The sequence below is a fragment of the Protomyctophum bolini genome (genome assembly GCF_963924005.1).
Source record: "Protomyctophum bolini genome assembly, chromosome: 3".
NCBI classification, from domain to species: Eukaryota; Metazoa; Chordata; class Actinopteri; order Myctophiformes; family Myctophidae; genus Protomyctophum; species Protomyctophum bolini.
In genome coordinates this window covers 48,044,639-48,188,817 of record NC_137864.1, presented here as the reverse complement: position 1 = coordinate 48,188,817, position 144,179 = coordinate 48,044,639, and the positions used below count along the sequence as shown (strand labels likewise).

The 144,179-nt window shown below is 41.3% G+C and overlaps 2 protein-coding genes across 5 annotated transcripts in view; both read left to right on the top strand.

Moving 5' to 3' along the window:
* Positions 1–25,835, top strand: part of LOC308313331 (adenylate cyclase 9) — a 48,705-nt gene extending 22,870 nt beyond the window's left edge. The window contains exons 2-11 of the mRNA XM_080760413.1: positions 6,142–6,323; positions 7,640–7,747; positions 8,059–8,324; positions 11,654–11,756; positions 14,488–14,705; positions 15,832–15,991; positions 17,816–17,964; positions 18,307–18,336; positions 19,911–20,205; positions 20,638–25,835. Coding sequence (XP_080616539.1) covers positions 6,142–6,323; positions 7,640–7,747; positions 8,059–8,324; positions 11,654–11,756; positions 14,488–14,705; positions 15,832–15,991; positions 17,816–17,964; positions 18,307–18,336; positions 19,911–20,205; positions 20,638–21,702 — 2,576 coding nt within the window. The 3' untranslated portion in view covers positions 21,703–25,835. The remainder of the gene's footprint in view (positions 1–6,141; positions 6,324–7,639; positions 7,748–8,058; positions 8,325–11,653; positions 11,757–14,487; positions 14,706–15,831; positions 15,992–17,815; positions 17,965–18,306; positions 18,337–19,910; positions 20,206–20,637) is intronic.
* A 1,074-nt stretch (positions 25,836–26,909) lies between these two features.
* On the top strand, positions 26,910–100,706 carry crebbpa (CREB binding lysine acetyltransferase a). 4 transcript variants are annotated; one of them, XM_080759182.1, is made up of 30 exons: positions 26,910–27,891; positions 44,312–44,970; positions 61,103–61,370; positions 67,111–67,224; positions 69,518–69,757; positions 72,372–72,474; positions 73,352–73,486; positions 73,869–73,986; positions 74,824–74,992; positions 76,196–76,258; positions 76,382–76,503; positions 78,726–78,929; positions 79,455–79,808; positions 80,719–80,889; positions 81,269–81,443; positions 81,545–81,663; positions 82,233–82,472; positions 82,919–83,007; positions 84,302–84,382; positions 84,615–84,671; positions 85,595–85,672; positions 85,845–85,912; positions 86,997–87,147; positions 89,823–89,969; positions 91,363–91,476; positions 93,359–93,524; positions 94,243–94,410; positions 96,366–96,530; positions 96,672–96,953; positions 97,537–100,706. In XM_080759182.1, the coding sequence occupies exons 1-30, from the start codon at positions 27,804–27,806 to the stop codon at positions 99,841–99,843; spliced, it is 7,215 nt and encodes a 2,404-aa protein (XP_080615308.1). In that variant the 5' UTR covers positions 26,910–27,803; the 3' UTR covers positions 99,844–100,706. The 4 variants fall into 4 exon arrangements, with proteins under 4 accessions (XP_080615308.1, XP_080615309.1, XP_080615307.1 ...); XM_080759183.1 differs by having other exon boundaries at positions 61,100–61,370; positions 79,458–79,808; XM_080759181.1 differs by having other exon boundaries at positions 61,100–61,370.
* Positions 100,707–144,179: the final 43,473 nt, after the last annotated feature.

Here is a 144,179-nt window from a genome sequence, read left to right as displayed (position 1 = left end):
GCACCACTGACATAGAAACATTCCAATAGATCCAGAGTAGTATTATTTTGTCAAAAGCTCTTAGTTTGTACTTTTCATTGGTTCAATATATTTGAACCCATTTAGGCCTGACTTAGAAATAAAAAAAATGTTCGCTCTGAAAGAATATATAACGGTATTCAAAGATTTGCGCCACATATTCACGATAAAAATAAATAAATAGCAGACCTACAAGCTATTGTATAGCTTGTAGATCTGCTATTTTTCAATAGCTACAGTATAACATTACACCAAAAGTTATTCCCGCCCAAAAGGGGTTAAAACTCATACAGATTGAACTTAACACTTTCACTTACAAGATACAAGGTTTCTGCCCGACAGCGACGATATGGATTGTGTGTGCTTGTGCACAGCAATGTGTGTGTGTGTGTGTGTGTGTGTGTGTGTGTGTGTGTGTGTGTGTGTGTGTGTGTGTGTGTGTGTGTGTGTGTGTGTGTGTGTGTGTGTGTGTGTGTGTGTGTGTGTGTGTGTGTGTGTGTGTGTGTGTGTGTGTGTGTGTGTGTGTGTGTGCTGTCACGCCGATGCTCATTATGTTGTGTGTGAGTGGCCGTGTCCTCGGATAAACCCCCGGCCTGCTCCTGACTGTGTGAATAGAATGGACAATCAATACTGTCCATTAAGCCACACTATAGAGTGTCTGTCTGTGTCAATGTTACTGTCCGGGGAAGATCGATATGAACACACACACGTGCACGGGCACACGCACACACGTGCGCGTGCGCAACACACACACACACACACACACACACACACACACCAAACCAAAGCTTTACAGTAGATTATGATTCTGCAAATTGTTGGGTGAAGAATCACATCGTTGACATTTGGAATACACTCACATGCATGCATGAGTATCAGTGTATGCGTGAGTGCATGTCATGGGCTTCATGCACTGTGCAATTGTTATAGACCTTTTTCTACGCTCCGGACCGTCTACAGTCTATAGGTCGAGAGACAGTGGTTGTTGAGAGAGAGAGAGAGAGAGAGAGAGAGAGAGCGTGACAGTTTGAGAGGGAGAGACAGGTTGAGAGCCAATGGTTGTTGAGAAAGAGAGAGAGAGTGTGACAGTTTGAGAGAGAGAGAGACAGGTCGAGAGCCAATGGTTGTTGAGAGAGAGAGAGAGAGAGAGAGACAGGTTGAGAGCCAATGGTTGTTGAGAAAGAGAGAGCGTGCCAGTTGGAGAGAGAGAGACAGGTCTAGAGCCAATGGTTGTTGAGAGAGAGAGAGAGAGAAAGAGCGTGACAGTTGGAGAGAGAGAGAGACAGGTCGAGACTCGAGAGTCAATGGTTGTTGAGAGAGAGATAGAGAGAGAGAGAGAGCGTGACAGTTGGAGAGAGAGAGACAGGTCGAGAGTCAATGGTTGTTGAGAGAGAGAGAGAGAGAGCATGACAGTTGGAGAGAGAGAGACAGGTCGAGAGTCAATGGTTGTTGAGAAAGAGAGAGAGAGTGTGACAGTTTGAGAGAGAGAGAGACAGGTCGAGAGCCAATGGTTGTTGAGAGAGAGAGAGAGAGAGAGAGAGAGAGCATGACAGTTGGAGAGAGAGAGACAGGTCGAGAGTCAATGGTTGTTGAGAGAGAGAGAGAGAGAGAGAAAGAGCGTGACAGTTGGAGAGAGAGAGACAGGTCGAGAGTCAATGGTTGTTGAGAGAGAGAGAGAGAGAGAGAAAGAGCGTGACAGTTGGAGAGAGAGAGACAGGTCGAGAGTCAATGGTTGTTGAGAGAGAGAGAGAGAGAGAGAAAGAGCGTGACAGTTGGAGAGAGAGAGACAGGTCGAGAGTCAATGGTTGTTGAGAGAGAGAGAGCGTGACAGTTGGAGAGAGAGAGACAGGTCGAGAGTCAATGGTTGTTGAGAGAGAGAGAGAGAGAGAGAGCATGACAGTTGGAGAGAGAGAGACAGGTCGAGAGTCAATGGTTGTTGAGAGAGAGAGAGAGAGAGAGAGAGCGTGACAGTTGGAGAGTGAGAGACAGGTCGAGAGTCAATGGTTGTTGAGAGAGAGAGAGAGAGAGAGAGAGAGAGAGAGAGCGTGACAGTTGGAGAGAGAGAGACAGGTCGAGAGTCAATGGTTGTTGAGAGAGAGAGAGAGAGAGAGAGAGAGAGAGCGTGACAGTTGGAGAGAGAGAGACAGGTCGAGAGTCAATGGTTGTTGAGAGAGAGAGAGAGAGAGAGCGTGACAGTTGGAGAGAGAGAGACAGGTCGAGAGTCAATGGTTGTTGAGAGAGAGAGAGAGAGAGAGAGAGAGAGAGCGTGACAGTTGGAGAGAGAGAGAGAGGTCGAGAGTCAATGGTTGTTGAGAGAGAGAGAGAGAGAGAGAGAGAGAGAGAGAGAGAGAGACAGGTCGAGAGTCAATGGTTGAGAAAGAGAGAGCGTGACATTTGGAGAGAGAGACAGGTCTAGATTGAGGCAAGCAGCCACTTGGCCTCTGAGCGCAGGTCATTAGCGGGTCAACTGGTTGTTCTTGTTCACATCCACTCAAACTCTGCTGGTGTGCATGACTCGTTTTGAAGAGATAATGGAAGGTGCAAAGCATCAGTGGTCCTTTATTTGTGTGTGTGCGTGTGTGTTCTTTCATGCGTATACTGTATGTGCATGCATGCGTATAATGTGTATGTGTGTGTGTGTGTGTGTGTGTGTGACTGTGCTTTTGACTGTGACTGTGACTGTGTGAGTGTGTTTGTATGAGAGAGATTGAGAGTGTGAGGGGGAGACGGTACAAGAGAGAGAGAGAGAGAGAGTTACAAACGAATCACTGGTCCCTTATTTATTTGTGTTTGTGTGTGTCTGTGTGTACTCACCGTTGTGTGCGTGAGACCTAATAGTAGCCTTTGTCATCTGTCTGGCACTGGAAACGATTGCTAAGTTGGAACACACACACACACACACACACACACACACACACACACACACACACACACACACACACTACTCTGTCCCTCAAGGCTCTATTCTGGGCTTGGGAACCTGAGGACAGCAACCCATTTTTTTGTGTCATGGTTTGAACTTGAAGACTTGCATTGAAACACACAGAACCTTTCAAACAGCAGACAGAAAAGTAATTCATTGTTTGTAGCAAGGAAGCAGAATTGTTATGAGATTTGAAGACGTGCTAGTAAATAATGGCTGGAATAGCTATTGTTTATAGAAATCACTCTTATAGAGTGTCATATTTTAGGTGCATGAGCAGCACATGAAAGAGAGATAATTTAGAATCAAATGGAGAGAGAGAGAGAGGATGGGAGCAAGAGGAAGGAGAGAGGGGAGGCTAGTGCTTAATTTATTCTCTGTCGTACGACAGTCGGCAATGGCCGATCTGCGAAGCATGCTGTGAGCTTTGTATATCGTCTGTTTTCTCTGCGTGACACGGCCATATGACAAAGCATAAATCAGGCTTTAAAGCAAACAACTGAAAAGATATAGAAAAACGTAAGGGACAATGATTGGAGTGTGTAGCAAGCAATGAATGAAATAAATGATTGTCGGTTCTGGCCACTGTCCATTCATTCACCCATTCATGAAAGATTCCAGCACATCAAGACTTGAGCTGTGACAGTATACAAAACACCGCTAGATTAGCTCTGCTAGCTGCTGGTGTGTGTTTGAACAATGAGGCCTGCTATCCAGGTTATAGTGTGTTTAGACAGGCTGATAGTGACTGGCCCCGGGCCATCATTCTAATCCTATATTTGTGTATTTCCTTGTTGGCCCTGCACTTGTGTGAACAGGGCCAGAGGCTTTGGGATGTTGTGCAAACACACTATGCGCAACACCCAGGATTACTTTACCATTATCTTCTTTCTTTGTCTGCCGGAATGGCTTGGTTGAGCGGAGCACAGATACAGAAAGAGCGCACTCAATGTATAGCTAGCCGATGTGACCCCTGTTGCACTCTGGCATGTCGAGTGCCTCAAAACCGTTATTGCTTTGTACAGTATTTTTCCTTGGCCTCTACATCGACCTATATGACTGAAATGGTGCAGTCAGAAGCTCTTGTCGGATCAATAGGGTCGACAATAATTCCACAGTTGGGTTGAAGTGTCAGGATGCATCTGTTTGTAATCATCATTTGCCTTCTATCGTTTTAATCTTTAGCGTTTTAGGAGGCGGCAAAGCACCTTGTAACTTCTACATATTTGAATAAGCAAGTCAGAAGAGGGAGGGCTATTGTAAGTTTTATAATTCTCCGCAAACATAGTCATGTGTGTACTGTATACATATTTATTTTATAGCACCACCTCAAGTGTTTTATTACTTTTATATGATAGTTTTATTATAAATCAACTATTAATCAATCAATGGAAAACAGCAGATTATGATTTTATAGTCCCTATCTATGAAATAGGATTCCATTGTGTGTGTGTGTTATGTCTTTAAAAAAAAAAATTAAGTCATACTGTATAAGCTTTTCAAAACTAAATAATTCTTTATATAATGTTTTTTTGTTCTCTAAACTATGTCTAGTCATGACTGTCTGTCACGAGTCACGACACTCATGCCAAAATTACACAGGCAATGTATATATATATATATATATATATATATATATATATATATATATATATATAATAATAATAATAAAACTTTATTTGTATAGCACCTTTCATGACATGAAATGCAGCTCAAAGTGCTTTACAGAGAAATGGAGGATAAAAGAAAAGCAAGGCAACAACATTAAAAACAAGCAGTAATGCAATACAGTGAGGACATGAATAACAAAAATAAAAAATAAAAGATCAATTAAAAGCAATGTTGTAGAAGTGGGTCTTGAGCTGAGCTTTAAAAATTTCTACAGAGGCTGCCTGACGAAGGTACATTGGGAGCTTGTTCCATGCCGACGGCCCGTAGAAGCAAAAAGCTGCTTCCCCGTATTTTTTAGTTGCCATTTTTTTTGGCAATATATATAATTATATATATATATATAATTTGAAAGTTAATACATACAGATTGTTGAATCTCTATTGACAAATGTATGCAGATGTTTAGTTTAAAAAACATATATGGTGCTAGAAAGTAGGAACCCACAGCATTTGTGTTGTAGCAATACTTTTTCCATGGGCATTTAGGGTCAATGAACAGTTTTTCATTCAGTCACATCTACACATTTTCTTTTATGTTATTACGGTACATACAATGATTAATAGATTCTAAACACCTGATGTGACCTGATTTTTATTTTGAACTGAAGTCTGGGAATCACAGACAAACAACAGACAATGGACCTGGCCATGGCGTTGCCAAAAAGACTACTAAAAGATACGTTACCCATTATGACTATGCAGTTATTGTAGGTCAAGTGATTTCATAATCTTTTTGGGGTGTCAGTAATGAAGCAACCATCTCTGAATGACTCTGTAGTGAGTAGAGTGTAAACAAAGTGTTTTGAAACCTTTTACCGATAATTATATTCCCAACCCCAAGCAGCAGATGAATCCCAGATTGACTTAGTTTGGAGCTCCCTGGATTTACCAGTCCTTACTGATCCACAAAATGCCAATTTGATAAAAACCAATTACAAGCAGAGAAGTGGACATTTCCAGGCTAAAAGCAGGGAGGTCTCCGGGTCCGGGATCAGGCGGTTTTTAACAGAGTGGTATAAAATGTTGAGAGCGGAGTTGTCCCCACTATTACTCAATGCTTTCAATGGGATTCTGCGGGGAGGTGATGCCCCGCCTTCTTGGAAGCAGGCCATTATCTCGGTTATTCCAAAAGAGATAAGAAAAGATAAACTGGAATGTGACAATTATTATCGACCAATAAGTGTTTTATATTTAGATTGTGAACTTTTCACCTCTATTATGGCTCGGAGGCTGGAGGACATTTTGTCCACCATTATAAGTTTGGACCCAGCAGGCTTCATATGTGGGAGACAAACCTCAATACTAGAAGGTCACTACACATCTTAGGTCAAATTACTACGGATGAATCCAAATCAATCCTAGTAGCACTGGATTCTCGAAAAGCCTTCGTCTCCGTTCTGTGGACTTTCCTTTACAAAGTAATGGCGAAATGTGGTTTTCATGAACATTTTATTAAAGTTATCGAGGCCCTATATGAATGTGTGAATATACATGTCCTGGCATTTATTTCTTTACTTTGTTGTCTTTCAGGACTGAAGACGTACCTAATCTCTGGAAGGCAGGTGGAGCATGATGGCCAATGTGCATGCTCCCAGTCGGGTGGTGGGGCCAGCCCTCCCTCCTGTCCCGGGCCCCACACCCCAGACCTCATTCCTGGGGGAGCACAGGCCGCTGAGCCCCTGCTTCCCAAAAGAACTCCAGATGGGGCCGTGGTAAGTTGCACAGAGAGAGAGAGAGAGAGAGAGACCTAACAAAAGTTAGGTGCATGGAGCAATTGGAGCATTCATGTACAGTAATTTACCTAGATTTTATTTGACACCAAATCTCTTGAAAATAGCTGATCTACAAGCTCACACCGCATCGTGTTTTTTCGCCTATTTGACATGCCCAGAATTGGGATGTTAGGGTTTATTTGGTTAACCACTGTCAACGTGGAGTCTCTTATTTTAGGCATGGCATTATAGTATATCGTTGCTGTCTGGAAGAAACCACCTAACTCCATTTTGGAGTTCCCCCCCCCCCCCCCCCCCTTTTTTGCATACCGGTATTGTTTCGAAAATATTTAACCAATGGAAAGTAGTAAAAAGTGCTTTGGACAAAACCTCTTAACCCATTCTGAACGGGAACCCATTTTGGTGTTAGCATCATGTTATGCTTTAGCTATTGAAAAATAGCAGACCTACAAGCTCGTAGCACGCCACCGAGTGGCGCGCTACGAGCTTGTAGGTCTGCTATTTAAAAAAAATCGAAGAACGACTGACATTTTTAGAATCTGATCTCAGGTCAGAATGGGTTAATCAGACCAGTGTGTGTCCAGTGGAAACCTCGTATGAATCTGATCTCAGGTCAGAATGGGTTAACTCCATTGGACTCTCAGGGCTCGATCTTTGTCGCCGCCGTTACCCGCAAGGCCCCCGGCAGCACAAGTGAGACTTCAAGGCAGCAACGCATCACTCTTCCACGCCATGGGCTATAGAGTGTCGCAGTCCCGCCCCCTCCAGAGACCCGGAAAATAATTCCCCGTTCATTTTCCTCTTTTTTCAAAAAGTATTTATTTAAAGACGTTTACGCCACGGACAAAGCCAAATGGAGTTGTGACAAATCATGACAATAAACAAATGTTTTGGGGCTGATCAAATGATTAGAAAGAAGAAGAAAAAAGGCAGGATACAACACTTTTTTCTTCTTACAAATTATTTCCCCTGAAAACATTTTGGAGATGGGACGGTTTCTTCCCAACAGCAGAGATATATATATAAAAGGACTAAAACAGCAGATATACATGCTCACAACGTGTCACAATGCGGCTCATTGTGAGGTGGTAGACATTTTGCTAAAACATTGTCGTACAACAAAGAATAAAAAGGGGAATAACGGGTTACATTTTCTAGAACATCCTAGAATGCAACGGCCGGGCAGCCAGTATTTCAGACAGCTTCCAAACTGACTTAATGTGTTCTTTGTCTCATGACTTTCATTTGTTAACAACCAGGGCTCTCTCTCTTTCTTTCCTTCATACTCCCTCCAGTCCTCCTGTGTGTCCTGTAGTGTGGTTTTGTCGCCAGCGGGAGAGCAGAGCGATGAAGTTGCTGCACTTAATGGCTGCCAGGAGGAGCACAAGACGGGCAGTGCCAAGGTAAAACACACACCGACCTACAGCATGCATACACAGTGTCAGCATGACTGCATTGATCACTGACTATGTAAACACTCTCTCAAGTATCTGCCATTGACCCTCTCTTTCCCTCCACCCAACAAACCCTTCCTCCCTTCTCCGTCTCTCTGTTTATTTTTCCTCTTCTCCTTTTTATCTTCTTCTTCCTCTTCCTCTTCCTCTTCCTCTTCCTCTTCCTCTTCCTCCTTCTCCTTCTCCTTCTCCTTCTCCTTCTCCTCCTCCTCCTCCTCCTCCTCCTCCTCCTCATCCTCCTCCTGCTCCTGGCTCTCTAGTTTGTTCCAGGCCACAGCCCCAGGGCACTCAATGGTCTGCTCAGTCCCCCACTGGAGGACCCGGTGCGTGCCAGCCAGAGTTCCCTGTGTGACATGCTCCAGGACAAAGAGAAGAAGACCAGCACGGGCACCGGGACTGGCATCAGCCTGGGCATGGCCGGGGCCGCGGGCGCTGGCATGGACCACTCTGCCCTCATCCCGCTGCGCGCCAAGGACTTCAGAGAGAAGAGCGACGGCCATTTTGTGGACGTTATCAAGGAAGACAGGTGAGGTGACATTTATAAAAAATATTGTTATTGCTGTTTTTCGGAAATGACATCACGGCCTGTCTGTTATACTGATTGACGATGACTAGGTGGATGTTTTGACGGCCTACAATGAACCCCTATTCTTTCCGTGTGCCAATTCACATTGACATACCAGCATTATTCACATAACTGCTTCATTGTCGCTATTGTTTCAATACTGTGCCTGTATCAACAGAAAATGTTATAGACACCAGTCCTCTCCCTACACAGGCTCCTGTATTTGCCATGTCATCACAGCAGAAGCGTGTGTGTAGGCTATAATTTATTATGTTGTGTTAATAGTGAACATGACCATATATTCTTCGGCAGTTAATCCTCTGGAGAATTCTGAACAAGTTAAATGGCTTTCCTTTACGTCTACAACTTCACTGCACTGCATTCAAACCAAAGAAAATAAAACACTACATTTCTTATTTACAAGTAAGCTGATAATAAATGAGTTAGGTAAGGTAATGTAAATTAGATTTCATAGCCACATTGAAACAGATTACGAAGTGTTCACGTGGTTCATGAGTCAGTTGTTCCGATACCGATAACTGGTATCAGTTACTCGGGCCTATACCACCCTCAAGTACTCGTACTCTGTACTCGGAACCGGGCCCCGATACTCTGACCTGAGTACCAAAACATCCAATTGACACTACTAGGCTGAACGAATGCAACGGCAGTCATTCTGCCCCAACAGCCAACACTGCAGCAAATCGAAAATACTTGTACTAATAATGGCATGCACTATTTAAAAAAACCTTTTAAAATAGTTCAAATAGCATAACATGTAGATGTAGATTGGCTAGTTTAACTATTTTAAAATAGTAAAAAATGGCAAATAAGTTTCGGGATAAGGGATATGGCGCAAGATGGAGCCCCGGATCTCTTTGCCAAAAAAGAGATCATCGTGATCTTGTGCGTCTGTTTAGTCCATAAAGTGTCGTAAAACTTGGCATGCATGAATCTGCCAACATCCCATTATGGGAAAGGTTAAACAAGATTTTCTAATAATAATAAAATTCAATAAAAACATAATATTTAACCCATTCTGACCGGGAACCCATTTTGGTATTAGCATCATGTTATGCTTTAGCTATTGAAAAATAGCAGATCTACAAGCTCATAACGCGCCACCGAGTGGCGCGCTACGAGCTTGTAGGTCTGCTATTTTTTTTAAATCTAAGGAACGACTGACATTTTTAGAATCTGATCTCAGGTCAGAATGGGTTCATCAGACCAGTGTGTGTCCAGTGGAAACCTCGTATGAATCTGATCTCAGGTCAGAATGGGTTAAATAGGATTTCATTTATTGACCCATTCTGGACGGGAACCCCTTTTGGTGTTTTAACTAAGCATTATGTTATACTTTAGCTATTTTTAAAAAACCCCGTGAAAATGCGGCAGAAATCTTTGAATATATATTCTTTCAGAAGACTAGTCAGGCCCCTAAATGGGTTAATTTACTATATGTAAAACATGTAGACTGGCATAAATGGGCATTGCCCCGGGCTTCAGCCGAGCAAAATGGCGGCACTGAGCCAAGTAAGTCCGATAACACCCCCAACAAGGCCCCCATTGTTAACATTTGTGAAAACGTTGGGGAATAAAAGTGGCCGTGTGATTATGGAAGGCCGACTGACAGTCAGTATGAAAAGAATCAGTTCTTCCTTTGCCCCATGACACACATTTACAAACGCTTTGTGTTGTACTTGTTATGCACATCTGTTTGGAAGTTATGTTTCTCATGTCCCCTTCTAGACTAGAGTAAAGACCGTGGAGGTTATGCACTCTGTTTATCATGTCCCCTTCTAGACTAGAGTAAAGACCATGGAGGTTATGCACTCTGTTTATCATGTCCCCTTCTAGACTAGAGTAAAGACCGTGGAGGTTATGCACTCTGTTTATCATGTCCCCTTCTAGACTAGAGTAAAGACCATGGAGGTTATGCACTCTGTTTATCATGTCCCCTTCTAGACTAGAGTAAAGACCATGGGGGTTATGCACTCTGTTTATCATGTCCCCTTCTAGACTAGAGTAAAGACCATGGAGGTTATGCACTCTGTTTATCATGTCCCCTTCTAGACTAGAGTAAAGACCATGGAGGTTATGCACTCTGTTTATCATGTCCCCTTCTAGACTAGAGTAAAGACCATGGAGGTTATGCACTCTGTTTATCATGTCCCCTTCTAGACTAGAGTAAAGACCATGGAGGTTATGCACTCTGTTTCTCATGTCCCCTTCTAGACTAGAGTAAAGACCATGGAGGTTATGCACTCTGTTTATCATGTCCCCTTCTAGACTAGAGTAAAGACCATGGAGGTTATGCACTCTGTTTCTCATGTCCCCTTCTAGACTAGAGTAAAGACCATGGAGGTTATGCACTCTGTTTCTCATGTCCCCTTCTAGACTAGAGTAAAGACCATGGGGTCACCAAAGTCAGTAGCGTTATTCAACATGAAACTAGACACCAAATTTCACGGCAATCCAGTCAGTAGTTGTCTAGATATATTTTTGGGGGCCAAAGTGTCGGACATGGCCATCTGCTGCTGTCTAATGCTTAATTGATGTTCCGTCGCACGCCGGTGTCAGTATCACGATCTACAAGCTCACAACGTATTGCATACACAATGTTGTGAGCTTGTAGATCGGCTGTTTTCACCCTGAGGCAATACCGTACGATGCCGTATAAATCGGGGCTTAACAAATGGAATGAAATGGGAATTGAGAGAACAACAGTGGAGAGGGAGGGGGAGCCGGAAGGATTATTGCCATTATCGCAGAACTGTTGTGCGGGCGTGAACATTTTGGATACCGATGGCGTATCCTCGGGTGAAGGTCAATGGAGGCGATAGGAGATAGGAGATTTTGTTTGTACGCTCACATACCTACTAGAAATATGACCAAGATTGTGGTGTTCCAGCATACACAAGCAATCTATCAGTAATAGAATTTAACAAAAAAGGGGGTAATTTGGTGTGTCCCTTTAAATTAAATTTCTGTCCAGAGGCATTGACAAATTTCACATACTGTAGGTGATTTAGCAAACGCCTACTTGCAACATCAATACGGTACACCAAGTCTTTATACTGTATAATACTACCGGTACTACTAATAATAATTATTATTATTATTATACATCCATTATTTTGTTTTTTTTAACTTATTTTTTTTTCTTTTTTGGGGGGGGGGGGGGATATTTAATCGTGACCCATAAAAACAGGTCTCAACCTTGTGTTTGGTAACACTGCTACTATATTTACTATTATGAATATGATACTATTTGTGCCTTCCATTCCTAGCCTGATGAAAGACTACTTCTTCAAGCCTCCCATCAATAAGATCAGCCTCAACTTCCTAGAAAGGCCCCTGGAGACTGCCTACCGCACCAGCTACCAGGAGGAGGTACACATGCACATTCACACACACACACACACACACACACACACACACACACACACACACACACACACACACAACCATATGCATGCACACGTGCATGCAGATACGCACACACATAAACAGGGTCGTAAAGGTTGCAATACCACATTGTAGATATACTCTGTTACAAGTAAAAGGCCTACATAATAATAATAATAATAATAATAATAATAATAATACAAATGTTGACCATGGCGAAGATTCACCACCCAAAACAGCTGATCCACTCCTCCAAATAGTAAAACGTCAGTTCTACTCCATCACTAAAAAAGCTGCCAAATTTAAGAAAGAGCTTGATGCCCCAGAAATCCCACCAACTGAAAAGGAAGTGACTACCACCTATGCCACACGAGTGAAGCAGAAGGTAAAACACTTTGGCCGGCAACAACTGCAGAAGACCTGGGAGGAAAAGGCATGGGAAGTACCCAAAAAAAGAATGACAGGCTGAGGAGCACTGGACTGAAAGCAGAGACTGAGAGAGCCTGATAATCGCTGCACAAGACCAGAGCCTCACAACCAGATCTTATCACCACCATCGGATCATCAAATATGAGACAGACCCACAATGCAGAATCTGTATAAAACATGAAGAAACCATCGACTGGCTAACACTGAGTACATGCTGTAGAGAGGCACAGTAAGGCAGCAGCATGGAGCGTCGCAGTCCCGCCCCCTTTCATGACGACGCCAGGCCCAGGAAATGAATCCCAATGCATTTTTCCCATAGACATTTCAAAACGTATTTATTTTTAAGCGTCGTACGAAGCCAACTCTTGTCGTGACAAATCATGACAACACACACAATCATTTGGACCAAACTAATAATTACAAAGAAGAAAAGTGTTGTAACGTGCCGTTTTTTTCTACTTTCTAATTCTTTGTTTGGCCCGAAAAATTGTGTTTGTTGTCACGACAAGAGTTGTCTTTGTCCGCGGCGTAAACGTCTTTAAATAAATACTTTCTGAAAATTCTATGAGGAAAATGAACAGGGATTTATTTTCCGGTTAAGACGTCAAGACGTCTACGAAATGGTTCGAACATCAACCGAAACCAGTCTCTGAGAATAATGATGTCACCACCACCATCCTCCGGGACATGCCCATCCACACTGACGGAGAGATAAAAGAAAAGAGATATATGCTCATAGACATGGCAATACCACCTGAAAGAAACACCTGAGTGCAAGTCACAGAGAAGCTGTCAAAATACCTGGAGGTTGAAATCAGCAGGATGTGGAATATGAAGACTGAATTAACCCATTTTGACCTGAGATCAGATTCTAAAAATGTCTTCTACATCCTGACAGTTTTCTGATAAAGCAAAAATAGCAGACCTACAAGCTCGTAGCGCGCCACTCCCTATGAGCTTGTAGATCTGCTATTTTTCAATAGCGAAAGCATGACATAATGCTAACACCAAAAGGGGTTCCCGCCCCAAAATGGGTTAAAACCAGTTAGTCATCGGAGCTCTTGAACTCATGAAGAAGGGAATAAAAAAGTCAATGGAGTGACATCTGCCCCATAGCACCTTAGGTCCATAGTTTGGACACGGCTCTAGAGAATTAAAAACAAAAAACAAACATATATTATAATACATTTTAATTGTATTAAACTTTTCATTCACAGGGAGTCTCAGAGTGCTACATAGTTATAAAACCTATAGTCTAATGAATAAAAAACATCAAGCACAAACGGATATTTCTGACAATTAACACAAAAAGCCATAATAAGGTTTTTAGGACTTTCAGAGTTTTATGAGTAAAAGTACAAATGTATTGGCAATGAACATATACATATTAGTAATAAAAGTTAAGTGCTTGAGTAAATGCAGTTACTTTCTACCACATGCACGCACAAATCTTTTATGTGGAGAATCCCTAATCCCTATTACAGACCATGGAGGATTGATTGGATGATGGGGGGATTTCCCCTCATTAATTAAAGCACATGCATTAATGAATTAAAAGCATACGCAGAGTGGTTTGTGTGTGAGTGTGTAGAAACAAATGTGTACACACACATGATATGCAATACACATTCATATATGTGTACACATAACACTTCCACACACAGACATTGGTAAGCCGGTTTAATTTGGGCTGCATTGACCTTACTATGTTACTGCCCCCTGCTGTTATAATAGTGCCATTACATGGGCAAACTGAACACATCATTCAAACTCACTTAATTAAAAAAAACATAACCTTCACCTTATCTAGTACTCTTAACAGAAACTTTATGCTTTATACAAAAAACTATTTCAATATTTTCAATTATTTCTCCCCAGAAATGGTCCCTATATTTTTGGCACTTGTTTGAGCTGACAATAGCACACAGGAAGCAGTATACTGATAACACCCTGCTCCCCCGCCCTCTCTACCACGGCATACTGCCTCCTCCTCCTTCCACGGCTCTTTCCCTCTTTTTTTCAGTTTTTCGTCCTTTTCTTTTTTATTCTTTTTTATTCCGCCATATCTTCTTTCTTTTTCTGTTTTCGTTATCTTCGTCTGTACTCCTGTAAGTAATGCCGTAGACCATTTTCAAAGACAAATCGTCAATAGCAAATGTCAATAGACATCTAATAGACATTGATCAGTGTGTGTGTGTGTTTGAAAAGAAGCAGGAAGAAGCTATAATGCTTATAATATCCTACGCCTTCATACGTTTTATATGAAGTCCTATTGTCTTCTGCCCAGGTGAAGAGGCAGGTGCCTCTGCAGACGTTTGCCAGCACCACCTTCAGCTCCTTCCTGGACGTTCTTCTCAGCTGTTTCGTCTTCTTGGCGCTGACCCTGGCCTGCTTCCTGCCCGCCCTGGTCAGCCCGTCCACCACGGGCCCCCCGGCACCTACCGCCCTGGTTCTGGCCCCCCTGGCTGGCCTGCTGGAACTGGCCTCTCTAGTGCTGTCCATACGGTGAGGAGTGGACACTAGCACACAGAACTAACAGGGGGGACGGACGACGACATTGTAATACATTGTATTTGCACAATATATCAGCATCACACAGTATAACTACGTCGAAATTTTAAAAATGTCTTCTAAATCCTGACAGTTTTCTGAAATACCAATGTTTCTGTATCAGTGGTGCTCAATATTTCATGTCAAGGACCCCAAAATTATATGTAATTGGCCTCCCCCATCTGAAAATATGTTCTTCCAGTGACCCCTCAGAAGTAAAGAGTTAAAAACGTTCGTTCTGAAAAAAAATATATAGCGGTATCCAAAAATGTTCAATAGCTAAATTATAACATAATGTTTAAAACACCAAAAGGGGTTTCCCGCCCAAAATGGGTTAATGTTGCATAATTATCTGGTTGGGTCAGGCATAAAGGAAAGGACACATAAAAAAAACCAACTGTTAATTCAACCATGAGACTGCACAAATGGAACCAAATGGAACTACATTTGTACACTTTCATGTGTCTGTGGTTGAGAGAAGGAAATAGAGCGTAATGTGTGTGAACTCTGCAGCTCATAAGTGCATGTGTGCGTGTGAAGAGAATATGTATCGGGACAATGAATGTTGACTGTGGAGAGTCAGGAGGACCTGCAGCTGCTTATTTTGGTTCTGTGTCATGATGTTTGTGTCGCCACAAATTGACGTCATATTTGGCGGACATTTGACCTAATTTCTCCTGTCATTGTCAATGGCAGAAATTGAGACGTGTGGCGGTGGCCCCTCAAAAATCACACGTGTGAAGTGAGGGGCGCTCTTATCATCATACATCACATTCCGTGCCCAGCCAATCAAATCATCACATTCCGTGCTGCACGCACGCACGCACGCACGCACGCACGCACGCACGCACACACACACACACACACTCAAAAATAGCATATACAAGCTCACAGCGTGCTGCAAGCTTGTACAACATGTTCGAAAAAGTGTGAGAACTACTGATTTTAGAAGGCATTTGTCATTCGGCCTCAGGTCTTAGTGGGTGAAGGCTGAAGGGTGGGGCATGGTAATCCATTTTTATCTTGCTGAAAACCTTTCTTCTAACAAGGCACGGGCTGACACCCCTCTCCTCTCTTCCAGGATGGTGTTCTATCTGGATGAGGTGATGAGCTGTACCTTTTCACTGCTCAGGGTGGTCTCTGGTTGGATCCCTCGGCACGTGATCGGGGCTGTGCTGGTTTCCCTCCCTGCTGTCTCTGTGTTCTCACACTTTACCTGCGGCCTCCACCTGCCCCTCCAGGTAAAAGGGTGTGTGTGTGTGTGTGTGTGTGTGTGTGTGTGTGTGTGTGTGTGTGTGTGTGTGTGTGTGTGCGTGTGTGCGTGTGTGCGTGTGTGCGTGTGTGCGTGCGTGCGTGCGTGCGTGCGTGCGCGGATGCTGGTGGTGGAGTTAAAAGAAGGACAATGCTGACTGAATGGTCATTAAGGGAGGGTTGACGAACACACAAACCTCCCAGAATGGTTTCCTGGTTAGGAAGGGCAATATGTCTATTTAACCACTTTCACCCTGGTGTCCCTATTTTGGACATTGAGACCAGTAGACTCGCATTACGTAGCATTAGCAGTGATAGGAACTGGAGAAGAAAAACAACAATTTGGATCTTGGCTCCAAAAATGTTGACGTTTTCCCCTCTCTGAATCTGGTATTTCAGAAGATTGCATTCTCGCATTTGCGTGCTGTGATTTATTCATGCTGAGCCAAGGTTACATTTCACTAACTAACTAAGTTTGACTATTCCCTTCCAGCCTCTGGCTTATGAATGAAAAACAAAAGAACTGGATGTGAAACTGTATTGTGTTTTTAGACCCACAACAGCATACCTTCCCATAATGCTTTGGGGGGGCATTTATGTCCCTGTCCTTTGTTGTGAGCATTTGAGTGTTATCATCTGACGGTGTTTAATATATTTAATGTATGTTCATTTAGCTATTTACTTTATGTGTGTTAATTTTGGGGAAACAAAACATGTGAGTTATACGAGTACCAGTAGTAGCATGGGGTCATCCCTATGTTCCCCAGGTTCTATGTTCCCCAGGTTCTATGTTCCCCACTCACCCGGCCCCCCAAAAAAGGGGAACATAGGTACGCTCCCAGTAGTATCATACATCAGGAGTTGAGTTGGTTGGAGACACAATTGTTTAGTGTTGCAAATGAAGGAGATTTCTACAAACAGAAGTTGCTATGCCTGATTGAACCCACACACTAAAACAGATTTAGAGGAGTCTGTCTATTTATTTAATTAATAATCACTTACGTTTAAATTCAGCAGGTAGGTGGGGCATCAGGGTAGGGAATCAAATCCTCCAAGGTACCCCCGGCTTGGCCGGGTTGTCCAATGAATGTTTCACATGGTGGGACGCTGGCAGGGCAGAGTGATCTTTGTCACTCACTACACTACACTAGTGACTCCCTACAGTTTACAGCAGAGAGCAGAACTGGGAAGGATTGCGTGTTAATTCCTGCTTTAGTGCAACTCCTCACTGTCAGGTGAAAAGAAGGGGCTGGTGGCTTAAAGATTGTTGGAGGGAGGATTGTCGACTCTAAACCCTCCCCAGACGATGGAATAAAGATGAAGTACAAAGATCTGCAGGTGGAATACCCATCTCACACAAACATTTATTCCCATCTTTATTGGCTGCCAGTAACAGTCAGTACCCAATTAATTACAAAGCCTTTTTTAAATAATTTAATAATAACAAATAATAACATAGAAACCATGAATTGGCCATGCCATACCGCGCCACCGAGTGGCGCGCTACGAGCTTGTAGGTCTGCTATTTTTGAAAAATCGAAGAACGACTGACGTAGAAACATAGCTTTTTCAGAAAACTGTCAGGATGTAGAAGACATTTTTAGAATCTGATCTCAGGTCAAAATGGGTTAAAATATAATCACCTGTTCCATGACTAGGGACACAGTCTTACTATAGATTAATTTAAATTTAAAGGGTAGAGTTAACTAAGCAAAAACAAACAAACAACAACAACAAAAGTTAATTGCCTGCCATTTCTCTACTCTTATTGTTATGTACATACATTCTTGCTCAGTAAATCTTATTTTCTTCAGGTGACCATGTTCCTGTGCTGTGCCACTATCCTGGCAATCGTCCAGTACTGTAACTTTTGTCAGCTGAGTTTCTGGATGCGCTCTGTCCTCGCCACTGCTACAGGTGCCATCCTGCTACTGCTGCTCTACTGCCCCCTCCACAGGAACAGGTGTGACACTACGCCATTCTACACCAATCTTCAAACACACACACACACACACACACACACACACACACACACACACACACACACATGCACGGGCGCACGTGCGCAGAGATTATTTGAAATACATACATACGTATTTCATACGTATTTCAAATACATGTATTTCAAATACTGCCCATCTCTGCACACACACGCACACACACACACACACACACACACACACACACACACACACACACACACACACACACACACACACACACACACACACACACACACTTTGTATGTGAGTATTCTATATAACCAGGTCTGTCTGCTACCTCACACCACTCTCATCTCTTTCAGCTCCGGCAATGACAGCTCACCAGCGATTGGGTGAGTGTTTCTGTGGAAACGGAGAGCTTTGATAGATGAGTGACATTTCAGGGGTCAATGGGGGTCGAGGGTTTTCATCTCTCTCGCTCTCTCTGCGTTTTCTTCCCCTCCTTTTCTCTCCCACTCTGAGAATGTTGCAGCGGTAATCGCCTGCTAAATGTCACCAGAGAAATGACTCACAGCCAAGACCAGAATTTTTTCTTTTTTATTAGAGCCACACTGCGACATTACTGATGCAGAGAGAGATTGGCAAATCCATTCTTTCTTGACATTTTAGCCCTTGTCCCGTTCAGTTTCTGAAGATGTGTTTAAGGTTAAATTGCTGGGGGCATGACGGGAATTACCTCTGCTTTCTATATTTTTAGCCCTGCTTCTGGTCACGCTTGAGTTAAATATTACACGCATTTCCTTTTGGGAAACGTAGACTGTCTGATACTGTATGCTTGATAGTTATGTTTGATAATATCACACCCCCCTTTTTTTGAGGCCCCTCCTATGCCCAGCTTTGTGTGTCTGTGTGTGTACCCCATAGCAATGATTTGATTGGCCGAGCGCTTAAAAAGTGAAGATAAAAATGTAAGGACAGAAAAGTGAGGACGCCAAAAGTGATGATGGGCCCCAATTAATTTTCCTCAAGGGCCATATTTTGACTAGGCCTTGCCCTGAAAAGGATGCCCAGTTTGACATGCATAGGGCTACTGACCCCCATTTAATGCCATTTATATCTGGGGGAAAAAACACATTCATACACCTTCCGGTTCCAAAGTGTTTCTCCCCCTATCTCTTTTAGTCAGAAAATACATTTTCAGGTTGGGAATACCCATCATTTCATCACCTTCAATTTTACACTTTTGCAGCTACAAATTTGTCTGCTAATTTTTTTTGGTTTATTCACTTACCGGTAGTTCTAATTTAACTGGTTCATCCTGAATTGTGTATGAATTCTCTCTCCTGATTGGATTACATTGGTATCCTGACCTGAACATGTATTTTCTGTTTACTAAATAGCCGGAGAAACCGGTAGAACCCTGCTACTACTAAACAACCACTCTATGTAGACTAGTGTCAGAATGTATAGTTATTTAACTCATAATTAAAAGAAAACGTACAGCACCTTTAATCACTTAAAGCAACGACACTTTACTTTGGTAGATGATGTAACTCCAAACATTGGTGGGATATCTTAAAATAGCTGCTCCATTGATTCAACATAGGCTCCCTGTTTACTTTTGTAAACATCGCAAGTAAAAGGAGAAATAGGTTTCAAAGTCACTCTTTTAGCACATGCAAAGTGGATTCTGACAATGTATAACATTACAAAACCTGGTAGTCATTTTTTATATATAAATGTCAACTTCCTGTTGATGATAACCACATGGTCAGAATCAGCGTTGTTTGCATTTGTTTACGAAACGTACTAAAAGTGTCACTTTGACACTTTTAGCCATGTTAGATGAGCTCAGAGCTTGTAGATCTGCAACTTTTTGCAGATCCCCAAATGGCCCAATGCTTCTTATTTTTTTACACTCTATCAACAAACTATCTCATTGACTCTTCCCTGTTAACGTCCTCAGCGCTATAAACTTCACTGCCCTGAGTGATGGTTCAGCATTGACCACTCCAGAACCCAGCCACGACGACCCTCTGCTGCGACCTCTTGACCTCTTGCTCCCGGAGGCCATCCTGGCCTTCTTCCTGCTCCTTCTCTTGGTCTGGTTCCTCAACCGCGAGTTTGAGGTCAGCTACCGCCTCCATTACCACGGCAACGTGGAGGCTGACAAGCACCGCTACAAGATCCAGACCATGCGAGACCAGGCCGAGTGGCTGCTGGGCAACATCATCCCCATCCACGTGGCGGAGCAACTCAAGGTTTTATTCTGACCTGAGATCAGATTCATACGAGGTTTCCACTGGACACACACTGGTCTGATTATAACCCATTCTGACCTGAGATCAGATTCTAAAAAAATGTCAGTCGTTCTTCGATTTTTCAAAAAATTGCAGACCTACAAGCTCGTAGCGCGCCACTCGGTGGCGCGCTATGAGCTTGTAGATCTGCTATTTTTCAATAGCTAAAGCATAACATGATGCTATAACACCAAAATGGGTTCCCGGTCAGAATGGGTTAATCTCACAAGGGTTATGTGATAATAATACAAATTATTCACGTGCACACATTGTTTTGAGGATTTAGCATGCTAGGTTTTTGTTTTAGTAGCGATTATTTAGCGTACAAATATGTTTAAGGTCTTCCTTAGTGACACAATCAATCACCTACTGTATATCTTAATGTTTTCTCAGTTGACCCAGAGCTACTCCAAGGACCACGACAATGTGGGCGTAATCTTCGCCAGCATCGTTAACTTCAGTGAGTTCTATGAAGAGAGCTACGAGGGCGGCAAAGAGTGCTACCGTGTGCTCAACGAGCTAATCGGCGACTTCGACGAGCTACTGCGCAAACCCGAGTTCACCAGCGTGGAGAAGATCAAGACCATCGGCGCCACTTACATGGCGGCGTCGGGCCTGAACATTCAGCAGCTGGCCAACTGCGACGACCACGACCCTCACGAACACCTGATGGCGCTGTTCAACTTTGCCCTGGAGATGATGGGCGTCCTGGACGACTTCAACAAGAACATGCTGGGCTTCGGCTTCAAGCTGCGCATCGGATTCAACCACGGGCCGCTGACCGCCGGGGTGATCGGCACCACCAAGCTGCTCTACGACATCTGGGGAGACACGGTCAACATCGCCAGCCGGATGGACTCCACGGGCGTAGAGTGCAGGGTGCAGGTGAGTGAGGAGAGCCACACGGCACTCAGTGCCATGGGCTTAGAATTTGACTACAGAGGTACCGTAAATGTGAAGGGAAAGGGGCAAATGAGGACCTTCCTGTACCCTAAATTTGGGGAAAGCCTATCGGGGAACCAAGACCAGTTGTTGGAGGGCAGCGGTGTCGGACCCTCACCCTCCGTGCAGGCCGTACCAGCCAATAAGACTTCAGAACCGGCCGCAGAGGCAACGGCTCAGATTCCCTCCTCCCCTCCTCCCACTCCTTCATCGTCCACCTCCTCTCCCTCCACACACGTACACCTACCCCAAAGCAGTGCTGGAGGACTTTCAGGAGCGCAGCCGGAGCGCGACTCATCTGAGCACACGGCGGAGAAGGAGGAGGGATATAGGGACGCTCGGCAACGCCCTCGCCACTCTCCTGCCCCCCCAGAACTACGCCGTGAGCCCCCTGCCACGCAGTCGCCCGGCCCCTTCCCGGTGCAGCCCGCACCCCTCGCACATCAGGAGGAAGAGTTTGATGAGGAGGTCAATGAGCTTTCGAAGCTCAATGAAGAGTTCTACTCACGCCTCTGATTCGTCCTCCGGGTCACGCCCCCTGCTGCTCCTCACCGCTGTCTCTCAATGCACGTCTCACCAGGACTGTCTGGTTGTGTGTGTGTGTGTGGGGGTGAGATATCACCTTCATTCTCACCAGGACTGTCTGGTTGTGTGTGTGTGTGTGTGGGTGAGATATCACCTTCATTTATAGTGTGAGTGAGGAGGCTGCTCTTTTTTTCCCAGAAGCTGTAGGAATGGAAGTGGGTGTAGGTTCCTCTTAATGGACACAAGCCATGTCTATTAGCGGCCACTAACTATGAGGGCTATAAATGTTGTTTTTTGTGTTTGTCATTAGAATGTGGCTTGGAAATTGGGGTGGTTTGGACCTGTGTTGAGCACAGCGAAACAAAGATGAGAAATGGCCAAAGGGGATGAGAAGGAAGAGATTTGTTGTTGATATATATATATTTTTTTCTTATATGTTTTTGTCATTAAGTGCCTTCAGGACTAGAACAATGAATGAACAAATATGTCTATTGAACAAAACAAAATGTTTTGAACACCCCACCAACAACACCTAGACTGCAGAACACTGACCATATTCATATGGTGGTCATTTTCTCTTACGTCATATAGTTGGGGGGAAATCCCTAGCCCGACAGCCGACAGGATGGGATTTCCTAGGCGAATACCTCACCCAGAATATGATGTAAGAGCAAAAATTGGGCCATCGTGTGAATATGGTCAATGGTGTAGTTCCTTACTCCCTGCTTTTTTTCAATGCAATTATTTGTTAAATTCTTATTGTTATGCCATATTTCTTTTTTGTAAACTCGATCAAACATTTTAACTGAGTTCAGAGGAAAAAACTGAATTTCTAAGTGCCAGTGGAGCGTAATGGATAGAACAGGGAACTAAAAGTAGAATGAGGGCCGATTCATACTCGTCAGCAATTTGCAGTAGCACCGAAGAGATGACTTTAGGACGGTACCCGCCCCCCCGAACCTCAAATGACGTCACATTGTAGGCTCTACAGAGCCGAACAGACTTTTATTCGGCTCTAAAATAGGAGTATGAATCGGCCCTGAGCGACTGACTACAAGCAGTATTAATTTGTGTATTCTGCTTTGACATGAGGGCTTGATACAGTATTCATTTGTGCCAGTCTCAGAATAAAGGGACATATTAAATAGGGCCGGATAGAATTTAGTCTGCGTAGTAGCTAAAGTAAGCACAGGTCATGCACAAACAATGTTTCCTCGACCACTTGTATTGGTCATTAGACAGCTTTTTAATAAGACTGTTGTCGGTCGCAAAACAAATACATTTAAATGACAGAATAGTAAGGGAATATATTTTCAAGGAAATGTGATTTTAAACAAATCATTTGGTTATCAGAAAAGCAGGAAGACACTTTAAAGATACTTAAATGGAACTGTGAGTGACAATCATTATGTACCATAGTAATGATCACAGACTTAAAGAGATGACACAGTCGGTCCATGTTGATGTTGGTTAAATTGTCAAAGCACAGATTAGATGGCGACCTTGACATTTGTTGGTTTTCATTTTACTGTGTGCAAAACCTGAGAATAGACAACATTCTGAAGTTCCATCCAATTGCGTCATTGTCCGTGACAAAGGTTTCTCTGACCATCTCAAGATTCAATCAGTAGTTGATCATTGTCTGCCTTTTGCTATTGTCATATGCCAGTCAAAGGGTTGGTATTTTGACTTTAAGAGGGCCTCTACTGTATCAATTTACTTAAATTGTGCCACTTTAATTGAGTGATCTAAAGGTGCAATGCAATCTATATTTTTCAGCTGATTCTTTTCTAGTGCCTCAAATTATGACAAACTGTATTTTTGATGTGTTTTTCTTTCAATATGTTTTTTATCACACTTGCGTCATGATGATGGATTATGATTGTATGTTTGAGGGAATGATGCCTTGTGCAGTTCTTGCTGTGACTATTTTGACAAAATCCATCTATGTTCTTTCCTTCACTCTTTGCAGTTCTCTATTTCTCATCAACTCATTGGTTGGGAATAGTGTATAATAGTGTGCGCATGAAAGAACTTGCACCTCCAAATGTTTCCTCTCTGATTACTCCGGATTTGTCTTCTAATTTGTGAAACATCATGTTGGGATTCACTACTCTCTCCCATTTCTACTTTGCACGTACGTACGTGTGTTCGTGCTTTCTCCCATTTCTACTGGAGGCATGTGTTCTTGTGTGTGCGTGCGTGGCTGCGTGTGTGTGCGTGTGTGTGTGGGTGTGTGTGTGTGTGTGTGTGTGTGCGTGTGTGTGTGCGTGTGTGTGTGTGTGTACATGTTTGACAGAAGTTAGACTGCATATAGGTAGACAGTAATGTGCTGGATAAAGCAGGGCCTTGCTGAAACAATGAGGATGCATATCAACTATAACTATAACTATATTGTAGCATCTGACCCAAACAAAGACACAAGAGAGGGCAGCGGTCGCCGCACGCTGCCTCCCTCTGTCTGTCTCTCTCTGCTGCGGTGGCTCTTACCTGGCTGGCGGTCCCCCAGTGAAACTCCACAATATATATATATATATAAACACCATGATCAGTTTGGCTTTAATACTTCACATGATCTTCTATCATTGAATGTTCAATGATCTACATTAAGGATGAGAGCTGGTCCCAATTGTTTGCCTTGCAGATTTAGAAAATAACCACTTAGAGAAGTAGAGAGGAAAACAAAAACAATAGTATAACATTGGAGAATACCCCCCTCCCCAACCGATGCAATGCTTTGTGAGACTGTAGATTAACTAATTTCGGAAGGATTTAAGTACACTTATGCTGGCTCTGATCTATAATACGATGGGAAACGGGAATGTTTGTGATTTTGAATGTGAATGAATGGTGATTTCTCTTCTTACTAGGCAACGTTCTGTCTTGCAGTACCATACTATTGTGCTTTCATTTGGTTTACAAATTGTATTCACTTAAAAGAGCTGAACTTTTAGTTCTAAGACTTATTTAAAAAACAGCATACATACAACATTAATATTGGAAGTGAAGCAATATTCCTGCCACTTTCAGAGGCAAAGCTGTAACTTTTCAGCTGGGAGGTCATTGAGTCTGTATTTACATTATTATTTATGGTTTAAATGTAATCAAATCTCTCCTTTCAGCATGATTTACATTTTTGTGAATAGAGAGAAAATTACAGGGTGAACATTTTCACAAGAAACATTTTTATAGCCAATTATTATTAAATGGTGACAAGAGTGTTATTAGGGCACAGAAACCATACTTTTTCAGTTTGTGGCAGTTTCTTCTAACATGTATCATTCAATTGATTGAAAATAAGAAGCTTGATTGACTGTTTGACCACTACATATATTCAAGCTCTTAGAACTTTCACCTCAGCCCTTGTATGTTGAACTATATGCTTGGTTTGCTTGCCTCCACCACCAGATAAGTCTTCAAAAAGCTACCGGTATATGCTTTGCTTATCTGCATGATTTCTACGTTTCAAACGATTATACAGCAACTGAATGGCCTTCACTCTACAAGTGTATCATTGAACAAGAATGTGTGCCAAATAGACAATTTTTACCATGGGAAATTTTCAATCAGACATGCCAATTAAGAGAACACCTTGAGAAAACAGGTTTCGTATTGACCCTCTTTAGAAATCATTGTCACGTCAGTGATCCCAATCACTGAGGTAAATGATAACAAATGATTGCACACATCTTTTTACGATACTATTTGCTAGTAAATTCAACCCTCGTGTTTTGACCACAGTGGGACAAAGTATTAAATAAGGCAGAGTTGGTTGATTTAAAATGTTTGTGTATTTGTTTTAATTTCATGAATTGGATGATATGTTTTGTTTGTATGTTTTTGTGCACATTTACACGTTACATTATGTACATTTATCAACACATGATCATAATCTGTACACAATTGCACAAAGCACTCAATGTTTGTACATAATGCATAGGTATTATATTTCACATTATGATTTTTTTTATACATGTGCATGTGCCAGATTTTGACATCATGAAAAACAATGAAGAAAAAAAATAATACATCTATTATCATTGTTTGTCTGTTTGAGTGAAAATGGGTGATGACTTTCGTTAGTCTTGTTTCAATGTTGTTAAAATAATCTTTAAAGCTGAAAACATGGGATGGATCGGCTTATTGAGACACACTGCCACTCATCCCTGGTCTAAAGTAACCAGTTTGCTTGTTCAAACTGGTTACTGTATGAAAGTTTACAATCAATCACTGACAGTTAGCAATGTCGAAAAAGGTATTATGTGGATATTGTGGAAATTACAATTACCTTGGAACAATAAGAGCCAGTATAATCTTTCTTACTGCCAGATTAGAGAAATAAATACCAGTATGCACACAGGCACACACACACACACACACACACACACACACACACACACACACACACACACACACACACACACACACACACTCACACACGCACACGCACACGCACACGCGCACACGCACACGCACACGCACACACACACACACACGCACACACACAATATTTGAAAGTGAGCCTCTTTCTGACAACGTCATCGACTAAAAGGAAAAAAGAGATTGTGCACCGCAGAATAACATGCATAGGCATCTTTGTGAATAGTTTTTAACAAACCTACATTATTCCTTAAACTCACTGTGTCTCACTCAACGTGGTCGTCTGGGAATTGGGGAACCCCAGGGGTTGTTGAGGGGGTTCCAGGTGGTCCCTGTAATGGAATGTTAAAAGTTACATTTTATTCCATTTGTACACCATCAGAGTTATATTAACATTGAAGATGTTAGTGTAGATTGGAGGGAACCATAGATTAAAAAAGATGGGGAAAAATGCACATCAAATGTGGGTCTGTAAGGATTATCAAACTGGGGGTCCTTGAAATGGAAAATGATCATAATAATTCATATTAATAAATAATTCAATTTAACATTACAGTGCAGCTTGAGGTCCCAGTGATATAAATAGTATCAAATGACGAAATGAGGGCTCGTGTGGTCTAATCAATACATATCAAACTGCATGGGGGGGGGTCTTTGAAATTAAAAGGTCCCCCGGCCCATCGACCACTGGCGCCCCTGGTGGTCGGCCGGCGAGCGTGTTGGTTTTACGTAGGGCGTGATTGCGCGACCCCTCCCCCTCCACGCACGGTCTATCTGGGGAAAAAAAAAAAACTTTTTTGTATCGAAGGAATCAACAGCCGCCATCTTGTCGTGGCTCGGAATTATAGGATTTCGGTCGAACACTGTTGTTTTTTATTAAGAAATCGAGCAGCCTAGCCGAGGTTTGACAGTCTCCTTGCCCCGAAAACAAAGTCCCGTCGTCGTTTGGGAAATATATTTCATGAACCATCTGGAATTGGACGTGCGTTCGTCGGATAGAAAAGCCCCGTATATGTGATTTCCCCTTCACAGAGTGTGTGTGTGTGTGTGTGTGTGTGCGGCGCTGCTTCAGCCACCGTCCGCTCGCAGCGGTTATTGTTTACCCGTCAATAACCGAACCGGACCCCCGACACGGACCACTTTATCACCAAAATACAGCGTTGTTTATGCACTCGTGCATTTTTTTGTGGAGCATCGCACGATTTTTTTTTTGCACGAGACAATTTGACGTCACACAAAATGGGCTGTTTGTGGACAACTTAAATTAACGACTTCTTTCTGCCCCCTTGGAATGCAAGCATCATCCACGTGAAAATCTCCACGTAAAAATAATAATAATCTGCCGTTGTTTTTCTTTCTTCACATGGGGGATTTTTTATTCGGGGTTATTTAACGATAATAATGTGGGTGTTGGGTGTTGGATTATCATGGGGTGAATGGCGGTGGCGAAGCGGGGCGCTATTGCATCTCTTTTGAAAACACTTCACTCACTGCAAGCAAGCAGCAGCGGCTAACGCTAACTTAGCCGTGCTAGCGGCCAATTACGCTAGCTATTAGCCAAGTTAGCTGACATTAGCAGGCTAATAGCTTGCTAATGTGCTAACCAAATAAAAGGTGGAGGTTTTCCAGAACGCGTGTTCCCGTCTCGATCGCGTTTTATTTCCACTTAACGCTATTGAAAGCAGAACACTAACAAGTAACGGATCACCACCATGGCTGAGAACCTGCTAGATGTGGGACCTCCCAACCCTAAGAGACCGAAGCTCAATTCACCTGCGCTGTCAGCGTCTGATGGACCAGGTAAAGGCCTCGACTAGCATCTTACATGTATGTCAAACCACAAAGTTGTAGACAGTTGCTCTGTTTATGGGGACGAGCAGTGGTGACATCTTTGACACGACAAAATAAGTCACTCAAAACATTCGGCTGGCAGCTACTGCTGCTGCCTACACTGCAGGTTAACTGAAAACTTTGTCACAGTGAACTTGGTTGGTTTCCATTGCTGTCCTTGTGCAGTCTAGTTGATGCGTGTAATACATGCGTCTGCAGGTGTACACACAGTGCAGACAGACACAACTATAAAAGGTTAATCATTCTGCAGAGTGCTGGTGGCTTTCTTTATAAAGAACTGGGTGGATGCATAGTAATAACAAACTACGGTATAAAATGAGGAGGCCTTGCAGAACACCTAATGGTAAAGTCAAATGTATCACACCCTCTGTTAGAAGCGTCTACATCAGTATCCCAGACTCTTGCCAGTGTCAACAGCAATAAAGAAGAATATTTCCTTGTAACAAATCATACATTGTGCTGATTGTGTGGTGGAGTAATACACAACACACACTACAGTACATATGTGGGATTTTACTGGGATAAAAATATATATATCGATACTATTTTTGTCATGCACATGCTGTAATGTACCTTCTAGTATCTTTTCTTTGACATTGACATGAATGATTGTCATTGTATTTGCTATATAAAATACATAGACTCTTACAGGCATTGACACTATTAGGTTGTCCACCTGCCCCTGGCAGGTAAATTTAACTTTGGGCAGGTGGAGTTTGCTTTCAGGTTGCCCGACCGGGCAAGTGCTTGTTTGAGAGGAGACAGATAAACACAACAATCTGTCTTCTGGTCTATGGAATGTAAAATATGAGCACTACCTATAATGTGCTGTTTTCACTGTTGCTACACTTACAAATCTAAAATAACAAGTGTGAACCCAATACAGTATTCATAGCTGTAGGTATTTGGCCTAAAAAATGAAGTATGACATTTCTTATCGTAAGTAAAAAAACAAAACAAATGTTAAATTGAACAGTAATAATTAAAAATGTACCTATCATTTTATAATGGGCAATTTACTTTTCGGGCAAGTGGGCATGACCTTTGGGCAAGTAGAACAGGACCTGTACTTGTCCGACTGGCAAGTGCCTCTGAGACCCTAGTGTCAACCCCTGTCTTGCATAAAATATCTCTAAGACAGGGATTTTCAACTTGGGGGGGACCCCCCCATTGAGGAGTTCCAGAGGGTACCTCAGCCACATGAGGAGTATTTTACTAATGCACTTAAATTTAATGCAATGTTTTCAATATCTTAAAAACTTTGAAACGGGGATCCATGGCCTAATGACAGTCATTGTAGGATTTTAGGGGTTTCTGACATGGAAAGTTTGTAAACCTCTGCTGCACTAAACGTTTGTAAATGGATGGACCCAACTTGATCAATGATGTTGAATGGAAATTACTATCACACCACTTTCAACTTTGGAGTTTGGGCATGTCGTAGGAAAGGCAAACATTTTCAACAATGCTTTGCATGTTGTGACCATGTAGTTCAGCTGTTTAAACTATTTGTGATATTAAGAAGTATTTAGGGCTTACTATAACGACATCCAGTGCACACAGTGATGCAAATAGCCTGCATCCTTAGACTCACTAAATTGTGAAAGGACACAATCAAGTCACCACCCGGGGGTCCTTGGAATTATGCAATACTGTACTCGGTACTGTACTCTAATGTCGTTGAAGTAGGTAGGACTCCTAAAATGTCCCTGGGACCCATCTAAAAGACCACCCCTGGGTTCCGGGACCCATTACATGATCACTGATATTGGCAGTTATAATAAGTCATAAGTGAAATGTTTTCAACACATTTCATTTCTAACCACTTAAGTTTAAACCTGCCGTCCATAATTTCAGCATGGCATAAATCAACATTTTGAAAGGTGTTTTTTAATAGATCTGCAAACTCACAGTGCATTGCTTTGCGACACGTTGTGAGCTTGTAGACAGGCTATTTTGGGGGTACAGGGCTTAACTGGTTAAATAAAGTTAAATCGTTTCAATCGTATCAAAATATGGGTAATCTGTGGTGATCTACTAGGACTCTGCAAAATCAGAATCGGTAGCCGACCAGAAAATCTGGCAATTGGCATCAGTTGGGCTCTAATAGTGTCCCAAGTGCTTCCCAGTTGGCAATTGTGATCGAACAGGTCCTGTGGGACAACATTGTGGAGCATAATCAACAGTAAATTATTGCAGACAAAGAGCATGCTAGCTCACTGTGGCAACGGTCATGCTTGGGGCTTCTCGTGCAACACCCCTTTGCCCTGACATTTGGCCTTTCCCTTCTGCGAGGGGCCCTGTATTAGGTTGCATGCCTCATTTTGGGGTGTATGATGGCAAATGTTTATGGCGTCTGTACGCACATGGGCACTGGGAAGTAATTGATTTATGTCTTAGTTTAATTACATTACATGCGTGTGTTGTATTTTTGATGTAGTTGTTGATGGGGGTACTTTTCATTGTTGTGACGGAGGGCAAAAACGGGCTTTCTCTCCCTCATTGAGGCCATCTGTTACACAGCAGGGTTCCTCTGCCCCCTTGTCTGGCAAATAATCCATTGCAAGTGTAACCAGAGGCTATAGATACACACTGTGACTAGACGGACCACAGACTTATTATTAAAATGAAAAATATAGTAATGTATCACAAGGTTAACGATAAAAGTAGAGACGGGTTAAACCACATATGCTCTCCCTATAACCAGCTGAACCCCTACTCGGAATTATGGCAGTTTTTATGTTGTCATTTCGTTTTTGGTTATTTGTAAAAGTGGTTCTTTCTAGGTTTTGTTTTTACATTTACCACGCAGGATAGTTTTCAGAGGATTACAAAAAAACCCCACTTCAGGGTCTATACTTATTACCTTTTTTGTCCCTGTACAGTCTAGTCTACACCAAATGTATTCCCCGGAAATACCAGATGTACACACTGTACATGTGTCAAACAATGTACTGGAGTGATTAACCCATTCTGACCTGAGATCAGATTCATACGAGGTTTCCACTGGACACACACTGGTCTGATTAACCCATTCTGACCTGAGATCAGATTCTAAAAATGTCAGTCGTTCTTCGATTTTTCAAAAATAGCAGACCTACAAGCTCGTAGCGCGCCACTCGGTGGCGCGCTATGAGCTTGTAGATCTGCTATTTTTCAATAGCTAAAGCATAACATGATGCCAACACCGAAATGGGTTCCCGGTCAGAATGGTTTAACTGATTAACTGGAACTGGATAGCTCCAATTATTCCACTAATGGTTGCCCGAATGCCCGTGGCAAGTAAATAAAACATTCGGGCAAGTGGAGTTTGCTTTCAGGTTGCAAGACGGGCAAGTGCGTTTGAATGAGGAAGCAACCGTCTTCATTAAACATTATTGGTTATTCATGAAGAACATGAAGAAGTGATGCTACCTTTTTACAACTAGCAGTTTGTGCTCATTCAGAAGTGACTGTCTCCACTCAAGTTATCGATTAGATTTAACATTAATGTGATTTTACTTTTCAGGCAAGCAGGCATGACCAAGTAGAACTTGCCAGTACTTGCCTTGATGGCCAAGGGCTTCTGAGACCTTAGTGTCAAGCCCTGAATTATGTTATGCTTTTCTCTTCCGATGTAAAATATGTGATTCAGGAAACGAATAACTCATACATGATTAGTATAAAAAATGTCTTGCCGCCGTCAAACCTTGTTTGCTAGTTCAACTGCGTGTGTCAGTCATGGGAATGCTGCATGCTTCTGCCCTCCGTGTGTTCACTCACTGCTGCCTAAATAAATGGCACATTTATGGCCCACCAGGCAGACGCAGGCTCATGACGCAGCCTCTAATGGAGCCATTTAGGTTTGTGCCTGCAGGCAAGGAGGAAAAACCCGGGGAAAAACAGTGGAAGGCGCAGGAGAGTAAATGAGTGGTGATGAAGGGGGTGTGTCACCCACCCTTCCCAAAGAAAGCTGCGCTTATGATTTGCAGTTCCCATATGCAGTTGCCTGCTCTTTCTGTTTGAAGACAGTGCATACGTTGATAAAGAATTAGAGGGAAAGGATTGTTGTAAAATCAAATGGAGTTTATGCGCATGCATAAAGTTTGTGGCAAAGACAGTGGCGAAGTGAGTTTAATGTCGTTTAATACAATCCGATGTCAAGGCCAGAAAGTAGGTTTTTGCCACTCAGTAGGCGTTCCCAGATGACTTTCGGGTATGATGATGACACGTGCATACTCTATACCTAATGTTTTGGTTGTCTAAGAATTTTAATATCTATCCTTTGTTGTATTTAAGCTTAGAATTGTACAGATCTTCATTAACAAGGATCAAGGGTGCCTGTGTTTCCCCTAGGACAGAACTGGGCATTACACGGCCCAGGGACCAAATACATCCCTTTGGCTGACTGACCGGCCAGTGAAAGGTTACTTGGAAAATGGAAAATAAAACATACTTTCAAATTTTTCCTTATGGGTGGACTAAAACTGCATTGCTTTTATTTTATTTACTGGGGTTAGAGGTAATAACGTATTATCTTACCAGCTTGTCAAAACAATGCCATTTACTGCTTTTTATATAGAAATAAAATGAATGTTATGCAGAACTGAGTTCAGCCTTTTGGCCCGGCCGCCGGCCCTCCACAATATTTTCTGTTTCTCAGATTTGGCCCCTAGGATAAAGTTGTAACCGTGGCACCGGGCAAATATATTCCTCAAAGTATTAAGTCTGGTGTCTGAGATTGACAGTGCAGCTGTGGCTATACATAACTACCACACAAACATTATTAATGTCCTTGTTCTTCTTTATGTCTGTCAAATATCATTCACTGTTTGAGTGGCGTGCCACTGTCTGGTGCACAGAACACAACCAACCCCTTTCTTTTTCTCCCAACTGAAGTCGGCATGCGTCGGATTCTGCAGCTAGCAATACCTACCATTCCCCAATCATTGCTCCTCATTGTAGCCAACTAGCCATGCATTAGCAGGTTATTCGGAGAGCTCTACCATACCAGCTACAACCAGTGTGGATATAAACACACACACAGGGCTAATTAACTAGTCTTATTGAACGGCTGAGAAACCTTTCAACATTTGCCAATGTTGAAATTGCCATTTGAATGTTTTATTTTGTCCTCAGTCCATAAATAGAATTCCTGAATCCTGACCACCTGATGTGAAAACAAATGCTTTTATCATCACATCACGCATGATCAACAATATAGTTTGAGTGCATGCACTGCGCACAGAAAGTTACTAGGGACTTTAACCCATTCTGACCTGAGATCAGATTCATACGAGGTTTCCACTGGACACGCACTGGTCTGATGAACCCATTCTGACCTGAGATCAGATTCTAAAAATGTCAGTCGTTCTTCGATTTCTCTAAAATAGCAGACCTACAAGCTCGTAGCGCGCCACTCGGTGGCGCGCTATGAGCTTGTAGATCTGCTATTTTTCAATAGCTAAAGCATAACATGATGCTAACACCAAAATGGGTTCCCGTTCAGAATGGGTTAAGCAACGACTGTTTTCAGGACGACTACGCTACGCGGAAGTACGGCGGCTATGACGCCCACGCCGTAGCTGTCAAAATCGTTAAGCAAACAGCCTCCGGCGACATTGGTTGCCATGGTGACGTGTCCATGCACAGACATGAGTAAGGCAACCACAAATGGTCAGCGAAGTCTCTGTACAGAACCCTGGACGTAAATGTGCTTTTTCTAGGAAGTTCATTTTCTATTTATTTTTTTATTCATTTGGAAAAGCTGGATGTTGGTTTGTACTGTAGTGGTGACTGGTGAGCTTATTTTTGTGTAAAAATGTAGGCTACAATTTTAATGAAGAGATTTTAAAAAGTTACGACGATATCTAATGGCGGCGTGGCTTGGCTTCCCTGTGCAACGTCAGTCTAGCCTGTTGAACACCGTTTAGAATATTATTGTCTCTACCGGGCCGAAGTCATGGGGAGAGTATGTTTTGGACTCTCAATCCGTCATCCGTGAACGGCTAATCTCACCGTTGGTGTAATGGCAGCCAAACTATGCATCACATTTTTCACATGGCGCCACTAAACATTTGACAGTACACCTACAGATTTGGTCCAAACATCATGCACATCGCTACACATAGTTTAAAAGTTTGTGTGGGAATTCACTTTGTCTTCAATGTGTGCGTTTACACAAACCCTCAAAGCTGGACATAAGAGGGGCTAGCCTAGCACCCCTCAAAAATCTGAAAGAACTGTTTTGTTTAATGGCTATAGAGACTGTACCGATGTGCATGATGTTTGGATAAAATCTGTATGTGCCACTTTGTGGCTTCCAAAGTTCCCAAACTTCCCAGGAATGCTCCGTTTTGAACAAAATGCTGCAAATCATGAACAAATGTGATTTGATTTCCATGAAATTTTGCATGCACATTCCCACTACGGCGAGGAATAAATGCCAGTTGAACATTTTCAAATCGGTCTCATGCGACTGAACTTCTCACCCTATCTCTAAGGGAGAAGCCACCTGTCAAAGAAAACTCATTTCGGGCCGCTTGTATTTGCGACCTTATTCTTTCGGTCATGACCCACACTGGTGGGAACGAAGATTTCTCAGTAGACGGAGAGCTTTGCTTTCTGGCTCAACTCTTTTCATCACAACAGTGTGGTACAGCGACCCCAATACCGCCCCTCTGATTCTCCTCCATCCTCCCCATCTTCACCTGGGGTAATGCCTCATTGAAAGATATCATACAAATTTGTGTGGAACACAAAAAATAGATTATATTAGGGGGGAAATGTTGGGGGACATAAAATACTGACAAATACTGTTCTTTACCGATCACCCCTTTAGTGGCCCAAAAAAGTATAATGGACCGGGTGGTTTTGTTATGATGATGTGAATATTACATGACAGAACAGAAATTCTAAACTAGGTTTAAGCAACCCACCACAGCTGCACCTTTTTAGAGGAAACCCAATCAAGTGTGGTTAGGGTTTATCTGTGGTGTGAAGTGTGTTTACATCAAGGCAGTTGATTTATCCGTCGTATGATGGTGTCCCATGGCTGACGCAGCTATTCTACAAGCCCACGCCGCGTTGCATCAGCAAAGCAGCGAGAACTTGTATAGATCGGCTCGGGCCGATACATACTCCTATTTTACCGCTGTAGTGCCGAAATGATTTCGGCTCGTCAGAAATGTTCAGTAGCACCAAAGAGCTGACTTTAGGACGGTACCCGCCCCCCCCCCCCCCCCCCCCCCCGAACCTCAAATGATGTCACATTGTAGGCTCTGTAGAGCCGAACCGACTTTTATTCGGCTCTAAAATAGAAAATGAATCGGCCCTTAGACTGACTGCTCAGCTGCCGTTTACGTGCAGCCTACATGCGCCCAGAGTGTCGTGAGAACTCGCAGTCTCGCACAGCAGATAACGTTTTATGAATTCAAACTTTTTTTATAGTCAAACATTCTTATTCAAAGGAATATTTTAATATGGAATATTCGTTGACACCCTTGGCTGTAAGCCACTTTCTGAAATGAATCAAATGACACATGGGCAGATTGGGCACGGTAGCACTTTTTAGGTAGCACCTCCTATAGACAGCTGCTGTATGTGTATGTGTGTCCATGGCTGTGTCCGAGCACGAAAATAGCGTTTGGTTTGGTTTTCACCACAAGTGTCACTGTTGTGCAGCCTAACACGCACACACATATTAACCCATTCTGACCGGGAACCCGTTTTGGTGTCAGCATCATGTTATGCTTTAGCTATTGAAAAATAGCAGATCTACAAGCTCATAGCGCGCCACCGAGTGGCGCGCTACGAGCTTGTAGGTCTGCTATTTTTGAATAATCGAAGAACGACTGACATTTTTTAGAATCTGATCTCAGGTCAGAATGGGTTCATCAGACCAGTGTGTGTCCAGTGGAAACCTCGTATGAATCTGATCTCAGGTCAGAATGGGTTAACTGTATATATGATGATTTCTGGTGTGACAGTACAGTACAGTTAGAGGGATCCACTGGGGACCCACACACAGTAACTATCATTTCTCGACCGTTTCGGACACGTAGCGGCTTGCCGGAACAGGGAAGGCGCCCTGGACCTTCCGGGGACCCCCACACAGAGTTGCACCACTCACTTCACCATTTTATTCTACCTATGATGGTAGATTCTACCAGCAAGCGCCTATTCATTTCAATGGGAATGGAACATTTTCTTTTGCAGAAATCCATTCCCATGTAAATGCATTGGCAGACTGTTAGGTAGAATAATAGTGCAGTGTGACCGTGCCCTAAAGCTGTATTTTGGACTTGGGGTTAAACAACAATGCAGGACCAAATGTTTTACTTCTGTGTATTTAGTTATTACAACTTTGTGGTGTCTAATGCAAATCGTCTAAATGAATGAACTCCCTGACACTTGATGCAGGGCACCTCTCTGCGCTTGAGGAGAGTTTTAACTGTGCAGAAGAAGGCAGATCTTATTTGCTTGAGGAGAGTTTTAACTGTGCGGCAGAAGGAGATCTTATTTGCTTGCTGTTTGAATTGGCTTTCCCTCTGGATTCCTTTCACTCACTGAGTGGCAGCTGCTGGGAAACAAGATATATTCTTCTCATTAAATATTGCTCTGAAGAAATGTGAAACATTTTCTTTTGGATTTTTCAAATAGCTAATTCTGATTTAATTTTATGATGCCTGACACAAACGACCCCTCGTTAACGTTCATTAACCGCTAAACTAAAATGTATTAGTTAGAACGGACAAATGGAAATGGAACAATGCCTGTGGTGCTCTCGTGTCTACCGCCGTGCGGGCCGTGTTGCCACGCGGGTGTGTCGCAGTGTGATCCGAGTTCGTATATCTTTGGCCACAGTATGTTATCCGCGCTGGGCAGGTTGTGTGTTGTTCCGTTTAGTTTTTGTTGTTTCTCCGTGAATGTTGTGTGTCCGCTGCTCCATGTTGTTTCTCTGTGAATGTCGTGTGTCCGCTGTGACGCTGTCAGTGTATATTCTCAGGCCAGCGCATCACGGAAAGGGAAACTATGGAGCGGAGTTGAAAACGCAGGGATAGGGTTGGTGATGTATCGTGGCCGTGGAGCAGGGGGGTAGGGTTGGTGATGTATCGTGGCTGTGGAGCAGGGGGTAGGGTTGGTGATGTATCGTGGCTGTGGAGCAGGGGGTAGGGTTGGTGATGTATCGTGGTCGTGGAGCAGGGCGTAGGGTTGGTGATGTATTGTGGTCGTGGAGCAGGGGGTAGGGTTGGTGATGTATCGTGGCCGTGGAGCAGGGGGTAGGGTTGGTGATGTATCGTGGCCGTGGAGCAGGGGGTAGGGCTGGTGATGTATCGTGGCTGTGGAGCAGGGGGTAGGGTTGGTGATGTATCGTGGCCGTGGAGCAGGGCGTAGGGTTGGTGATGTATCGTGGCCGTGGAGCAGGGGGTAGGGTTGGTGATGTATCGTGGCTGTGGAGCAGGGGGTAGGGTTGGTGATGTATCGTGGCCGTGGAGCACGGGGTAGGGTTGGTGATGTATCGTGGCTGTGGAGCAGGGGGTAGGGTTGGTGATGTATCGTGGCCGTGGAGCACGGGGCGTAGGCGGCGCACATGCGTCACGGTCTATGACTTGCCGAACTGAACTGCGCACACAACTTGTTACCGTCTCACAAGGCTTCAGACTAAGGGGGTCCCTACGTCTCAGGGGGTCCCTACGTCTCAGGGACTATAACATAATCTATTTGGGACATAAATTGATCTCAGCCGGGACTGTTTCAGGGACTAGAGGAGTTTTTGCACTGAAAATGTGCATATCGTATCGTGCGCACCAACGGGCTAGCATAAGACTAGCTGCATGAATGTTGCAGCGGCACCGGCAACACATACTGCAAACTATTACTGCAGAGAGAAACCCGCAAAACAGGCGCAGCAGTCTGTATACCCTCATGTAGCAATCAGAAAAATGCTGCGTTATTTGAACTGGAGACATTTTTTTATAAAACACTAAATAAATAAACTAAAACAACAGAGAAGAACAGGCAGACGGACCGTTCACACAGGCTCAGCGCTCCCTGCAGCACAAGGAGAAGGATGTACCCCACCTTTTTCCACATAACAAAATCAGACACATCTGAAGTGAGTTGTACTGTACTGTACTGTACTGTACTGTACTGTACTGTACTGTACTGTACTGTACTGTACAAGTACCAAAAGTTAAATGTAAGGAAACTGTTTCAAATTAATACTGTACATGAAACAGTGGCTCTCAACAGCCTGTGGACGGTCGATGGAACAATGTGCTGGATGCATCCTGCTATTGGTAAGATAATAAAGATCCATAAAAAGATATCACACACCTGACCTAACACCGGAGGTGTTACCCTAACACCCCACACTGACAACTTCGACCTGCAAGTGAGAAGATCACAGTGGGCAAGTTGAGGCTGTGCGTTGATCAGCCCTGTGTCTGAGCCTGAGGTTCTGACCATTACTTTGCACATTATTCAGAAATGCAACTGGCAACCCCTCCAAAAATGTTGGTTACCCCTCTGGGGCTGATCTAAAGATTCTATGAAGGCATTTACTTCAAGGATTAATGCATTTATCAAGGATTATTATGATGACTTGATACCTATTATGATTCCTTGTCACTTTCAAAAGCAATGCTGGAAGTCTTTAAATAACTGTTATATGTTCTGCCCTCACATTACTCTGAATGGTTAGAATGACATCAACATTATAAAGAAAAATAAGTGTGCCAGGTTATGTGTATAAGGCAGCAATCATAGTGTTTAGCTACTCCCCTGCTAAGATGCAGAGCAGCAAGTGGGCACGCTGCTGCACCTGTCCCTTCCAGGCCAGACACTCTGCCTTGGGGCAGGATGACAGACAGCCACAGTCTGGACCACTGCTGGGGCTACGATAGCCACCACTGTCTACCAGTGAGGCTATTTATAGCCATAACTCCTAGAAGAAAGTCACCAGGGATCGAACGGAAAATCCCACTAGAGAAGATGGGTTAGCAAGCAGTGGTAGGGAGGGAACGCCAAAGTACAAAAGGGGAGAAGTGTAGGTGAAACTAGTCATGAGCGGGTGCAAGAGGTAGAGCAAATGTCTGGCTACTACGTAGGTGAGATGAGCATTGCGCCTCTGAATGGGTCTCCCCAGAGAAGGGTGTCTCCCCTCCCTGCATGGCGTGACCCAAACCAAAACATTGCTTTGCATTTTGGTCTCCTGCCAAGTAGCCTGGGGCAAGGTCTTGAAGAGCATACTATATCCCCATTCAGAAATAATTGCAAGCCCCACGGTTTGAATGTCTGTGGTTTAAATGAACGCTAATGCACTGTGAAAGAGCAGTCCAGGACCAACCATCCCCGGGGCGGTCGAGGGTAAGAGGAGGCGATTGAGTGAAGAAAGATGGACAGGGGAAGATGAATGGCCTCTTGGCCCCCGGCCTGGCTTCTTCCACACGGAGCACCTGCTTGCCTGATGCCAGGGAGGGGCAGCAATGCAGAGCGGCGAGGCTGTGTTTGCTTAGGGAAGTGTGTGCGCCAAGTGGCCTCATTAAAGGCTGAATCTCGCTTGAATCTCAATGAAGACATCCAGCAGCAACAGAAGGCAAGCCAGGGGAAACTACCCTGCACTGTCTGCTCTGCTGCTCTGTCCTCTCCCAGTGCAGAGCACATGCACTCAGTTAGCTGGCAGCACTCTGCAGCACTCTGCTCAAAGGAGGACACTTGGAAAGTTACCTTGTTGGGATGTGCTTTGTGAAGGTTTCATTGATGCTATAGAATATCACTGTTAACCAAACAGTGGGTCGTGGACCAATTAAAAACGCAATGTCACCCTTTTTGTCCATGAAATAGTAAGTGCTCACTGCGTTCGCAATAATAAAAATTATAACAAAATTATATATACACATATATATATATAATAGATATCATTTCAAAAGATTTTAAAAAAGTAAAAATAATAATCACAACTCTCCATAAATTAAATTAATTCTAACATATTTCAAAAGTATTTCATGAATAAAAGAAATCGAAACTATTTCCATGAATACAAAAATATAGTTAAGTAGTGAAAACGGCAGATCTAGAATCTCAACGCGGGGCGATGCCTTGTGAGTGACTGAGTGTGGAGATCTGTTATTTTCACAAGTTTAGGGTCACAGGCAAATGTCTAATTCTCCTTTTTTGGGTCTTGAACTAAAGGTTTGGGAACCTATAGATGAGTATGTGCACATAACTGCCATGAGACGATCACAGTTTTTCCTCTTTCTGGCCCAATTCTTACCTTCCTCCCAAGACTAAGGGCTCTCTAGTCTCTACCTGAGCTCCTGTAATAACAGTTGAAACACCTTCATAGTTCGTACCTCTCCCACTGTTTAACCCAGACCTCAAAATAAATAAATAAATATTTTTTCTGAAATAAATATTTTCACGATTTTTCACGAACTATGGCCACGATTTTTCACGAACTATGATCTTGTAGATCTGCTATTTTTTTAATAGCTAAATTATAACATAATGTTTATAACACCAAAAGGGGTTCCCGCCCCAAAATGGGTTAAACATCTGTTCACCCTCTCCACATAATGTATGTTTCTCAGATCAGTGGATTACTTTTTCCTGTGTAAACAAGGTCTGTCACGACCTGGCTGTATCTGTGCAAAACGTGATTACCCACATTCCTACAACGTACTTGATATCACTTAACTATGTTTACCTGGCGTTGGCTGCCATAGTCTGTTGGGTAGGATGGGGAGCCAGGGGAAGCCACAGGGGGGGGGGGGGGGGGTAGCTGGCTTGTTTTCCTTTCTCACAGCAGTTTATTGTAATTCCCCATGTTTAACGTTAGGGGCCATGTATTGCACAATGGAGATTTATTTTGGAGCTTAAGTATTATTTGCGGGGGAAGACATTGGCTTATGCCGTTCTGCAGTAGTATAGTACCATCTCAAAAGTTATCAGGCTCTGCCTGGTGGTCCGGCCACTTAGTACCTGTCATGCCACACATGTCTGTCTCCCTTCTTTCAATAGTGCGGCCCTGTTGGGCATCCACTTCCCTAGGAGCAAGGCCGCTATTGGTAAGAAGGGAATGGAATTGCTTTTATCTGCCGCAGCAAGAGAGAAATTGTTTTGCTGTCCGTTTATCGTGATTGTTTACTGCCATGTAGTATAATGGAATACAAGAACACTCGCCCCGGGTCAAATCCGGCGACCTCAGAACGCTCGCCAAGACTCCATCCAGTATTTCTAAATGTATCCTCACATAACCTCAGTAAAACTATGCCTAGAGCCTTTGACCCAACCTTAACCTCAGTAAAACTATGCCTAGAGCCTTAGACCTAACCTTATTCCCAACCTTAACCTCAGTAAAACTATGCCTAACCTTATTCCCAACCTTAACCTCAGTAAAACTATGCCTAACCTTATTCCCAACCTTAACCTCAGTAAAACTATGCCTAACCTTATTCCCAACCTTAACCTCAGTAAAACAAACACATGAATACAAGTGGGGGCAAAGAAAGAAGAAGTGTTTTTTTGGGGCAAGCATTCTGATTATTGTATAATGATGTACCGTTTCCACTTTCCAGGGAGTAGGAGGGAAGTAGTTAGGCCTGTCCCCGATTCAAGATTTATCTAGTCGAATCAAGACTTTGAGCTTAACTTTTTACCGCCGAGATCGCCTTTTGGCGCTGGAGATTCCCCCCTCGGCCAGCACCGGAACAAAGCTTTTTCCTGCGGGAAACACTGTTTGCCAATTAGTCTAATTGGTGTGCTAATTTTGTCGACAAGAAGAAAACTGCCATCTCGGCTTTGCTTTATGGAGCCAGAGAATGTACCCTCCTAGTGTCCATATTCACAGAGCTTCCACTCTTGCCTTTAATCATTTCATGCTTAACCCATTTTGGACTGAGGTCGATACATTTTTTTCCTGAAAAACCCATGTTTCAATGTCAGTGGTGCTCAAACCTTTTCATGTCAATGACCCCCAGAATGATCTCTATTGTCCACGGACCCCCATCTCAAAATATGCTGTTCCAGGGACCCCCCAGAAGCCAATATTTTAGTTAAAAATGTTCAGTCTGAAATATATATTTCAAAAACCGCAGACCTACAAGCTCGTAGCGCGCCACTCGGTGGCGCGCTACGAGCTTGTAGATCTGCTATTTTTAAATAGCTAAAGCATAACGGAATGCTTAAAACAACCAAAAGGGGTTCCTCCCGCCCAAAATGGGTTACAAAAAACGCACTATGCTGACATGATGATGCTCACACTTCCCGGGGGTGTGACACAAACACTCTTTCCCAAGTGCAGCTTGATTCTCATTACTGTCCCCGTTCGTTCGTCATGCGTGTTGAGTTGTGTCGTTTATCACCGTGTCCTGTTTATCGCACTGCATCTCTGATCTGACGACACTCACTGCGCCAGAGTGTGGTGAAGTGCCAGGGAGCGCGTGTTGGTGCATTAATGTCATAATTGGCAGTGTTGGTGGTAATGGGATTCATCCAGTTATGCTGGGAAGTGGGGAAAGAGGATGAAATGATAAGGATATTTGCTGCACTGGGAAGAGTTGGCTGTAATGTTTTATTGATATTTCAAGAGTGTGGGGGTGGGGGGAGGGGGGGGGGGGGGGGTTTAGAGTCGTGCTGCTCAATCTGTGTCAAAACATTTCTTCTAAATCCTGACTTGTTTTCTGAAATACCTCATGTTTCTGTATCATCAGTGGTGCTCAATATTTCATGTCAATGACCCCAAAAATGATATGTAATTGGCCACGGACCCCCATCTGAAAATATGTTGTTCCAGGAACCCCTCAGAAGCAAAGATTTGAGTTAAAAAAACGTTCGCTCTGAAAGAATATACATTCAAAGATTTGAGCCACATTTTCAAGATTTTTCAAAAATAGCAGACCTACAAGCTCGTAGCGCGGCACTTGGTGCCCAAAATGCGTTAAGTACAGCATTTTCTGTGCATCTCTACGGGGGTTAACACTAGGGTCTCAGAGGCACTTGCCCATCGGACAGATCATGGTCTACTTGCCCAAAGGTCATGCCACTTTAAATCACCATTATAACATTATTGGTAAAATTATCATTAAACTTAACACTTATATTTTTACTTCATGGGGCTCTGACTGCGATACAAAATTAATCTATTCTCTATATGCCGAATACCGTACCTACTATGAATATGACTATGGGTTCACACTAGTGAAGTGTAGCAGCAGTGAAACCAGCACAGTATTGGCGCTCTGGCCACATTCAGGTGTTCAGACAGTGTCTCTTCTTGTTGCATGATGATGATGCACTTTCCTGATATCAGCAGTCTTAATATCAGTGCAATACTGTGTGATATCTCATATCGTGCTCCCTCATGTATTTATAATGTGTCCAAGGTTTTGTGTGGAAATATGTTGGAACAGGTATCCCTTGTTTCAACAGGTGACTCATGTTTGACTCAAATCAAACTTTATTTATAGAGCACTTTTAAAACGGCTGTACAGATCAGGAGCAAACGATCAATGGCTGGGTTTCCCCAAAGGAAATATGCATAGTGAGTGGGCGTGTGGTTCTTCTCAACAACACCCCCTTTCACTGTGAACATAGATATTCCGTGCATAGATGTGCCACGCAATGGTAGGCCTGAGGCCTATATTGGTAGGCTACCGGGTACCGGCCTGACCGCTCAGTAAAATAATGCTGAATTAACTCGCTTGTATTGGTAACTTTGACTGCACAATAGCCTCCCATTTAACCTCCTTGTATAGGCCTATATTCATTAACCCACAATCGAATGTTATTCCATTTAATTCACTGGGACAGTAGTGTAGTGTTTTCATCTTTTCATATACAGTAGGCCGCCCTACATTTACCTTGCACACATCACTTTGCCTCTGACATTTAATTTCATAATATTTTGACTGCTGGACAGTCACTCACTCTTGTTTGTTTAATTTTCTTTGATGCTGAAACATGTTTGTTTAATTTAAAAGTTTTTATATTTAAATGAGATGAAGAAAGTTATCACTCGCGTCACACATTTCTCATGTCGACAGGTTTGTGTAGGCTAAAAAGGCTTTAGGGAAACGGGTTTGCTTCTAAATGTATTCATGCACTAGGCCTCACGGCTTACGTGTAGCCTGACACTCAGTCACACAGGCTTCTGTGTGCGGCCTACTAGGCCTAGAGGAGTGTGTACGTGCAACACAACATTTCTTTGGGAAACCCAGCCAATGTCAAATAGGATAAAAGTACTGATGATTTGTTTCCCTCTGAATGTTGCTTAAAATCTGTTGTACAGTAGATATGATATTACAATCTCAGCCTTGGTTGGCATTAACTGTCAATTTCCCTTTCCCTCCTACCCCATGTCACTTTTCTTCACTCCATCTCCTCATAGATCTGGGTTCTCTGTCCTGGGATGACCTGGAGAATGACCTGCCAGATGAGCTGATCCCCAATGGCGGAGACCTGGGTCTATTGGGCGGCATGCCCTCCAATGGTAGCAGTGCGCCTGGTGTTGGTGGACCAGGCGGCAGCACCATTGTCCCAGATGCGGCCGCCAAGCACAAGCAGCTATCGGAGCTCCTGCGAGCAGGCAGCACCTCCGGCCTCACAGGCACCAGTCCTCAGTCTGGTGGCATGGGGGCTCAGCTGGTCACGCCACTGGGCAAGAGCCCCCTGGGCCAGGGCTCGCCCAACAACCACCCGTCCCCCCAGGCCCAGAAAGCGGGTACGCCCACTGGAGTAGCGGGGCAGAATAATGGCAACAGCACAGCAGCTATGGGCCTGAACACTGCAGGCTTCAACCAGGCAATGACGAACAACGGCCAGAACCATGCAGGACTCTTGGCCCAGGGAGGACAGCCGCAGCCTGGGCAACTGATGAATGGCGGCCTGGGACCTGTGGCTGGGAGAGGCAGAGGAGCTGGGGTGTCAGGCATGCAATACCAGGGACTGACACCAGGTACAGGAGGGGCAGGGAGCGCATTGGCAGAGACACTAACCCAGGGAGGCCAGCAGATGGGAGCTCATGCCACCGTCGTCAACGCAGCCAAGGTGAGTCCATAACACCACACTTAACATACACAACTCCTTTTGCTCTGAAGAACATAGTTTTTGTGCATGAGTTTAAAGGATTGTACTGATAGTGTGTCGGTACAATCCTTAGTAGCATAATTCCTTTCTCATACTGGTAATAATTATGTTTTCTAAAAAAAACAATTTGGGATGACACTTAAGTTGTGACACCCTCCAAGAAATGTGTGTGAAGTAATACTGTGTTACTGTATTAACCCATTCTGAACGGGAACCCGTTTTGGTGTCGGCATCATGTCGTGCTTTAGCTATTGAAAAATAGCAGACCTACAAGCTCATAGCGCGCCACCGAGTGGCACGCTACGAGCTTGTAGGTCTGCTATTTTTTGTAAAATCGAAGAACGACTGACATTTTTAGAATCTGATCTCAGGTCAGAATGGGTTCATCAGACCAGTGTGTTGTCCAGTGGAAACCTCGTATGAATCTGATCTCAGGTCAGAATGGGTTAAAGACCTCAATGTCACTCCAAATGACTTGTGAGAGAGACACTGAGTGTGATTTGATTTAGTCTAGGAAAGAGTGCAGTGCACTACATTCACCGCTAAATAATGGTTTGTCCAATATATCGGCCATTATTTTACTCTTTTGATAACATTGGTATCGGCGATGGTGTCCTGAGGATAATATTTACCTTTTTAATATAAACCTGAAGGTCGAAATTTAATTTCCCCCCTGAGCAAGCAGGCAGGCTCTATTAAGCAGTCATTAGCATGGTCTGTAGCATGAAGTTTTGACAAACGGTGCTCATCTTTGTCAACAAACTGTTGGGGAGATAATTTTTTACGAAGATGACCATTTCGGCAAGCTCGGCCTCAGCCTGTGCCGTCTCTCGTCTAAGATAATTGACGCTGATCAACGCTAAAGAGAAGCTTGCATAGAGCGAGACAGGAACATTGCTGCTGTTGGGTCATTTTCGTTTTCTAATATATAATACTCCCATATGGTTGTACGGTACTGCCGCTCGAGCAGCAGACTGCTGGCTAGCTGCCTGCACTCTGGCTGCCTGCTAGTAGCAAAACAACACCGATATGACCACGCTGGATGGAACCAAGTGCTGAAGCGGAGTACTGGAATGGAGTGCTTGGATCGGGATGCAGACGTTTATCCGACATAACAAAAGTCCGACATGCGCGAATCAACCGTTGCTCCCGACATGCGTTGCATCCTCGACATGCGTTGCATCCTCGACATGCGTTGGGCCCGCAACATGCGTTGGGCCTGCGACATGCGCTGCGTCCGCATGCGGTTAGAGTAACAGGGTTAGGTTAGTGTTTGGTTAGGGTGTCGGACTAATGACTGTTGGACTCTTGATATGTCGGAACACATGCCTGCACCCGTGTGATCGGTCATTTTCGCTGTATTCCGAGTGTGTTTGCTAATATTGGCCCGAGTCGGTACATATGATCTTTATAGTCATGTAATCGAGACGGATCTCTCATGTATAATGTATGTATGCCAGCCATTTATTGAAAACGCAACATGCATTTATCTTTATAACTTTGCTACGCATTATGAATATACTGTTACGTGTTATATCCTTAAAGGGACACTTCACCCTTTTTGCAAAAAAATATATGTTAATGACGTTTAGAAGCTTTAGAACACTTTCCTGGGGGTCTTTATGTGCGTAATATGTGGTTTTAGATATTTTAGATTGTAGCAGCGAGCACAGTGTCTCTGATGTCATGGACACTGGCCTCACTACCTTCCTGGACTACAATTCCCACAATTCTTTGGTGCACTGCTCCTCCTTGTGGATAGGGGGAGAGCTGTCTTACTGAGACAACATGTAGTCCAGGAAGGAAGTGAGCCCAGTGTCCATGACATCAGAGACACCGGGCTCACTGCTACAATCTAAAATATCTAAAAGCACATATTGCACACATAAAGACCCCCAGGAAAGTGTTCTAAAGCTTCTAAACGTCATTAACATATATTTTTTTGCAAAAAGTGTCCCTTTAACATTTCCCTGTTATAGAACCACCAGGAGACACATTATTGCAGCAACACAAAACACCTTTATATTTCTCCTACACATTTTGTCCAAACATCACAAATGCTCACATCCTGGTGGCCCGAGGGGAACTTTTTCTAGTTTGTATGTCTTTTAAATATAAGTGGATCGTAAGGTCCAATAGGACTACAAGAGTTATTGGACTAAAATATTCAATCGTTAAAAATTGCATTAATCAAGAAGAAATTGTTAAAATAATCGCTAATGATGCAATAATCGATAGTTGCAGCTCCAATGTAAAAGTACAAACACTGGGATCATACTTGTCTGAACGGAGGGTGTTTTTTTTGTGAAGCTGAACCAGATGGGGCAGGAAAAGACAACCTTTGTCACAGAGTGCATGGCTTTCCTATTGTGTTTTAAGTGCAGGTTGTAAATCTCATCCTGGGTGCGCGTGTGTGTGTGTCACACTAGCATCAGCCACTCCCGCCCCTTGTATTGTTCATGATTGTTGTGTGACTGTGGAGTGTGGACGTTGGCTGCTTTTCTTTCTCTGGCATACTCACTGGGTCTTTGCTCTGTCTATCACTTTGGCACTTGGGAAGCAGGGGCATTGTAAATCACAGAAGGAGTGCAAATGGGGAAAAGATACAAAGAGACTAATCCAGCTGCACACAAGCCAGGTCCCCCCCCCCCCCTCCTTCTGGCTGCAGAGTGGGAAGATTAGTTTTGGCACCCTTGTTGCCGCCTGGCGTTGTGTGGATTGATTGAATGAGCAAGGGATTGAATGGAAGACTGCTCTCTCTCTCTCTCTGTGTGTGTGTGTGTGTGTGTGTGTGTGTGTGTGTGTCCATGGACATCTCAGCTGGGTCTGTTGGCTTGCTTTCAACAGCCTGGGGGGAGGCTTCCTGGCATGGCTTAGTCTGGTGTCTGTCGTCAGCAGCCGAGGGGATGAAGGAGTGGACCTGAGTAAGTCAATGGATGGAACAAGGGCAGGCATGGCACTAATGGGGGGATTTGTTTCCCATTGGAGGAACCACACATGTTAATGCAAAACATTTATTATTCAACCATTTGTTTCTGCAGAGCACTTTGGCTGGTCTTTTTTTTGTGGCAGGAAAGAGATGAAGGCAGAAAGAAAGGAGGGAGAGGGGGAAAGAAAAAAGCTATGATTTTGATTAGTCATCATCGCTCATCGGTGCAGAGAATCTTTTGTCTAGCACAGCCGATAATGGTGCTTCCATTATTTAATCAGCCAACAAAACCTTATGGTTTTGTCCTGCGGTTCTGCTAGATGCATAAATAATATCTCCACTATTCAGGAGTGAGAAAACTGAACAGAGGAGGATCGAGGGCCAGAAAGTAAGTCATTCTAGATGTTTGTGGTTTTGAAACGTGTTCCTGCCAAAAAAGACGGTGTCATGCTGAGCTGCATTGTGCCAAGGCACCACTGTGACCAGTTCCATGCCAGATTGGTGTCGACTGGGAGACGACGTAATCCAAGCACGACTCGGATATGTACTGGCAGAGGGGGTCTTGTAGTAACAAATTGTTGTTTGTTGGCATGAGATCACCATCATGCCAACTGTAATTGGCTTGATGGTGTTGTTTGAATGTAGTTAAGCAGTCGGAGGCAGAACAGCACTTTGCAGATGTCCATGAGCAGCATTCACACCAACTGTCACCTGCAAAAGGGTGCATTCATTCATTGACTTTAAATATTTTACAGCTATAGCGATTACAAATTTAAAGTTGACGATTAATTCACAATCACAAATAATTGCGGTTAACGATTTAATTGTGTTTTTGGCATTGAACATTGGGACATATGATATGAATAAATAATACATTTCTGTTTGCCTGGTAATCAAAAAAATGCACAGGGCAGATATGACAAATAACTGAAATATACAAAGAATTTACAATTTAGGCATTTAATCCAGAGCGATTTACATTAAGCAAGAACAAAAAAAGCATGGGAATACATCACATAAAAACATTTATCATGAAACATGCTTAAGCTAAGAAAGTAACAGTGGAATATATCTATATAATGAAACTATACATATAAACTACTATGCTATACATATGTACTATGACGTGCTATGACTACATACAATGCAATTATAGTGCTGTCTTCATAACATGCTATAAGTCTGTGTCAAATGCTATCTAAGTCTACAGAAATGCTATCTAAGGGGGTGGGGTAAGTGCTATTTACTGACATATTTACTGACATATTCATTATTTGTATACCTTTTTAAAAAATGTGGGAATGGCTGATCTACAAGCTTACAACATGTCACAAAGTGATGCGTTGTAAAGCTTGTAGATGTGCTATTTGAGCTTTTTTAAATTTATGAAAAAACATGGAAACTATTTTATTTTTTGGCTTTCACCTTTTATATTATATATTTTTTTACGGAGGGATAGAGTTCTCAAACTCTGCCCAGGCCCGACCCGACGTTTTAGGGCCGGCCGGGCCTAAAATGTATACTAATCAGTAGGGCCGGGCCGGACCGGGCCTCGGGGCTCCATGAAAAGATAATATATAATATATATTGAATTATTTGTATTTATCTATTATGAAGATGGTGCTGACTGCAGGCGTTTCACTTTTACTCTGTGCAGAGTTCTCAAATTCTGCACAAACCCGACCAGGCCTGGCCCGACCTGATGTTTTAGGGCCGGGTCAGGCCTAAAGTCTATGCTAATTGGTCGGGCTGGGCCTCGGGCCTGATCAGTTAGAGCCCAGTTAGGGCCCGATGAGAACTCTATGGAGGGATAGACAGTAGGCTGACAGGATGATGGGGTGACATGTAGTAAAGGCCAGGACGGGATCGGGAGTCGGACCCTGCCAGACTGGGTTACCAGCCAAGGTGCCTAGACCGCTGAGCCACGGCCCAGGCCAACATGGAAACTATTATGACAAAAATAATTATGATAATCTCAAATAATTGTGATTTTCTCAAATAATTACGACAGGCCTAGATTTACTGAATCGAAACCCTAACCTTTCAGACATTCAACAGGCTTTTGACATTGGTATTGGCAATTTTAGATTCTCCTAACCATCTCCTTCCCTACATTGGTCCAATGTTCCGTCTGTGAAGATGGGTCTGGTTGGTAACGGTGGTCCATTCAGAGCTCAGGCTTATAGCCAAGGGCCCCCAAGACCAGGCCAGCAGCAGAATAACGGCCTGCCTCCCTTCCCCAGTGAGCTCAAAGGGGCTACCGTCACCAGTGTGCCAAACATGGTGAGTCCCTGTCTGCAAGCAATTTGACGCAAAACGTTGGGTATATATATCTGTCTCCACTAAACCGCCTTTCATAGTGTCATTGTACAGCAGGGAACACTGTAAACGGCTACCACCACTTTTATGACTTAACGGATGGCGGATGCTAATTTAATATTAATAATAAAACCAAAAATTAATTCATTTCATATGAAAAACATAAATTATCATGAGGTGAAAAGTCCTACGCACATCCAACAATAATAAAAAACTGAATTTAAATCTAGATAACACTTTCATATTCAAATAAAATTTGGGCCACTTGCTTCTAAAATAAAGAAGACCTTTTCTTAGGTATCAATTTATTTAAAACATTTACCACAGGATAAATATATTGCACTGCTGTAATCTAAGCATGACATGAAAATCTGTCGTACAGAAAAGTATGAAATCCAATTTCACAATCTGCGCACAAAACTGTTCACCAAACCGTCTTCTATGTTGTCCCAGCCCTAGTGTGTGGGAGGTGGCATGGCTTCTACAGTGAGACTGGTATACGTACGTAGTAGCTGCTGGTTGCAATTCTCAAAGAGGGAACAAGGTCATTCTTTTACACTGTTATTCTGTACTTTTACTTGAAAGCCTTCGGATGAGAAAACCGACTGGCAACAACAACCATCATGTCCCTCATATTCAGTATTTTCCTGTGCAATAATATCTGGTGGATATGGAATGATTCATTATGATTGTGGTGGGGAATCAGAGCTTTGTAATTTGTAGCTTGTAGAGCAGTGGCCCACCATGGCTTTTGTTAGAGGATGTTAGAGAGGATTTCTAGATGGGAACTGGGATGGATGGACCAGACAGACAGACACGTTTTTGAGTGGGATTCTAGCCTAGTTTTACCTTGGATATCTTAATTTTCGTCAAAATGTGGGCCTTTGGTCTCGGGTTCAAAATGGTCAAAGTGTGCTTTGCCCCTGGAGGTGCTGCTTGCAGCATTGTCAAGAACTGCAGTATAGCTCGAGAACTGCTCTTCTATGAGCGTCTGAGCACCTGAGTTCCTTTGTTTTGCCGCTGTACAGGTGCTTAAAGGGACACTTCACCCTTTTTGCAAAAGAATATATGTTAATGACGTTTAGGAGCTTTAGAACACTTTCCTGGGGGTATTTATGTGTGTAATATGTGGTTTTAGATATTTTAGATTGTAGCAGTGAGCCTGTTGACTCTGATGTCATGGACACTGGGCTCACTTCCTTCCTGGACTACATGTTGTCTGTAAGACAGCTCTCCCCCTATCCACAAGGAGGAGCAGTGCACCAAAGAATTATGGGAATTGTAGTCCAGGAAGGTAGTGAGACCAGTGTCCATGACATCAGAGACAACAGGCTCACTGCTACAATCTAAAATATCTAAAACCACATATTACACACATAAATACCCCCAGGAAAGTGATCTAAAGCTTCTAAACATCATTAACATATATTTTTTTGCAAAAAGGGTGAAGTGTCCCTTTAAGATGGGACTGTTTTGCCTTCCAGACTACTCTGTTTAATTTCTGTAGAAGTGACCAAGCCTGCTCGATTGTATCACTTGTAATCAATTGGTAATGAGTTTCCATGTGTGTGAGGGAGAGCACAGAGCAGGCAGAAAAATGTTTGCTGTGAAGAGAGAGGTTTGCTGTGCTGTTTCAACCCTACAGAAGAAGCATTGTCTGTAAGTTTAATGTTTATTTTATTTTAATGCAAAGGGAGCAAGACGCCTCCTTCCTGACTCCTGTCTCCTTTTGAGCTGTGCCTCCACTCTATTACGGAGCTATTGAACAGTACATTCGACATGACGACAACATTTTGTCACCATTCTGTTCCATTGATTAGATGGGAAAAAAAGTTCTACATTAATATTAATCGTTGGGCAAAAAAGGGATGAGGACTGACGGATACAGCGATCTCCATGTACGGGCATATCGGTCAGATCAGGTGCATGTAGAACTCTAGATGTGAGGCTGAATCTCATGGGACCTTTCATTAATTAATTAAATGCATGCATGTCATTTTAATGAAGGTCATTTTATTTTATGTAATTTGGCTTAATTATGACATGACATGACATCTTTCTCTCATGCCAGTCAGCCTGTTCGTGTGTGTCCTTGCCCTCACCCTTCCGCTTTGCTGTTTAAAAGTGACATTTGTAAAGCATGTTGAATTGCTTTGTTGATGAAATATGCTATGCGTTGCATGTGTGGTGTGATTATTAGCCCATAATTTATGCAGGTTTGATGCCTTCAATGTTGCTACATACTGTATGCAATACAAAAATAACGATTGCGGTGCATCAGCCCAGTATGGATTTATTTTAGAATGCCTTTAAAAAGTCCTTTTAACACCTCAAACAAAGAAATGTGAGAGACCATTACTGTATCAAAAGTAATCAACAAACTATACTTAAAAAAAAGAGGTCAAACATTGGCCAAATTGTCTAATATCTGTGTTAATATTTATCTGTGGAAGTGAGTCACACTAAATGTAGCCTTGTGTGTGTGTGTGTGTGTGTGTGTGTGTGTGTGTGTGTGTGTGTGTGTGTGTGTGTGTGCGCACGCGCAGCAATGGCGGCACGGTGGAAACGCCGGTGGACGCCAACTTTGCTTGTTCTCTAACATCTAACAACCGCACCCGTTCTAACTACGATCGTTAATGTAGTGGGCACAGCTTTTGGAACTTTTGCAACTCCTGTGGCGGTGGCTGTGTGTCAGGATATCACGTCAAGATGTAACCAGCGATGTAGTCTACTACCGGCGACCACGCTGCCTGTTGGTCCCTCCCGTGAACAACAGGTGCCGGGAGGAGAGGCAGTGGAGTGAGTGGACCCGGTGACTTCCCCGCGGTGTGTGTCGGTCCGCCATCGGGGCAGCGGTGTGTGGACTTCCAGGCCCATGAGAGCGGCTGTGGACTTGTGGAGGGTGCAGCGTCACCGGGAGAAACCCCCGGTGAGTCGGCAACTTCCCTACGGCAAGCGGACGCCGCATGTTGTCACCGGGCGGCGGTGTGAGAGTGAGACTGCTGGCTCCGTTCTCTCTGATGTCCACAGCGTGGGAGCGTTTGTGGGAGCGTTTGGAACTCTCGACAGTTTGGAGTGTCCATAGGATGAGGCAGAAGGACTTGCGAGGTGTTGTGCTGTCCCTGTTGTACTATCTATGCCACCATATGAGACTAAGCCTAGTCCTGAGCACCGTCGTGTGAACGAATATGGCTATCAGAGACGCTGCTGAGTGACATTCTTGCATGCTGTATCATGATTCCAAACACGTGTCATAGGCTTGTGATTGTAACATAACTGTACCCATACTGTTTGTGTCCTTATGCATTTTCCTTTTAAAGTGTGGACCAAATAAAATAATTCAAATGTGTGTGTGTGTGTGTGTGTGTGTGTGTGTGTGTGTGTGTGTGTGTGTGTGTGTGTGTGTGTGTGTGTGTGTGTGTGTGTGTGTGTGTGTCAGTCAATTTAACAAAGGTGCAGACGTTCCTAAATAAGCAGAGAGTGATCGACGTTTGTGCTACTGTATGCCATATTGAAGTGGACTCTGCTTTTCTCCCTGGAAATAAAAACGTCTGGGTTTCCGAGGCTACACTAAATGTAATGCCTACAATTCCAATTCAGCGTGAGGGGTTCCCCAGTTCGAATAGGATTATTTTGGGGGGAGGAAACCTGAGAAGCACTGATCTAGCATACACGACTACACATGCATACTGTAAACTGTAGGTGGAGAGACAAAACATTACCTGAACACATTCTGAACGGGAGCCCATTTTGGTGTTAGCATCATGTTATGCTTTAGCTATTGAAAAATCAAAAGAACGACTGACATTTTTAGAATCTGATCTCGGGTCAGAATGGGTTCATCAGACCAGTGTGTGTCCAGTGGAAACCTCGTATGAATCTGATCTCAGGTCAGAATGGGTTAACACGGTGGCATCTCAACAAAGCATGAAGTGAGTGGCAAAGGGAGTTTAATGTCGTGTAGGTACAGTAGGTGACTTTTCTGTTTGGATGTATGGGCTGTCAAGGCCAGAAAGTAGTTTTTGCCACACAGTACAGTACGTGTTCCCGCATAACTTCTGGGGATGATGAGGATGATGTTGTCACACTATTCCTATCAATTTAGTTTCTTTTTTTTACCCTTCCACCATACCATGTTTAAAGCACAACTTTTTTTTCCCTCTCAACCATGGTTCATGGTTCATGTTTTAGGTTATTAGAGAAAGTAAAAGATGAGTTGTTTTTAGCTATTTTTGACAGGGGGGAATTAAAAGATTTCAGTGCACTGTGCCTACACATGTCGCGACCGCAGGTCGCGACATGTGTAGGCACAATGCAAGGAATAAATGCATTCGCCATGTATCCGAAGGAAGTCTGATCCAATCACTTTTAGATTTCTCCAGTTTAATCCTGAGTTTAAGTTTTTTAGTGTTCAAGATCTAATTTTAGGCATGTTTAAGCCTCGAGGAAAATCCGTGTTGAGGTTCTTAATCCACTGTTTTTCATTAAAACGTCTTTGTCCTACTGTCCAGTTAGGATTGTGTTGAAGTCCAGCGCATTTTAGAGCTCCAATGCCGTGCGCCATAAAATGTTGCACCAATCTTGTGGTTGTCTTTTTGGCATTGTTAATATTGTATCTGTGTCGTCCCAGCCTAGTACCTATTGTTTTACCTGTCTCTCCGACATATTGTAGACCACATTTTTCACATGTGATTAAATAAATGCAGTTGCTGGTTCTGGCTGTTATTTGTTGTTTAATCTCCAAGACGCGTTTTGTGGTTCTATTTTTTACTAATTGTTTGGGTTTGAAGTATTCTGGTCCCTGGCGTGCTGGTGTGTTGATTTCTTTTAGCTTGCTGTGTACTAGATAATCTTTAAGGTTTTTATTTTTTCTGTAGGCCGATATAATTTTATAATCTTTTAGAAGATCGTCTGTTCGGTTCTCAAAATTCCTTTTTATTCTGTTGTTGGCTAGTGTGCTCTGTGTTGAATAACTGGTTATCAGGGCCAATTTGGGGCCTGTATCTCGCACTTTTATTTCTAAGAAGGTTTTTTGGGCTTTCCGGAGGAAGGTCCTAGTGTATCCTCTTAGTCTGAGGGCATTAAATAGAGTTTTACAAGCTATTTTGAAATCACTTCTTTGCGTGCAAATCCTATGGAATCTTAGTAGTTGTGATTTGACTATTCCTGTGTAGGAGTGTGTCGGGTGGAATGACGTTTTGTGTAATAGGGCGTGAGTGTCTGTTTCTTTAAAGAATACTTTTAAGTCTAGTTTCCCATTTGTGTTAAAGTTTGGGCCCTTGAAGATTGTTACATCAAGAAAGTCAATCCTTTCTGTGTGTGTCACATATTTTATCGTTATGGATCTATGATGGCTATTTAAAACATCAATAAATTCCTGGAATTCTTCTTGGCTATGTTCCCATATTCCAAATATATCATCTAGAAATCTATAGTAATGTGTTGGTTTAAGTCTGCATTTTTCTAGTGCGGTCTGTTCCCATATGCTCATGTAAATGTTTGCATAAGATGGTGCAAATCTCTTTCCCATGGCCGTGCCTTTGATTTGTAAATAGAATTTGTTGTTAAAGGAAAAATCATTCTGGGTTAGATTTAAGTCTAGTAATTGGAGTATTTCCTCCTCTGGTCGACTTGTGTCTGGGTATTTACTAAAGACTTCCCTGACTGCTTGGAGTCCTGATTCTGTTTCAATGTTTGTGTAGAGGCTGTCTATATCTATTGAAAATAGAAGGGCCTCCTTTCCTACTTTAATAGCTTTAATTTTGTCCACAAAATCGTAAGTGTCTTTTATAAAACTGGGGTGTTTTATCGACAGTGGGTTCAGGAAATATTCAATAAACTCTGCTGTCTGATACGTCTCGCTGCCACAGTCCGACACAATTGGTCTCCCGGGTGGAATTTCATATGGTATTGTCCATGAATCCGGGCTTTTGTGTATTTTTGGTAAAAGATAAAATATCCTAGCCCGTGGGCTATCCTGTCCTATTAAGTATTGGTGTTGTTTGGCGTTTATGTGCCTTTTGTCCTTAAGACTGTTTATGATGGCTATGGCCTTCGTAGCTGTCTGCATGTAAATGGGTTGGTCTAATTGCCTATAATGGTCCTGATTGTTGAGCTGTCTCTCACCTTCTAAAAGGTATTGGTGTCGATCCATAATTACTATGCAGGAGCCTTTGTCTGCTGGTTTGATAATGATTTGTTTGTTGTTGATTAGTTCCCTAAGTGCCCTGGTTTGTTCTATTGTGAGATTATCTTTTTCCTTAATGTGTCCTGGTATGCGTGTTACCGTATTCATGTCCTTCTGCATCAGTCGTTTAAGACTGCTTGGGATTAAATTCTCAGACGGTTCCCAGCTTGATTTTGGTCGAAAAGGCAGTATCTCCGTTCCTTGGTCCATTCCAAAGTGTGTAGCTAGTTTCAATCTGCGGTGATACTGAGAAAGGTCTTTCTTTAACCTGTTGGTTTGTTGTTTATAGATATCCAGTGTCGGGACAAAGGAAAGTCCCTTTTCCAGCAGTTCGGTCTGGTGTTGATCTGGCTGGAAGTAATGGGACAGATTAATTATGTTTGACTTGCCCCCCCTCCTTTCTGGGTTTATGGGGTCTATAAGTTTAAACTAGTAAGCCAATTTACAAGCATTGCTTTGCCTGTCTCTGTTGTCCAATGTACGTTATCAGGAACCACTTTAAACTCCCTGTCATCCAATTTAGGGAGGTAATTATAGGTAATAATATTGCGATTTAGCTCTCTCATGTTATCCTTATCCTTTAATGAGAAATTAGTTGAGTAGTTGACTAAAGGGACATGGATACTTGCAGTTGGGAAGGCGTTCTGTGCTGCTGCGATGGCCTCTCTCAATGCCCTCTGCGCTTGTTTTGGAGCGTGGCCTCTCTCGTTTATCCCAACCGACAGGATGCAATAGGCTACAGTGGTGTTGCTCGGTATCCTCTCTAGTAGGGCCTTCGTATGTTGGAAGCCCATTCCTGGGTAGCAATCCACTTGCAGATCTGGTCGTGTCAGAGATGGAAGTTGGCTCATGTTTGAGTCTCCTATGATGAGGATGCTTTTCTTTGGGAATAGTCTCCAACGTTGGTTCTTCTTCCCGGTGTTGATGTGTTTGTAGACTTCCCCTGGGGTCCTTGGCTCGTCTATTTCTGGTTCATCTGATTCCTTTTCTCGGTTCTCTCCTGGGTCTGTCCTGGTCCTCCTAGGGGCTGCTTCTGTGTCCTGGGTCCGGTCCTGTGTAGTCTTCTTCTTTGTTGGTTCCGTCCTGTTGTGGTCAGTCCTCTGGGGTTTTGGCGTGCCATTTGGATTGGCTCTCCTACTTCGTGTTTGCCTCTGCGGTGGGCTCTTCTGTGGTGGTAGGGTCAGGGAGGGGAACTCTACTTCCGATAGATCCGTTCTAGGGGGGACCTGTACTATGGTTGGTAGTATTGTCTTGGAAATAAGTATGGTGGGGAACATGGGGGGGGTCGAGGTCAGAGAGGGTGGGGAGAGAGGGGCATTGGATACACAAGGGGGGGTTTTTTTTGGAGAACGATGGGGAGTGGACACAGGTATATCAGGATCAGAGGAAGGAGGAGGAGGGGGGGGTGGGGGTAAAGTGGGAATAGGCAGAGAGACAGTAGTAGGAGGGGGAGGGGTAGAAATGACAGTTCTATTTGATCTGAGCTGTGTGATCATAAGTTGGGCTTTGTTTATCTCCAAATGTGTTGTTGTGGGGGGGGGGGCGGGGGCATTCGAACAAGTGGCTAAATATGTTTTTCTTCCTACAAAATTTTACAGCTATTTCTTTATTATTATTTACTAGACCCCAGGAAATTACATCTGCCCACAAAAGATCACAGGATCTATTGAATGTGAATGGGGAAGTGACCTACAGTACTGCTACTGCACACTATATACAGTATGGCATCCCCCTTCACATTCAGCCTAATGCCTGATGCCTACTCACTTCTAAGTTCTAATCAGTGGTGGAAAATTACTCTAATGTTTCAAAAGTATCAATACATGTAGAAACACTGTTACAAGTCTGGTATTCTCTCTCTCTCTCTCTCTCTCTCTACTAAATTTCAGTCTCAGTCCAATACTTTAGTTTTATATTGTATTTAACCATTAGTTGGCAATGGCAGCAGTTATGCTGTCAGGCCCGACAATTTAACTCCCCGAACGCCCGGGGTTATTTAATCCATTAAATCATGGCGCCCAGCGATTCATAGCAGCGGAGCACGTTTAGCGACGGACAGGATGTTATCCCGGATGTGGCTGAAGTAGCTAGATGTAGCCAAAACACTCTCGATGCGATCGACAACGGGAGGTATGATTAACACCGTCTAACACACAATCTTTTCTTGATTGATGATTTAGATCAAGAGTTAACGTTTTAAGATTTTCGATCTCTTCGGCTAAAATGGGGGGGGGGGGGGACAATTTCAATGACGTCCCACCGGAAAATAACATCCAGTGTTGTGCAACAGACGCTCCCAGCCTGTGGAGAGATGTGATTGGTTTTGATATCAATAATCTCCGTCTTTTTGATCAATCTTCCTCTTGAGCGCTGGGCGTTACTAATTGATAGGGCGGAGAACTCCGTCCTGTGTGCTCAGGGTGTTGAGGCCCGGCCCTAGCTGGGCCCTACCTGGGCCCTACCTGGGCCCTACCTGGGCCCTCCTCAAACCCTGTACATTCAATACACTGCCCCCGCTGCCACCCTTGGATACAGGGCTCGAAATTAACTTTTTTACTTGGTAGCACTGGTGCTCCCAAATTCAGAATGAAGGAGCACCAGAAAAAAATTAGGAGCACCCACCAAAATTTTACGAGCACCAATATGTAATCGATTTTTTACATTCATTATTATTACACTTGTAGCCTACAACAGTGGTTCCCAACATTTTTCATGTCAAGCACCCTCAAATTGACACTCATTAGCCCACGGACCCCCATTTGAAAATATATGCCAGGGACCCCCATATGAGAAGATTTTTACGGCTCTAGCAGTGATTTTCAGTTATTTACATTTCAAGGACCCCCAGTTTGACCTGAATTAGGCTACCGTTCCCCATTTCTATCTCTGGGACCCATAAAATCAAAGTTAATTTAACTGAGTGTACAAATGTACAGTGAAATTGGTTTACCCATAGTATGTAGTATACACTCTCAGAGTTTCAGACCAGGGTCCATTTGGTTCCTAACTATCATATTTAACCGAGGACCCCTAGGGATCCCCGGACCCCACTTTGGGAACCACTGGCCTACAAGCCAGTTGGTATGAGATGCTATTTTTGTGGCAATAAACCAGTTGAAAATATAATTAAATTCTAAATACTGTCTCTGCTATAATTTCTGAATGTGTAAATGGCTACAAAACCCTTTGTTTTATGTAGGCCTGCTTTTTGATTGAAGTAAAAAAATAATATATATATGTATATATACTGTATATATTTATGAGAAGTTATTTTCATAACGTCATCATAAATGTGTGTGTGTGTGTGACTCCACACATTCCATTCAATTGAGCCCTTTTGTTGTCTCTCACAGCTGAGGACCTCAGGTCCAGCTGATGTTGATCACCCAATCAGTCCACGGACTGACGGGAGGTTAGAGGAAGTAGAAGAAGCCAAGGAGATATTTCTTTAAACAATCATAACTCTGGACAGGAATGGACTAGGAACTTACTTTTTTTTTTGACATGCTCAGATCTTTATGCTCTACAAGTTTAAATCATCTCGCGGGACGGAACCGGCCCGCGACACTTTCGGTCGCGATCGTTTTGGTCGCACTACAGTAATTATATGCAGTAGCACTGGTGCGCCCAGTTATATTTTGAGATCGCACAGATTAAAATTCAGGCGCATTTGCGACCAAAATGGTCGCTATTTCGAGCCCTGGGATATATATGGAGCTGACCTGTTCTGACATTCCATATGTTGATCTGACCTCGTCACACCCTGTACACAATATACGCTCCATATATGGCCAGTGCACGTGACCTTCTCGCCCTCTGGCGTCTTTCTGGTCCAGTCAGTGTGACTGTGTGTGTGTGTGTGTAACCTACTAGATATGCATGTACCTGTAGTAGTAGTAGTAGTAGCTGGGCTTTAGATCGAATCACTGTTTTGTTTGGAACAGAATCCAGGCTTTCCTCAGGTACTATGGAAAGCCTGGTAAGCACTGAAGTTATGCGATAATGTTTCAAGTTGGAGCAATTACTACCCAAGAACACGGCTAGATGTTCAGCAATTCAGCAGTAGCTAGGCTGGCCTTACTACCAAAGAACGTATCCACTGACTATTCTGAGGTGATTCATGTTTGCCTCCAATCCAATATTTGTTTTGGCTCCAGCTAACGCTGTGACATTCACGATGTGCAGATAAAGGGTTTGTTAGACCAAGGTGTCCTGGCACGTTGGACTGGAATTGATGTGTCACTGCTATGGATCTATTGAGTTGTTATTATCACCAGTAGTGATGCACCGAATATTCGGCCGCAGAAAATATTCGGCAGAAAATGGCTAAAAATGCCTATCGGCCTATTCGGTTTCAGCCCAAATAGGCAGAAAATATATCACCGAATAGTGTATGCAATTAATGCATTCAATAGGGCTGAATAAATGTTTTATGGACCCATAATAGTGATTATTATTTAAGTTAAGTTTTGCCATAACCATTTATTTTGCCATAAATCAGGTAGCTTTAAGGTACGGCCATGACAGCAATGGTAGGAAAAAAGATGTATAATATTAATCATATTCGGATATTCCGTATTCGGTTTTCGGCCAACTGTTTCCTATATTCGGTATTCGGTTTCGGCTAAAGGCTGGTCTTTTTCTTCCCCTCGCAGCAGCTCCAACAGCAGCCCCAGCAGCAGGCCGCCATGCTGTCCCTGGCTGCCGGCGGCGGTGTGGTGGCGGTCCCGGCCACCGGCCCCACGGCCGACCCGGAGAAGCGCAAGCTGATCCAGCAGCAGCTGGTCCTGCTGCTCCACGCGCACAAGTGTCAGCGGCGGGAGCAGGCCAACGGGGAGGTGAGGGCCTGCGCCCTGCCCCACTGCCGCACCATGAAGAACGTCCTCAACCACATGACCCACTGCCAGGCCGGCAAGTCCTGCCAGGGTGAGTCACTGACTGACGCAGCATACATCATTTACAGTAGAGTTCAGCAACACTTGCAATTGCAGTGATGTAAATGGGTTTTCAATGTAATGAGTCCAGGGGGTGCAGGGATGGTCTTTTTAGATGAGTCCCACACTTCAATGACGTTAGGAGTCATGTTTTGCAAACAATGTTTTTACAAATTGCAGCATTTAACTCCCATTTCATTGCGAAAACAGTGAGCACTTACTATGAGACCTAGCAGATCATGTCTGTCTGTGTGTGTGTCTGTCTGTCCCGCTATCCAAATATGGAGTGTGTTGCATCAGCAATCACTCAGCTCCATATATGGGCACAAAAGGGACCAGGTCCACTCAGCTCCATATATGGGCACAAGGGGCACCATATAAGGAGTCCCCAAAGCAGCTATACGTCCAAAACCCAAATATGTACGAGCTGCGTTCGCTTCCCGCGTTTGCACGTCTTACTCGTTTTATATGGTTATAATGTGGTTATATTCATGTAGAAAACAGAAGAAGAAATTGTTATTATAACTAAAGCTAGCAAAATAAACTAGAATAAAAAAACATTACAGTAGTGGATCCCGTGGATGCAGAGGTTGTTGTTTTATTGCGTCCCTTAACTATAAACTGCGTTTTGGGATGCAAAATGCACCCTATTGTAATCTCTGCTATTGATTTAGACCGGGCCCGACACCGACAAGCTCATAGCGCGCCACCGAGTGGCGCGCTATGAGCTTGTCGGTCTGCTATTTTTGAAAAATCGAAGAACGACTGACATTTTTTAAATCTGATCTCAGGTCAGAATGGGTTAATCAGACCAGTGTGTGTCCAGTAGAAACCTCGTATGAATCTGATCTCAGGTCAGAATGGGTTATAGTATGAAGCCCAACACACACCGGGTGCGCAGCGACGCGGCACAAGTGTTGCCACGCGGCAACGCCTGGAAAATAGAACGGTGGCGTATCGGAGCGTCAGGTGAGGCGTGAACGCGCGTCGGACGCCGCCGGTGTGCGATAGTAGGTTCATTGAAAATAACGGAGGCGGCTGTTTTGACGCGCGGCGTTCGCAGACGGTGTGGGAGGCCCTTAACACATCGCACCGCACATGCTCACAAAGTGCTATTCAATCAAACAATCAGCGCCAGCGGGAGGCGATTATTGGTAGCTTAATTTGCCATGGCCCATGGGCAGGATCGAGTTATTTACTCATACTCAACTCTTCACTGTTTAACAGCTAATAAATCAAACTATTTATATTAAGCCAACCATCGCGGTTTACATGTTGTCATGGAGGACGATCACATCCACCGTGGGTGAGTCCAACCTAGGCTAATGCCGTCCTCCTCTCTTCAGTGGTTCTTCCAGCTGCGCCCCATAATGTAACCTCAGTCCCTACACTCATTCTGTAGGTCCTGACCTACAGAATTAGCGTAGGGACTGAGGTTCACACGGGCCTACGTTCACTGCTGCTGCTTGCAGCACGTGCGTTGCAAGCTTGCAACAACAAGCGGTGCTGCTGCTTGCCTTGCAGACAGTGCGCTCCACCGCCTTAATATATAGGCTACTCTAAAGTGCACCATGTGTCCTGGTTAACCAGGAAACACACGGAGAGACAGACTAGTCGGATCGTTTTTATTCATTATTCATATGTTTTGCCTGCCTGTCGCCCCTGCGTTCTTTTCATGGATGGAGCTTGGATCCATGGATGTTTGATAGCTACAGAAACACATCATCACATTCTGGTTTCAGGTCTCATAGACCCGACGAAGAATGTGTGGGATTCTGTCATTTATCTCCTTAACTACAGGATTTATTTACAATAGTCACCATTGAAATGCTAGTGCGATTTTGCAGTTAATTTTGGAAAAAGACCCTGCTGCTACGGGCGGCGGTTAGGGACATTAGACTGAATCAATGGCAGTGGCAGTAAAATAATCAATTCAGTCCTTTCTCCATTCCCTCTCTCTTCCTCTTCCTTTTGCCTGCTGTCCATGTGAGGCCAGTAGCTCTTGCCCTGAGCTCTTGCATAGCTTCCCTCACTCAGCCTCTTGTTTGTCACGCCACTTGTCGTGTCCTAATCCTAAGACATGACACGGGGAGGGATTTCCACCTTGAACAAAACACCTCCCTGTGGGCCTGCCTGTTGACTTTAGTCCTCTGCAGCGAGAGCTGGCCCCAAACATTCAACAATTGTTCCGAATAAGCCTGCAACTAACAACAATTTTGTCAAATACGTTTTTTATTGAGAACAGATTATACATTTCTACACAGAGTAAATAAGTAGAATAATCGCTAAGAAAATAATTTCTAGACTGTGTAGACTGTACAGTCTAGCAATTATTTTATTATTCGATTATTCTATTCATTATTGTTTTGTTTGAATAAAACTAAATTGATTAGTCGAGTCAATTGAGCCATACACAATGTTGTGTACGAGTAAGACCCGCAAGCACGGGAGCAGCGCATGTCGGACCGTCGCTTTTTCGCATCGCAGCGAATGTCCCCCCGCTGTGGAGCAGACCGTTGCCCCGTCGGCTAGAATGCTGTCGGAAAAAAGGCTGCCTCCCGTGTAAAATAACATGCCCAAAATAGGGATGCCAGTTGAAACTGTTGCAGCCCTATTGGACTTAACTGTCTATTTATGCTATATTTATTTGTTCAGATTGTTCGTGATTTATTGTACTGTAATTTTGAAGAATTTGACTGTATTCTTAACTTTCAAACGTGCAGGAATGTTTGTACGGAAACACCAGTGAATGTCTGAAGCTTAAAACATGACGGTTCAGGCCAGAACTATCCACATCCCGGCGCTGTCCCTCGTTCCGCTGTGCACTTTATACATTCCGCTTTCTGTCGTCTGCTGTCTGGCTCTTGAATTCCCTTAATTTGTTACAACCTGCACTACTACCAGTAAGACGCGCAAACGCGGGAAGCGAACGCAGCTCGTACATATTTGGGTTTTTGGGTTTTTTAAGATTTATTTTTAAGCTATTCTTTTTTTAAAGTTTTTAACTTAGCCATAACCATATAAGGAGTCCCCAAAGCAGCTATACGTCCAAATATGGAGTGTGTTGCATCAATCACAAACAAATCACTCCGCTCCATATATGGGCACAAAGGGGGGACACACCGACAGACATGATCTGCTAGGTCTCATAGTAAGTGCTCACTGCGTTCGCAATAATACTCAAATTTCCATCAAAAGTATCATTTATATTTGGCTCAATCCCCTGTATTGGTCGTGGACTATACTTGTTGATGTTTAATTGTACAATTATTGCATAATTAACCAGAGAGTAAGAATACTGTATGTTCGTCAACAAGCCAAAATAATTTCAAGCTAGAGTCAGTTGAAGGGTATTGTATTTTGGCTCCCACTATATTGAGTCTGGAGTGTGATATACAGTACCTGCTAATGTAATTGTTACGTGTGTTAATGCATCCCCCCTAACAGGTGTGAAGCCATGCAGTAAGTGTCCCTTGTGTGTTAAGCAGTATAGCCAGGCTGCCTGCCAACTGTCTGCTTTAGGGTCTGTCTTGGACTAGTCCAACCAAGCATGGCGTTCTTATGTCCTGTTGGCACGGACACGGCCAAGTGACGAGTAACATGATCTGCGGAGTTGTACACCAAGAACATGCTGTTTGGTTCTCTGGCCCAAACAACCGTCCTAGATGGAAATTGGGTGCAGTCACACTCACAGTGTGCCGAATCAGAGGACACACTCATTGCATTATCGAACCATTCATTTACTATTTGCATTGATGCAAACAAACGTTCGCTCTGAAAGAATATATATTCAAAGATTTGTGCCGCATTTTCACGATTTTTTCTAAAATAGCAGACCGTACAAGCTCGTAGTGGCGCGCTATGAGCTTGTAGATCTGCTATTTTTCAATAGCTAAAGTATAACCTAATGCGTAGTTAACCCATTCTGACCGGGAACCCGTTTTGGTGTTAGCATCATGTTATGCTTTAGCTATTGAAAAATAGCAGATCTACAAGCTTGTAGGTCTGCTATTTTTGAAAAATCGAAGAACGACTGACATTTTTTAGAATCTGATCTCAGGTCAGAATGGGTTGATCAGACCTAGTGTGTGTCCAGTGGAAACCTCGTATGAATCTGATCTCAGGTCAGAATGGGTTAAAGCACCAAAAGGGGTTCGCGCCCAGAATGGGTTAAACTGGTCTCTAGGCTATGCTCAGTGCATGTCTGTATGCACATGCAGCCTGCCAGAACCCTAGAAAACGCTGTTAAATTAACCGTCTAGCCTGCCAGACATGTAGCTTCGTTATCCAGGGGTTTATATTCTTTAATCCATGTTTTGATCCGATCGTATCGTTAGCCACCGTTCGTTAGCACAACAGTCCAAGTGGGACAGTGGCCGTGGCCATTTTGAAGATGCACGTGCATTCACTTGCATTCAATGGTCTGCGTTCAAATGCCCTGTATCTCCAACCCGGGTTAAAACGGCCGACAGCAGGCGCTGTGATACTCGCTGTCGGGTTGTTTCTACACTGAGTGAGAGAACAACTGGTCAAGACACCACACACAGCATTCTGTCATTGTAACATGCGGTTACAGATATTTGGCTCTTCAAAATAAGTGTTACGCGCGATAAAACCTTGGCAATGCGCGATTTAAAGCTGGCGGCAAGACGGTTAATGGAAAAAAGCTGAACCTAATGCCATTGTTCAGTTGAGCACGATGCCCAGAATGTGTTTCAAGACACCTGTGTTTACTTGGTAAGCAGGTGTTTTACTCCTGCAATACCCAGATGCCTGATTACTAAAAAGTATTCCATATGTACTATTTTTTGTTATTTCCACAAAATAAAATTGCTTGATTCTTGACTACTACTACTGTACAACATAAAATAATGTTTTTGTTTTAATAAACCGTAGCAGAAAAGGTTTTTGAATGGAAACGTATTGGGAGCTTTTTATGTAAAGCTTCTACCTGCTGATCTGTCTCTTCCTGTCTCTCCCAGTGGCACACTGTGCTTCTACCTGCTGATCTGTCTCTTCCTGTCTCTCCCAGTGGCACACTGTGCTTCTACCTGCTGATCTGTCTCTTCCTGTCTCTCCCAGTGGCACACTGTGCTTCTACCTGCTGATCTGTCTCTTCCTGTCTCTCCCAGTGGCACACTGTGCTTCTACCTGCTGATCTGTCTCTTCCTGTCTCTCCCAGTGGCACACTGTGCTTCTACCTGCTGATCTGTCTCTTCCTGTCTCTCCCAGTGGCACACTGTGCTTCTACCTGCTGATCTGTCTCTTCCTGTCTCTCCCAGTGGCACACTGTGCTTCTACCTGCTGATCTGTCTCTTCCTGTCTCTCCCAGTGGCACACTGTGCTTCTACCTGCTGATCTGTCTCTTCCTGTCTCTCCCAGTGGCACACTGTGCTTCTACCTGCTGATCTGTCTCTTCCTGTCTCTCCCAGTGGCACACTGTGCTTCTACCTGCTGATCTGTCTCTTCCTGTCTCTCCCAGTGGCACACTGTGCTTCTACCTGCTGATCTGTCTCTCCCCGTCTCTCCCAGTGGCACACTGTGCTTCTACCTGCTGATCTGTCTCTCCCCGTCTCTCCCAGTGGCACACTGTGCTTCTACCTGCTGATCTGTCTCTCCCCGTCTCTCCCAGTGGCACACTGTGCTTCTACCTGCTGATCTGTCTCTCCCCGTCTCTCCCAGTGGCACACTGTGCTTCTACCTGCTGATCTGTCTCTTCCTGTCTCTCCCAGTGGCACACTGTGCGTCGTCCAGACAGATCATCTCCCACTGGAAGAACTGTACGAGACACGACTGTCCCGTCTGCCTGCCGCTGAAGAACGCCAGTGACAAGCGGACCCAGCAACGTGAGTACACCGTGCTCGTTTCTGACCGACAACTTGACTGACACCAAGACAATCCAATCCGACAATGTATTGCCGTCAATTTCGTTGGCCATTTCTGACATGCACAGAGAATACTGTACGTGGATTGATGTCTCCGATCATCACTAGACTACTCTTAAATGAAAGACAAATTATTTTAGACTTCAGGAAGGAAGTCTACAATTGTTATATTTAAGGTTTTCTTCATTTCTACAAGTCAAAGAGTTCTGCGTTATTGTTTTTTTTTTTGCCAGTCTAATTTCAGTGCTTGGTGTGGTTGCTTGCTGCTACATTTCCCAGTGACTTCCAAGGTTTCAAGTTCAGTTTTTGTTTGCTGGAAGGCTAAAGGCCTTGCGCTTCCTTATCAGTAGTATGGTCAATGGTCATCACTTCTCAATCAACTTCTCACTTTGTCCAACTATACATCCTGCATATGGCATAATGATATATTATGAAATGTAAAAACAATTGAGGTACAATGCGAAATAATTGCTTAAATGCCTTCAAACCGCTATTTAGAAGGTGTACAAACAATTGGCTTATATTCTTATAGCCTGCTCAGGCTTCTTGGGAACCCCCCTCCACTTTGTGTCCCATATGGTCAAAATGTATTTGTTCTGTGTTTTACATATGTTTTTTGCACTCAAAAGGGCTGATTAATCACTGTGGAAAATGTGATTTCTTACCCCCAAAATGACTTGTTTTCTATCAATTACACACCCCATAAAGCCTGGAAATAATGGAGATTTTTTTTTATTTCGTTTTTGTCACATTCCTGAGCCTATAACTTTGATGACCTCACATGGCTGCATGTCAGGAGCTGGTTGGTGCAGCTGCTGTATGTTCTGTGTGTTGGAAACGGAGAGCGGGAGCGCTCTGAGCAGAGTGAGGGAGCGTTGAGACTTGAGCCCACCAGTTGAGACGGTTTATTTCCTGCAATGTGCTTGCTCGTCCACGCCACTGTGGCTGAGGGCTGAGCATGAGCCCAGAGTCCAGGCCAGTCCTGCTGGGCTGGTAATCTGACACACAGGAGGAATGGGAGTTGGGTTGGGGGAGACCGGAAAGATGTGAGGTGGAAGAGACTGGGGAGAGAGAGGGGTAGTGTGCTGAAGTGGGGCTACAGAGAGATTTGTTAATTTAGTTAACCCATTTTGGACTGAGGTCGATTAAAAAACCATAGAAACATGTTTCCATGTCAGTGGTGCTCAACCTTTTTCATGTCAAGGACCCCCAGAATTGTCTCTATTGGGCCGCGGACCCCCATCTCAAAATATGTAGTTCCAGGGACCCCCCTGAAGCCAATATTTTAGTTAAAAATGTTCTCTCTGAAATATATATTCAAAGATTTGCACCACATTTTCATGACTTTTCAAAAATAGCAGACCTACAAGCTCGAACTTGTAGATCTGCTATTTTTCAAATAGCTAAAGTAGAACAGAATGCTTGAAACACCAAAAGGGGATCCCGCACGAAACGGGTTAATAACAGTTGTTCTCTTTATGACGTCTTGTCTTGGCTTCCCCCACTTCTTCTTAACCCATTCTGAACGGGAACCCATTTTGGTGTTAGCATCATGTTATGCTTTACCTATTGAAAAATAGCAGATCTACAAGCTCATATCGCGCCACCGAGTGGCGCGATACGAGCTTGTAGGTCTGCTATTTTTGAAAAATCGAAGAGCGACTGACATTTTTTAGAATCTGATCTCAGGTCAGAATGGGTTCATCAGACCAGTGTGTGTCCAGTGGAAACCTCGTATGAATCTGATCTCAGGTCAGAATGGGTTAATCTCACCACTGTGCTTCTCGGCTTCTGTCATTGCTGAGAGCATTCCAGGGTTTGTTTATCTTTGTTTGGTTTGCGTTTTGTAAAGTACAATGAATGCCACGACGTGTGCCTTCTCCTGCCAAGCCAAACAACACGCAGGACTTCTTTGTTCCGTCTCCTCCGATTTCTCTCTCACATCATATGGAATACGTTTTTTAGCTCAACCGAGGCCTGACCCCCCAGAAAAATATGCAACTGTCCCCGGAAGGGATTTATGCATTTATTTATTTAAGTTTGTTTAAAGCTTTTATCCTTAGATGTAATGCTCTGTTTTAATTTAAACTACTCTCCCTATGACTTCAGTTTAAGAAGTGATAGTTTAGGATTGTGTGCATTTGTGGTATTTTGGAGTTGCCACTGCTCCACGGCCACCCAACACAAATACAAACACTGTACTTATTTGGTGACGGATTAATTGATGACGCCAGCATAATGTTTCTCCTTGCAGCCATGCTAAGCTCCCCCAACGCGAGCCACCAGAACTCCATGGCCTCGGTGGGTGCAGGCCAGCCCAGCGCCCCTACCATCAACACCTCCACCACCATCGACCCCAGCTCCATGCAGAGGGCCTACGCGGCACTGGGGCTCCCCTACAGTAGCCAGGCTTCGGCCCAGCAGGCTCCGGGACCCGGTCAGACGGCTGCTCAGGGGCAGCTAGCGCAGCAGATGAGACCCGTCAATGCACTTAGTAAGGCTCTTTAAACTACACTAAATGTGGATTATTTATGGCTATGGGGCAGACGACAACATTACAGCTTTCTTCAACAGTTTGAGATGGGTTTTTTGTGTGTCATGGATGCATGAGAATAATACTATGAATTATGTTTTGCATGTGATTACTATTCAATGCGTATAGTGTCAGCCAAGTATTTTAATTGGTCATAGTAGACTTTCCTGCTCTGCTCAAATTACTATTCGAGCCACACCTCAACCGTGCTCAAGTGAGAGTAGAGCGGTGCCCGTTGGGCACTGGCCTACTTGGAACAGTGCAAGTTGTAAATGCAACCCCACCCAGTTATTACTTGCGCAAGCAGAGCGCTCAAGTAATCATTTCGCTTGGTCTCTTCGAAGTGAAGCCAAGTTTTCTTCAACCGTAAGTCTGTGCCTGGTTTGCTGGGACTAGTTACAAGTTACAACATTACGTCATATACACACCATGTACTCTGGTCCCGGTTCTCAACGATGACGTAATGTTGTAACTGGTCCCAGCAAACCAGGCACAGATTTACGGTTGAAAAAAACTTGGCTTCACTTTTTGGAACCAAGTAACCACAGTATACTGCTAATCAAATTACAACTACATACTCTGTATGTAGTTGTAATGTGATTTGTAATTTGTAAATCTGTGCCTGGTCTGCTGGGACCAGACTACACAGATGACCATATCTCTTACGTCATCACTGAGAGCTAGTCATACATATACACACCATGTACTCTGGTCCCAGTTCTCAACGATGACGTAATGTTGTAACTGGTCCCAGCAAACCAGGCACAGACTTACGGTTGAAAAAAACTTGGCTTCACTTTTTGGAACCAAGTAACCACAGTATACTGCTAATCAAATTACAACTACATACTCTGTATGTAGTTGTAATGTGATTTGTAATTTGCCATTCATTTATGGCCTACTAGTGTGCAACAAGCAAGTATGCACTCGGCAGAGTGCAGTTCTAGTTATGTCTGCGTCTCTGCTATGCCCATATATGGAGTTTTGTCAGGCATGCCCAAATATGGAGTCTATGCAGATGTGAGAACAGGCCAGCTTCATATATGGAGCAGAGGCCTTTTGTTGAGGTTCTGGACAACCGTGGGTCCTACCGTCTTGACACCGGACACTGTGGTGTGGAACGTGTGTGTCGAATTTGAATTTGGGTCAAATGGTTCTCGAGTTACGTGCATTACAGCTGTACGCGCGTACGTACAGACAGACATAGTACCAGGGACATGGTGCATTTATTGATGGTTATGACTGTACATTTTACTTTGATGTCATTATGACTCTTTGCTAGGAAAATTCTGTGTATACGTGTAACTACGGAAACCGATGTCAGTGTGACATCACAGCATGACGTCACATCGCCTTATATAAACTGACGTACAGGGCAGTTAGCCCATTATCATTATCATTAATATTTGATAATGGAAGATTAGCATTCGGGCAGATCAAAGTAAGGAGCGAGAAGAATCTTCTGAGAAAACTTCAGATTTAAACACTTGCCTAGGACGTCGACACACGTCCTATCAAATGAAACCACGGGGTGCCCGGGACGTGTGGACATGTCTTAAGGTATTAAACAGGGTCGCTAAATTCTTTTTTTTACAGCGGCTTCCTAGTTTATGGGTTGACAATCTTCCTTATTTCCTAATTTCTGACTTCATCATGCATCTCGTTTAGAATTTTTGCGAATGCAGTGAGCACTTACTATGAGACCTAGCAGATCATGTCTGTCTGTGCGTGTCTGTCTGTCTGTGTGTGTGTGTCTGTCCCGCTATACGTCCAAATATGGAGTGTGTCCAAATATGGAGTGTGTTGCATCAGCAATCACTCAGCTCCATATATGGGCACAAAAGGGGCCAGGTCCACATATACAGTAACAGCGGGACAGACAGACAGACAGACATGATCTGCAGGGTCTCAGCTGCGTTCGCTTCCCGCGTTTGCGCGTCTTACTGGTAACGCTTCTAAAGAGATCAGTTCTACGACGGTGATAGTAGTAAAGGAAGATTTCACCACACGGTTTTGGGGGGGGAAATGAAAGGCGGGGGTTTTCAGAGTAGAATTCCCCTCATCTGCTTGGCACTCTAGCGCCTTTATTCTGAAAAGATTCCCCGGCCGGCACCCAAACTGTTGTGTGTGATTGACTCCTCCACTCAGACCAGCCACCTTCATACAGTCCGTTACGAGTAAGCTACAGGTTCTCCCCCAAGCAACAGAGAATCTCAGCAATAATATGGAACTAGGACTTACAACCTTGTCTATTTTCACCTTTTAAATGCATGTTCTGTTTATATTAAGTTAGTAATAAAAAAAGATGGAACTTTTATCGTTGAGAACTGTTGTATAAGTGTGTAATATTACACTCAAAGGTGTCTGTTTACGGTTATTATTGCCATTTAAGTGATGCGGTTAGAAGTGCCTCGCTCCAAACCGCAGCAATGTTGTGCCATTAATATCAGTGAAAATCAGCCTCGAGTGTATTATACAGTAGCTACTTGGTGTGTGTGTGTGTGTGTGTGTGTGTGTGTGTGTGTGTGTGTGTGTGTGTGTGTGTTAAATATTTGACTGTCTTTCGTGTCTCCAGCTAACCAGATAGCCCTTGGAGGCACAGCGATGGGCGTTCCCACGTCAGAGCAGACAAACCTGCACAAAGACTCCACGCTCCCCAATGCACTCAATGCTAACAAGTATGTTATATTTCCTTTAGAACAGCTATAATACCCTCATTCTTTTTTATCCCTTTTACGCTATTACATCCCGCCTATTCAAAAACACTTTTATTATGTGTCCAACAACTCTCTCTGATGCCCAAACGGTGTGACTAAGTGAGTCCTGCGTCGGCATGGTCCGGTGGCACAAATGTCTAATTATTTTCTTCTCGTGTGAAAAATGTACTGTTAGTCGCGGCATCCTACATAAAATTATGTCTGTCTAGTAGTTCCGATGGTCTGGAATGGTTTTGTTGAAACGTTTTGATCCGGGGTTTTAGTACATCACTTAAGTGGTGTATTTCGATTGGGGCCCATTGACTCAAAAGCTTGCATCTTTCAGGAAGAAACCAAAAATACACGGGGAAGACATATTTGCATAGTATAACCAATTAACCACACCTGTGGGTCTATTAGAGTAATGTTGACTCCATATGGAGTTATGGACGCATACAAAACAGAAAAAGTACAAAGCCATGGCAACCTGTCTTTAACCCATTCTGAACGGGAACCCATTTTGGTGTCGGCATCATGTTATGCTTTAGCTATTAAAAAATAGCAGATCTACAAGCTCGTAGCGCGCCACCGAGTGGCGTGCTACGAGCTTGTAGATCTGCTATTTTTTTTTAAATCGAAGAACGACTGACATTTTTAGAATCTGATCTCAGGTCAGACTGGGGTTAATCAGACAGTGTGTCTCCAGTGGAAACCTCGTATGAATCTGATCTCAGGTCAGAATGGGTTAAGGCTCGACATGATCGATGTTCTATTGTAGCAGGTCAACATCGAAGTTGTACTCAATAGATCCTCTCGCCCCGCTCCTCCTCCTGTCTCTGTTGCTTTCCCTCCTCTATAGTCAGCTGCTGCCTGATGGGTCGGCTGTGCCCCCGGGCAACCTGCCCACAGCAGCACCCCTCTCTGCCACCGGCACCCGGAAATCCTGGCACGAGCACGTCACTCAGGACCTGCGCAACCACCTCGTACACAAACTGTGAGTCTGGTAACCTAACCCTGCTGCTGTGCTGCTGCTTGAGAAGATACAGCTGTTCTTGAACACAAGTTGTGTGGTTCATTATCAGGGTGGGAAAACTAAAGTAACGGTGGCAACAAACCAACTTAACCGTACTTAATACTTACATTTTGTCAAAGGCTTGCAAATTCATCCCCCCCCCCCCCCCCCCCCGTACCAGCTCATTTGGCAGGTAGCCAACCGTTATTGTTTGCTTTTTATAAATAGCTGCTGTGGCCAGTGGATGGGAGGGGGGGGGGGGGGGGAAGGTAGAAAATAATGTACTTCCTTTTCTGAATGTTATAAATGTTCACTGGTTCCATGTCTCTCTCTCTCTCTCTTTCCTTGTCTTCTGGCTGTTAAGAGTTCAAGCCATATTCCCCACCCCAGACCCGGCAGCTCTGAAGGACAGACGGATGGAGAACCTGGTGGCTTACGCCAGGAAGGTGGAGGGGGACATGTACGAGTCTGCTAACAGCAGGGTAGGTGTAGTCATTTTGAGGTGAAGTTCATGCTCCTCTGTTTGTTCGAGATACACACAACTCTTCCATAATGTCTGCGGTTAAGCTCAAACCGCACCAAGGATGCGCCACGCAACTCCTTGCAACATGCTGCTAGTACTCGCAACCGTTATTACCAACGGCAGTTGCAAGGACTTGCATTGACATGATTGACCGGACTTGCGACTAGTTGCAAGGAGTTGCAGCTGCTGTGGTTTGGGCTTTACACTTTTGCCACCACCCTGTTACAAACTAATGAGTCGTTGGGAGTAACTACATGTTGAAAGAAATGTTAGTCATTTCATTTATTTTGATTTAATTCACTGGTTTGGGTATATTATACCACTCTCCTGAACAATGTTTTGAACTTTTGTGTTCTTGGGGACACAATCTTAATTTTCAGAGAAACTGCTCTTAGCTAGCCGACTTGGTACAGCTTTAGTTCCGACACTATTATTGGTCCGACAGTCATTATACTGACAACCTACCTCAAACCCTAACCATAACCGCAGCGCGTGAGCAGCGCGTGAGCAGCGCTAGTCTGACCGTTGTTCCCGCATGGCGGACTAAATCTCTGTCCGAATTACCATCGGATTCCAGCCGACTAGCAAGCCTACAATATACTGTATAAATGTGTGTAAGAATAAATTACTATTTTAAAATTGCTCAATTTGCTCAATTGGCATGGGTGTTCATACTTTTGCTAGCAACAGTAGGCTGTTGAAACGGTCTATAATTTAATTCCGCTGTCATGTTTAATTCATACGTGTAATGCGTCTAATTCCATCCCCTTGCTTCTGGGTCTCTGTGTTCCTCCAGGACGAGTACTACCACTTCCTGGCTGAGAAGATCTACAAGATCCAGAAGGAACTGGAGGAGAAGAGGCGGTCGCGGCTGCAGAAACAGATCATCAACCAAGCCCCGTTGACCTCTCAGGGGGCCCAGCCGGGTCTCCAGCCCAACGCGCTCGGCCCCAGCAGGCCACAGAGTGAGTGCCGCACTTCTGTAGTCTGTAAACCCCTAGGAAGAACTCTGAAGTATGCTCACACATACTGTGTGATGTTGTTCGAATATAGAGCAGGTGTGCTTTTTGAGTGGTGGGTACTCGGCTGCGTAAGTGACACATTTTAAAGAAGCCACCCAAGTGGAAAACAGTGGCACTCCAAAAATGACAATGCAAGACAAAAACGTGTGTGTTTTCGCCATTAGCCTTCCTTCCTCAGAGCAGATAAATAGTTTAGCATCTGAGCCTCTTTGTCTTGCATCGTCATTTTGTAGTGCCACTGTTTTCCACTTGGGTGGTTTCTTTAAAAAACTAAATGTTGTCAGGAACAATGGATGTAGACAGATTTGCACAAATTCAGTGAATATTCTGGCCTAAATTGTTAGAAACATTTTGTTCATTTTTGTGAATGCAGTGAGCACTTACTATGAGACCTAGCAGATCATGTCCGTCTGTCTGTGTGTCTGTCTGTCTGTCTGTCCCGCTATCCAAATATGGAGTGTGTTGCATCAGCAATCACTCAGCTCCATATATGGGCACAAAAGGGGCCAGGTCCACTCAGCTCCATATATGGGCACAAAAGGGGCCAGGTCCACATATACAGTAACAGCCGGACAGACACACAGACAGACAGACAGACAGACAGACATGATCTGCAGGGTCTCAGCTGCGTTCGCTTCCCGCGTTTGCGCGTCTTACTGGTATATTGGAGCACTGAAGACTATACTGCGATAACAGCATTGTTCACTGATGCTACGCTTAAACAAATAAGCTTTCATAGTCATATTCATAGCTATGTAGGTATTTGGCATAAAACATTAGTGTATGACTTTTTATTTTTTTAATCGCACAGCTCCAGAAAGAATAAAATGTTAAATTGAACAGTAATTCAAATTTTACCTATCACTTTATAATGTACACAATTACCTTTTGGGCAAGTGGGCATGACCTTTGAGCAAGTAGAACATGACCTGTACTTGCACGGAAAGTGCCTCTACCCCTGCTCTTATATGAAGCATACAACAATGTGTGTGGGGAGGAACTAATTGGCATAATGACTAAATTGGGGAGAAAAAGTGGGTGAATATTAAATCTTAATGCATCTAATCACCATTGACAGATCTTCAAGAAAACATTTCACTGTCTTCTCAATCCTCAAATGTCCTCTTCTACCATCTCTGTCTACAGATGGACCTGTGCCTATGCCCAATGTGCCAAATCAGATCATGAATCGCATGCAGGTTCCTCCAGGTACTTTTTTTCATCCTGCACTCAAACTGTGACCGTCTTGTTGTTTGAGACCCTTCCTGCTGTGTTTCTGTTTATTTTTTGTTTATTCCGTTGCCTGATTTGTGGTCCAAATGTCATCCTTAGGAATCAATCAGTTCAACCCCATGGCGCTGCCCAACGTCCAGCTGTCTCAGGCACCCATGGGAGTCCGTGCTGCGTCACCTATGAACCACCCTCAGCAGATCAACATGAGCTCCGTCCCAGCGGTGAGAGAAACAAACTACACATACAGCATCAGCCGCCTAAACCAGCAGCCCTTCTATTTCCAGGGAACGCCGGTTTGATATGCATCAGGCAATGGACTCATTTAACCCATTCTGACCTGAGATCAGATTCAGAGATCAGATTTCCACTGGACACACACTGGTCTGATTAACCCATTCTGACCTGAGATCAGATTCTAAAAATGTCAGTCGTTCTTCGATTTCTCAAAAATAGCAGACCTACAAGCTTGTAGCGCGCCACTCGGTGGCGCGCTATGAGCTTGTAGGTCTGCTATTTTTCAATGGCTAAAGCATAACATGATGCTAACACCAAAATGGGTTCCCGTTCAGAATGGGTTAAAAACTAAATCTAAAACAAATCTATTTGACCCTAATCTACAGCTATAAAAGCGTAATGCAGAATTAATTAATTTATGTATGAATGGAAACCAATTGGACCCATTTATACACTCCCAAGTGTATCAAGGACGCCTGGGGGGTCACTGGACCACACGTTGAGAAGCAGTGACCTAAACCAGAGGCTTTCAACTGGCTTATCGAACCACTAGTTGGGATGCAAACTAGTTCACAAAATGTCCTGGTGATGTATGATGACGTCAATGTTGTCAGTTACTGACTGGGAAGTCGGATGTCAGGAACTTCCACAGAAAGGGAGTTTGAATTTCAAGGGAAAGTGTTGACCGGATTGACTGGTCGAGTCTATTAGGAATTGTTCTTATATATATAATCATGCAATCACATGTGTCTGCTATCTACTGTATGAGTTTAATATGGAAGGTTAACCCATTCTGAACGGGAACCCATGTTGGTGTTAGCATCATGTTGTGCTTTAGCTATTGAAAAATAGCAGATCTACAAGCTCATAGCGCGCCACCGAGTGGCGCGCTACGAGCTTGTAGGTCTGCTATTTTTGAAAAATCGAAGAACGACTGACATTTTTTAGAATCTGATCTCAGGTCAGAATGGGTTAATCAAGACCAGTGTGTGTCCAGTGGAAACCTCGTATGAATCTGATCTCAGGTCAGAATGGGTTAAGAGAACACAGTAAGGGCAACCATTGGAAAGGAATAGCTCCGGAATGCTAGCATATACATTAAATTACTGACTGTTAAGGGCTTGATTTAATTCACCTCAAATTAACAAATTAAACAAAACTGTCAATATTTAATTATTTCAGACTTTTTCCACAACACCACGCCCATATTATCCCCCCACCCAACACCGCAGTGGTCCCCAGGTTGATTCTTAGTCAGGGTGGTGGTGGTCCCTGGTTCATAATCAGTTGAACACCCCTGACCTAAACAATCATTGAATCAGTCTTGGTGGGTGAAATGCTTCAAAGTCAGGGCAGACTCGTCGGTGCCGCTTTGATACCATTGAAAACTGGTGGCTTAGTGCAAAGATCTTATGATGGGTGCATTTGTGTTCATGATGCAATACTTCCAACCATTGTCATGTCCACAATTCTTGGCTAGTAATGCAGGTAAATTCCATTAGCCAGATGGACAGGAACATACTAATTGGTTGGTCAGTATTACAGTATATACAGTACACCTTAACCCATTCTGACCTGAGATCAGATTCATACGAGGGTTTCCACTGGACACACACTGGTCTGATTAACCCATTCTGACCTGAGATCAGATTCTAAAAATGTCAGTCGTTCTTCGATTTTTCAAAATTAGCAGACCTACAAGCTCATAGCGCGCCACTCGGTGGCGCACTATGAGCTTGTAGATCTGCTATTTTTCAATAGCTAAAGCCTAACATGGTGCTGACACCAAAATGGGTTCCCGTTCAGAATGGGTTAAGCTGTATGGACAGGCATCCAAATGGTTAGTTCTAGTGAAATAATAGTCTGCACACTGGAATATGCTCCAAAAGATAAATGGTTTATTACCAGGTTAATGTGACGTTAATGTGGCGCCCCTCAAAAAATACGTTAAAAAAAATCACCCTGAGATAGCGAAGTCATAATCGCTCTACTACCATAATTATTCATGTCTGCCTACTTTCCTGGGGGACCTGATGATGCCAGCCTATTATGAATATCATAAAGGCAAAACATCCTCCTTCCGTATTTGTTACGGAAGCACCAGTGCAATGGAAATGTCTGTTCTGTACATTGCATTTCAATGGATGTACTGTATGACTCCCGTGAAATGGCTGTTGTCCTGCTGGTGACGTCCTTCTGTCCCGTTCAGATGGGCATGTCCCCCTCCAGGATGCCCCAGACCCAGGGCATGATGGCAGCCCATGGGGGAGGCAGCATGGTGGTGGGCCAGACTGCCAACCAGGGACAGTTCCTGGCCCAGACCCAGTTCCCTCCCGGCACCGCAACGGGGGCCATCAATGTAACGGTGGGGCCTGGCATAGGCCAGCCCCCTGCACAGGCTGCGGTCACGCAGGTGAGAGACAAGGAGCAGTGTGCAAAAGGATACAAACCGTCATCGCTTAATCACTGTTAATGTGGCAGATAAACTAGCAACTAAAATGATTCTCTGTCGGACAAGGTGCTGGGGTGCTAAACTAAAATCACTGTAACAAAACATATTAGCTGTAACCTGCGCTTAACCACTTGAGCCCTAGCTTTCCTATTCTGGGGGAACAGTCCCAAAACAAGCAGATCTACAAGCTTGCAACATGACATGTTGTGAACTTATACATTGGCTGTTTTCCACAAAGATATTTAGTGTAGCCCGTTGGAATACGGTTAACAAAGTATACGGCCCCCAAGAACACAACCAACATCAAGTATAGGGTTCAAGTGGTTCATTTATTTCCATGCCAATCACATCTCTAAATGAATTATTTGTGTGCGGTGTTACATGTGTTTGTCATTGTCTGACCTTTGTGTCTGTATGTTTGTCTGCTTGTCTTTTATCGTATGTGACTCGCCTGCCCTTTGTCTGTATGTGTGTCCTTCTCTCCAGCAGCAGCAGCAGAGCGCTAACCTTCCCATGAATGCACTTGGCCCCTCAATGGCCCCCCAGCTACCCTCCTCCCAATCCCCTTTGCACTCCTCTACGCCTCCGCCCGCTGCTTCCTCCTCCTCTGCCTCCGTGGCTGGGGGGGCTACTAACCTGCCGCTCCCCCAGCCCTCCAGCCGTAGCTCCACCCCCACCCTCCCTGGCCCCAGCCCGGGTCCGTCCCCGGCCCTGGGTTCCACCCCGCCCCGGGGTTCCACCCCACCCCGCCCCGCCCAGCCCCAAACCCAGGCGGAGCCCCCTACAGCTGCACAGACGCAGCCCCCGCCTCAGCCCCCGCCTCAGCCCCCTACCACGCCGGTGAGACTGAGACCCTCTGCATGCCCTCCACCCCCTTTAAACTCTAACTGCCAACCCTCCATTTAAACTCTGACTGCCAACCCTCCATTTAAACTCTGGACTGCCAACCCTCCATTTAAACTCTGACTGCCAACCCTCCATTTAAACTCTGACTGCCAACCCTCCATTTAAACTCTGACTGCCAACCCTCCATTTAAACTCTGGACTGCCAACCCTCCATTTAAACTCTGACTGCCAACCCTCCATTTAAACTCTGGACTACCAACCCTCCATTTAAACTCTGACTGCCAACCCTCCATTTAAACTCTGACTGCCAACCCTCCATTTAAACTCTGACTGCCAACCCTACATTTAAACTCTTGACTGCCAACCCTCCATTTAAACTCTGACTGCCAACCCTCCATTTAAACTCTGGACTGCCAACCCTCCATTTAAACTCTGGACTGTCAACCCTCCATTTAAACTCTGGACTGCCAACCCTCCATTTAAACTCTGGACTGCCAACCCTCCATTTAAACTCTGGACTGCCAACCCTCCATTTAAACTCTGACTGCCAACCCTCCATTTAAACTCTTGACTGCCAACCCTCCATTTAAACTCTTGACTGCCAACCCTCCATTTAAACTCTTGACTGCCAACCCTCCATTTAAACTCTTGACTGCCAACCCTCCATTCTACCTTGTAACTGCATCTCCACTATAGCGCCCATCTCATGGGGATGTCTCCATCACAACTGGGGAATGTTCCATCTGTGGACTTTTTGGGAGCACTGTTTTGCAAATGGGATTTCATTCATCATGCGTGACTTAGATTCATCCCTGCATGTGTGGACCAGCCGATGTCGGCCGATATTACACCTCATGTTTTATCATCCATTCTCTCCCTAACCTCTCGCTGTCTCTCCCTCTAGATGAGTCTAGATAACCGGGTGCCCACCCCAGCCTCAGCCGCCAGTGCTGACTTGCACTCACAGCACGCAGGAGCCGACTTGCCCATCCAGGAGACCAAAATGGAGCCGCGCCACAACCAGCAGGAGTTGCGGCTTGCGGCTGCCGGTGGCAAAACGGAGCCCAAGATGGAGGTTGGTGGAATGGCTCTCAATAAAATAGTAAATGAGACCAAACTAATCTTTCATTGGTGTTGAGTCATTCATTTTGCCATCCATCTGATCCATTATCATGACTCTCTTAAGGTCATTGCACTCAGAATCCATTTCTTTCCACAGAAACCAAACGCTTCTTTAAAGGATCCCTGGCTAATAACATTATATGCCTCAAAACATCATACTTGCCCTCTATAACTTATTTTACTAGTATTTTATATAGTTTTTCACTCGATAGGTCATATGTCCATGTTGCGTGATTATGGATCCCACCAACATTCTAGGGTTGACACGCCTGGACCATGCACGGGCAGAACAAACCCCTGTGACCTACAATGAGCTGTCTCCCTTTCTTTAGAGCGAGGAGGACTCGGGTTCGATGTCCATGAAGAAAGAGGAGCCAGTGGTGAAGCAGGAGGCAATGGAGGTAGACGATAAGAAGCCAGAGATGAAGATGGAACCCAAAGAGGAGGAAGAAGGAGGCGCTAACGGCACAACCTCTTCACCTTCCTCTCAATCACGTGGAAGGAAAAGTGAGTTCAGAGGAACAGGACAAAATGCTTTCCATGTGCCGTTTCTCTACCTCAATAGTTTGATCTGACTTTTTTTCCAATTATTTCTATTCCACTTCCAGTCTTTAAACCAGAGGAGCTACGCCAGGCTCTGATGCCCACCCTGGAATCTCTCTACAGGCAGGACCCAGAGTCTCTGCCCTTCAGACAACCCGTAGACCCCATGCAGCTAGGCATTCCGGTAGGCAACACAACACGTTCACAACTTTGAACATACGTTTTGGTAGTATTGAACAGAGAAATGTCATTGTATTCCATTACTGTTGTGAAAAGCTTGTATTTGATTCTTCTTCTTTGAGAGAGAGAGAGAGAGAGAGAGAGAGAGAGACTTTCAAACTAAAGCTCATTGTTTTGATGCGAGGAGCTCGAGTGCATTCCACAGCGGGAAAAGAGGGGTTTATCCCATTCTGACCGGGAACCCATTTTGGTGTTAGCATCATGTTATGCTTTAGCTATTGAAAAATAGCAGACCTACAAGCTCGTAGCGCGCCACCGAGTGGCGCGCTACGAGCTTGTAGATCTCTATATCTAGATATTTTTTGAAAAATCGAAGAACGACTGACATCTTTTAGAATCTGATCTCAGGTCAGAATGGGTTCATCAGACCAGTGTGTGTGTCCAGTGGAAACCTCGTATGAATCTGATCTCGGGTCAGAATGGGTTATGGGCCACTATCTTGAAAATGTTGACATCATGAAACGATTCCATACGCTCACTGACGTGTGCGTTGCACTGATGTCTCATCTCCAGGATTACTTTGACATCGTAAAGAACCCCATAGACCTGTCGACCATAAAGCGCAAACTGGACACCGGCCAGTACCAGGAGCCCTGGCAGTACGTGGAGGACGTCTGGCTCATGTTCAACAACGCCTGGGTGTACAACCGCAAGACGTCCCGCGTGTACAAGTACTGCTCCAAGCTGGCCGAGGTGTTTGAGTCCGAGATCGACCCGGTCATGCAGGGCCTGGGCTACTGCTGCGGGAGGAAGGTAAGGCAATGCTGTGGAGAACCATCGTATGGCTGCATTTATGAAGATACAAAGAAAAAGTCAGCTTCTTGTAATCTAAACGCGACACATGTGAATGAGAAATATTGGTTTAGCGCGGTGTGATTCTAAAAGCAGATGGTGTGTATAATGTTCTTCTGAGGCATTGAAATCTGTGTACACCCCTGTAATGTGATGTCTTAGTCGAACGATCCACCGTTTGCTTCTGAAGAAGGTGGAGAAAGTTAGAACTATAAAGAGACTACTTATAATCGAACAGAACCATTAAGTCTTGTTCCTAACAAGACTGGGAGCACTTGAAAAAAAGGTCATCATGGGAAACGGGGGTGAGATCTTGCATAATGAAGTGTGCTTGCATAAAATAAAATGGTGCATTTTACCTGTTTAAAAGTTTTCATGTGATTCTATCATCCATTTTTTGTTTGCAGTACGAGTTTTCCCCTCAAACCCTCTGTTGCTATGGCAAACAGCTGTGCACTATACCTACTGGAGGCACATACTACAGCTACCAGAACAGGTATGTTTGTGACTCAACATTCATGCGTGTTATTTGCCGTTTCCATACAATTTTGAGGTTTTTGAACATGCCACACAATTCACACAACTAAATACTGACATTAACCACAATACCCAGTCATTCAGCTGTGGGATCTGTCCTGCAGCTCTAAACAAAGCAATTTAAAGCCTGGTGCAGTTCAGCCCGCCAGTGTTGGGGCCTTGTGTGCAATCGGTGCAAAATACTACTTCATGAAAGTCTGATTATGTCCTCCCACTTTTTTGTACTTTTTTCTTAAGTCTGGTTTTGTAATGCACATACTATACTTCCATGGTGTCAGGCACACCGCCACACACACACACACACACACACCTTTTTCACAGTTATCAACAATAGCTTTTATTGATATTCAATTTTTCCATTGATGATTGACATCGGCATAATGTCCACATAGCGGGGCATACTTTCATTGCATAAGGTCCCCGCAGCGTTTGCGCTTCACAAAACCAGTGGCATCGTTTGTGTCTGCGACGACTAAGCTGAAATGCTTCCACACTGAGTTCCCTTTTTCAGTTAACTTTGACCTCCCATGGCAACATCGCTACGCACTACTCTCTCACTCTACCTGTGTTTATTATTGTTGTTGTGGTGCTGTCATTATGACGTTCCCTCCGAAATAAATCCCTTTTCCCATGAACGTGTGTGTGCGTCGTTGGACAGGACAACGCGCAGTCCGTTCCATTCCGTCACCAGAGCATGTGAGCGGCGCGGAGCGGCCGAGAAATCCGCTCTTCGCTCTCGACGGCTTTTTTATCCCGCTTGCTCATTCGCTCATGTTGATCCACCCTCCCCACGCCACTCCACGCTCGCTCAGCGCTCCCCTTAATTTGGGGGGGGGGGGGGATAAAATGCTGTTTTCCTGAAATTGGCTTCTTGTGTAAGCCAGCAGATGACCAGCTAGTTGTCTTGTGTTCCCCTGCGCCCCCTGCTGTATGAATATCGCAACTGCACCTCTGGAATTTTGACAGGGTACTGTGCAGAATGGAGCATGTGCAGTGGCTGTAATGTAATGATACAGCATAACCAGACAGGCAGCATGGTCCATTCACAATATGAAAGCTGGGGATTCCCCCTCTCTCTCTCTGTTGCCTGCCCAGGCTGCCCTATACTATCTCCCAAATGCACAATGCAACACATTTGCATTATTTGACATTCACGAATGAACGTGCGGACAGAAACGACTTCAACAGTGACTGTTTTGCAACGAAACATTAGCTATTGTGACATGACGTGTTTTATTTGTGCCGCCCTACAGGTATCATTTCTGTGAGAAGTGCTTCAATGAGATCCAGGGGGAGAGTGTGACCTTAGGGGATGACCCTGCTCAGCCACAGACGTAAGACAAGGACATTGTTCTGACTTGAGCAAACATTACAGCACGCTACATCTTCATACTTGACGAATGATTCGAAGTTGCTTACAAGTCTTCCAACAAATCATTCATGTCCTACATAATGCTACCATTAGTAAATTTAAAGGCATCTGTTTAAGTCTGAATAATGATAATTTTAATCTCTCACTTACCACTTGTCTTACCACTTGTCTTACCACTTGTCTTGCTTGTTCAGAATGATATCGAAAGACCAGTTTGAAAGGAAGAAGAATGACACATTAGATGCTGAACCGTAAGTCTACAAACACACGCACGCACACACACACACACACGCACGCACGCACACACACACACACACACACACACACACACACACACACACACACACACACACACAGACAGTTCCCAGTGAGTGTTATTATTTGGAGTGATACCAGCTAAGGTTTTACAAGATATAAGTGTTTAATTGGAAGCCAATATATTATCCTATGGTAAAAGGTATTCAATATTATCATTCCGGCAATGCAGCCAATAATTACAACTATTGGTTGATTTGACAGGTACATATTATGTCTCCTCTGCAAAGAGATGTAGATTAACACCAAGTAGTGTCTTCACTGAAAAACGATTAACACCAAGTTTCTTCACTGAGAATAAAATATACGATCTACTGTACATGCTTATAGCGCATCTCAAGACGACGCATTATGAGCCTGTAGATGTATTTTTGCCAGATGTCGGCTTTTCACAGAGTCTTTGCCCATTATGACATGCCCAGAATAGGGACACCTCTAGCCCATTCTGACCTGAGATCAGATTCATACGAGGTTTCCACTGGACACACACTGGTCTGATTAACCCATTCTGACCTGAGATCAGATTCTAAAAATGTCAGTCGTTCTTCGAATTTTTCAAAAATAGCAGACCTACAAGCTCGTAGCGCGCCACTCGGTGGCGCGATATGAGCTTGTAGATCTGCTATTTTTCAATAGCTAAAGCATAACATGATGCCAACACCAAAATGGGTGCCCGGTCAGAATGGGCTAGACTCTGTTGCATGTGGAAAACCTGCAAATGTGTGTGCAGAGGAACATTGAACTTCAAATTGAGAATAAAATTGGTTCTCTTAACTATTGATGAACCTGATGGCAGAAGATAAATCGATTTTGAAATGTCAAACAAACAAAACAAGGTTCTCTTATCCTTTTTCTTCAGGTTTGTTGAATGTAAAGATTGTGGACGGAAGATGCACCAGATATGTGTTCTACACTACGACGTCATCTGGCCGTCTGGGTAAGATGACTCGACTATATTGTGATATTGGAGTGTGAGATAATGTGTCATAAGCCTTACTTACATTGCCTATACTGTACATTGCGATGTCAATGAAGTGATATATTTTGCAACCCTAGTTAGTAGAACTTATTCTCTTGTCAAGACAAAACACCTTGTTGTCTCACTCTAGATTCATCTGTGACAATTGTTTGAAGAAGAGCGCTAAAACAAGGAAGGACAATAAGTTTTCTGCAAAAAGTGAGTATGCTCCCGTCTTACGTCGTACTGTATTTCTGACTTTTGCTTCCCTGGACTGCTTTTCAGGGACACTTGGCTTGCATTATTCAGAAGTCGGTAACTTAATGCACTTTAGTTTAACGAACATTCAGGTAAACAAGAAGATACTGAGTAACATAAGCCACCCCGATATAGGGACTGCATATTGTGGCTGTCGGGCACACGCTGTGTATCTAATATACTTGTATAATTAACGTGAGCTTATAGATCTATAGCTATTTCAATATTTTTAACCCATTCTGACCGGGAACCCGTTTTGGTGTTAGCATCATGTTATATGCTTTAGCTATTGAAAAACAGCAGATCTACAAGCTCATAGCGCGCCACCGAGTGGCGCGCTACGAGCTTGTAGGTCTGCTATTTTTGAAAAATCGAACAACGACTGACATTTTTAGAATCTGATATCGGGTCAGAATGGGTTATAATCAGACCAGTGTGTGTCCAGTGGAAACCTCGTATGAATCTGATCTCAGGTCAGAATGGGTTAAAGAATTTTGTAAATGTCACTAAAACAATGATTGAAATGCCCAAATCAGACACACCAGGTTATCACTTTGGAAATGGATCCATTCCAGATCCACACCAGGTTATCACATTGGAAATGGATCCATAGTTTCTGTTTTTCCATTTCCTGAAAAGTTAGTTTTGGACACCCGACTGCGACGCTGTATCAGTACGACACAGTATGATATTTAACCCATTCTGACCTGAGATCAGATTCATACGAGGTTTCCACTGGACAACACACTGGCTCTCCGGGATGCCATTTTGGATTATGTTTTTTTTTTACAGATATAAACCTTTTTTTCCTTTTTTTTTGTACTTGAAAATGAAGGTTTCCATCCATGGCTATTAGAGCTAATGCAAAATCCATCCATCCATCTTCAACTTTGTTTAGCCGTAGTCGGGTCGCGCGGTGGAGCAACAGCTCCACCAGAGAGCTCCAGACTTCCCTCTCATGCAAAATATTTCAGCAAAATGCTTGCTCATTTCTGAACTTTTTTCCTATTTTTGTGTGTGTGTGTGTGTGTGTGTGTGTGTGTAGGATTACAGTCTACGCGGTTGGGAATGTACATAGAGGACCGTGTGAATAAGTACTTGAAGAGACAGAACCACCCAGAGGCCGGAGAGGTGTTTGTCCGAGTGGTGGCCAGCTCTGACAAGGTTACAGAGGTTAAGCCTGGAATGAAAACCAGGTAAAGAAGGGCACTGAGACCATCATCATGAACAGATCATCCTGTATTTATTTTTAAGCTTGTTATTAATTCTCCAAAATGTCACAACGGTCTCTAGTCTATTTCATTAACCCGTTTACTGCCAACACCCCCCATCTGATGTCTGAATTTAATACTGTGACACCTTTTAGTTTGAAAGCCGTTTTAACCAGAAACCGACAGTCGGGAAGTGAATTACCGCTATGTAACGGGTGCCGCTATGTAATAACCTGGGATCATATAGTTTAGAGACATTAGGTGCAAATCAAGCTTGTTTTGAGCCAAAAAGAAGAATCTGAAATATTATGATTCTAAAAACTGTGTTCCCATAGACTGCATAAGACAGCGGAATTTTCATTTCCGTTTTCTTATATATTTTTTTAAGTCTTATTTTTCTTTTGCCACTGCGTGCGAAAAAAGTGTTACGAGCACGTACAAAACACAGTTGTGAACCGTAATCAATTTATATTAAAATAGGTGTCAAAAGGCAAACCGGCCGGGGAGGGCATTTAAACCAGGAGGCGTCAAAAGGCGGTATCGGTGGTAAATGATTGGTTAGCTTTGTTTTTGAGTACCTAAAAAGCTCAATAAAATACAGGCCATTCATCCATCCATCCATCTTCATTCACTTCAGTCAGGTTGCAGTGATAACTGTTCCAGCAGAGAATCCCAGACATCCCTTTCCCAGGCCACATTAGCTACTCCTAACTGGATCCACGTTGTGGGTCAAATCCAGTGTGGAGATATCATTCCCTCATCTGGTACCTACTGCAGTCTGCCCCGTGGCCGCCTCCTAGCCTGGTCAATGCCCCGAAGACCTCCCTAGGGAGAAGGAGGCATCCGTACTAGAGAAAAGACCTCCCTAGGGAGAAGGAGGCATCCGTACTAGAGAAAAGACCTCCCTAGGGAGAAGGAGGCATCCGTACTAGAGAGAAGACCTCCCTAGGGAGAAGGAGGCATCCGTACTAGAGAAAAGACCTCCCTAGGGAGAAGGAGGCATCCGTACTAGAGAAAAGACCTCCCTAGGGAGAAGGAGGCATCCGTACTAGAGAGAAGAGAAGACCTCCCTAGGGAGAAGGAGGCATCCGTACTAGAGAGAAGACCTCCCTAGGGAGAAGGAGGCATCCGTACTAGAGAGAAGACCTCCCTAGGGAGAAGGAGGCATCCGTACTAGAGAGAAGACCTCCCTAGGGAGAAGGAGGCATCCGTACTAGAGAGAAGACCTCCCTAGGGAGAAGGAGGCATCCGTACTAGAGAGAAGACCTCCCTAGGGAGAAGGAGGCATCCGTACTATAGAGAGAAGACCTCCCTAGGGAGAAGGAGGCATCCGTACTATAGAGAGAAGACCTCCCTAGGGAGAAGGAGGCATCCGTACTAGAGAGCGCAAACTTTGGTCTGAACTTTCTTTCCACATAAAGGAGCAGCGGCTCCACTCTAGAGTCTCTTCTGGGTGACTGAGCTCCTTACCATTTTTAAGGCCGATGCCAGCCACCATCCTGAGAGAACTCATTTCAGCCACTTGTAAACGCAATCTTGTTCTTTCGGTCATGAGTGATATTTCATGAGTAGGAATGAAGATTGATCAATAGATCCAGAGCTTTGCCTCTTTGCTCGGCTCTCTTTTTGTCACACCAGTGACGATCGACTACTAAGAAGAAACATGGCTGCAGATTTAACACACTGCAGTAAAATGTAACAATATATATATAGTCTATCTTGAAGCTTTAAAGTGATTTTAGAGCCCTGCTATGTACAATGATAACTAGTATTTTCTACAAGACGAAGCCTTGCCTACCCCTTTGAACCTCATAGTGAGTTTAGGTGTTTGATTATACCCTACATAGACAGCTTTTACATTTATCCACTCAGCTCTTGTGGTGCCTGCATGTCTGTTAAATGGCACACATGCACCCTTTGCCTCTCCCAAAGGTTTATTCACTATTTACTCAGACAAGATCAAAGACTATGATGTCTGTCAGGTCCTGGGAAGGAGGTGGTTACTGGTCAACACAGAACAGTCTGTTATCTTCAGGTTAATCGTTTCAAGGCTGCGTTTTTTTTATTGACTCAAGGTCATTTGCAATGGGAACTTGTGCCGTTCCACTCGGACTCAGACTGTCTCCGAAGACACTTACACAGCAGGGGGACTAAGCAAATTGATCTCAAAGCTGCCCTATGTAACCTTTCCGATGTACCCTGGATTTGAACCCGGGTCTCCTGCGCAAGTGCTGACATTTTTACCACTGAGCTAATAGAGCCTGCCTGCGTAACCAGGTCAAAATGCAGGTCAAACCAGAAACGGGATCGTGTCAAAGGTCATGTCCGACCTAGACACAGGATCTAAATATTTTAATAGAGCAAGGGGATTAATTTCAACTACCCCAAATTGTGTTATATTGCATTAGTCATACTGGCAGAATACTCAGTCATAGTCATAACATACAGTAATAATAATAATAGTCATACTGTGCATTGTATTATTCACAATAACAAATTGCATAGTGCATCATTACGTTTATTAGACCTACATTTCCAACCGCAATATCTTTTTAAGCCATTTGTAAATCCAATGAGCATTCTACTACTTTTTTTTGTAAAACTGTATCTTAGTTATCTTTTGTTTACATGACATGGACTTTGTTTTTTGTGTTTGCCAGGTTTGTGGACACGGGTGATATGCCCGAGACCTTTCCTTACAGAACCAAAGCACTTTTCGCCTTTGAGGAGATTGATGGAGTCGACGTGTGCTTCTTCGGCATGCACGTACAGGAGTATGGGTCCGAATGCACCTTCCCCAACACCAGGTCTGTACTGAACACACAACAGACTGGGGATTGTAATAATAGTAAGGGCATTTTATAAAGTCAGTACGTACCACTTAACCTGACGCTGCCAGATCCAAAAAGCTTGCTACACAAATATGTTTAACAGCTTATTGGGATCTGGGATCGCGGAAGCAAATTCGATGACGGGGCTGTTCCTTTTTTTCAAGATACATGGTAGATGATTGGATGGGAGCGTCTGTCTATCACCGTGTGGGCGTGCAAACACAACCAATCATATTGACGTGTCTATATAGCTTCACATCCGGTTTCGCACATATCCCGCCCTTAGCTCACGCTGATTGGTTCGGTACGGGTCGGATCTGTGTTAGCTCAACCCCCTCAGAGATCCCAGATCCAAATAAGCTGTGAAACAAATTTGTGTAGCAAGCTTTTTGGATCTGGCAGCGTCAGGTTACGTACCACTTGCCCTAGCCCTGACATTTTTATGTAGACTTGGATAGCATTTTATGTAGACTTATTATAGCACTATAAAGTATACATGCATAGTTCCATTATATTGATATTCCACTGTTGCGTTCTTAGCTTACTTACGTATGACTCATGATAACTACTTTGTATGTATGTGATTTATTGCCGTGCTATTTTGTTCTTGCTTGATGTAAATCGCTCTGGATTAAGAGCGTCTGCTAAATGCCTAAATTGTAACTGTACGTAGGATTTTTTTTTTTTTCTGTTTGACAAAATTATGTCATTCTGGTTACTCTGTCTCTGTAGTTTTTTTGTTCCCGATCTGATACTGATCATTTGATACAGATTTTTTCCGATCCGATATTTTTATTTTTATAGTAAAATATCCCAAATCACAAACAATATCCAGTCTAATATCACGATATGGATATAATATTGATACAAGGACGTCCTGATCAAGTTTTTATGCTTAACCCATTCTGAACGGGAACCCATTTTGGTGTCAGCATCATGTTATGCTTTAGCTATTGAAAAATAGCAGATCTACAAGCTCATAGCGCGCCACCGAGTGGCGCGCTACGAGCTTGTAGGTCTGCTATTTTTGAAAAATCGACTGACATTTTTAGAATCTGATCTCAGGTCAGAATGGGTTCATCAGACCAGTGTGTGTCCAGTGGAAACCTCTTATGAATCTGATCTCGGGTCAGAATGGGTTAAGATAATTTGAAAATGATCGGCCCCAAATTCCGATCACGTGATTGGATCTGGACAAACGTAACATACTGTAAACCCTAGCGTCGTAGTGTGAAAATGGTCAATCTACAGTACAAGCATTTTTTTGTGAAGCAATTTGGTCTAGAGGGAAAAAAAGTCAACATAGGGTTTATGTGATTAAAAACAGTAATAATGCTAAGTTGCTAACTACTCCTGTGACCCTCTGTAGGCGGGTATACATATCATACCTCGACAGTATTCACTTCTTCAGACCTCGGCTGCTAAGAACGGCAGTCTACCACGAGATTCTCATTGGCTATCTAGAATATGTCAAGAAACTCGGGTAAGTGTTGCTTTCTCTCTGCTTTTAAACTGTCCTTGCTCTCCCCTCGATATTGAGTGGCCTCATACAGTATGTGCTGTTGTGCACAATACAATATTATAAAATAAAAGTTTAGTTTCCAGCTCTGAATCAGTAAGTTGTTCCCATATCCCAATAAACACTACCATTATCCAAGTCTCCTAGGGAGTTTTTCCATTATGCACCGTCTATGGACAGTTCCAGGGTTTTCTCATCCAGATGAGAAAATCACATACTGTCACTCTTATCTTCAGCTTAAAGAGCCACGGTTTGAACCTCGATCGAGATGGGTAATTACAACGACTAAAGTGGTGCCCGTGGGGCCTCTACAGTGGTCCCTGTTGAGCACTGGGCTGGCCTACTTGGAACGATGCAAGTTGGACATACATGCAGCACCCAGATATTCTGGGAGTTCTTTGTCAGGCATGCCCAAATATGGAGTCTGTGCATATGTCAGCATGATGTCATGAACATGCCAGCTCCATATATGGACACTGGGCAAGGGGACCTGTCCAGAGCCCGGGCTCTGACTCTGACACCGGGCACTGCATCCCCTGTGGGGGTGTGGAACGCGTGTGTCGAATTTGAAGTAGGTTGGGGCGAACGGTTCCCGAGTTACAGACGTACAGAGACTTTTGCGTTTATAGTTAGATGTACGAATAACAATAATAAAGATGGTAGCACGTCTTGTGCACCGTCAGATATACGTGTCAAGCAGTCTATGTCAGTGGTTCCCAAAGTGGGGTCCGGGGACCCCCAGGGGTACCTGAGGGAGTTCCAGGGGGGACCCATCTATTTTGTTCATGTTCATAAAGTGCTAAAGTGTTTAAAGCAGTGGTTCCCAAACTTTTTCATGTCAAGGACCCCCAAATTGACACTACTTAGCCCGTGGACCCCCATTTGAAAAGATATGCCAGGGACCCCCATAAGAGAAGACGTACACATTTAGACGTCTACACTTAGACGTACACATTTAGACGTCTACATTTAGACGTCTACATTTAGACGTACACATTTAGAGTCTACATTTAGACGTCTGTATACATTTAGACGTCTACATTTAGACGTCTACATTTAGACGTCTGTATACATTTAGACGTCTACATTTAGACGTCTACATTTAAACGTCTACATTTAGACGTATACATTTATTTGTTATCCGTGTTGCGAGGATGAGGGGGTACCTGGAAAAATATCTACCCCAAAAGGGGTACCTGGTACACATTTAGACGTCTACATTTAGACGTCTACATTTAGACGTCTGTATACATTTAGACGTCTACATTTAGACGTCTACATTTAGACGTATACATTTATTTGTTATCCGTGTTGCGAGGATGAGGTGGTACCTGGAAAAATATCTACCCCAAAAGGGGTACCTGGTCCAAAAAAGTTTGGGAACACCTGCTCTACTGTGCACATTGGTTAAAAGTACAAATAAGTCTTTGGTATAGAAATAACATGCATTCTATTTCAAGAATGGATTTCCTCTTTAATGTCACTGGACACCTTTCCATGAACTGCAGCCTTATATGGAAACCAAGCCATTTTCACCCCCTTTTATTGTGACTGATGTTCAACAATGTCTTTTTTTTGTTTCTTCTTGGCATTGTCGGAAGATGAAAACCCTTCTATTTTCATGTCTGACCTTTCAAATAAATGTGTCTCTAGACATGTTTTTCTTTGACAAAGTACGACGGCAGAGAGTTTTGCGAGTAGGGAAAGAAAGTCCCAAGAGAGAAACCAGTTATTTGTATCCTACAGTGATGCAGCAGCTGTTTTGAATGAAGGTTTTGACCGAGGCAGTGGTCCATCTATAGGAGTAGACTAAATGTTGGTGCCCGTTCCATTCCTCTCCACACAGGTACGCCCAGGGTCACATTTGGGCATGTCCACCGAGCGAAGGAGACGACTACATCTTCCACTGCCACCCTGCCGACCAGAAGATCCCCAAACCCAAGAGGCTTCAGGAGTGGTACAGGAAGATGCTGGACAAGGCCTACGCTGAGAGGATCCTGCACGACTACAAGGTAGAGATCACTGGCCAACTGTTACGTTTATAATCCACCGTTCAATGGAAATAGGCTGGGAGGGGAATAAACATTCAGCTCCTATTCCGACTCCGATGGGGCCTTTGGGGGGATGACTGCATGGGCAGTAAGCAAGAACATCTGTGTTGTGACTGTGCAGTAAAGGTAGTCTGGTAAACTATCCCGGTTTGCGAGAATTCACATGTGTTTTAAGCCATTCTGACCTGAGATCAGATTCACACGAGGTTTCCACTGGACACACACTGGTCTGATTAACCCATTCTGACCTGAGATCAGATTCTAAAAAATGTCAGTCGTTCTTCGATTTTTCTAAAATAGCAGACCTACAAGCTCGTAGCGCGCCACTCGGTGGCGCGCTACGAGCTTGTAGATCTGCTATTTTTCAAAAGCTAAAGCATAACATGATGCTGACACCAAAATGGGTTCCCGGCCAGAATGGGTTAATACTGTTAACTTTTGGTGCTGATGATTTTGCTGCTGGTGATTTTCCTTCACTCCCTCTTTGGGGCCACCACAATAAAGGAAAAGCCCCCGTCTATTGATGTAGACTGTAAAAGGACTTGGATGGCCTTTCATATTAGAATCCTGAAAATATCCCCGTGTTGAACATTCGGCAGTATACCGTACATTTTTCGCCAGAACACCTTGTTTTAGAATAGTTTGAATTGACCACATTTATCTTTGGACTCGTCCTCAGGACATCTTCAAGCAGGCAACAGAGGACCGTGTGACCAGCGCCAATGAGCTTCCCTATTTTGAAGGTGACTTCTGGCCCAACGTTCTGGAGGAAAGCATCAGGGAGTTGGAGCAGGAGGAGGAAGAGCGTAAGAAGGAGGAGAACACCGCCGCCTGTGAAACTCCTGAGGTCAGAACCGCTTATAGAACCACTTTTATTTGATTTGAGTCCTGACAGTAATTTTGTATAGTCCCTAAATGCATTCACATCGTTAAGCATATGAACCTTTGCAGTTGAGTACAGTTCCAATACCAGGCAAGAGTTGAAACCTGTCAGGATGCTCTCTGTGGTATCTCTGTCGAAGGCCCATAGGACCTTGGGCCTCATGCCAGACCTTTTCAGTTAGTCCAAATCTTGGTGCGCTCAACCCACCGTACTTGGATCAAAGACGGGAGCAGATTCTAAACAGACAATCTCATCAAAGGAACAGTCTGCACTCATAGAATAATGTTTCAATCTTTTAATGTGCTGCAGCAGCAGTCATCGATAATGAAAGCATTTCGTCCCTTCTGGCCTTCGTCAGCGTTTGAACCACCTATTGTTATGACTTTTAATTTAAATGGCTCTGATCGCAGTCATTACAATTACGAAAAGGAGATAAAAGAAATCACACCCGTGTGAAGTGAGGGGTGCTCTTATATCATACATCATCAATCCGGCCAATCACAATTTGCGTCACTTTTCTGTCCTCACTTTTTATCCTCCACACGCATTTTTCTCAGCCAATCAAATCATCGCTATGGGGTGCTCAGCTAATCAAATCAACGCTATGGGTAGTGGGTACACACAATCTGGCCAATCTGGCCGATTCATATATATATATATATATACAAGTCAAGAAGATTCAACTAAGTCCAACATCACTTGATGTTGACTAAGTTAGCCATACAACTAACAATCTGGTTAGGTTTGTGAAATGAAAGGTGAGGACTTCAGCCTCCTATCATGTCACCTGTAAACCTGCTTAAAACACTACTTTTGCCGGGATTTTCAGATTAAAGGCCCTAGAGTGCCTGGCAGATTTTACTCTGAAAAGCCCCGCCTTCCATTTCCCCCCAAAACCGGAAGGTATAATGTTCCATTACTAACCAATGGAGAGCGCCGTAGATTTCAAAAGAATAGCAAGTTTTGTTGGCCCGTAAACAAGGAAGTGAACGGCTGCACGCAGGCGCATAAAGACGTGTAGTCGTGTATACATGTCCGAGGCACCCCGCGGTTTTAATCGAGAGGCAGTGTATACACGTCGTTAGCAAAGCAAGTGTTACGTTTCTATTTTCTTTCTACTAATGTTTTTATTAACCCATTCTGACCTGAGATCAGATTCATACGAGGTTTCCACTGGACACACACTGGTCTGATGAACCCATTCTGACCTGAGATCAGATTCTAAAAATGTCAGTCGTTCTTCGATTTTTCAAAAATAGCAGACCTACAAGCTCGTAGCGCGCCACTCGGTGGCGCGCTATGAGCTTGTAGATCTGCTATTTTTAAATAGATAAAGCATAACATGATGCTAACACCAAAACGGGTTCCCGATCAGAATGGGTTAAGATGGGGAAAATGTATTCTATGATTGTGTGGAGCCTGATATCCAGATGAGTCAATAAACATTAGAAAGCAAGTCAACAAAGTCTTATGCACACCTGATATGCTCAGTTTGGGCAACTCGAAAGCAAACTCCACATGCCCTAACATTTTATTTACCTGCCAGAGTGTCAACCCCTTAGTCTGGCTAATAAGCCAGACTCAAATCACACTGTCAATCAACCCCTTACCCTTGTGTCGGATCGGTGGTTAGACTGGCATATTCGTCGATATTGGTATGAAGCGATTTTCTGGTGCACTCTGTTATTCATGTACGTTCTTCAAAAAGGGCCAAAAGTCACTTGCCTGCAGTAAGCATGCATACCCAGAAGAGATTTTATCTCTTTAGAAGATTGCAGTCCACATTGAAATGCATAGTCTTTTTTTGTTATAGCAAGTAATCTATACTATCCTACAGTACCTACCAATTTGATTTAATTGATTTAATCCTGTGTATGGTGAGCGAGTGTGATTAATCTGTCATTGTATTTGGCCCACAGGGCGGCACACCAAGTGACACCAAGAATGCCAAGAAGAAAAACAACAAGAAGGCCAATAAAAACAAGGGCAGCGTTAGCCGAGCCAATAAGAAGAAGCCTGGGATGCCGAATGTAGCCAATGACCTGTCCCAGAAGCTTTATGCCAGCCTAGAGAAACACAAAGAGGTAAATGGTTGTCTTGTCTTTGGAAAGGAATCATTTGTGAGTATTAAGATTGGATGTTCCCCCTAAATGTTTGCATAACATGTCCCTTATTAATGTATTAGCTCATGCACTAACGCTCCTGTCCGCTTTGTTCTTCACAAGGTGTTCTTTGTGATCCACCTGCACCCCGTTCCCATGGTCAACACCCTGCCGCCCATCATGGACCCCGACCCCCTGCTGACCTGTGACCTGATGGACGGCCGCGACGCCTTCCTGACTCTGGCCAGGGACAAGCACTGGGAGTTCAGCTCCCTGAGGAGGTGCAAGTGGAGCAGCATGTGCATGCTGGTGGAGCTGCACAACCAGGGCCAGGATCGCTTCGTCTACACCTGCAACGAATGCAAGCACCACGTGGAGACGCGCTGGCACTGCACTGTCTGCGAGGTGAGTTCTATGCATTGTTGTCGACACACAAAACACCAAACCATGCATAAACAATTTCATAAGAACACAATTTCAACATATTTGATTTGATTTTGACTTTAGGTTTTGAGAAGTAAACGTTTAATATAACTTACTACGGTATACTATAATTAGTCCCGTTTCCTTCAAAACATCTGATCTCTGGAACAGCTTCAGTAGTGAGAACTTGCATGATGTTTTGCCATATTATCTAATGTCTACTGTTTCTTCAGCTTTTTATCTGACCTAATCAATCAAATCAAATCAAGGTCCTCATGTGACACGTGTAACAGGTCTAGCTCCTATTCGCCAGAGCTGTAGCTTTTGGAAAACTATAAACTGTTAGTCTGTGTAATTCGGCAAGCCAGATCGGTTATTCCCATTGCATTTTTCCTTTTCATTGAGTTGTAAGTCTGTCTCCTATTTTGGTGCAAAAATAATAATCATTCTTTTAAAATTGGAACTGTTGTCTTTGCCTTATTGTGTCTTATTTTGACCGAATCCCCTCCAGATTTCCAGGACAGTTTGTATTAACTTTCTTGTTCCACTCTTTTGCCACTCTTAGGACTTTGACCTGTGCATTAACTGCTACAACGCCAAGGGCCATGAGCACCAGATGGTTAAGTGGGGCCTGGGCTTGGATGATGATAGCAATAGCCAGAGTGGAGAGGCCTCCAAGAGCCCTCAAGAGAGCCGGCGCTTAAGTATCCAGCGCTGCATCCAGTCCCTGGTCCATGCCTGCCAGTGCCGCAATGCTAACTGTTCCCTGCCGTCCTGCCAGAAGATGAAGAGGGTGGTTCAGCACACAAAGGGTTGCAAGCGCAAGACCAACGGAGGCTGCCCCGTGTGCAAACAACTCATTGCTTTGTGTTGCTATCATGCCAAGCACTGTCAGGAAAACAAGTGTCCTGTACCGTTCTGCCTGAACATAAAGCACAAGCTTCGCCAGCAGCAGCTGCAGCACCGCCTCCAGCAGGCCCAGATGATGAGGAGGAGGATGGCCACCATGCAAGGCAGAACCATGCCGCTACCGTCCCCACCGGCCTCCACTGCCCCCAGCACACCCACTTCTCACCTGCAGCCCAACACCCCTCAGAACCCCCAGCAGCCGGTCTCCAACCAGTCCCAGACACCCAACGCAGCTGGTGTCATGTCCCCAGGCTTCCCCAACGCTCCCCGCAATGGACAGCCTCAGGCACCGGTATCGCAAGGCAAGCCAGGGCCCCAGGTCTCTCCTCTTCACCAGCAGCCGTCCCCTCTTTCACAGCCACCCCAGCAGGCTCAGCAGCCCACACAGCAGCAGCCTCCACCAGCTGCTGTCAAGATGGCCCGGCACATTGAGATGATGGCCCAGGCCCAGCAGAACCAGCAGAACTACCGCGTCAACATGAACGGTCTTCAGTTGAGCCCTCAGCGCATGGCCGGACCCATGCAGGTGCCCATGCAGATGGTGCCAGGGCCACGGGGGCCCCAGGTCATGCAGCCCGCCATGGCCCCGGGACAGTGGCCTGGAGCGGGTGGACCACTGCAGGCTGCTCAGCCTCTGCAACCAGGCCTTCCCCAAGGGCAGGCCCCACAGCAGGCGATGACCCTGCAACGTCCCATGATGCCACAAGGGCAGCAGCCACAGCTGGCCCAGAGGATGTTGGTGCCCCCCCAGCAGCCTGGTGCCCGGCCACCGACACCCCAGAGACCTGGTGCCATTGCTCCCAATGCCCTCCAGGACCTCCTCCGTACCCTCAAGTCTCCCAGTTCACCTCAGCAGCAGCAGCAAGTCCTCAATATCCTGAAATCCAACCCACAGCTTATGGCTGCTTTCATCAAGCAGCGAACAGCCAAGTACCACGCCAGCCAGCCTGGGCAGCAACAAGCAGGCCAGCAGCCGCCACAGCAGCCGGGCATGCCAGCGATGCAGGCCATGGCAATGCAAGGAGGTGCGGTGCCAAGGCCTGTGATGCCCCCACAGCAGCCTCCACAACCTTCCGCCCAAGGCATGGCAGCATTAGGTCCCCAAGGGCAGCTGATGAACCCAGCACATAACACCAACCCCCAGATCCAGGAACTCTACCGTCGGCAGCTTTTAAGGCAGCAGCAGCAGCAGCAGCAGCAGCAGCAGCAGCAGCAGCAGCAGCAGCAGCAGCAGCAGGGAGTGATGCCGCAAGGTCATCCTGGCCAGTTTCCCCCTCAAGCCCAGGCCACCGCAGCCACGTACTCCCAGCTCCGTATGCAGCAACAACAGCAGCAGCTAGCTATGCAGGCAGGTGCAGGAGGTGGTGGGGGTCCAATGGGCCAGCTCCCACCCATGGCTCAGATGGGCCAACCTGGCATGGGGATGGACTCCACCCAGAACCTGCTCCATCAGCGCATGCTTCAACAACAGCAGCAGCAGCAGCAGCAACTTCCCCAACAGTCACAAGCTGTCCTGAAACAGCAGATGGGCTCCCCGGGCCAGCCCAGCCCTATGAGCCCTCAGACCCACCTGCTGGCTGGCCAGCCCCAGGGTGGAGCTCATCTCCCCGGCCAGCCGGCCCTGGCCAACGCCCTCAGTAACCAGGTCCGCTCCCCGGCGCCGGTCCAGTCCCCATGCCCACCCTCACAACAGCAACCCCAGCAGCCACATTCCAGCCCCTCGCCGAAGGTCCAGAACCAGCCTTCGCCCCAGCACCCGCCCCCATCACTCTCGGGGTCACCCCACCCCGGCTTAGGAGGCCCCCTGTCAGGGTCTATGGAACAGGGACACATGGGAACACCAGAACAGAGCGCCATGCTGCCACAGCTTAACACACCCAACAGAGGGGGGCTGAACAGTGACTTGGGGATGGTGGGAGACGCTACAGGGGACACTCTGGAGAAGTTTGTGGAGGGATTGTAGCATTTCTACTGGGAGACTCTTTGTCTTGAAACACACCGTCTCACTCCCAGGGACATATCCTCCCTCTCCTCCTGGTTCCCCCAGACTCTTGCCCCATTTGAGGGCTTTGTTTCTTCTTTCTAAGGTTGAGAACACTTTTTGTACTGACATGTAAAAAGTTCTGAGTTGTAGAGAAGGAGAAAATAAAGAACATTTTGGGTTAAAGATTAAATTGTAAACACTCGGGAATGTCAGTTTCCTAAACCCAAGTGAGAGATGGATTTGCAAATGTCGTCATAAATAAAATTTAAATCACAAAGAATATATTTTTTGGTTGAGACCAAATGTGCTCGATACTCGTTTTATTTTTTGTTTGGGTATGGTTTCATGCCTTTCTCATTTCTTTTTTAAAGAAAATTTACAAGACAATTGCATTATATTATTCATACCTTTTTATTTTGTACCTTTGGAAAAAAAACGTAAAGCATTTTTTTTGTTGAAACTGTAAAATAATTTGTCTGGTAATGGGGCCAGGTTTTCTTTCTCTTGAAGCTCTCATGCCTGGCAATTGTAATCTAGTGTTGTATCATTTTTCAAGATGTGTTCTGGGAAGGATACTCCTCCTTTCCTCTTGTGTGTGTGTATGACGAGCACTTGGATGTATTGAAATAGGACATGGACTATGGCAGTTTATGTACACACAGGCATGTATGCGGGCGCACATGAAGACACTGACAAAACCCTCAGTCACTCAAAAAGAAACACAGTTCTGACCGGTTTCACAAATAAAAGAACAAGGACTATAACCTACATCTCTCTCTGGCCTGGAAATCAGAAAATCTGTCTTTCGGGTGTGGAAAGTTCTTGCTTTGATAATAAATAAAAAGGTTTGTCATTCATTGTTTTTGTCTTACAAGTGTAAAGAGTGAGCGAGACGGCAGCCCCCTAAGCTGAGATGGAATGATGATGACTGACTGCTTATTTGTAAGCACAGTGCCATACATTAGATGTATGACGTCTGACCTATGCTCTCATTCTCAAGTACTGCACTTGTTAAATTTATACTTCAATGTAGGATACTGTTGCTCACTGAAAATAACCATCATCGTGAGGGAAATATTTTGCAACAAATTATAAATGCGGCTTTCGGGAGTTACTTTGTCTCCTATTGTAAATCATGCAAGTTATTGAAAATATTATAAATATAAGGAAGAGAGAATGAAATTACTATATAAACTTGTTAAAGACTGATTTCTTATGTACCATATTGTTAAACTGTGCAACAGATTAGTTACTCAATTATTTTAACTGTCTATATATCTATATATAATGTAAGTGAGCCAAAGATCTGAGGAAGAGAACTTTAACAAACACTTGTAAGATCATGGCTATTTCAAATAGCCATGTTTTGATGGTATCGAAGTGCTATAAACACAATTTAAATATAAAATGGGCTTTAAACAGTTTTAATCTTATATAGACTACACTACATTAATGTAATTGAGAAGACCATAGGGAAGTCTATAGTCCTTAAACTAGCGCGCCGTTTTTCATCATTTTTGAGGATTTGAAAAAAATGACGAAATGACAAAAACGATGGGTTATAGCCCATGTTTTTTGAAATTTTGAAAAAAAAGGTTAGCCTCGTTTCTCATCATTTTGGACCGTGGGCTATAGCCCATATCGTACGGCATACTATAGCGCGCAGTTTTTCATCATTTTTGAAGATTTGAAAAAAATGACGAAATGACAAAAACAAAAGGTTATAGCCCATGTTTTTTGAAATTTAGAAAAAAAAAGTTAGCCTCGTTTCTCATCATTTTGGACCGTGGGCTATAGCCCATATCGTACGGCATACTATAGCGCGCAGTTTTTCATCATTTTTGAAGATTTGAAAAAAATGACGAAATGACAAAAACAAAAGGTTATAGCCCATGTTTTTTGAAATTTTGAAAAAAAAAGTTATCCTCGTTTCTCATCATTTTGGACCGTGGGCTATAGCCCATATCGTACGGCATACTATAGCGCGCCGTTTTTCATCATTTTTGAGGATTTGAAAAAAATGACGAAATGACAAAAACGATGGGTTATAGCCCATGTTTTTTGAAATTTTGAAAAAAAAAGTTATCCTCGTTTCTCATCATTTTGGACCATGGGCTATAGCCCATATCGTACGGCATACTATAGCGTGCCGTTTTTCATCATTTTTGAGGATTTGAAAAAAATGACGAAATGACAAAAACGATGGGTTATAGCCCATGTTTTTAGAAATTTTGAAAAAAAAAGTTAGCCTCATTTCTCATCATTTTGGACCGTGGGCTATAGCCCATATCGTACGGCATACTATAGCGCGCAGTTTTTCATCATTTTTGAAGATTTGAAAAAAATGACGAAATGACAAAAACAAAAGGTTATAGCCCATGTTTTTTGAAATTTAGAAAAAAAAAAGTTAGCCTCGTTTCTCATCATTTTGGACCGTGGGCTATAGCCCATATCGTACGGCATACTATAGCGCGCAGTTTTTCATCATTTTTGAGGATTTGAAAAAAATGACGAAATGACAAAAACGATGGGTTATAGCCCATGTTTTTTGAAATTTTGAAAAAAAAAGTTATCCTCGTTTCTCATCATTTTGGACCATGGGCTATAGCCCATATCGTACGGCATACTATAGCGTGCCGTTTTTCATCATTTTTGAGGATTTGAAAAAAATGACGAAATGACAAAAACGATGTGTTATAGCCCATGTTTTTTGAAATTTTGAAAAAAAAGGTTAGCCTCGTTTCTCATCATTTTGGACCGTGGGCTATAGCCCATATCGTACGGCATACTATAGCGCGCAGTTTTTCATCATTTTTGAAGATTTGAAAAAAATGACGAAATGACAAAAACAAAAGGTTATAGCCCATGTTTTTTGAAATTTTGAAAACAAAAGTTAGCCTCGTTTCTCATCATTTTGGACCGTGGGCTATAGCCCATATCGTACGGCATACTATAGCGCGCAGTTTTTCATCATTTTTGAAGATTTGAAAAAAATGACGAAATGACAAAAACAAAAGGTTATAGCCCATGTTTTTTGAAATTTTGAAAAAAAAAAGTTATCCTCGTTTCTCATCATTTTGGACCGTGGGCTATAGCCCATATCGTACGGCATACTATAGCGCGCCGTTTTTCATCATTTTTGAGGATTTGAAAAAAATGACGAAATGACAAAAACGATGGGTTATAGCCCATGTTTTTTGAAATTTTGAAAAAAAAAGTTATCCTCGTTTCTCATCATTTTGGACCATGGGCTATAGCCTATATCGTACGGCATACTATAGCGTGCCGTTTTTCATCATTTTTGAGGATTTGAAAAAAATGACGAAATGACAAAAACGATGGGTTATAGCCCATGTTTTTAGAAATTTTGAAAAAAGAAGTTAGCCTCATTTCTCATCATTTTGGACCGTGGGCTATAGCCCATATCGTACGGCATACTATAGCGCGCAGTTTTTCATCATTTTTGAAGATTTGAAAAAAATGACGAAATGACAAAAACAAAAGGTTATAGCCCATGTTTTTTGAAATTTTGAAAAAAAAAGTTAGCCTCGTTTCTCATCATTTTGGACCGTGGGCTATAGCCCATATCGTACGGCATACTATAGCGCGCAGTTTTTCATCATTTTTGAGGATTTGAAAAAAATGACGAAATGACAAAAACAAAAGGTTATAGCCCATGTTTTTTGAAATTTAGAAAAAAAAAGTTAGCCTCGTTTCTCATCATTTTGGACCGTGGGCTATAGCCCATATCGTACGGCATACTATAGCGCGCAGTTTTTCATCATTTTTGAGGATTTGAAAAAAATGACGAAATGACAAAAACGATGGGTTATAACCCATGTTTTTAGAAATTTTGAAAAAAAAAGTTAGCCTCATTTCTCATCATTTTGGACCGTGGGCTATAGCCCATATCGTACGGCATACTATAGCGCGCAGTTTTTCATCATTTTTGAAGATTTGAAAAAAATTACGAAATGACAAAAACAAAAGGTTATAGCCCATGTTTTTTGAAATTTTGAAAAAAAAAGTTAGCCTCGTTTCTCATCATTTTGGACCGTGGGCTATAGCCCATATCGTACGGCATACTATAGCGCGCAGTTTTTCATCATTTTTGAGGATTTGAAAAAAATGACGAAATGACAAAAACAAAAGGTTATAGCCCATGTTTTTTGAAATTTTGAAAAAAAAAGTTATCCTCGTTTCTCATCATTTTGGACCATGGGCTATAGCCCATATCGTACGGCATACTATAGCGTGCCGTTTTTCATCATTTTTGAGGATTTGAAAAAAATGACGAAATGACAAAAACGATGGGTTATAGCCCATGTTTTTTTAAATGTTGAAAAAAAAAAGTTATCCTCGTTTCTCATCATTTTGGACCGTGGGCTATAGCCCATATCGTACGGCATACTATAGCGCGCAGTTTTTCATCATTTTTGAAGATTTGAAAAAAATGACGAAATGACAAAAACGATGGGTTATAGCCCATGTTTTTTTAAATTTTGAAAAAAAAAGTTAGCCTCGTTTCTCATCATTTTGGACCGTGGGCTATAGCCCATATCGTACGGCATACTATAGCGCGCAGTTTTTCATCATTTTTGAAGATTTGAAAAAAATGACGAAATGACAAAAACAAAAGGTTATAGCCCATGTTTTTTGAAATTTTGAAAAAAAAAGTTAGCCTCGTTTCTCATCATTTTGGACCGTGGGCTATAGCCCATATCGTACGGCATACTATAGCGCGCAGTTTTTCATCATTTTTGAAGATTTGAAAAAAATGACAAAAACAAAAGGTTATAGCCCATGTTTTTTGAAATTTTGGAAAAAAAAGTTATCCTCGTTTCTCATCATTTTGGACCGTGGGCTATAGCCCATATCGTACGGCATACTATAGCGCGCAGTTTTTCATCATTTTTGAAGATTTGAAAAAAATTACGAAATGACAAAAACAAAAGGTTATAGCCCATGTTTTTTGAAATTTAGAAAAAAAAAGTTAGCCTCGTTTCTCATCATTTTGGACCGTGGGCTATAGCCCATATCGTACGGCATACTATAGCGTGCAGTTTTTCATCATTTTTGAGGATTTGAAAAAAATGACGAAATGACAAAAACGATGGGTTATAGCCCATGTTTTTTGAAATTTTGAAAAAAAAAGTTATCCTCGTTTCTCATCATTTTGGACCATGGGCTATAGCCCATATCGTACGGCATACTATAGCGTGCCGTTTTTCATCATTTTTGAGGATTTGAAAAAAATGACGAAATGACAAAAACGATGGGTTATAGCCCATGTTTTTTGAAATTTTGAAAAAAAAAAGTTATCCTCGTTTCTCATCATTTTGGAGCGTGGGCTATAGCCCATATCGTACGGCATACTATAGCGCGCAATTTTTCATCATTTTTGAAGATTTGAAAAAAATGACGAAATGACAAAAACGATGGGTTATAGCCCATGTTTTTTTAAATTTTGAAAAAAAAAGTTAGCCTCGTTTCTCATCATTTTGGACCGTGGGCTATAGCCCATATCGTACGGCATACTATAGCGCTCAGTTTTTCATCATTTTTGAAGATTTGAAAAAAATGACGAAATGACAAAAACAAAAGGTTATAGCACATGTTTTTTTAAATTTTGAAAAAAAAAGTTATCCTCGTTTCTCATCATTTTGGACCGTGGGCTATAGCCCATATCGTACGGCATACTATAGCGCGCAGTTTTTCATCATTTTTGAAGATTTGAAAAAAATGACGAAATGACAAAAACAAAAGGTTATAGCCCATGTTTTTTGAAATTTTGAAAAAAAAAGTTATCCTCGTTTCTCATCATTTTGGACCGTGGGCTATAGCCCATATCGTACGGCATACTATAGCGCGCCGTTTTTCATCATTTTTGAGGATTTAAAAAAAATGACGAAATGACAAAAACAAAAGGTTATAGCACATGTTTTTTGAAATTTTGAAAAAAAAAGTTATCCTCGTTTCTCATCATTTTGGACCGTGGGCTATAGCCCATATCGTACGGCATACTATAGCGCGCAGTTTTTCATCATTTTTGAAGATTTGAAAAAAATGACGAAATGACAAAAACAAAAGGTTATAGCCCATGTTTTTTGAAATTTTGAAAAAAAAAGTTATCCTCGTTTCTCATCATTTTGGACCGTGGGCTATAGCCCATATCGTACGGCATACTATAGCGCGCCGTTTTTCATCATTTTTGAGGATTTAAAAAAAATGACGAAATGTCAAAAACGATGTGTTATAGCCCATGTTTTTGAAATTTTGAAAAAAAAAGTTATCCTCGTTTCTCATCATTTTGGACCATGGGCTATAGCCCATATCGTACGGCATACTATAGCGTGCCGTTTTTCATCATTTTTGAAGATTTGAAAAAAATGACGAAATGACAAAAACGATGGGTTATAGCCCATGTTTTTTGAAATTTTGAAAAAAAAAGTTAGCCTCGTTTCTCATCATTTTGGACCGTGGGCTATAGCCCATATCGTACGGCATACTATAGCGCGCAGTTTTTCATCATTTTTGAGGATTTGAAAAAAATGACGAAATGACAAAAACAAAAGGTTATAGCCCATGTTTTTTGAAATTTTGAAAAAAAAAGTTAGCCTCGTTTCTCATCATTTTGGACCGTGGGCTATAGCCCATATCGTACGGCATACTATAGCGCGCAGTTTTTCATCATTTTTGAGGATTTAAAAAAAATGACGAAATGACAAAAACAAAAGGTTATAGCCCATGTTTTTTGAAATTTTGAAAAAAAAAGTTAGCCTCGTTTCTCATCATTTTGGACCGTGGGCTATAGCCCATATCGTACGGCATAATATAGCGTGCCGTTTTTCATCATTTTTGAGGATTTGAAAAAAATGACGAAATGACAAAAACGATGGGTTATAGCCCATGTTTTTTGAAATTTTGAAAAAAAAAAGTTATCCTCGTTTCTCATCATTTTGGAGCGTGGGCTATAGCCCATATCGTACGGCATACTATAGCGCGCAATTTTTCATCATTTTTGAAGATTTGAAAAAAATGACAAAAACAAAAGGTTATAGCCCATGTTTTTTGAAATTTTGGAAAAAAAAGTTATCCTCGTTTCTCATCATTTTGGACCGTGGGCTATAGCCCATATCGTACGGCATACTATAGCGCGCAGTTTTTCATCATTTTTGAAGATTTGAAAAAAATTACGAAATGACAAAAACAAAAGGTTATAGCCCATGTTTTTTGAAATTTAGAAAAAAAAAGTTAGCCTCGTTTCTCATCATTTTGGACCGTGGGCTATAGCCCATATCGTACGGCATACTATAGCGTGCAGTTTTTCATCATTTTTGAGGATTTGAAAAAAATGACGAAATGACAAAAACGATGGGTTATAGCCCATGTTTTTTGAAATTTTGAAAAAAAAAGTTATCCTCGTTTCTCATCATTTTGGACCATGGGCTATAGCCCATATCGTACGGCATACTATAGCGTGCCGTTTTTCATCATTTTTGAGGATTTGAAAAAAATGACGAAATGACAAAAACGATGGGTTATAGCCCATGTTTTTTGAAATTTTGAAAAAAAAAAGTTATCCTCGTTTCTCATCATTTTGGAGCGTGGGCTATAGCCCATATCGTACGGCATACTATAGCGCGCAATTTTTCATCATTTTTGAAGATTTGAAAAAAATGACGAAATGACAAAAACGATGGGTTATAGCCCATGTTTTTTTAAATTTTGAAAAAAAAAGTTAGCCTCGTTTCTCATCATTTTGGACCGTGGGCTATAGCCCATATCGTACGGCATACTATAGCGCTCAGTTTTTCATCATTTTTGAAGATTTGAAAAAAATGACGAAATGACAAAAACAAAAGGTTATAGCACATGTTTTTTTAAATTTTGAAAAAAAAAGTTATCCTCGTTTCTCATCATTTTGGACCGTGGGCTATAGCCCATATCGTACGGCATACTATAGCGCGCAGTTTTTCATCATTTTTGAAGATTTGAAAAAAATGACGAAATGACAAAAACAAAAGGTTATAGCCCATGTTTTTTGAAATTTTGAAAAAAAAAGTTATCCTCGTTTCTCATCATTTTGGACCGTGGGCTATAGCCCATATCGTACGGCATACTATAGCGCGCCGTTTTTCATCATTTTTGAGGATTTAAAAAAAATGACGAAATGACAAAAACAAAAGGTTATAGCACATGTTTTTTGAAATTTTGAAAAAAAAAGTTATCCTCGTTTCTCATCATTTTGGACCGTGGGCTATAGCCCATATCGTACGGCATACTATAGCGCGCAGTTTTTCATCATTTTTGAAGATTTGAAAAAAATGACGAAATGACAAAAACAAAAGGTTATAGCCCATGTTTTTTGAAATTTTGAAAAAAAAAGTTATCCTCGTTTCTCATCATTTTGGACCGTGGGCTATAGCCCATATCGTACGGCATACTATAGCGCGCCGTTTTTCATCATTTTTGAGGATTTAAAAAAAATGACGAAATGTCAAAAACGATGTGTTATAGCCCATGTTTTTGAAATTTTGAAAAAAAAAGTTATCCTCGTTTCTCATCATTTTGGACCATGGGCTATAGCCCATATCGTACGGCATACTATAGCGTGCCGTTTTTCATCATTTTTGAAGATTTGAAAAAAATGACGAAATGACAAAAACGATGGGTTATAGCCCATGTTTTTTGAAATTTTGAAAAAAAAAGTTAGCCTCGTTTCTCATCATTTTGGACCGTGGGCTATAGCCCATATCGTACGGCATACTATAGCGCGCAGTTTTTCATCATTTTTGAGGATTTGAAAAAAATGACGAAATGACAAAAACAAAAGGTTATAGCCCATGTTTTTTGAAATTTTGAAAAAAAAAGTTAGCCTCGTTTCTCATCATTTTGGACCGTGGGCTATAGCCCATATCGTACGGCATACTATAGCGTGCAGTTTTTCATCATTTTTGAGGATTTAAAAAAAATGACGAAATGACAAAAACAAAAGGTTATAGCCCATGTTTTTTGAAATTTTGAAAAAAAAAGTTAGCCTCGTTTCTCATCATTTTGGACCGTGGGCTATAGCCCATATCGTACGGCATAATATAGCGTGCCGTTTTTCATCATTTTTGAGGATTTGAAAAAAATGACGAAATGACAAAAACGATGGGTTATAGCCCATGTTTTTTGAAATTTTGAAAAAAAAAAGTTATCCTCGTTTCTCATCATTTTGGAGCGTGGGCTATAGCCCATATCGTACGGCATACTATAGCGCGCAATTTTTCATCATTTTTGAAGATTTGAAAAAAATGACGAAATGACAAAAACGATGGGTTATAGCCCATGTTTTTTTAAATTTTGAAAAAAAAAGTTAGCCTCGTTTCTCATCATTTTGGACCGTGGGCTATAGCCCATATCGTACGGCATACTATAGCGCTCAGTTTTTCATCATTTTTGAAGATTTGAAAAAAATGACGAAATGACAAAAACAAAAGGTTATAGCACATGTTTTTTTAAATTTTGAAAAAAAAAGTTATCCTCGTTTCTCATCATTTTGGACCGTGGGCTATAGCCCATATCGTACGGCATACTATAGCGCGCAGTTTTTCATCATTTTTGAAGATTTGAAAAAAATGACGAAATGACAAAAACAAAAGGTTATAGCCCATGTTTTTTGAAATTTTGAAAAAAAAAGTTATCCTCGTTTCTCATCATTTTGGACCGTGGGCTATAGCCCATATCGTACGGCATACTATAGCGCGCCGTTTTTCATCATTTTTGAGGATTTAAAAAAAATGACGAAATGACAAAAACAAAAGGTTATAGCACATGTTTTTTGAAATTTTGAAAAAAAAAGTTATCCTCGTTTCTCATCATTTTGGACCGTGGGCTATAGCCCATATCGTACGGCATACTATAGCGCGCAGTTTTTCATCATTTTTGAAGATTTGAAAAAAATGACGAAATGACAAAAACAAAAGGTTATAGCCCATGTTTTTTGAAATTTTGAAAAAAAAAGTTATCCTCGTTTCTCATCATTTTGGACCGTGGGCTATAGCCCATATCGTACGGCATACTATAGCGCGCCGTTTTTCATCATTTTTGAGGATTTAAAAAAAATGACGAAATGTCAAAAACGATGTGTTATAGCCCATGTTTTTGAAATTTTGAAAAAAAAAGTTATCCTCGTTTCTCATCATTTTGGACCATGGGCTATAGCCCATATCGTACGGCATACTATAGCGTGCCGTTTTTCATCATTTTTGAAGATTTGAAAAAAATGACGAAATGACAAAAACGATGGGTTATAGCCCATGTTTTTTGTAATTTTGAAAAAAAAAGTTAGCCTCGTTTCTCATCATTTTGGACCGTGGGCTATAGCCCATATCGTACGGCATACTATAGCGCGCAGTTTTTCATCATTTTTGAGGATTTGAAAAAAATGACGAAATGACAAAAACAAAAGGTTATAGCCCATGTTTTTTGAAATTTTGAAAAAAAAAGTTAGCCTCGTTTCTCATCATTTTGGACCGTGGGCTATAGCCCATATCGTACGGCATACTATAGCGCGCAGTTTTTCATCATTTTTGAGGATTTAAAAAAAATGACGAAATGACAAAAACAAAAGGTTATAGCCCATGTTTTTTGAAATTTTGAAAAAAAAAGTTAGCCTCGTTTCTCATCATTTTGGACCGTGGGCTATAGCCCATATCGTACGGCATAATATAGCGTGCCGTTTTTCATCATTTTTGAGGATTTGAAAAAAATGACGAAATGACAAAAACGATGGGTTATAGCCCATGTTTTTTTAAATTTTGAAATAAAAAGTTAGCCTCGTTTCTCATCATTTTGGACCGTGGGCTATAGCCCATATCGTACGGCATACTATAGCGCGCAGTTTTTCGTCATTTTTGAAGATTTGAAAAAATGACGAAATGACAAAAACAAAAGGTTATAGCCCATGTTTTTTGAAATTTTGAAAAAAAAAGTTAGCCTCGTTTCTCATCATTTTGGACCGTGGGCTATAGCCCATATCGTACGGCATACTATAGCGCGCAGTTTTTCATCATTTTTGAAGATTTGAAAAAAATGACGAAATGACAAAAACAAAAGGTTATAGCCCATGTTTTTTGAAATTTTGGAAAAAAAAGTTATCCTCGTTTCTCATCATTTTGGACCGTGGGCTGTAGCCCATATCGTACGGCATACTATAGCGCGCAGTTTTTCATCATTTTTGAAGATTTGAAAAAAATGACGAAATGACAAAAACAAAAGGTTAAAGCCCATGTTTTTTGAAATTTTGAAAAAAAAAGTTAGCCTCGTTTCTCATCATTTTGGACCGTGGGCTATAGCCCATATCGTACGGCATACTATAGCGCGCAGTTTTTCATCATTTTTGAGGATTTGAAAAAAATGACGAAATGACAAAAACAAAACGTTATAGCCCATGTTTTTTGAAATTTAGAAAAAAAAAGTTATCCTCGTTTCTCATCATTTTGGACCGTGGGCTATAGCCCATATCGTACGGCATACTATAGCGCGCAGTTTTTCATCATTTTTGAGGATTTGAAAAAAATGACGAAATGACAAAAACGATGGGTTATAGCCCATGTTTTTTGAAATTTTGAAAAAAAAAGTTATCCTCGTTTCTCATCATTTTGGACCATGGGCTATAGCCCATATCGTACGGCATACTATAGCGTGCCGTTTTTCATCATTTTTGAGGATTTGAAAAAAATGACGAAATGACAAAAAAGATGGGTTATAGCCCATGTTTTTTGAAATTTTGAAAAAAAAAGTTATCCTCGTTTCTCATCATTTTGGACCGTGGGCTATAGCCCATATCGTACGGCATACTATAGCGCGCAGTTTTTCATCATTTTTGAAGATTTGAAAAAAATGACGAAATGACAAAAACGATGGGTTATAGCCCATGTTTTTTTAAATTTAGAAAAAAAAAGTTAGCCTCGTTTCTCATCATTTTGGACCGTGGGCTATAGCCCATATCGTACGGCATACTATAGCGCGCAGTTTTTCATCATTTTTGAAGATTTGAAAAAAATGACGAAATGACAAAAACAAAAGGTTATAGCCCATGTTTTTTGAAATTTAGAAAAAAAAAGTTAGCCTCGTTTCTCATCATTTTGGACCGTGGGCTATAGCCCATATCGTACGGCATACTATAGCGCGCAGTTTTTCATCATTTTTGAGGATTTGAAAAAAATGACGAAATGACAAAAACGATGGGTTATAGCCCATGTTTTTTGAAATTTTGAAAAAAAAAAGTTATCCTCGTTTCTCATCATTTTGGACCATGGGCTATAGCCCATATCGTACGGCATACTATAGCGTGCCGTTTTTCATCATTTTTGAGGATTTGAAAAAAATGACGAAATGACAAAAACGATGGGTTATAGCCCATGTTTTTTGAAATTTTGAAAAAAAAAGTTATCCTCGTTTCTCATCATTTTGGACCGTGGGCTATAGCCCATATCGTACGGCATACTATAGCGCGCAGTTTTTCATCATTTTTGAAGATTTGAAAAAAATGACGAAATGACAAAAACGATGGGTTATAGCCCATGTTTTTTTAAATTTTGAAAAAAAAAGTTAGCCTCGTTTCTCATCATTTTGGACCGTGGGCTATAGCCCATATCGTACGGCATACTATAGCGCGCAGTTTTTCATCATTTTTGAAGATTTGAAAAAAATGACGAAATGACAAAAACAAAAGGTTATAGCCCATGTTTTTTAAAATTTTGAAAAAAAAAGTTAGCCTCGTTTCTCATCATTTTGGACCGTGGGCTATAGCCCATATCGTACGGCATACTATAGCGCGCAGTTTTTCATCATTTTTGAAGATTTGAAAAAAATGACGAAATGACAAAAACAAAAGGTTATAGCCCATGTTTTTTGAAATTTTGAAAAAAAAAGTTAGCCTCGTTTCTCATCATTTTGGACCGTGGGCTATAGCCCATATCGTACGGCATACTATAGCGCGCAGTTTTTCATCATTTTTGAGGATTTGAAAAAAATGACGAAATGACAAAAACAAAAGGTTATAGCCCATGTTTTTTGAAATTTAGAAAAAAAAAGTTAGCCTCGTTTCTCATCATTTTGGACCGTGGGCTATAGCCCATATCGTACGGCATACTATAGCGCGCAGTTTTTCATCATTTTTGAGGATTTGAAAAAAATGACGAAATGACAAAAACGATGGGTTATAGCCCATGTTTTTTGAAATTTTGAAAAAAAAAGTTATCCTCGTTTCTCATCATTTTGGACCATGGGCTATAGCCCATATCGTACGGCATACTATAGCGTGCCGTTTTTCATCATTTTTGAGGATTTGAAAAAAATGACGAAATGACAAAAACGATGGGTTATAGCCCATGTTTTTTTAAATGTTGAAAAAAAAAAGTTATCCTCGTTTCTCATCATTTTGGACCGTGGGCTATAGCCCATATCGTACGGCATACTATAGCGCGCAGTTTTTCATCATTTTTGAAGATTTGAAAAAAATGACGAAATGACAAAAACGATGGGTTATAGCCCATGTTTTTTTAAATTTTGAAAAAAAAAGTTAGCCTCGTTTCTCATCATTTTGGACCGTGGGCTATAGCCCATATCGTACGGCATACTATAGCGCGCAGTTTTTCATCATTTTTGAAGATTTGAAAAAAATGACGAAATGACAAAAACAAAAGGTTATAGCCCATGTTTTTTGAAATTTTGGAAAAAAAAGTTATCCTCGTTTCTCATCATTTTGGACCGTGGGCTATAGCCCATATCGTACGGCATACTATAGCGCGCAGTTTTTCATAATTTTTGAAGATTTGAAAAAAATGACGAAATGACAAAAACAAAAGGTTATAGCCCATGTTTTTTGAAATTTTGAAAAAAAAAGTTAGCCTCGTTTCTCATCATTTTGGACCGTGGGCTATAGCCCATATCGTACGGCATACTATAGCGCGCAGTTTTTCATCATTTTTGAGGATTTGAAAAAAATGACGAAATGACAAAAACAAAAGGTTATAGCCCATGTTTTTTGAAATTTAGAAAAAAAAAGTTAGCCTCGTTTCTCATCATTTTGGACCGTGGGCTATAGCCCATATCGTACGGCATACTATAGCGTGCAGTTTTTCATCATTTTTGAGGATTTGAAAAAAATGACGAAATGACAAAAACGATGGGTTATAGCCCATGTTTTTTGAAATTTTGAAAAAAAAAGTTATCCTCGTTTCTCATCATTTTGGACCATGGGCTATAGCCCATATCGTAGGGCATACTATAGCGTGCCGTTTTTCATCATTTTTGAGGATTTGAAAAAAATGACGAAATGACAAAAACGATGGGTTATAGCCCATGTTTTTTGAAATTTTGAAAAAAAAAAGTTATCCTCGTTTCTCATCATTTTGGAGCGTGGGCTATAGCCCATATCGTACGGCATACTATAGCGCGCAATTTTTCATCATTTTTGAAGATTTGAAAAAAATGACGAAATGACAAAAACGATGGGTTATAGCCCATGTTTTTTTTAATTTTGAAAAAAAAAGTTAGCCTCGTTTCTCATCATTTTGGACCGTGGGCTATAGCCCATATCGTACGGCATACTATAGCGCTCAGTTTTTCATCATTTTTGAAGATTTGAAAAAAATGACGAAATGACAAAAACAAAAGGTTATAGCACATGTTTTTTGAAATTTTGAAAAAAAAAGTTATCCTCGTTTCTCATCATTTTGGACCGTGGGCTATAGCCCATATCGTACGGCATACTATAGCGCGCCGTTTTTCATCATTTTTGAGGATTTAAAAAAAATGACGAAATGACAAAAACAAAAGGTTATAGCACATGTTTTTTGAAATTTTGAAAAAAAAAGTTATCCTCGTTTCTCATCATTTTGGACCGTGGGCTATAGCCCATATCGTACGGCATACTATAGCGCGCAGTTTTTCATCATTTTTGAAGATTTGAAAAAAATGACGAAATGACAAAAACAAAAGGTTATAGCCCATGTTTTTTGAAATTTTGAAAAAAAAAGTTATCCTCGTTTCTCATCATTTTGGACCGTGGGCTATAGCCCATATCGTACGGCATACTATAGCGCGCCGTTTTTCATCATTTTTGAGGATTTAAAAAAAATGACGAAATGTCAAAAACGATGTGTTATAGCCCATGTTTTTGAAATTTTGAAAAAAAAAGTTATCCTCGTTTCTCATCATTTTGGACCATGGGCTATAGCCCATATCGTACGGCATACTATAGCGTGCCGTTTTTCATCATTTTTGAAGATTTGAAAAAAATGACGAAATGACAAAAACGATGGGTTATAGCCCATGTTTTTTGAAATTTTGAAAAAAAAAGTTAGCCTCGTTTCTCATCATTTTGGACCGTGGGCTATAGCCCATATCGTACGGCATACTATAGCGCTCAGTTTTTCATCATTTTTGAAGATTTGAAAAAAATGACGAAATGACAAAAACAAAAGGTTATAGCACATGTTTTTTGAAATTTTGAAAAAAAAAGTTATCCTCGTTTCTCATCATTTTGGACCGTGGGCTATAGCCCATATCGTACGGCATACTATAGCGCGCAGTTTTTCATCATTTTTGAAGATTTGAAAAAAATGACGAAATGACAAAAACAAAAGGTTATAGCCCATGTTTTTTGAAATTTTGAAAAAAAAAGTTATCCTCGTTTCTCATCATTTTGGACCGTGGGCTATAGCCCATATCGTACGGCATACTATAGCGCGCCGTATTTCATCATTTTTGAGGATTTAAAAAAAATGACGAAATGACAAAAACAAAAGGTTATAGCACATGTTTTTTGAAATTTTGAAAAAAAAAGTTATCCTCGTTTCTCATCATTTTGGACCGTGGGCTATAGCCCATATCGTACGGCATACTATAGCGCGCAGTTTTTCATCATTTTTGAAGATTTGAAAAAAATGACGAAATGACAAAAACAAAAGGTTATAGCCCATGTTTTTTGAAATTTTGAAAAAAAAAGTTATCCTCGTTTCTCATCATTTTGGACCGTGGGCTATAGCCCATATCGTACGGCATACTATAGCGCGCCGTTTTTCATCATTTTTGAGGATTTAAAAAAAATGACGAAATGTCAAAAACGATGTGTTATAGCCCATGTTTTTGAAATTTTGAAAAAAAAAGTTATCCTCGTTTCTCATCATTTTGGACCATGGGCTATAGCCCATATCGTACGGCATACTATAGCGTGCCGTTTTTCATCATTTTTGAAGATTTGAAAAAAATGACGAAATGACAAAAACGATGGGTTATAGCCCATGTTTTTTGAAATTTTGAAAAAAAAAGTTAGCCTCGTTTCTCATCATTTTGGACCGTGGGCTATAGCCCATATCGTACGGCATACTATAGCGCGCAGTTTTTCATCATTTTTGAGGATTTGAAAAAAATGACGAAATGACAAAAACAAAAGGTTATAGCCCATGTTTTTTGAAATTTTGAAAAAAAAAGTTAGCCTCGTTTCTCATCATTTTGGACCGTGGGCTATAGCCCATATCGTACGGCATACTATAGCGCGCAGTTTTTCATCATTTTTGAGGATTTAAAAAAAATGACGAAATGACAAAAACAAAAGGTTATAGCCCATGTTTTTTGAAATTTTGAAAAAAAAAGTTAGCCTCGTTTCTCATCATTTTGGACCGTGGGCTATAGCCCATATCGTACGGCATAATATAGCGTGCCGTTTTTCATCATTTTTGAGGATTTGAAAAAAATGACGAAATGACAAAAACGATGGGTTATAGCCCATGTTTTTTTAAATTTTGAAATAAAAAGTTAGCCTCGTTTCTCATCATTTTGGACCGTGGGCTATAGCCCATATCGTACGGCATACTATAGCGCGCAGTTTTTCGTCATTTTTGAAGATTTGAAAAAATGACGAAATGACAAAAACAAAAGGTTATAGCCCATGTTTTTTGAAATTTTGAAAAAAAAAGTTAGCCTCGTTTCTCATCATTTTGGACCGTGGGCTATAGCCCATATCGTACGGCATACTATAGCGCGCAGTTTTTCATCATTTTTGAAGATTTGAAAAAAATGACGAAATGACAAAAACAAAAGGTTATAGCCCATGTTTTTTGAAATTTTGGAAAAAAAAGTTATCCTCGTTTCTCATCATTTTGGACCGTGGGCTGTAGCCCATATCGTACGGCATACTATAGCGCGCAGTTTTTCATCATTTTTGAAGATTTGAAAAAAATGACGAAATGACAAAAACAAAAGGTTAAAGCCCATGTTTTTTGAAATTTTGAAAAAAAAAGTTAGCCTCGTTTCTCATCATTTTGGACCGTGGGCTATAGCCCATATCGTACGGCATACTATAGCGCGCAGTTTTTCATCATTTTTGAGGATTTGAAAAAAATGACGAAATGACAAAAACAAAAGGTTATAGCCCATGTTTTTTGAAATTTAGAAAAAAAAAGTTAGCCTCGTTTCTCATCATTTTGGACCGTGGGCTATAGCCCATATCGTACGGCATACTATAGCGCGCAGTTTTTCATCATTTTTGAGGATTTGAAAAAAATGACGAAATGACAAAAACGATGGGTTATAGCCCATGTTTTTTGAAATTTTGAAAAAAAAAGTTATCCTCGTTTCTCATCATTTTGGACCATGGGCTATAGCCCATATCGTACGGCATACTATAGCGTGCCGTTTTTCATCATTTTTGAGGATTTGAAAAAAATGACGAAATGACAAAAAAGATGGGTTATAGCCCATGTTTTTTGAAATTTTGAAAAAAAAAGTTATCCTCGTTTCTCATCATTTTGGACCGTGGGCTATAGCCCATATCGTACGGCATACTATAGCGCGCAGTTTTTCATCATTTTTGAAGATTTGAAAAAAATGACGAAATGACAAAAACGATGGGTTATAGCCCATGTTTTTTTAAATTTTGAAAAAAAAAGTTAGCCTCGTTTCTCATCATTTTGGACCGTGGGCTATAGCCCATATCGTACGGCATACTATAGCGCGCAGTTTTTCATCATTTTTGAAGATTTGAAAAAAATGACGAAATGACAAAAACAAAAGGTTATAGCCCATGTTTTTTGAAATTTTGAAAAAAAAAGTTAGCCTCGTTTCTCATCATTTTGGACCGTGGGCTATAGCCCATATCGTACGGCATACTATAGCGCGCAGTTTTTCATCATTTTTGAAGATTTGAAAAAAATGACGAAATGACAAAAACAAAAGGTTATATCCCATGTTTTTTGAAATTTAGAAAAAAAAAGTTAGCCTCGTTTCTCATCATTTTGGACCGTGGGCTATAGCCCATATCGTACGGCATACTATAGCGCGCAGTTTTTCATCATTTTTGAGGATTTGAAAAAAATGACGAAATGACAAAAACGATGGGTTATAGCCCATGTTTTTTGAAATTTTGAAAAAAAAAGTTATCCTCGTTTCTCATCATTTTGGACCGTGGGCTATAGCCCATATCGTACGGCATACTATAGCGCGCAGTTTTTCATCATTTTTGAAGATTTGAAAAAAATGACGAAATGACAAAAACGATGGGTTATAGCCCATGTTTTTTTAAATTTTGAAAAAAAAAGTTAGCCTCGTTTCTCATCATTTTGGACCGTGGGCTATAGCCCATATCGTACGGCATACTATAGCGCGCAGTTTTTCATCATTTTTGAAGATTTGAAAAAAATGACGAAATGACAAAAACAAAAGGTTATAGCCCATGTTTTTTAAAATTTTGAAAAAAAAAGTTAGCCTCGTTTCTCATCATTTTGGACCGTGGGCTATAGCCCATATCGTACGGCATACTATAGCGCGCAGTTTTTCATCATTTTTGAAGATTTGAAAAAAATGACGAAATGACAAAAACAAAAGGTTATAGCCCATGTTTTTTGAAATTTTGAAAAAAAAAGTTAGCCTCGTTTCTCATCATTTTGGACCGTGGGCTATAGCCCATATCGTACGGCATACTATAGCGCGCAGTTTTTCATCATTTTTGAGGATTTGAAAAAAATGACGAAATGACAAAAACAAAAGGTTATAGCCCATGTTTTTTGAAATTTAGAAAAAAAAAGTTAGCCTCGTTTCTCATCATTTTGGACCGTGGGCTATAGCCCATATCGTACGGCATACTATAGCGCGCAGTTTTTCATCATTTTTGAGGATTTGAAAAAAATGACGAAATGACAAAAACGATGGGTTATAGCCCATGTTTTTTGAAATTTTGAAAAAAAAAGTTATCCTCGTTTCTCATCATTTTGGACCATGGGCTATAGCCCATATCGTACGGCATACTATAGCGTGCCGTTTTTCATCATTTTTGAGGATTTGAAAAAAATGACGAAATGACAAAAACGATGGGTTATAGCCCATGTTTTTTTAAATGTTGAAAAAAAAAAGTTATCCTCGTTTCTCATCATTTTGGACCGTGGGCTATAGCCCATATCGTACGGCATACTATAGCGCGCAGTTTTTCATCATTTTTGAAGATTTGAAAAAAATGACGAAATGACAAAAACGATGGGTTATAGCCCATGTTTTTTTAAATTTTGAAAAAAAAAGTTAGCCTCGTTTCTCATCATTTTGGACCGTGGGCTATAGCCCATATCGTACGGCATACTATAGCGCGCAGTTTTTCATCATTTTTGAAGATTTGAAAAAAATGACGAAATGACAAAAACGATGGGTTATAGCCCATGTTTTTTGAAATTTTGAAAAAAAAAGTTAGCCTCGTTTCTCATCATTTTGGACCGTGGGCTATAGCCCATATCGTACGGCATACTATAGCGCGCAGTTTTTCATCATTTTTGAAGATTTGAAAAAAATGACAAAAACAAAAGGTTATAGCCCATGTTTTTTGAAATTTTGGAAAAAAAAGTTATCCTCGTTTCTCATCATTTTGGACCGTGGGCTATAGCCCATATCGTACGGCATACTATAGCGCGCAGTTTTTCATAATTTTTGAAGATTTGAAAAAAATGACGAAATGACAAAAACAAAAGGTTATAGCCCATGTTTTTTGAAATTTTGAAAAAAAAGTTAGCCTCGTTTCTCATCATTTTGGACCGTGGGCTATAGCCCATATCGTACGGCATACTATAGCGCGCAGTTTTTCATCATTTTTGAGGATTTGAAAAAAATGACGAAATGACAAAAACAAAAGGTTATAGCCCATGTTTTTTGAAATTTAGAAAAAAAAAGTTAGCCTCGTTTCTCATCATTTTGGACCGTGGGCTATAGCCCATATCGTACGGCATACTATAGCGTGCAGTTTTTCATCATTTTTGAGGATTTGAAAAAAATGACGAAATGACAAAAACGATGGGTTATATTTTTGAAATTTTGAAAAAAAAAGTTATCCTCGTTTCTCATCATTTTGGACCATGGGCTATAGCCCATATCGTACGGCATACTATAGCGTGCCGTTTTTCATCATTTTTGAGGATTTGAAAAAAATGACGAAATGACAAAAACGATGGGTTATAGCCCATGTTTTTTGAAATTTTGAAAAAAAAAAGTTATTCTCGTTTCTCATCATTTTGGAGCGTGGGCTATAGCCCATATCGTACGGCATACTATAGCGCGCAATTTTTCATCATTTTTGAAGATTTGAAAAAAATGACGAAATGACAAAAACGATGGGTTATAGCCCATGTTTTTTTTAATTTTGAAAAAAAAAGTTAGCCTCGTTTCTCATCATTTTGGACCGTGGGCTATAGCCCATATCGTACGGCATACTATAGCGCTCAGTTTTTCATCATTTTTGAGGATTTGAAAAAAATGACGAAATGACAAAAACGATGGGTTATAGCCCATGTTTTTTGAAATTTTGAAAAAAAAAAGTTATTCTCGTTTCTCATCATTTTGGAGCGTGGGCTATAGCCCATATCGTACGGCATACTATAGCGCGCAATTTTTCATCATTTTTGAAGATTTGAAAAAAATGACGAAATGACAAAAACGATGGGTTATAGCCCATGTTTTTTTTAATTTTGAAAAAAAAAGTTAGCCTCGTTTCTCATCATTTTGGACCGTGGGCTATAGCCCATATCGTACGGCATACTATAGCGCTCAGTTTTTCATCATTTTTGAAGATTTGAAAAAAATGACGAAATGACAAAAACAAAAGGTTATAGCACATGTTTTTTTAAATTTTGAAAAAAAAAGTTATCCTCGTTTCTCATCATTTTGGACCGTGGGCTATAGCCCATATCGTACGGCATACTATAGCGTGCAGTTTTTCATCATTTTTGAGGATTTGAAAAAAATGACGAAATGACAAAAACAAAAGGTTATAGCCCATGTTTTTTGAAATTTTGAAAAAAAAAGTTATCCTCGTTTCTCATCATTTTGGACCGTGGGCTATAGCCCATATCGTACGGCATACTATAGCGCGCAATTTTTCATCATTTTTGAAGATTTGAAAAAAATGACGAAATGACAAAAACGATGGGTTATAGCCCATGTTTTTTTTAATTTTGAAAAAAAAAGTTAGCCTCGTTTCTCATCATTTTGGACCGTGGGCTATAGCCCATATCGTACGGCATACTATAGCGCTCAGTTTTTCATCATTTTTGAAGATTTGAAAAAAATGACGAAATGACAAAAACAAAAGGTTATAGCACATGTTTTTTGAAATTTTGAAAAAAAAAGTTATCCTCGTTTCTCATCATTTTGGACCGTGGGCTATAGCCCATATCGTACGGCATACTATAGCGTGCAGTTTTTCATCATTTTTGAGGATTTGAAAAAAATGACGAAATGACAAAAACAAAAGGTTATAGCCCATGTTTTTTGAAATTTTGAAAAAAAAAGTTATCCTCGTTTCTCATCATTTTGGACCGTGGGCTATAGCCCATATCGTACGGCATACTATAGCGCGCCGTTTTTCATCATTTTTGAGGATTTAAAAAAAATGACGAAATGACAAAAACAAAAGGTTATAGCACATGTTTTTTGAAATTTTGAAAAAAAAAGTTATCCTCGTTTCTCATCATTTTGGACCGTGGGCTATAGCCCATATCGTACGGCATACTATAGCGCGCAGTTTTTCATCATTTTTGAAGATTTGAAAAAAATGACGAAATGACAAAAACAAAAGGTTATAGCCCATGTTTTTTGAAATTTTGAAAAAAAAAGTTATCCTCGTTTCTCATCATTTTGGACCGTGGGCTATAGCCCATATCGTACGGCATACTATAGCGCGCCGTTTTTCATCATTTTTGAGGATTTAAAAAAAATGACGAAATGTCAAAAACGATGTGTTATAGCCCATGTTTTTGAAATTTTGGAAAAAAAAGTTATCCTCGTTTCTCATCATTTTGGACCATGGGCTATAGCCCATATCGTACGGCATACTATAGCGTGCCGTTTTTCATCATTTTTGAAGATTTGAAAAAAATGACGAAATGACAAAAACGATGGGTTATAGCCCATGTTTTTTGAAATTTTGAAAAAAAAAGTTAGCCTCGTTTCTCATCATTTTGGACCGTGGGCTATAGCCCATATCGTACGGCATACTATAGCGCGCAGTTTTTCATCATTTTTGAGGATTTGAAAAAAATGACGAAATGACAAAAACAAAAGGTTATAGCCCATGTTTTTTGAAATTTTGAAAAAAAAAGTTAGCCTCGTTTCTCATCATTTTGGACCGTGGGCTATAGCCCATATCGTACGGCATACTATAGCGCGCAGTTTTTCATCATTTTTGAGGATTTAAAAAAAATGACGAAATGACAAAAACAAAAGGTTATAGCCCATGTTTTTTGAAATTTTGAAAAAAAAAGTTAGCCTCGTTTCTCATCATTTTGGACCGTGGGCTATAGCCCATATCGTACGGCATAATATAGCGTGCCGTTTTTCTACATTTTTGAGGATTTGAAAAAAATGACGAAATGACAAAAACGATGGGTTATAGCCCATGTTTTTTTAAATTTTGAAATAAAAAGTTAGCCTCGTTTCTCATCATTTTGGACCGTGGGCTATAGCCCATATCGTACGGCATACTATAGCGCGCAGTTTTTTGTCATTTTTGAAGATTTGAAAAAATGACGAAATGACAAAAACAAAAGGTTATAGCCCATGTTTTTTGAAATTTTGAAAAAAAAAGTTAGCCTCGTTTCTCATCATTTTGGACCGTGGGCTATAGCCCATATCGTACGGCATACTATAGCGCGCAGTTTTTCATCATTTTTGAAGATTTGAAAAAAATGACGAAATGACAAAAACAAAAGGTTATAGCCCATGTTTTTTGAAATTTTGGAAAAAAAAGTTATCCTCGTTTCTCATCATTTTGGACCGTGGGCTGTAGCCCATATCGTACGGCATACTATAGCGCGCAGTTTTTCATCATTTTTGAAGATTTGAAAAAAATGACGAAATGACAAAAACAAAAGGTTAAAGCCCATGTTTTTTTAAAATTTGAAAAAAAAAGTTAGCCTCGTTTCTCATCATTTTGGACCGTGGGCTATAGCCCATATCGTACGGCATACTATAGCGCGCAGTTTTTCATCATTTTTGAGGATTTGAAAAAAATGACGAAATGACAAAAACAAAAGGTTATAGCCCATGTTTTTTGAAATTTAGAAAAAAAAAGTTAGCCTCGTTTCTCATCATTTTGGACCGTGGGCTATAGCCCATATCGTACGGCATACTATAGCGTGCCGTTTTTCATCATTTTTGAGGATTTGAAAAAAATGACGAAATGACAAAAAAGATGGGTTATAGCCCATGTTTTTTGAAATTTTGAAAAAAAAAGTTATCCTCGTTTCTCATCATTTTGGACCGTGGGCTATAGCCCATATCGTACGGCATACTATAGCGCGCAGTTTTTCATCATTTTTGAAGATTTGAAAAAAATGACGAAATGACAAAAACAAAAGGTTATAGCCCATGTTTTTTGAAATTTTGAAAAAAAAAGTTAGCCTCGTTTCTCATCATTTTGGACCGTGGGCTATAGCCCATATCGTACGGCATACTATAGCGCGCAGTTTTTCATCATTTTTGAAGATTTGAAAAAAATGACGAAATGACAAAAACAAAAGGTTATAGCCCATGTTTTTTGAAATTTAGAAAAAAAAAGTTAGCCTCGTTTCTCATCATTTTGGACCGTGGGCTATAGCCCATATCGTACGGCATACTATAGCGCGCAGTTTTTCATCATTTTTGAGGATTTGAAAAAAATGACGAAATGACAAAAACGATGGGTTATAGCCCATGTTTTTTGAAATTTTGAAAAAAAAAAGTTATCCTCGTTTCTCATCATTTTGGACCATGGGCTATAGCCCATATCGTACGGCATACTATAGCGTGCCGTTTTTCATCATTTTTGAGGATTTGAAAAAAATGACGAAATGACAAAAACGATGGGTTATAGCCCATGTTTTTTGAAATTTTGAAAAAAAAAGTTATCCTCGTTTCTCATCATTTTGGACCGTGGGCTATAGCCCATATCGTACGGCATACTATAGCGCGCAGTTTTTCATCATTTTTGAAGATTTGAAAAAAATGACGAAATGACAAAAACGATGGGTTATAGCCCATGTTTTTTTAAATTTTGAAAAAAAAAGTTAGCCTCGTTTCTCATCATTTTGGACCGTGGGCTATAGCCCATATCGTACGGCATACTATAGCGCGCAGTTTTTCATCATTTTTGAAGATTTGAAAAAAATGACGAAATGACAAAAACAAAAGGTTATAGCCCATGTTTTTTAAAATTTTGAAAAAAAAAGTTAGCCTCGTTTCTCATCATTTTGGACCGTGGGCTATAGCCCATATCGTACGGCATATATAGCGCGCAGTTTTTCATCATTTTTGAAGATTTGAAAAAAATGACGAAATGACAAAAACAAAAGGTTATAGCCCATGTTTTTTGAAATTTTGAAAAAAAAAGTTAGCCTCGTTTCTCATCATTTTGGACCGTGGGCTATAGCCCATATCGTACGGCATACTATAGCGCACAGTTTTTCATCATTTTTGAAGATTTGAAAAAAATGACGAAATGACAAAAACAAAAGGTTATAGCCCATGTTTTTTGAAATTTTGAAAAAAAAAGTTATCCTCGTTTCTCATCATTTTGGACCGTGGGCTATAGCCCATATCGTACGGCATACTATAGCGCGCAGTTTTTCATCATTTTTGAAGATTTGAAAAAAATGACGAAATGACAAAAACAAAAGGTTATAGCCCATGTTTTTTGAAATTTTGGAAAAAAAAGTTATCCTCGTTTCTCATCATTTTGGACCGTGGGCTGTAGCCCATATCGTACGGCATACTATAGCGCGCAGTTTTTCATCATTTTTGAAGATTTGAAAAAAATGACGAAATGACAAAAACGATGGGTTATAGCCCATGTTTTTTTAAATTTTGAAAAAAAAAGTTAGCCTCGTTTCTCATCATTTTGGACCGTGGGCTATAGCCCATATCGTACGGCATACTATAGCGCGCAGTTTTTCATCATTTTTGAAGATTTGAAAAAAATGACGAAATGACAAAAACAAAAGGTTATAGCCCATGTTTTTTAAAATTTTGAAAAAAAAAGTTAGCCTCGTTTCTCATCATTTTGGACCGTGGGCTATAGCCCATATCGTACGGCATATATAGCGCGCAGTTTTTCATCATTTTTGAAGATTTGAAAAAAATGACGAAATGACAAAAACAAAAGGTTATAGCCCATGTTTTTTGAAATTTTGAAAAAAAAAGTTAGCCTCGTTTCTCATCATTTTGGACCGTGGGCTATAGCCCATATCGTACGGCATACTATAGCGCACAGTTTTTCATCATTTTTGAAGATTTGAAAAAAATGACGAAATGACAAAAACAAAAGGTTATAGCCCATGTTTTTTGAAATTTTGAAAAAAAAAGTTATCCTCGTTTCTCATCATTTTGGACCGTGGGCTATAGCCCATATCGTACGGCATACTATAGCGCGCAGTTTTTCATCATTTTTGAAGATTTGAAAAAAATGACGAAATGACAAAAACAAAAGGTTATAGCCCATGTTTTTTGAAATTTAGAAAAAAAAAGTTAGCCTCGTTTCTCATCATTTTGGACCGTGGGCTATAGCCCATATCGTACGGCATACTATAGCGCGCAGTTTTTCATCATTTTTGAGGATTTGAAAAAAATGACGAAATGACAAAAACGATGGGTTATAGCCCATGTTTTTTGAAATTTTGAAAAAAAAAAGTTATCCTCGTTTCTCATCATTTTGGACCATGGGCTATAGCCCATATCGTACGGCATACTATAGCGTGCCGTTTTTCATCATTTTTGAGGATTTGAAAAAAATGACGAAATGACAAAAACGATGGGTTATAGCCCATGTTTTTTGAAATTTTGAAAAAAAAAGTTATCCTCGTTTCTCATCATTTTGGACCGTGGGCTATAGCCCATATCGTACGGCATACTATAGCGCGCAGTTTTTCATCATTTTTGAAGATTTGAAAAAAATGACGAAATGACAAAAACGATGGGTTATAGCCCATGTTTTTTTAAATTTTGAAAAAAAAAGTTAGCCTCGTTTCTCATCATTTTGGACCGTGGGCTATAGCCCATATCGTACGGCATACTATAGCGCGCAGTTTTTCATCATTTTTGAAGATTTGAAAAAAATGACGAAATGACAAAAACAAAAGGTTATAGCCCATGTTTTTTAAAATTTTGAAAAAAAAAGTTAGCCTCGTTTCTCATCATTTTGGACCGTGGGCTATAGCCCATATCGTACGGCATATATAGCGCGCAGTTTTTCATCATTTTTGAAGATTTGAAAAAAATGACGAAATGACAAAAACAAAAGGTTATAGCCCATGTTTTTTGAAATTTTGAAAAAAAAAGTTAGCCTCGTTTCTCATCATTTTGGACCGTGGGCTATAGCCCATATCGTACGGCATACTATAGCGCACAGTTTTTCATCATTTTTGAAGATTTGAAAAAAATGACGAAATGACAAAAACAAAAGGTTATAGCCCATGTTTTTTGAAATTTTGAAAAAAAAAGTTATCCTCGTTTCTCATCATTTTGGACCGTGGGCTATAGCCCATATCGTACGGCATACTATAGCGCGCAGTTTTTTGTCATTTTTGAAGATTTTAAAAAATGACGAAATGACAAAAACAAAAGGTTATAGCCCATGTTTTTTGAAATTTTGAAAAAAAAAGTTAGCCTCGTTTCTCATCATTTTGGACCGTGGGCTATAGCCCATATCGTACGGCATACTATAGCGCGCAGTTTTTCATCATTTTTGAAGATTTGAAAAAAATGACGAAATGACAAAAACAAAAGGTTATAGCCCATGTTTTTTGAAATTTTGGAAAAAAAAGTTATCCTCGTTTCTCATCATTTTGGACCGTGGGCTGTAGCCCATATCGTACGGCATACTATAGCGCGCAGTTTTTCATCATTTTTGAAGATTTGAAAAAAATGACGAAATGACAAAAACAAAAGGTTAAAGCCCATGTTTTTTTAAAATTTGAAAAAAAAAGTTAGCCTCGTTTCTCATCATTTTGGACCGTGGGCTATAGCCCATATCGTACGGCATACTATAGCGCGCAGTTTTTCATCATTTTTGAGGATTTGAAAAAAATGACGAAATGACAAAAACAAAAGGTTATAGCCCATGTTTTTTGAAATTTAGAAAAAAAAAGTTAGCCTCGTTTCTCATCATTTTGGACCGTGGGCTATAGCCCATATCGTACGGCATACTATAGCGCGCAGTTTTTCATCATTTTTGAGGATTTGAAAAAAATGACGAAATGACAAAAACGATGGGTTATAGCCCATGTTTTTTGAAATTTTGAAAAAAAAAGTTATCCTCGTTTCTCATCATTTTGGACCATGGGCTATAGCCCATATCGTACGGCATACTATAGCGTGCCGTTTTTCATCATTTTTGAGGATTTGAAAAAAATGACGAAATGACAAAAAAGATGGGTTATAGCCCATGTTTTTTGAAATTTTGAAAAAAAAAGTTATCCTCGTTTCTCATCATTTTGGACCGTGGGCTATAGCCCATATCGTACGGCATACTATAGCGCGCAGTTTTTCATCATTTTTGAAGATTTGAAAAAAATGACGAAATGACAAAAACAAAAGGTTATAGCCCATGTTTTTTGAAATTTTGAAAAAAAAAGTTAGCCTCGTTTCTCATCATTTTGGACCGTGGGCTATAGCCCATATCGTACGGCATACTATAGCGCGCAGTTTTTCATCATTTTTGAAGATTTGAAAAAAATGACGAAATGACAAAAACAAAAGGTTATAGCCCATGTTTTTTGAAATTTAGAAAAAAAAAGTTAGCCTCGTTTCTCATCATTTTGGACCGTGGGCTATAGCCCATATCGTACGGCATACTATAGCGCGCAGTTTTTCATCATTTTTGAGGATTTGAAAAAAATGACGAAATGACAAAAACGATGGGTTATAGCCCATGTTTTTTGAAATTTTGAAAAAAAAAAGTTATCCTCGTTTCTCATCATTTTGGACCATGGGCTATAGCCCATATCGTACGGCATACTATAGCGTGCCGTTTTTCATCATTTTTGAGGATTTGAAAAAAATGACGAAATGACAAAAACGATGGGTTATAGCCCATGTTTTTTGAAATTTTGAAAAAAAAAGTTATCCTCGTTTCTCATCATTTTGGACCGTGGGCTATAGCCCATATCGTACGGCATACTATAGCGCGCAGTTTTTCATCATTTTTGAAGATTTGAAAAAAATGACGAAATGACAAAAACGATGGGTTATAGCCCATGTTTTTTTAAATTTTGAAAAAAAAAGTTAGCCTCGTTTCTCATCATTTTGGACCGTGGGCTATAGCCCATATCGTACGGCATACTATAGCGCGCAGTTTTTCATCATTTTTGAAGATTTGAAAAAAATGACGAAATGACAAAAACAAAAGGTTATAGCCCATGTTTTTTAAAATTTTGAAAAAAAAAGTTAGCCTCGTTTCTCATCATTTTGGACCGTGGGCTATAGCCCATATCGTACGGCATATATAGCGCGCAGTTTTTCATCATTTTTGAAGATTTGAAAAAAATGACGAAATGACAAAAACAAAAGGTTATAGCCCATGTTTTTTGAAATTTTGAAAAAAAAAGTTAGCCTCGTTTCTCATCATTTTGGACCGTGGGCTATAGCCCATATCGTACGGCATACTATAGCGCACAGTTTTTCATCATTTTTGAAGATTTGAAAAAAATGACGAAATGACAAAAACAAAAGGTTATAGCCCATGTTTTTTGAAATTTTGAAAAAAAAAGTTATCCTCGTTTCTCATCATTTTGGACCGTGGGCTATAGCCCATATCGTACGGCATACTATAGCGCGCAGTTTTTCATCATTTTTGAAGATTTGAAAAAAATGACGAAATGACAAAAACAAAAGGTTATAGCCCATGTTTTTTGAAATTTTGAAAAAAAAAGTTAGCCTCGTTTCTCATCATTTTGGACCGTGGGCTATAGCCCATATCGTACGGCATAATATAGCGTGCCGTTTTTCTACATTTTTGAGGATTTGAAAAAAATGACGAAATGACAAAAACGATGGGTTATAGCCCATGTTTTTTTAAATTTTGAAATAAAAAGTTAGCCTCGTTTCTCATCATTTTGGACCGTGGGCTATAGCCCATATCGTACGGCATACTATAGCGCGCAGTTTTTTGTCATTTTTGAAGATTTGAAAAAATGACGAAATGACAAAAACAAAAGGTTATAGCCCATGTTTTTTGAAATTTTGAAAAAAAAAGTTAGCCTCGTTTCTCATCATTTTGGACCGTGGGCTATAGCCCATATCGTACGGCATACTATAGCGCGCAGTTTTTCATCATTTTTGAAGATTTGAAAAAAATGACGAAATGACAAAAACAAAAGGTTATAGCCCATGTTTTTTGAAATTTTGGAAAAAAAAGTTATCCTCGTTTCTCATCATTTTGGACCGTGGGCTGTAGCCCATATCGTACGGCATACTATAGCGCGCAGTTTTTCATCATTTTTGAAGATTTGAAAAAAATGACGAAATGACAAAAACAAAAGGTTAAAGCCCATGTTTTTTTAAAATTTGAAAAAAAAAGTTAGCCTCGTTTCTCATCATTTTGGACCGTGGGCTATAGCCCATATCGTACGGCATACTATAGCGCGCAGTTTTTCATCATTTTTGAGGATTTGAAAAAAATGACGAAATGACAAAAACAAAAGGTTATAGCCCATGTTTTTTGAAATTTAGAAAAAAAAAGTTAGCCTCGTTTCTCATCATTTTGGACCGTGGGCTATAGCCCATATCGTACGGCATACTATAGCGTGCCGTTTTTCATCATTTTTGAGGATTTGAAAAAAATGACGAAATGACAAAAAAGATGGGTTATAGCCCATGTTTTTTGAAATTTTGAAAAAAAAAGTTATCCTCGTTTCTCATCATTTTGGACCGTGGGCTATAGCCCATATCGTACGGCATACTATAGCGCGCAGTTTTTCATCATTTTTGAAGATTTGAAAAAAATGACGAAATGACAAAAACAAAAGGTTATAGCCCATGTTTTTTGAAATTTTGAAAAAAAAAGTTAGCCTCGTTTCTCATCATTTTGGACCGTGGGCTATAGCCCATATCGTACGGCATACTATAGCGCGCAGTTTTTCATCATTTTTGAAGATTTGAAAAAAATGACGAAATGACAAAAACAAAAGGTTATAGCCCATGTTTTTTGAAATTTAGAAAAAAAAAGTTAGCCTCGTTTCTCATCATTTTGGACCGTGGGCTATAGCCCATATCGTACGGCATACTATAGCGCGCAGTTTTTCATCATTTTTGAGGATTTGAAAAAAATGACGAAATGACAAAAACGATGGGTTATAGCCCATGTTTTTTGAAATTTTGAAAAAAAAAAGTTATCCTCGTTTCTCATCATTTTGGACCATGGGCTATAGCCCATATCGTACGGCATACTATAGCGTGCCGTTTTTCATCATTTTTGAGGATTTGAAAAAAATGACGAAATGACAAAAACGATGGGTTATAGCCCATGTTTTTTGAAATTTTGAAAAAAAAAGTTATCCTCGTTTCTCATCATTTTGGACCGTGGGCTATAGCCCATATCGTACGGCATACTATAGCGCGCAGTTTTTCATCATTTTTGAAGATTTGAAAAAAATGACGAAATGACAAAAACGATGGGTTATAGCCCATGTTTTTTTAAATTTTGAAAAAAAAAGTTAGCCTCGTTTCTCATCATTTTGGACCGTGGGCTATAGCCCATATCGTACGGCATACTATAGCGCGCAGTTTTTCATCATTTTTGAAGATTTGAAAAAAATGACGAAATGACAAAAACAAAAGGTTATAGCCCATGTTTTTTAAAATTTTGAAAAAAAAAGTTAGCCTCGTTTCTCATCATTTTGGACCGTGGGCTATAGCCCATATCGTACGGCATATATAGCGCGCAGTTTTTCATCATTTTTGAAGATTTGAAAAAAATGACGAAATGACAAAAACAAAAGGTTATAGCCCATGTTTTTTGAAATTTTGAAAAAAAAAGTTAGCCTCGTTTCTCATCATTTTGGACCGTGGGCTATAGCCCATATCGTACGGCATACTATAGCGCACAGTTTTTCATCATTTTTGAAGATTTGAAAAAAATGACGAAATGACAAAAACAAAAGGTTATAGCCCATGTTTTTTGAAATTTTGAAAAAAAAAGTTATCCTCGTTTCTCATCATTTTGGACCGTGGGCTATAGCCCATATCGTACGGCATACTATAGCGCGCAGTTTTTCATCATTTTTGAAGATTTGAAAAAAATGACGAAATGACAAAAACAAAAGGTTATAGCCCATGTTTTTTGAAATTTTGGAAAAAAAAGTTATCCTCGTTTCTCATCATTTTGGACCGTGGGCTGTAGCCCATATCGTACGGCATACTATAGCGCGCAGTTTTTCATCATTTTTGAAGATTTGAAAAAAATGACGAAATGACAAAAACGATGGGTTATAGCCCATGTTTTTTTAAATTTTGAAAAAAAAAGTTAGCCTCGTTTCTCATCATTTTGGACCGTGGGCTATAGCCCATATCGTACGGCATACTATAGCGCGCAGTTTTTCATCATTTTTGAAGATTTGAAAAAAATGACGAAATGACAAAAACAAAAGGTTATAGCCCATGTTTTTTAAAATTTTGAAAAAAAAAGTTAGCCTCGTTTCTCATCATTTTGGACCGTGGGCTATAGCCCATATCGTACGGCATATATAGCGCGCAGTTTTTCATCATTTTTGAAGATTTGAAAAAAATGACGAAATGACAAAAACAAAAGGTTATAGCCCATGTTTTTTGAAATTTTGAAAAAAAAAGTTAGCCTCGTTTCTCATCATTTTGGACCGTGGGCTATAGCCCATATCGTACGGCATACTATAGCGCACAGTTTTTCATCATTTTTGAAGATTTGAAAAAAATGACGAAATGACAAAAACAAAAGGTTATAGCCCATGTTTTTTGAAATTTTGAAAAAAAAAGTTATCCTCGTTTCTCATCATTTTGGACCGTGGGCTATAGCCCATATCGTACGGCATACTATAGCGCGCAGTTTTTCATCATTTTTGAAGATTTGAAAAAAATGACGAAATGACAAAAACAAAAGGTTATAGCCCATGTTTTTTGAAATTTAGAAAAAAAAAGTTAGCCTCGTTTCTCATCATTTTGGACCGTGGGCTATAGCCCATATCGTACGGCATACTATAGCGCGCAGTTTTTCATCATTTTTGAGGATTTGAAAAAAATGACGAAATGACAAAAACGATGGGTTATAGCCCATGTTTTTTGAAATTTTGAAAAAAAAAAGTTATCCTCGTTTCTCATCATTTTGGACCATGGGCTATAGCCCATATCGTACGGCATACTATAGCGTGCCGTTTTTCATCATTTTTGAGGATTTGAAAAAAATGACGAAATGACAAAAACGATGGGTTATAGCCCATGTTTTTTGAAATTTTGAAAAAAAAAGTTATCCTCGTTTCTCATCATTTTGGACCGTGGGCTATAGCCCATATCGTACGGCATACTATAGCGCGCAGTTTTTCATCATTTTTGAAGATTTGAAAAAAATGACGAAATGACAAAAACGATGGGTTATAGCCCATGTTTTTTTAAATTTTGAAAAAAAAAGTTAGCCTCGTTTCTCATCATTTTGGACCGTGGGCTATAGCCCATATCGTACGGCATACTATAGCGCGCAGTTTTTCATCATTTTTGAAGATTTGAAAAAAATGACGAAATGACAAAAACAAAAGGTTATAGCCCATGTTTTTTAAAATTTTGAAAAAAAAAGTTAGCCTCGTTTCTCATCATTTTGGACCGTGGGCTATAGCCCATATCGTACGGCATATATAGCGCGCAGTTTTTCATCATTTTTGAAGATTTGAAAAAAATGACGAAATGACAAAAACAAAAGGTTATAGCCCATGTTTTTTGAAATTTTGAAAAAAAAAGTTAGCCTCGTTTCTCATCATTTTGGACCGTGGGCTATAGCCCATATCGTACGGCATACTATAGCGCACAGTTTTTCATCATTTTTGAAGATTTGAAAAAAATGACGAAATGACAAAAACAAAAGGTTATAGCCCATGTTTTTTGAAATTTTGAAAAAAAAAGTTATCCTCGTTTCTCATCATTTTGGACCGTGGGCTATAGCCCATATCGTACGGCATACTATAGCGCGCAGTTTTTTGTCATTTTTGAAGATTTTAAAAAATGACGAAATGACAAAAACAAAAGGTTATAGCCCATGTTTTTTGAAATTTTGAAAAAAAAAGTTAGCCTCGTTTCTCATCATTTTGGACCGTGGGCTATAGCCCATATCGTACGGCATACTATAGCGCGCAGTTTTTCATCATTTTTGAAGATTTGAAAAAAATGACGAAATGACAAAAACAAAAGGTTATAGCCCATGTTTTTTGAAATTTTGGAAAAAAAAGTTATCCTCGTTTCTCATCATTTTGGACCGTGGGCTGTAGCCCATATCGTACGGCATACTATAGCGCGCAGTTTTTCATCATTTTTGAAGATTTGAAAAAAATGACGAAATGACAAAAACAAAAGGTTAAAGCCCATGTTTTTTTAAAATTTGAAAAAAAAAGTTAGCCTCGTTTCTCATCATTTTGGACCGTGGGCTATAGCCCATATCGTACGGCATACTATAGCGCGCAGTTTTTCATCATTTTTGAGGATTTGAAAAAAATGACGAAATGACAAAAACAAAAGGTTATAGCCCATGTTTTTTGAAATTTAGAAAAAAAAAGTTAGCCTCGTTTCTCATCATTTTGGACCGTGGGCTATAGCCCATATCGTACGGCATACTATAGCGCGCAGTTTTTCATCATTTTTGAGGATTTGAAAAAAATGACGAAATGACAAAAACGATGGGTTATAGCCCATGTTTTTTGAAATTTTGAAAAAAAAAGTTATCCTCGTTTCTCATCATTTTGGACCATGGGCTATAGCCCATATCGTACGGCATACTATAGCGTGCCGTTTTTCATCATTTTTGAGGATTTGAAAAAAATGACGAAATGACAAAAAAGATGGGTTATAGCCCATGTTTTTTGAAATTTTGAAAAAAAAAGTTATCCTCGTTTCTCATCATTTTGGACCGTGGGCTATAGCCCATATCGTACGGCATACTATAGCGCGCAGTTTTTCATCATTTTTGAAGATTTGAAAAAAATGACGAAATGACAAAAACAAAAGGTTATAGCCCATGTTTTTTGAAATTTTGAAAAAAAAAGTTAGCCTCGTTTCTCATCATTTTGGACCGTGGGCTATAGCCCATATCGTACGGCATACTATAGCGCGCAGTTTTTCATCATTTTTGAAGATTTGAAAAAAATGACGAAATGACAAAAACAAAAGGTTATAGCCCATGTTTTTTGAAATTTAGAAAAAAAAAGTTAGCCTCGTTTCTCATCATTTTGGACCGTGGGCTATAGCCCATATCGTACGGCATACTATAGCGCGCAGTTTTTCATCATTTTTGAGGATTTGAAAAAAATGACGAAATGACAAAAACGATGGGTTATAGCCCATGTTTTTTGAAATTTTGAAAAAAAAAAGTTATCCTCGTTTCTCATCATTTTGGACCATGGGCTATAGCCCATATCGTACGGCATACTATAGCGTGCCGTTTTTCATCATTTTTGAGGATTTGAAAAAAATGACGAAATGACAAAAACGATGGGTTATAGCCCATGTTTTTTGAAATTTTGAAAAAAAAAGTTATCCTCGTTTCTCATCATTTTGGACCGTGGGCTATAGCCCATATCGTACGGCATACTATAGCGCGCAGTTTTTCATCATTTTTGAAGATTTGAAAAAAATGACGAAATGACAAAAACGATGGGTTATAGCCCATGTTTTTTTAAATTTTGAAAAAAAAAGTTAGCCTCGTTTCTCATCATTTTGGACCGTGGGCTATAGCCCATATCGTACGGCATACTATAGCGCGCAGTTTTTCATCATTTTTGAAGATTTGAAAAAAATGACGAAATGACAAAAACAAAAGGTTATAGCCCATGTTTTTTAAAATTTTGAAAAAAAAAGTTAGCCTCGTTTCTCATCATTTTGGACCGTGGGCTATAGCCCATATCGTACGGCATATATAGCGCGCAGTTTTTCATCATTTTTGAAGATTTGAAAAAAATGACGAAATGACAAAAACAAAAGGTTATAGCCCATGTTTTTTGAAATTTTGAAAAAAAAAGTTAGCCTCGTTTCTCATCATTTTGGACCGTGGGCTATAGCCCATATCGTACGGCATACTATAGCGCACAGTTTTTCATCATTTTTGAAGATTTGAAAAAAATGACGAAATGACAAAAACAAAAGGTTATAGCCCATGTTTTTTGAAATTTTGAAAAAAAAAGTTATCCTCGTTTCTCATCATTTTGGACCGTGGGCTATAGCCCATATCGTACGGCATACTATAGCGCGCAGTTTTTCATCATTTTTGAAGATTTGAAAAAAATGACGAAATGACAAAAACAAAAGGTTATAGCCCATGTTTTTTGAAATTTTGGAAAAAAAAGTTATCCTCGTTTCTCATCATTTTGGACCGTGGGCTGTAGCCCATATCGTACGGCATACTATAGCGCGCAGTTTTTCATCATTTTTGAAGATTTGAAAAAAATGACGAAATGACAAAAACGATGGGTTATAGCCCATGTTTTTTTAAATTTTGAAAAAAAAAGTTAGCCTCGTTTCTCATCATTTTGGACCGTGGGCTATAGCCCATATCGTACGGCATACTATAGCGCGCAGTTTTTCATCATTTTTGAAGATTTGAAAAAAATGACGAAATGACAAAAACAAAAGGTTATAGCCCATGTTTTTTAAAATTTTGAAAAAAAAAGTTAGCCTCGTTTCTCATCATTTTGGACCGTGGGCTATAGCCCATATCGTACGGCATATATAGCGCGCAGTTTTTCATCATTTTTGAAGATTTGAAAAAAATGACGAAATGACAAAAACAAAAGGTTATAGCCCATGTTTTTTGAAATTTTGAAAAAAAAAGTTAGCCTCGTTTCTCATCATTTTGGACCGTGGGCTATAGCCCATATCGTACGGCATACTATAGCGCACAGTTTTTCATCATTTTTGAAGATTTGAAAAAAATGACGAAATGACAAAAACAAAAGGTTATAGCCCATGTTTTTTGAAATTTTGAAAAAAAAAGTTATCCTCGTTTCTCATCATTTTGGACCGTGGGCTATAGCCCATATCGTACGGCATACTATAGCGCGCAGTTTTTCATCATTTTTGAAGATTTGAAAAAAATGACGAAATGACAAAAACAAAAGGTTATAGCCCATGTTTTTTGAAATTTAGAAAAAAAAAGTTAGCCTCGTTTCTCATCATTTTGGACCGTGGGCTATAGCCCATATCGTACGGCATACTATAGCGCGCAGTTTTTCATCATTTTTGAGGATTTGAAAAAAATGACGAAATGACAAAAACGATGGGTTATAGCCCATGTTTTTTGAAATTTTGAAAAAAAAAAGTTATCCTCGTTTCTCATCATTTTGGACCATGGGCTATAGCCCATATCGTACGGCATACTATAGCGTGCCGTTTTTCATCATTTTTGAGGATTTGAAAAAAATGACGAAATGACAAAAACGATGGGTTATAGCCCATGTTTTTTGAAATTTTGAAAAAAAAAGTTATCCTCGTTTCTCATCATTTTGGACCGTGGGCTATAGCCCATATCGTACGGCATACTATAGCGCACAGTTTTTCATCATTTTTGAAGATTTGAAAAAAATGACGAAATGACAAAAACAAAAGGTTATAGCCCATGTTTTTTGAAATTTTGAAAAAAAAAGTTATCCTCGTTTCTCATCATTTTGGACCGTGGGCTATAGCCCATATCGTACGGCATACTATAGCGCGCAGTTTTTCATCATTTTTGAAGATTTGAAAAAAATGACGAAATGACAAAAACAAAAGGTTATAGCCCATGTTTTTTGAAATTTAGAAAAAAAAAGTTAGCCTCGTTTCTCATCATTTTGGACCGTGGGCTATAGCCCATATCGTACGGCATACTATAGCGCGCAGTTTTTCATCATTTTTGAGGATTTGAAAAAAATGACGAAATGACAAAAACGATGGGTTATTATAGCCCATGTTTTTTGAAATTTTGAAAAAAAAAAGTTATCCTCGTTTCTCATCATTTTGGACCATGGGCTATAGCCCATATCGTACGGCATACTATAGCGTGCCGTTTTTCATCATTTTTGAGGATTTGAAAAAAATGACGAAATGACAAAAACGATGGGTTATAGCCCATGTTTTTTGAAATTTTGAAAAAAAAAGTTATCCTCGTTTCTCATCATTTTGGACCGTGGGCTATAGCCCATATCGTACGGCATACTATAGCGCGCAGTTTTTCATCATTTTTGAAGATTTGAAAAAAATGACGAAATGACAAAAACGATGGGTTATAGCCCATGTTTTTTTAAATTTTGAAAAAAAAAGTTAGCCTCGTTTCTCATCATTTTGGACCGTGGGCTATAGCCCATATCGTACGGCATACTATAGCGCGCAGTTTTTCATCATTTTTGAAGATTTGAAAAAAATGACGAAATGACAAAAACAAAAGGTTATAGCCCATGTTTTTTAAAATTTTGAAAAAAAAAGTTAGCCTCGTTTCTCATCATTTTGGACCGTGGGCTATAGCCCATATCGTACGGCATATATAGCGCGCAGTTTTTCATCATTTTTGAAGATTTGAAAAAAATGACGAAATGACAAAAACAAAAGGTTATAGCCCATGTTTTTTGAAATTTTGAAAAAAAAAGTTAGCCTCGTTTCTCATCATTTTGGACCGTGGGCTATAGCCCATATCGTACGGCATACTATAGCGCACAGTTTTTCATCATTTTTGAAGATTTGAAAAAAATGACGAAATGACAAAAACAAAAGGTTATAGCCCATGTTTTTTGAAATTTTGAAAAAAAAAGTTATCCTCGTTTCTCATCATTTTGGACCGTGGGCTATAGCCCATATCGTACGGCATACTATAGCGCGCAGTTTTTCATCATTTTTGAAGATTTGAAAAAAATGACGAAATGACAAAAACAAAAGGTTATAGCCCATGTTTTTTGAAATTTTGGAAAAAAAAGTTATCCTCGTTTCTCATCATTTTGGACCGTGGGCTGTAGCCCATATCGTACGGCATACTATAGCGCGCAGTTTTTCATCATTTTTGAAGATTTGAAAAAAATGACGAAATGACAAAAACGATGGGTTATAGCCCATGTTTTTTTAAATTTTGAAAAAAAAAGTTAGCCTCGTTTCTCATCATTTTGGACCGTGGGCTATAGCCCATATCGTACGGCATACTATAGCGCGCAGTTTTTCATCATTTTTGAAGATTTGAAAAAAATGACGAAATGACAAAAACAAAAGGTTATAGCCCATGTTTTTTAAAATTTTGAAAAAAAAAGTTAGCCTCGTTTCTCATCATTTTGGACCGTGGGCTATAGCCCATATCGTACGGCATACTATAGCGCGCAGTTTTTCATCATTTTTGAAGATTTAAAAATGACGAAATGACAAAAACAAAAGGTTATAGCCCATGTTTTTTGAAATTTTGAAAAAAAAAGTTAGCCTCGTTTCTCATCATTTTGGACCGTGGGCTATAGCCCATATCGTACGGCATACTATAGCGCACAGTTTTTCATCATTTTTGAAGATTTGAAAAAAATGACGAAATGACAAAAACAAAAGGTTATAGCCCATGTTTTTTGAAATTTTGAAAAAAAAAGTTATCCTCGTTTCTCATCATTTTGGACCGTGGGCTATAGCCCATATCGTACGGCATACTATAGCGCGCAGTTTTTCATCATTTTTGAAGATTTGAAAAAAATGACGAAATGACAAAAACAAAAGGTTATAGCCCATGTTTTTTGAAATTTTGGAAAAAAAAGTTATCCTCGTTTCTCATCATTTTGGACCGTGGGCTGTAGCCCATATCGTACGGCATACTATAGCGCGCAGTTTTTCATCATTTTTGAAGATTTGAAAAAAATGACGAAATGACAAAAACAAAAGGTTAAAGCCCATGTTTTTTGAAATTTTGAAAAAAAAAGTTAGCCTCGTTTCTCATCATTTTGGACCGTGGGCTATAGCCCATATCGTACGGCATACTATAGCGCGCAGTTTGTCATCATTTTTGAGGATTTGAAAAAAATGACGAAATGACAAAAACAAAAGGTTATAGCCCATGTTTTTTGAAATTTAGAAAAAAAAAGTTAGCCTCGTTTCTCATCATTTTGGACCGTGGGCTATAGCCCATATCGTACGGCATACTATAGCGCGCAGTTTTTCATCATTTTTGAGGATTTGAAAAAAATGACGAAATGACAAAAACGATGGGTTATAGCCCATGTTTTTTGAAATTTTGAAAAAAAAAGTTATCCTCGTTTCTCATCATTTTGGACCATGGGCTATAGCCCATATCGTACGGCATACTATAGCGTGCCGTTTTTCATCATTTTTGAGGATTTGAAAAAAATGACGAAATGACAAAAAAGATGGGTTATAGCCCATGTTTTTTGAAATTTTGAAAAAAAAAGTTATCCTCGTTTCTCATCATTTTGGACCGTGGGCTATAGCCCATATCGTACGGCATACTATAGCACGCAGTTTTTCATCATTTTTGAAGATTTGAAAAAAATGACGAAATGACAAAAACGATGGGTTATAGCCCATGTTTTTTTAAATTTTGAAAAAAAAAGTTAGCCTCGTTTCTCATCATTTTGGACCGTGGGCTATAGCCCATATCGTACGGCATACTATAGCGCGCAGTTTTTCATCATTTTTGAAGATTTGAAAAAAATGACGAAATGACAAAAACAAAAGGTTATAGCCCATGTTTTTTTAAATTTTGAAAAAAAAAGTTAGCCTCGTTTCTCATCATTTTGGACCGTGGGCTATAGCCCATATCGTACGGCATACTATAGCGCGCAGTTTTTCATCATTTTTGAAGATTTGAAAAAAATGACGAAATGACAAAAACAAAAGGTTATAGCCCATGTTTTTTAAAATTTTGAAAAAAAAAGTTAGCCTCGTTTCTCATCATTTTGGACCGTGGGCTATAGCCCATATCGTACGGCATATATAGCGCGCAGTTTTTCATCATTTTTGAAGATTTGAAAAAAATGACGAAATGACAAAAACAAAAGGTTATAGCCCATGTTTTTTGAAATTTTGAAAAAAAAAGTTAGCCTCGTTTCTCATCATTTTGGACCGTGGGCTATAGCCCATATCGTACGGCATACTATAGCGCACAGTTTTTCATCATTTTTGAAGATTTGAAAAAAATGACGAAATGACAAAAACAAAAGGTTATAGCCCATGTTTTTTGAAATTTTGAAAAAAAAAGTTATCCTCGTTTCTCATCATTTTGGACCGTGGGCTATAGCCCATATCGTACGGCATACTATAGCGCGCAGTTTTTCATCATTTTTGAAGATTTGAAAAAAATGACGAAATGACAAAAACAAAAGGTTATAGCCCATGTTTTTTGAAATTTTGGAAAAAAAAGTTATCCTCGTTTCTCATCATTTTGGACCGTGGGCTGTAGCCCATATCGTACGGCATACTATAGCGCGCAGTTTTTCATCATTTTTGAAGATTTGAAAAAAATGACGAAATGACAAAAACAAAAGGTTAAAGCCCATGTTTTTTGAAATTTTGAAAAAAAAAGTTAGCCTCGTTTCTCATCATTTTGGACCGTGGGCTATAGCCCATATCGTACGGCATACTATAGCGCGCAGTTTTTCATCATTTTTGAGGATTTGAAAAAAATGACGAAATGACAAAAACAAAAGGTTATAGCCCATGTTTTTTGAAATTTAGGAAAAAAAAGTTAGCCTCGTTTCTCATCATTTTGGACCGTGGGCTATAGCCCATATCGTACGGCATACTATAGCGCGCAGTTTTTCATCATTTTTGAGGATTTGAAAAAAATGACGAAATGACAAAAACGATGGGTTATAGCCCATGTTTTTTGAAATTTTGAAAAAAAAAGTTATCCTCGTTTCTCATCATTTTGGACCATGGGCTATAGCCCATATCGTACGGCATACTATAGCGTGCCGTTTTTCATCATTTTTGAGGATTTGAAAAAAATGACGAAATGACAAAAAAGATGGGTTATAGCCCATGTTTTTTGAAATTTTGAAAAAAAAAGTTATCCTCGTTTCTCATCATTTTGGACCGTGGGCTATAGCCCATATCGTACGGCATACTATAGCGCGCAGTTTTTCATCATTTTTGAAGATTTGAAAAAAATGACGAAATGACAAAAACGATGGGTTATAGCCCATGTTTTTTTAAATTTTGAAAAAAAAAGTTAGCCTCGTTTCTCATCATTTTGGACCGTGGGCTATAGCCCATATCGTACGGCATACTATAGCGCGCAGTTTTTCATCATTTTTGAAGATTTGAAAAAAATGACGAAATGACAAAAACAAAAGGTTATAGCCCATGTTTTTTGAAATTTTGAAAAAAAAAGTTAGCCTCGTTTCTCATCATTTTGGACCGTGGGCTATAGCCCATATCGTACGGCATACTATAGCGCGCAGTTTTTCATCATTTTTGAAGATTTGAAAAAAATGACGAAATGACAAAAACAAAAGGTTATAGCCCATGTTTTTTGAAATTTAGAAAAAAAAAGTTAGCCTCGTTTCTCATCATTTTGGACCGTGGGCTATAGCCCATATCGTACGGCATACTATAGCGCGCAGTTTTTCATCATTTTTGAGGATTTGAAAAAAATGACGAAATGACAAAAACGATGGGTTATAGCCCATGTTTTTTGAAATTTTGAAAAAAAAAAGTTATCCTCGTTTCTCATCATTTTGGACCATGGGCTATAGCCAATATCGTACGGCATACTATAGCGTGCCGTTTTTCATCATTTTTGAGGATTTGAAAAAAATGACGAAATGACAAAAACGATGGGTTATAGCCCATGTTTTTTGAAATTTTGAAAAAAAAAGTTATCCTCGTTTCTCATCATTTTGGACCGTGGGCTATAGCCCATATCGTACGGCATACTATAGCGCGCAGTTTTTCATCATTTTTGAAGATTTGAAAAAAATGACGAAATGACAAAAACGATGGGTTATAGCCCATGTTTTTTTAAATTTTGAAAAAAAAAGTTAGCCTCGTTTCTCATCATTTTGGACCGTGGGCTATAGCCCATATCGTACGGCATACTATAGCGCGCAGTTTTTCATCATTTTTGAAGATTTGAAAAAAATGACGAAATGACAAAAACAAAAGGTTATATCCCATGTTTTTTAAAATTTTGAAAAAAAAAGTTAGCCTCGTTTCTCATCATTTTGGACCGTGGGCTATAGCCCATATCGTACGGCATACTATAGCGCGCAGTTTTTCATCATTTTTGAAGATTTGAAAAAAATGACGAAATGACAAAAACAAAAGGTTATAGCCCATGTTTTTTGAAATTTTGAAAAAAAAAGTTAGCCTCGTTTCTCATCATTTTGGACCGTGGGCTATAGCCCATATCGTACGGCATACTATAGCGCACAGTTTTTCATCATTTTTGAAGATTTGAAAAAAATGACGAAATGACAAAAACAAAAGGTTATAGCCCATGTTTTTTGAAATTTTGAAAAAAAAAGTTATCCTCGTTTCTCATCATTTTGGACCGTGGGCTATAGCCCATATCGTACGGCATACTATAGCGCGCAGTTTTTCATCATTTTTGAAGATTTGAAAAAAATGACGAAATGACAAAAACAAAAGGTTATAGCCCATGTTTTTTGAAATTTTGGAAAAAAAAGTTATCCTCGTTTCTCATCATTTTGGACCGTGGGCTGTAGCCCATATCGTACGGCATACTATAGCGCGCAGTTTTTCATCATTTTTGAAGATTTGAAAAAAATGACGAAATGACAAAAACAAAAGGTTAAAGCCCATGTTTTTTGAAATTTTGAAAAAAAAAGTTAGCCTCGTTTCTCATCATTTTGGACCGTGGGCTATAGCCCATATCGTACGGCATACTATAGCGCGCAGTTTGTCATCATTTTTGAGGATTTGAAAAAAATGACGAAATGACAAAAACAAAAGGTTATAGCCCATGTTTTTTGAAATTTAGAAAAAAAAAGTTAGCCTCGTTTCTCATCATTTTGGACCGTGGGCTATAGCCCATATCGTACGGCATACTATAGCGCGCAGTTTTTCATCATTTTTGAGGATTTGAAAAAAATGACGAAATGACAAAAACGATGGGTTATAGCCCATGTTTTTTGAAATTTTGAAAAAAAAAGTTATCCTCGTTTCTCATCATTTTGGACCATGGGCTATAGCCCATATCGTACGGCATACTATAGCGTGCCGTTTTTCATCATTTTTGAGGATTTGAAAAAAATGACGAAATGACAAAAAAGATGGGTTATAGCCCATGTTTTTTGAAATTTTGAAAAAAAAAGTTATCCTCGTTTCTCATCATTTTGGACCGTGGGCTATAGCCCATATCGTACGGCATACTATAGCACGCAGTTTTTCATCATTTTTGAAGATTTGAAAAAAATGACGAAATGACAAAAACGATGGGTTATAGCCCATGTTTTTTTAAATTTTGAAAAAAAAAGTTAGCCTCGTTTCTCATCATTTTGGACCGTGGGCTATAGCCCATATCGTACGGCATACTATAGCGCGCAGTTTTTCATCATTTTTGAAGATTTGAAAAAAATGACGAAATGACAAAAACAAAAGGTTATAGCCCATGTTTTTTGAAA

Coding starts and splice junctions, on each gene's coding strand:
- crebbpa (XM_080759181.1), top strand. CDS start 27,804: ATGGCTGAGAACCTGCTAGATGTGGGACCTCCCAACCCTAAGAGACCG. Junction 76,504..78,725: donor ACATGAGCTCCGTCCCAGCG/GTGAGAGAAACA, acceptor TGTCCCGTTCAG/ATGGGCATGTCCCCCTCCAG. Junction 84,383..84,614: donor GACCCTGCTCAGCCACAGAC/GTAAGACAAGGA, acceptor TTGCTTGTTCAG/AATGATATCGAAAGACCAGT.